Raw genomic sequence first — 144,179 nt, 5'->3', positions numbered from 1 at the left:
ATTCTGCCACACAAGCAAGGAGGAAATGCACACCTCGGATGCCTGAGTACAAACATATTTGGAAAGCTTTGTAACCTACCTGGCTAGCCACCTCCCCCATCCCATAGTGACTTATGACTCTATCTGGGGCAACATTTGTTTTATTTTTATGGGTATACAAAGTCAAATCTGTATATAATTTTGTTGTGTATTGTCACAGAAAAGGATTTCGATTCATCTGTCAGTTTTTAAAAAAACAACTAATATTTTTATGTATAATTTGTCTTTCTCATTTCTTCCTACCCCACCCCAAAGACGGGGTTGCTGAGGTTTTATAGAACTGTACAAATGTTTATACATTTATTGTTCATTGTAGTACTCTTATGGATACTGCTACTAAGCTTCAGTTGATATGTCTTGTTGCTTATAATAAACTGACAAATTCATTACACATTTTCAGTTTTCAGAGTGCTCTTAATTATATGTAGACTGTATGCATTAGTAAGTATGGTGTTGCTTATGGGGTATCACTCTGGGACAGGTCAGTATGAGGCTCCGAGGGAAATATCAGAGTATATCCACTACAAAAAAATTGACTACACCACTGGCTAAGTGCACCGTAAAACCAATCGTACGAATCATCTTAGACTTACGTACCTGTTGAATCATAAGGCGTAAAGAATTGACGTCGAAACCAGCTTCATCAATCAAGGTCTTTACTAACAACGGCGCACACCGACTGCCTCTTGCATCAGTAACCACGAACCAACATACCCAACAGTGGGCGGGGTTACTCCTGATATGTTAGAAATTAGAACACAGATTTAAAGTGACATCACATATACTGATGTACTACAGTACCGTTTTCCAAAAGCTTCGTAACATAAGTAGCTCTTGAAAATCGTCGTAGATCTACAGTAATCAGAGTAATCTCTCTATCTGGAGTAATTGTAAATCCCTAAGTGCATTGTAAGAAGACCGATTTACGAGGTCACCTGCAGGATAACCAGAGAATTGCTCCTAAACTTAGTTTTTTTCAATTGCTTAAAGGAACAATACGGCATTTTTAGGAGGATCTATTGACAGAAATGCAATATAATATACAAAACTATTTCTTCAGAGGTGTATAAAGACCTTACGTAATGAACCATTAAGTTTGTAATACCTTAGAATAAGCTATTTATATCTACATACAGAGCGGGCCTACATACATTGAATTCTCTGCCATGTTTTGTACAGCAGCCCTAAATGGACAAACATTTACTCTACAACTCGCGTTTTCTCTTCCTCTCCACTGTGGTATCGTGGTGAAATGGATCGCGCTCTACGGTTTGGAACGCATGTGACCCGCGGATTAACTGAAAGTTTATTCATCATTGAGTAAAAGAGTAAAACGCGCTCTCGCTCGCTCTCCAGTTTCAGCTCCAGCGCACTCTCACTCTCTCTCTCCAGTATCTGGACGAGTACAATATTAAAGCAGTTCCAGATAAACAATGACGCTCAAAACTTCTCCGTCACACAGCTAACATTACACAACAACATATATTGGTATGTTAGTATGTTACTCACATACTGATCCGAATCAAAGCAACCTCCTCGGGGGTGATTTTTAGACGATCTTTCTCTCCAACGTCTCTCTGCTGGAAAGTATCTCCATAGATATCTGTGAGTATCTCTGCTAAAAGCCTTAGTACCGCGTGTCTTAACACGTCTCTGCTGTAAAGTCTTTATAATATTAACACAGGTCCTAGCTCCTGCCTGACTTTTATCCTTCTTTTTAAACTTAAAATCCGCAAACCTTTTATTTTATGTAATACATAAGTCATAGCTCTTTCTACAGTCTTTCTAATGCCCGCAAAATCTCTTCCCTGCGTCAACATGAGAACGACATCTTTTTGTACTGTGGTGGCCACCGTCGTGTTTAGACTGAGCGATTCGTGGCAAATCTATAATACAACGTTAGTGGCCGCTGTTAATTAAGAACTGCGCCTTTAAGCACAATTTTGAAAACAGGGCCCGGTTTTTCAAACCCCTTCACACAATTAGCACAACACTACACCAAAGTATCACAACACCTCAGATAATTTGCAAAATGGAACACTTTTGTCAAAACTATACAATGTCTTATAAAAACCTTATTTTGTTGTCATAACATAAAAACAACCATCATATGGTCTGATTCTGTTTGAATCAGTTAAACACTCCTGTGCTCAACCCAAAACACTGCATTTACACAGAGAAAGTGTAAAAATAAATTAACCAAAACCACATGACACCAATTGTGCAGACTAATGAAAATATTTATTTCTTTTCATGTACTCAAGTCAGTCAATACTGAATATTTCAACAAAACATTCATAACAAAACATTTTCCAGTTTTCATACAGTATTACTGAATGTACCATTGTACTGTAAGCGTACAGTAATACTGAAACATGAATTACATACCCAGTTCAGTACCGAATAAAAAAAAAAACATCTCTCCGCCTAGCTGGATCTGGCCACAGGGCCTCGTCAACATCACAGGCTATATTTTCATTTGCAAGGCAACGTAGAATCTTTTGGAGTGACGAATCCACCCTTATATGGATGCTGCTTCAATTTGATCACATGCTTCCTCCATAGCTTGAATGAGGGCCATCTGGACATAGGGCCGGAGATCATAAACCTTACACCACCATGCTGAGAAGAACTCCTCGATGGGGTTTAGGAAGGGGGAGTATGGTGGAAGGTATTGAACTGTAAATTGTGGGTGTTGATGAAACCAGTTTTGGACCAGAGCAGAACGATAGAAAGCTACATTGTCCCAGACGTCAGTGTATTGCAGTCTGATTGCATTATTGGCCAAAACGAGGTTTATGATCTCTCTCTCTTACTCCTGTGTGAACATGGCGCCCCTCCCTCCTTAGTGTTCTCGACGTTCAATCCTATGTTGGCCAAGCAAAATTCATGTAGCTTACTGTAAAATGATAAACGAATAGATACCAAAACTGTTGATATAGTACATGCAGTAAGCTATGGATTTTCAGTTGACAGAAGATAAGTTTCTCATCTGTGCTCTTGACGAAATGTCCGAACTATTGATGCCACCGTGTACATGCTTAGGATAGGCTGTACTCTCAGTCCAGCCTCCCTCAGTGTTAGTCCGTGGTTTATTACATGGTCCACAATTGTAGCACGAATTTCGTTACACAGATTTGGTTGTCTTCTTTGTGCATGTCCTACCCCTCCTCCAGGTCTCCCTCTCCACCTTGGCCTCTTCCTCCACCTTGTTCTCGCCGGATTCCCCCTCTCATCCGCACTCTCGCTCTTGCTCTGGCGCCGTCCATTTTTGTTGAAGACAGGTGAACTTACCTGTTGCCTTCTTATAGTGCTTAAACATGATTGGTGTGTCTACAATTAAGCACCAGTGTGTGTGCACACCTGGAGGCTGTGTTTAACCAATTGGTTTATGGGTGTGTTCATTTGAAAGCATTTGCTTTGAAATTGCAAGGAAATGACATCATGATAAATTTCTGTGTCAAATGCATACAGTACAAGTGTGTATGTGCTTACAGTTGTGCAAATCTAGGCCGGTGTTTTGCTCCTTGAGTGTAAGTTCTTGCTAATTGTGGGAAAGTTTTCATTTTAGTGTGTAAGCGATCGAGCAAAACTGTAAACACTCCTATGTGTGACTGTTTTTATTTATTTATTTTGTTTGTTAAAATTACAAAACAAAATTAATAAAAAATATAGTACAATAAAAATTAAATGACTGAACACACATTTATAAAGAATAAAAATATATAGTATGGGCAAGTTATTGGTTCTAACAAAGGATGCATGTTTGTTGCTGCAGGGATTGCTGTATTAAAGTTACTCCACATTTTATGTAAAGTAAAAATGTTGTGTTTAAAAGACAAATGGTCAAAATGCTTACTTGGTGGTTGTCAGTGTCTTTGTCTTTCTCCTGCTGCTGTTTAGTGCAGCCATGATTTCTTCTTTGAGACTATTGTGAACTATCCTCTAATTATTTAGAGGAACTGTGTGATTAAAGGTTTTCAGGCTGTTACAACGTATCATATGTTCCAACTGCGGAAGGCAATACTTAAAGAAACTGAATGCCTGATTTGCTGAGAAATTGGATTGATTAGCTCTTCCCTTTATCATTGTCTAACTGAAAGGTTCATATTCATAATGACCAAACTTTGTGCTTATTATTAATAAAGTGCTGGTAATGTATGTGTACAATAAACATTTTGTTTGGACCTAGAAATGTGTAAGCTAGATAATACATAGGCCGTAATAAAAACTTTACTTGAAATTGCCACCTCCACACCACCCAAAATATAACAAAATGTGGTTCAACAAACACATAGACACATAGCACATTACTTTTGATTTTAACTTTTGATTTTCCCTAGAATGCGCAAAATACATTGCACAGTATTTAAGTCCTATCTACACATAGAAGCCCTGGGCGTTGCTAACTAAGTGGGGGGTTGCAGGAGGGTCCCCGATATCCCTACCCACACGTCATAACTCGTGACAGGAAGATAACTCATTTCGAGGGGGAGGTTTATATTTTTTATTGAAGATGAGCATAGGAATAAAAAAAATTAATGAAGTGCACAGATAAATCGTTCATAAAAACACTACAGTTTTTCATAAACAAATAATAATAATAAATGTATGTTTTGATTTCATGGTGACTAAGAGAAGTCGGTGTGACTTAGACTGACCAAATAGTCTGAATGTACAGTATATTTGCTTTAAAATAATCCAAAATACAGTGCATATGACTGAAATATTTTCCAATACTATTCAGTCACCATCGGTAGTGTGACATTAAGTTGTACATTCTGAAAACACACAAAAAAAACACATACAAATGAATAATAAATAAAGGTTTAGCAGTGCTGCACAGCACAGCCTTGTTGCAGTAGATGAGACTCATGAAAGAGGTCGGGCATGCATGCAGTGAGTTGTGTAATACAAATTGTCACTGTTACTTACAGCATTTCTGAACAGAAACAAACATGACAGCAAATAATTGCAAGGCTCTTAAGTGCAGTGTACCTCCAAAAGGCACTACACCTTGAACCTAGAGGTCCGAAAGAAGGAGATATAGAAAGATAAATTAAAAAACAGAGTGAGAGAGAGAGAGAGATGAGGGGGAGGAATCAGCAGCATATTGTATTTAAGAGCCAATTTCCCTGAGTGATTCCATTAAAACTCTTCAATGTGGCAATTATAGCATGAAGTGAAAAACGTCCTACCTCATTAGGTGCCGATGTAGGGGTGTGAGTCTGGTCAGTGTGTGTGTGTGTGTGTGTGTGTGTGTGTGTGCGTGCGTGCATGTGTGGCCTTGTTTTTAAATCCTGTTGGAGACCTAAACCTGAATGCACACTAACACATGGGGACTCGTGCCACCGTGGGGACCAAAATTGAGGTCCCCATGGGCAGAAAAGCTTATAAATCGTACGGAACAACATTTTTTGAAAAGCTAAAAATGAAAAAAGTTTTCTATGATCTTTAGGTTTAGGGGTAGGGTATAAAATATACAGTTTGTACAGTATAAAAATCATTAAGCCTCTGGACTGTCCTCACGGAGATAATAAACCAGACATGGTGTGTGTGTGTGTGTGTGTTCATGTTTTTATATCCCGGTGGGGACCTAAACCTGAATGCACACCAACTCATGGGGACTTGTGTCACCGTGGGGACCAAAATTGAGGTCCCCATGGGCAAAAAAGCTTATAAATTGTACAGAACAATATTTTTTAAAAATCTAAAAATGCAAAAAGTTTTCGATGATCTTTAGGTTTAGGGGTAGGGGATAAAATATACAGTTTGTACAGTATAAAAACATTACGCCTATGGACTGTCCCCACGGAGATAATAAACCAGACATGTGTGTGTGCGTGCGTGCGTGTGTGTGTGAGAGAAATCTGAATAAGGAAAGCACAATGAAGGCAGAAGTAGAACAGATTCAGGGTGACACAGTATCTACTGATGACACCATCAGAAAAACATGACCTACCCTGACCTCACAGGAAATGACGAAACATATGTGTAATGTTCTGGAAATGACATATTTATAGGGTGACTGTTTATATTGCAGCTTATTAATTACCTGTGAACTGCATTAATGCGTCAAGAGATAATGTTTGACATTAATAAATGAAACTGTACCTGCATCTATAAGTCGTGAGCAACATACTTCGCCCTGGTTTCTTCAAAAGACTCATATTAAAGGACTTAAATGCATCAAACGTGTTACAACTTAATGCTAATTATTATAAAGACCAGAGCCCGTATTCATGAAAAATCTTAGCGCAAAGAGTTGCTCCTATAGTGACAAAATTCTAAGAAACTTCTTAGAAATGTGGGTGTTTCCCCTTAGAATTACAGAAAAGATCCTAGTAAAGAAGAAAGTAATTCATAAAGCATCTTAACCCTTAAAAGAGCTCTTAAGGTCATACATTTTAGGAGCGAGGAGGACTTTTAAGAGACTCAAGAGTTTCTTTAGCAGCAAAGAAAATGGACGAAACACGAAAAGTGAGAAGAAATGTGTTGCAATGCATGACAATTTCCATATTACTTTCAAGGTTTATCTGATTTTTTATTTTTATTATTTTGTGTGTGTGTTCAACTTTTGATTATCTTGGTTTTGGTTTTCTTGTATAGCTGCTTTGATGCAGAGCAAATTGTAAAAGCGCTATAAAATAAAATGACATTGAATTGAATGACAGTGAATTAATAAGACACAACACATTAGATGTTGTGACCGATCCTATTAGAGACACGCTAACATCTCCAAGACAGCGCAGAAATGCCATAGCGCCAGAAATAGAAGAAATCACTACATTAACATATTTAGCAACTGGAGAAATGCAGCTATGCAGCAGAGACGATATGGTTTTGTCACAACCAGTGATCACACAAACAATTACAGCACTTACAGAGACTTATTCACTGTTCATTTTCTATCAAATACTTTGACATTAACAGCATGGTAAATAAAAAATAAAGAAATTATATATATATATATATATATATATATATATACAGGGGCGCAAAAATGGGGTATGCAGTATATGCGGTGCATAGGGGCGCTACACAAGTGGGGCGGAAGAGGTGGCAGAGTTGACATCGATGCAGGAAATGGGAGTTATTGAACTGTCAGCCAGCGAATGGAATAATCCCATTGTCCTGGTTCTGAAAAAGGATGGAACACTTAGATTTTGTTTGGATTTTAGAAAACTTAATGCAGTAAGCAAATTTGACCCTTATCCAATGCCTCGGGTGGACGAGTTGATAGAGAAGCTTGGGAAGGCAAAGTTTCTCACAACATTGGATTTATGTAAGGGGTATTGGCAAATACCGTTGAGCCCAGACAGGAAGGACTTGACAGATTTTAAAACACCATTTGGGCACTACCAATTCCGAGTTTTACCTTTTGGACTGCATGGAGCACCCGCAACATTCCAGAGGATGATCGATCACATTCTCAGCGGTACTGAGCAATTTGCAGCAGCATACCTAGATGACATTGTCATTTTCAGTAACACTTAGGAAGAGCATCTACAACATCTGTCAGAGATACTAGCAATGATAAAAACAGCAGGACTTACCATTCGCCCTGACAAGTGTGCAGTGGCTAAGATGGAAACTCGGCTATGGGGTCATACATCCTCAGGTTGGAAAAATTGAAGCAATTCTGCATGCAGAGCAACCTAGCACCAAAAAACAGGTATGATCCTTTCTAGGAGTGATTGGTTGGTACAGGTGCTTTATCCCCCACTTGTCTGCGAGAGCAATAGCTCTTACCAACCTTGCAAAAAAAGACAACCCTAATAAGGTAATATGGATGTTATGGATATATGTTTTTATATGTGAGTGATGTGGTGATTGCTATGTGTATTATGTGTTGAAGTAACAGCGCGTAGCGGTAGCACTTAACGCTATACATACTTAAAACCTTTTAGCGGCTAACCAGCTAACCACTAACATTTATTTATCAGACTGATCACAGTACAATTAATATGATTTAAAGTATTTTATTTGGAAATCACATTGTACAAGAAACTTACCTGTAGAATGGTATATTCCAGGGGCGTGGCCTCGATTAGGAAATTACTGATAAGCCAACACAGGTGTGTAAAATGTTTTTTTGGAGAATGGATAGAGAGTTATGTGAGTAGTCGAGTGTGGTAGCTAAGTTCAAGCGAGGACAGTCCTGCCTCAAAACCAACTGGAAGTTATAGAAACGACTTTTCTGAATGCCTTGGGAATCTATGGACTTGTAAATCTTTTGTTTTGTTTTGTTTTATTTATTTTTTGCATACCGAGTTTTTACCCTTTTTGCGCTGTTTTCTGGGAATATTCGCTGTTTGGACATTAAACTCACCCCAAATGGACTAACTTTTTGCAATTGCCATTTTTATGCCTCCAACCACACGTGCCATCTCTTACACTATGAAAGACAAAAATGTGACTAAGACTAATGAGCATTACTAATGAGAATGGTATCATCTGAAGATTAAGACTAAATAAAAATGACCTCTGTTCTATAAGCGAAATGCAGGGGTTCTAAGAATTTTTTAGTTTGAGCCACCAACACTTCTTTTACTAATTTATCAAAGCATTTAATTTCACGAGTTCACCTGTGCAGATAATAGTAATGATGCAGGTTAAAGGGTATGCATATGTGGTGTGCTGTCTGGGGAGAGGGCTCCGAGCCCAGGATGTTTCTTCCGAACTCTGAGCACTCCCCCCTTGTCCAGGGAAAGGGCTCCGAGTGAGGTATTAGCCCAAACCCAGAGTGCTCTCCCCGTTGTCCTGCGGGAGGAAACTTGCTCGTGGTGAGGAGCCAGGGTGGTGGAGGGATGCTTGAAGATTGTAGAGAGAATGCAGGTAAGACAGCTTTTCCTATTTGTAGAAGTTCTCTCTTGAGCTTTTAGGGTAAAAGCTGTGATAGCAAACCAGCCGGGTTGATTATCCACTCCTGCTCCTCCTGAACTTTGTTGATTAAACTACTATAGAAGAGGCCCAGGGGTTTTGTTATCTTACAACCTTTAAAACCCTTAAATACTGCTGATTTACCAAAGAAGCTATTATAATCACCAACACAATTTGTGACCCTGGATCACAAAACCAGTCTTAAGTAGCACAGGAACATTTTTAGTAAAAGACAAAAATACATTGTGTGGGTCAAAATTATCGATTTTTCTTTTATGCCAAAAATCATTAGGCTATTAAGTAAAGATCATGTTCCATGAAGATATTTTGTAAATTGCCTACCTTACATATATAAAAACTTTATTTTTGTGAGTGGATGGTCTGCCACAGTGCCCCTGATTAACAACTTCAAAGGTGATTTTCTCAATATTTTGATTTTTTTGCGCTCTCAGATTCCTGAGTTTTAAACGGTTGTATCTCAGCCAGATATTGTCCTATCCTAACAACTCATATATCTATAGAAAGTTTATTTATTCAGCTTTCAGAGAATGTAAAAATCTCAATTTCGAAAAATTGACCCATAAGACTGGTTTTGTTGTCCAGGGTCACATTTATATTAGATTTCATTGACTCCATTTCAGAAAAAAAGAACAGGTGCATAAAAACATAGATAAATGCTATTTAATTCCTCAGCCAATAAACTACTAGTCATACTCGAGTAGCTGAATTTCTTAGTCTCACACTCTTTAAAGCCAGATGTAACTGTCATCCCTTTCCAAACTGACNTGTCCCTTTGCCTTCAATAGCCGGCTTTTGACTGTCAGGCCAGGGCTTTCGTCAAGCCACTAGCCTCTGGCTTCTAGCTGTGAGGCCAAAATCAAGTTGCGTCTCCACTTTCAGGCCAGTAGCATGGCAGCGCTGCTCTAAAACCCCGCCCTAACCCCGCCTCTTCGGACCACACGTCACGCAAACTCGCATACTCAAGCTGGAAGAAGGAAGTTTAGTCAGACAGGAGAGAAGCTGGATCACAATCGCGTCATTACAAAACAAACATGATGGAGAATGACAGAGGCGGCTGTTTGTTTATTTCTTTTAATGTCCGCTTAGTGAAAGACGAGGCAGCAAAATAAGACGATGGAGGTTCAGCTGTGTTTATGCAAAATAGGGCTGGGCGATATACGATTCACACCAATTATATGCATTGGTACATTATATATAATATCTAAATCGATTCTGAAACCAGTTCTGTGTTTTATGCACAGCTCTTCTGTGAACTACGGGTCTTTGATCAGTAGGAAGTAGGGCTGCAACAGCTAGTCGATAAAATCGATAATAATCGATAATGAAAACAGTTGTCAACGAATTTCATTATCGATTAGTTTGTCTGTGACGTCACTTGCGTGTTGCGCAGTTATAAATCAAGCGCGTCTTTCCCTTTTAAAATGACCGTTTTAGACGTGTCTCTGTGTAGCGCGAGGAGCGCTGTTTTAAAGTCAGACGTGTCTCTCCGTGCAAGCGTTTCTCCGTGCGTCACAAGATGCACAGTTTTAAAGTCAGACGTGTCTCTCCGTGCAGCGCGAGGTGCACTGTTTTAAAGTCAGACGTGTCTCTCCGTGCAGCGCAAGGTGCGCAGTTTTAAAGTCAGACATGTCTCCGTGCAGTGCAAGGTGCGCTGTTTTAAATTTAGACGTGTCTCTCCGTGCAGCTCAAGGTGCGCAGTTTTAAAGTCAGACATGTCTCTCCATGCAGCGCAAGGTGCGCAGTTTTAAAGTCAGACGTGTCTCTCCGTGCAGCACGAGGTGCGCAGTTTTAAATTTAGACGTGTCTCTCCGTGCAGTGCAAGGTGCGCTGTTTTAAAGTCATGCGTGTCTCTCCGTGCAGCGCAGTTTTTAAGGCAGACATGTTTTGCATGCATATATACTTAGTTATATATTTTTTCTGGATACTTTTTACTGTACTTCACTACATTTGAATGACAAATATCTCAATTTTCATGCCACAAAAAAAAAGTTTTCCTTGGCCAACTGCCCCCTCCCTCCCACGTTTGGGAGAGACTATTGTCAGCCGCTTCTAATATGACACACCTGAATCAACTCAGCCTGGGTGTGTTAATTAGGGTTAATGAGTTCAGTTGTGTATACTTTTCCCATTTCTGATTTAGTTATAAGCAAAAGATCTAACTAAACTTTTTATCCGATTAATTGGAAAAAAGAATCGTCCAACTAATCGATTATCAAAATAATCGTTAGTTGCAGCCGTAGTAGGAAGTACTACTCGATGTAAAATCACTACGAGATTGAGTCGTTTATAATGTGCATTTGAAAAAGCAACACTCGTCAAACATCATCATTATAAATATACTTTATTATCATGAAAATACCTGAAAAGGTTTGAAGAACAGCATTCGAATATCGGCTCTCACTAAATCCTTGGTGTTTCGAGTCAGATCCGTGGGCGTGGCTTGTTGGTTTTGACTAAATCTTTGGTGTTTCAAGTCTTACGAAACCTTTACCCTAACCCTAACCTTACTCTAACCATCTAAACTACCTATGATTGTTAAAATTGACGAAAAAACACGTTTGGGTGATGACGTCACGCTCGAAACACCAAGGATTTAGTGAGAGCCTAGAATATCACCATTGGGATTTCCTAAATTGTTCTTCTTCTGTCCCATATTCTGAGTTTCTGCGCGAGAGTGCCCTCTGGCTTTCGGATGTTCCTGCACTTAACCGTAATTCATTGAGGAAACTGAGCATAAGAATTGCACGATATATCATCCCAGCCCTGCAAAAAGCTTATATAAGAGCGCGTTCATACAGCAACAACACTTGTAAGATATATCTACAAATAAATAATTTGGTTTTGAAATAAGAAAATAAGATTTCGTTGTACCTTTGCTTTGTGACCTACACTCAGTTGTTTAATCCAATTGCTGTTACATTAGACACAATATTTTATGACAATATTTGAAGAGTTTGATTCCAAAATGTTTTTTATGTTATCATGTTTTATTGTGTTAGTTAGCTGTATTTTGAGTTATTATGGCTTAAATCAAAACAAACTAACTGTTCAGTTTGATTGATATTAATTGGAATGCACAATAAAAAACATGATTTTTTAAAAAATAAAAAAAATGGCGTTATCTCATTTTGGAACCAAACTCTTCATTTATACGTATATCATTAAAATAAATTATATATTTTTTCTAGCTAATGCACGATAAACCAAACTGTCAGCATTAGAATATCAGTCAGTTTCTGGCGGATAATGTTTGACTATTGATGATTGCAACGTGTGTTTTATGTCAGAATTAAAGACTGTAGCGGTCGGAAAGTGGTGTGTTTATACGGCGGGATATTATATATGTGAGGATTATATAAATCTGAGCAAGCTGACAAAATATATGCTTTACATCGCGGACACAAGCACACGTTCATCCTTCAGAGAGAGAAGCCAGCCTTTGCTGTCATATTTTGGAGAAAAGACATTCGGGTATGAAAACGAAAGCATCAGCAGCAGGTCATCTATCATTGTAGTGACTGGGAACACTGCAGCACGCTAACTTAAAGTGGACGCAAATATAGTTCAAGTTATCATTATAGTTAGTTATAATGTGAACGGCCCTTATCAGACAATCATTACAGAATATGTGACCATTAAGAATGAGGTTTATTATTAAATCTTTAAATAACCCACCCTTTGTAATAATTTTCAACTCTCAACTCAACTTAATTTTATAGCGCTTCTTACACACGCGCCACACACACACACACACACACACACACACACACACACACACACACACACACACACACACACACACACACACACACACACACAGACCAAGCCGACGCACACACACAGTGAGAGCAAACATTTAAGATAAAGGAAAGAGAAACACAGGTCAAATATTAAACGACTATAAATTCCTATATGCAATATTAATTAAGTAAAACTTTAAAATTCTAATTCAAAGCAGCCCCCAGCCAGGCAAATTTTGCCCTCTGGCAAAAGCTGCTGCCTCTGCACAAGCTCGACAGTGCTTGCACAACAAGGCTAAATAAAATAAATAAACTTACTAATAAGGTAATTTAGTTTTAAGATTTTCATTAATAATCAATAGCATTTGAAATTTTGAGTGAAGACGTGTCAAGTTGCCGCGTCCTTCTTTATCCAGCTCATTCATCTGAGCTCCTGTCAAGGCTCCGCTACCATCAGGTCAGGCCATGAACTGCATCCTGCTTGCTGTGGTAACCTTGGACAATGAGACAAGACTGGCTGAGAGAGAGTACTGTCTGTACTCTTTGATGCAACAAGTACATCAGTTGTGTTTTTGGTTCCGGTTGATCTAACTAATGCGCCTAAACCCTCAGAGTAGTGTATGCAAGATTAAAAAGATGCGTCTTTAGTCTAGATTTAAACTGACAGAGTGTGTCTGCCTCCCGGACAGTGCAGGGAAGACTATTCCAAAGTTTAGGCGCTAGATAGGAAAAGGATCTACCACCTGCACTTGATTTTGAAATTCTAGGTATTACCAACTGACAGGACGCCTGAGAGCGTAATGCACGTGAAGGACTGTAATACAAGAGGAGTTCACTCAAGTACTGAGGAGCTAAACCATGTAGGGCTTTATAGGTAATAAGCTGCTGGAAACAATCCTCACAGATTCTGGTCAATATTGACATGTCTGCATCACACGCTTGCTTTCACACATTCATGATTCATATCATATGTCACTAAGCTCATCTCAAACTGTACACAAATGGCCTCCACAGTCACTAGCCCTTACAGAAAAGACACATGAATTTCACATATTTTTTACATGTTTTTCGCATGTGATCACATGTATACAACATGTGTTTAACGTGCAAAAAAACACATGTGAAATGTGTTTTTGTAACATTTTGGTGTGAATTCCATGTGAATTCCCATGTGAAACACATAGGATAACATGTAAAAACCCATGGGATGACGTGCAACATGTGGTGACATGTGAAGAACATGTGATCACGTCGCACGTTATCCCATGGGTTTTTACATGTTATCCTGTGTTTCACATGGGAATTCACATGGAATTCAGACCAAAATGTTACAAAAACACACATTTCACATGTGAATTTCGTGTGTCTTTTCTGTAAGGGAGGGGCCTGATGTATAAATGTTAAATAGGTACACGCCTCACGGACACACTTGAATGCGCACACACACGCTCTAAGGATGAAAGGGTTATGAGGTTTCAGATCTCAATCCAATCGCACATGCTGTAATGATCACAAAAATGCTTTCTCGCATACGAAAATCAGATTTAGGATCTTTATAATAGTGAAGAAAAACAGTCACAGAATTTGCATGTTTAGCAGAAGATCTTTACAAGACATCTCTTAATGTGTACTTCATCTTCTTTCAGGTTTGGCATTGTTTGATTGTGCTCGGTGCGTCCTTTCTGGACGTCTGCAGCTGCTTTCAGCCCCCACCAGCCATTCTCGTTGAAGAACAAGAGTTTGAAACGTGATTTCAGTGATATTTCTTAAATTATGCTTTCTTTGAATGTGAGGAACCACCTTGATACAAACGCAATACAGTCAAACTTGTTTAGTTTGTTCTTTTCTCTGTTTTCTGGGTATTGTCATATTGCAACCCAATATCACAACATTAACATTAACAACACCATGTTTATTGATTTATTTTAATCAGACGTCATATTTTGTGTATGTTCATTATTTCGTACGCAAAATTTCAACATGTTTGAGCACGTAACCAAACCCCACCCCTAAATAGTTTGTATATTATACAATATAAAACACAACACGTAACAGGAAGATGTGCTGTTTTTTCAAAAAGTGCAATTATTCCAAGCGTTCCTAGGCTGAAGATCAGACCCTTTTCCGTCCGCCACACAAAAAGATTAGATTACAGTGTAGTGTGTACAATCAAAATGTGAAATCACAGAGAAACTTAATAATTAAACCATATGAAAGATTTAGATCAAATTGATTAATCTGATTAGTTATGTCGGCTCCAGTGTTCAAGTCCCTGCTTGTGGTCCTTCCCAGTCTCCTGTTCCCCTCTCTCTCATCCTGCAATTTCTTCTCTCTCTCTCTCTCTACTGTACTGTCAAGACAAAAACTTACAGTATGAAGACCAAAAAAATTATAATAAACTGATGAAGCATTAGTTCAGATAATGTTGTTTAATACACTTGTGTTTTTATTAACTGTAGGTTGTTATATTGTTGACTTGAACTTTTTTAATCCAAAATAACTGAATACTTTTTTCATTTGTAAACCAAAATACTTGAATCAAAGAAAAATTGTGAGCATTTATTTTATTAAAGTGCTTTCCACATTGGAACCCTATTTGTATGTTCTTTTTCGGACTCCTTCTAGTTGATTGGCCCAACTCCGCTCTAAAACCATTCTGGTGACAAAATACATTGACTTACGGTTCTGTTTACCTCTATACAAGAAGATATTGTGTTATGATGACGCTGTGATGTTTTAGAGTAAGCCAATGAAATGTTTGGGTGCCAACCACTTTGACTGGTTTAAAGTATATCTACTGAACGGGATGTAACTGTCATGTTTTCCGTGAGGAAGAACCCAAGCGCAGGCAGCAGTGGTGATGAAGGGGTTAACAAAAGACTTTAATAATCAAACAAAACAAAAACCCACAATGGGGTGCAACACAGACTGGACTAATTGTAAAACAATGCAAAACAAAGACTTCCGCAAGGGGGAAAAAACAACAAAGACAGGATAACTAAACTTACACGACGTACACAGGACTGAGGAACAAGACATCAAGGTACAATCCAAAACAAGACAAGGTTTTCTTTGCTAGGCAAAAGAACGCACACGAAACATGAAACATATTTCATGAATCAATGAAACATATTTCATGAATCAATGAAACATATTTCATGAAACATGAGTACTTTTTAAAGGGAACAGAAACGAGGGATAATAACACAGGGCAGGTGAGGTTAAAGAAACACGGCCGGGGAAGTAATACGGGAAATGAGAGGGGCGGGGCCAATGACGAGACACAGGAAAACACATGGAGTGTCAAAAGATAAACACCACATGGCTTTCTCACACTAAACATAAGGGATCTGTCACGATCCTACCACAAGACTAGAAAATCCTGAACAAGAAGGCAGGACCATGACAGTAACGACATATAGAGAATGCACATACAATTATGTCTCATTACAAATATAGGAAGTGTTCAAACTAAAAATGTCATAACTTGTCTTTGTAGGGGTGAACAGGGTACAAACTTGCGCAGGGTTAATTGTAACACAGACCTTTACATAGGTACAGGGGCGCAAAAATGGGGTATGCAGTATATGCGGTGCATAGGGGCGCTACACAAGTGGGGGCGCCATTGTGCCAAAATAGTATTTAACGTTTTTTTAATAAAACGTTATAAAAAATATAACGAAAAAGTCATTATCTAAAACGTTTTAGTTTCACTTTTGTCTAGCATTTTAAACGAGTTCAATAAATATATAATTTATTTAATCAAGTTATTATGTCAACCAATCATTCTTTCACAGTCAAATGACCAAATGGATCGAGCAAAGAAACTTCCCAAAGCACAGCGCAGAACAGAACATGAAAATGAAAAGTAAATTGACAAGTAAAAAACAAGTTATTTAACGTTGCCTGTGAGGTAGTTCATATTATAATACAATATCAGGTCACCTCTAGGCCTACATCTTTGGAGCTTATAAAATAAATCTATGTTTGTGAAGGAGCTTTATAATTACATTCGGGAGAGTCTGAGACGGTTGTTAAAGCTGTTAAGTCTCCCACTATCACGCATTATCGGGTTCTTCATTAATCGTCGGACGCGTTTTCCCCATATGACAACGCGAGCTGTGCAGTTTGAACGTCAGGTCCATGTCCTTCACATAACATGAGCAGTTGCATCTTCTGCAAACAGTGCGTAGCACAGAGCACCGTGAAAAAAAGTTAACAAGTTAATGTGCCTGTCGACGCTATTTTGTTTGCCTTTTAACAGTTTAGTTATAACATTAAATTTTGCTATTTCTGTCAGGTCACCGTTTATAACGTTATCCAGATTGTTTCAGTATGTTCATATTTTAGCTACAACGTGTGTATTTGGTTGGCAAACGTTTTTCTTTTGGTTCTTATCCGCACATGTCCATGAACGTTAAGTTACACGTATTTGTTGCTAACGAAAAGTTATCTCTGATGTATTAAGGTAATACGTTACTAAAAATTCTACTTAAAGTTATATACAAGTGATTTTTCTCTCTATCTATAACGTTAGTGGTAACTTAAACTGTTTAGAAGGCGAGGTCAATAGCAGATGTTAATTGATGTAAACAGTAGCATTGTATCGACTCATTTTCTATGACTTTCTAAAAGTTCTTATGCTCTGTTTTCACAGGTTTTTGCAAAGATGCAGTGGAAATATAAGTTTTGTTAATATATATGTGACAAACGGGGTTACCTATTAAAACATTATAGGTTAAAACATGGAAGCTACAGCAGAACTGTTCCATTTCCTTGGCTACATCAAGATTGTTTGTGCACATTTAACTCCATTAATGCACTTAAGGTCCACTTGTCTAAGATTGTCATGACAGAAACACAAACAACGGCCCAGATGCGGAAAAAACAGAATTTATTTAACACAATCAAAAGCACGGTGATCGTTAATCACTGTCCAGTAGCGACCCGTCCGCGAGCGTACCAGCTCGCGGTGGTGAGAAGTGAAGAAAGCGTCAATCTCCGCCCAGTAGCGACCAGGCCGCGAGCGTATCAGCTCGCGGTGGTGAGAAGTGGAAAGCGTCAAACTCTGTCCAGTAGCGATCCGGCCGTGAGCATACCAGCTCGCGGCGGTGAGGGAAGAACCTGAGGTAATGGCACACCACAACGGGAATGAAGGCTTGGAATCCAGCGAGAAGATAGAGTCTTACGTGCCGGGATTACTCACACCGTCCTGGTGCTGTGCGGGGATTCCGGAAGAAGACTCCGGCGAAAATGAAGCTATCCGATCCTCCGGAGAAGAGCTAGCCACAGACAGAGGATGACGGGAGGAGCGACCCAGGGAACTGCCGGAGATGAGAGAAGAGCAGGAGAACAGACGACTATAGAACAAACAACAAGACAGGACTTAACAGGAACTATGACAAGGCACAAAACTAGGAAAGGCTTCTTCAGACGAGCCGCAGCAACGTCTGAGTCAGTCTGCACTGGCTAAACAAGAGCAACGGACAGACAACGAACAAGAGACACTAGGGAAAGATAAAGGGAAGAATAATGAGAGGAAATAGTGTCAGGTGCGGGGCAATTACGGGAACAAGGGCGCTAATCATGGTAAGTAAATGCAGGAGTGCGTGTGTGTAGTGGAAAATCACCAGTGCATGAAAGTCTACCGACACAGGGAGGAAGAAACAATGACGTGGACACCGAGCACGCGATCCTCTAAAAGAGCGGAACCACGTGCTCGACACAGACAAAACCAAACTCCGTGCCAGAAAACACACCGAGCTAAACCAGACCGTGACAAAGATTCATACGAAAGCCCACGATGCTCAACTATGTGAATCTCAACAAGTAACTGTTCATTGTTGTCAACAATAAAAAAACTGTTATTGTGAAACATTGTCATTGTTTTATTTTACATTTTAGTATACAAAACGTATAGTAAAATCAATAAGTAAAATAAATAATAAAAAACTAGTAAAATTAAATAATGTGAATTAATGATTTTTAGTGAAGAGAGCTGATGCAAAATTGATTTGTCTACTGCACCCACCAAAGGTTTTATGTTAATTCAACTTATTATGTTTAGTTTCATACTGCGCAAAAACTAAAAAAGTTTAGTGCAAAGGGTTTCCACGCAAATTTCTAGTAAAGTCAACTAATTCGGTTTAAGAGTGTAAGTGAGTTTGTCTTTGTTTTACTTTAATGATGTTTTCATAAAATGTGAACCACAAACTAAAAATGCTTAAAGCAAGGGGAAAATCCAAAGATTTTTTATTTATTTGCCTTATAATATCTGTTATCCATGTTATTTCGTTTTTTCAATAATATTGTAATTATAAATGCACAGTAAAGGTATGTTTAACATAGGCTAATTTTATTGTTGTGTTTTTATTAAATATTAATGAACCACAAACTAAGCATTTGTTTTAAAGTAGGCCTAAGTGGGAAAAGAACAAAGAAATACAACAAGAGTATGTCATGTGATACGTCTTATTCATCTTATTCTGATAATAATAAATAATGTTAATAACACTTTTTGTTGAAGGAAAGGGAATAATCTAAATGTATAACTTTAAAGATCAAAATAAGTTTATTTCCTCATCAGCACATAATGGGCTACAACTCGATTGTTACTTATACAGTATTTGGGATATTTAAAGAAGTTTTATAGTTTAAAACTTGACAAGTTTTTTTGTTAAACGTTTTAAATGTCAAAATTCTAGACTACATAAGTGAAACTCACTTTTCAAAGAATACAATAAATAGCCTTATTTGAAGTCTTATTTAGTTATAATAAGCAAAAGATCAATTTAAAAACTGTTTAGCCTGTTATCCGATTAATCAAAAAATCGTCCAATTATACGGTTATTAAAATAATCATTACTTTCTGCCCTAATTTATTGTGTATGTCTGAACATAAACTTTATGTACTTTTACTACTTTTTGCTCCTTTGTTTCATTATTTTTCAGATTGTTATGTATCTTTTCAGAATTGTGTATCTGTTACACTGTGAAGCAGTTGGAAAAGTGTTTCTGTAAAAGGAAACCTTTATGCTTCTGTTATAGATGCAAATCTGACTGTCACCTTCACATGATGTAAAAAAGAATGACTCCAAAGGTAATATACAACTTGTCTGCAGATTTTTTATTTGTTGTGTGTTTTCTATATTGGGGTGGCCGATGGGGGGCGCCAATACTGATCTCGCATACCCCTCAGAAAATGTGCAGTTGCGCCCCTGTATATATATATAGTGCGTGTGCGTGAGTATGGTAAAACAGGAAAAAAGACATGTGCAATTTTGAACTAATGACCCTATACTTAAAAGCGCTCTATTTTCCTTCTTGGTCAACCAACCAATCACAGTCTTTAAAAGACTGTGTCATAGCAATGGAGTCAGCCCCGCCTCCTCACTAAGATAAACGTTTTTGTCTTTTCCTTGTTCAGAGTTTCTCTCAGATTGGTCCTGAATCGTTTTTAAGCTAAGACTCCTACGTAGTTTTTAAGCTAAATTAAGAGCTTTCTTAGAGGATTCTTCTAGAACACGGGCCTAGACCTCCAGCATACACTTGCTCTAGGTTTTGTTTTCTTCATCTACTGTCGGCTGCTGTTGCTCTGAGGAACCCAGAAGCCAATCCTGTGACTTGGCTTGGAGATTTTAAACTCACCACGGGTCGAACAGATTCAACGGGCTGCATTCTGAATCGAATTACATTCATGAATGAAGCTGTAAACTGTAATGAAATATAATGAAATCCCCTTCATTCATTTGATACTTGATTATCGCTCACAGGTATATCACTGTGACTTCCTTGTTCATCCAGCAGGGGGCAGCAGAGGTCTATTCTTGTTTTAGTGAGGCGCAACTGACCATTTTTCATGTAAAGATTGTAGACAGACAGACAGATGAACTTCGACAGCAAATTATTTCCATAGCCTATCAATCATTCCATATTCTCTCACTGCTGTGTTAAAACAGTATAGACACTGTAATGATCGTGAAAGGGAAGTCCTTGACAGTTTTCATCCACTGCAACATACTGTTGCCTAGATGCTGGCCATGAATGAGCAAATACCTTCAATCTACACCGAACAATTAAAAGGAACCTTGTTAGTATGTTTTCATTATTTAGATTCACGGTACATAGATTTAGAGGTCACCTAGTTTAGTTCAATTGTTTAGACCATGGTTTGTAATGGGGCATATTATTCTCTATAGGCAAATGGAGTATGGAATATGTATGTTGTGCTCTTGACCAGAGACGACATTTACAAGCATTGTGACATTTGCTAATTGAATCTATTGTAGTCCATTGTGCTGTTATGTTGTGATCACGTAGTGTAAAGAGCCAGTGTTCCCTCTAAAGCTCTGTACTGCCTGACCGCACTCTTCTCACGATGTTTGAGTGCAGACAGAATACAGTTGTCTCAAAAACATGTGGAAGACAGCAAGATTTTTTTTATTTGAATAACCCTAACCAACCTGAACCATCATTCAAATCCATGTAAGATGCCTGGTCATTTTATCAGGCGGTGAGGTTTTCTGTATGGAAGTAAACCTATAAGGAATGTTACGCCTTCTGAACCTGGGGCTAACAGGGTGACCCCAACCAGTCAAACGTTAAGCCTACAAGGCACGGGTGGAGAGGCAAACGTTTTTACCTGACTCATTAAAAAAAACACAAATGAGATCTCTTCAATATCTCAATCTCGTAGACATCAATGAGATTAAATGATATGATTAATATGAACACAAACACTCAAGCGCTGCAGCATGAATGGTCATTTTCAATATTATTAAACTGTTAAATGTTACATTGTTGCTTGTTTGTTATTTGAAAACCATCCCGTAATATGCTTTGTTTATTTTGTTATGTTCACAGTCCATCTTGCTATTTGTGAACCTGTGATGTCTGCTATCAGTAATTGTGTGAGGTTTTTGTGATACCCTTTCCCACAGCACTCTCTCTGTCTCTCTGAATCCAGCTGTACTTTCACCTGACCGGCAATGTCATACACCCACATGGTCTGGCAAAGTACACACTTTTCCACACATAATCCCTTAATCCAGCCAGGACTGGACCAAAGAGAGAGAGAGAGAGAGAGAGAGAGAGAGCAGAAGGGATGATTGTACAAAATGTAAATCCAGGTGCGTTGAGTGTCAGGGAGAAGAAGAGAGATGAGATGACAGATTAAACAGCTCATAACAGATAAGCATTAATCTGTGTGAACAATTTGTTAGCTAAAGTCAAATACACTATAGAGTAGGAAATGTAAGACTGTCCTCCACTGCTGTCCTGTTTAAAGCTTGATGCTGTATGCATTTATTACATGTATGTATAATGGTTGATCCATTACACAGTACATACACATTCATGTGTACACCTGCATATTTAATGTGTATGTTCAACGTCTAATGTGTATATCTTGTGTATATTGTACTGTCCATATGTGTATAATGTATTATTGTCTTTTTTGTAAAGTCTGTCTATTTATACTTTGCACTGTTCTTCTGCACTACATACTGTCACTTAAGTCTGTAAAGTCATACAGTTGTTTTTCATACAGTTGTCTGTCCAACTGCATTCTACCTTGTATGGAGTACGCACCCAAGACTTTCACTCACCACACGTGGTGATGTGACAATAAAAGTGAGTTGTGTTATTAAACTGACGTAGATTTGTGGGGGTGTGGTTACACGAGGTGTTTCAGGCAGGTCTGGGTGAGCATTCGCCTTTAGATGGAATGCATCTTTTGTTCCGACACTTGAATTTTTGCAATTTTACATGTCTCATACATGCATGGGAAACTTATAACACACCAAGGACACAGAAAAACACGTGTTCGCACCATATGACCCCTTTAAAGCAAAGTGTTTTAGGTCATGTAACTGGCCACCATTTCACCACTTCTACCTCTTCCATCAACTTTTTAAGTTCCTGCAGTGTGACATTTTTTAAGGTACAGATATATCATATAGTCTCTCGAATTAATATAAGGCCATGAAATCTGCACACAGTTGTAATATAATTGGATGGAGTTCGGCATTTTGCAGATATGCCCTAAAGTATGTGCTGATTTTATTTTAGAAGTGTACATTTGACTGCATCACAAAAGAGTGTGCAAGTACTGGGACATACAGTATTAATACATACACAGAGCTGTCAATTCTTTTGACCGTTTTGCATTGTTGTAAACCAGATTTACATTAAATACTATACATATTAATACAGATAGCAGTAACCAAAGTAAATAGTTAAAAAAGGAAATTATGAAATATTTGCTGTAGATGACATGGTAATATTGCTATTTCTCAGTAAGATGTACATTGATGATACTAATCCCCCAAAAAACTCAAAATGTTATGCTTTCTAGGGCTGAAACTGAATTACTGCAGAACACATCACACCACAGGAGGTAAGAGTCTTCTTCGATTGAAAATGTCTCATTTATCTCCTGTTGGGGTCCAGATTAGCAATCACCCTCAAGACATTAACATTAAAATCGATTTTTAAATGCACACCTCAGGACAAAATAAATCTTGCAAATTAATAATAATAATTCTAATAATGCCAATATATTTATATATAGGCCTACTGTAATATATCCACAATCTGCATGGCGTACTTACTGTATCTGTAAATAAGCTAAATAATAACTTTATTTTTTATAAATTCTGGTCAACTGCCTTTTAACCATTAGTATGCCACTTGCCTAGAGGGATATGTTACATTTAATACATTAGAAAACAAACACTCGGACACAGAATGAATAATGGATGAAATGTTTTTCTACAAAGCGTATATTTGCAGAGGATTCAGAGGAGTCGCTGTGTAACCTCAGAGCATCGACGGCATCTGTTTTATTTGTTTATATTAAAGGAATGTTTATACAATGTGTACTAACTTGCGAGAGTTTCAAAAGTTGTCTGATAAGCTGTGGGCACAGGCAATGACGTGATTGTGAGAAAACCGCTTTGTGTATGACAGGGATGAAGATGGGGGATAAAGAGAGCGAGAGACAGAGAGAGATCAAAGCACATGAGAGATAGTCTAGCGATGTACTACGGCCTTCATTCCCGGCTCAAAAAATGTTGGGTTGCTATGGAAACGCCTGTTGAACGAGGCTGATATGAATCTTTTAGTAACTCCTCGTTTCAGTCTATAGCAAAAACATAAAAAAGTTGGCATTACTTATTCTGAGAATACACTCGACTCTGTTCTGCATCCAAAACCTTATACCAATATTATTGTCTCTCTCAAGCACTTATGTCATTAACAGAGCAGAACATCTTGACAGTATAAACATCAGATTCATACTTTAAGTAAAGCAGCACTTAACTTAATGATGTTCAACCTGATGACATTAACTCAAGACTATTAAGTGCAAAGAAATACACTTATAGATTCTTAACACGTACACAGCATCTCTGGAAGAATTATGCATGGGTAATGCACTATTCAAAATATTTAAAAATAACAACATAAATGCGACCTTTATTATTAAAAACACTATTTACTGATATTTTATCATAAACTAATTTTTTGAGGCATCGCTCATATCTGTATAGCACATTATTCAAACGATTCAACTTTAACTAGTTATAAACACCAGAGCCGTTGAAAAACAGAGTTGCAACACACATTCATCTCGCCGTCACGTGGTTCAAGGAGCTCTCAATAGTTTCACAACTGTCAGTCTGTTGGGGTTTAAGCAGGAGAGACAGTGGAAGCAGCTGTATTTGCAACAAATTTCACTAAATACCAACACAACATATGCACTGATTACCATGTTGATTGAATGTATAATAACATTTTGTTTGATGAGACAGTATTAATCAGTTTTGTGTGTTTAATTTGACTAGGAAGAATGCATAATGTGCAATGCATGAACATTCTTCTGTTTTGTATGCTTCTATGATCATGAATACATACCAATGTTAAATTATGTTAAGACATTCACATAAAAATGCACAAGTAATTTATCAATTAATAATCAATGATTGCAAGTAAATGCACCACAAAGAACGCTGAAAATGAACAACACAAACAATTTCAGTCATTAAGAGATTTTATTGTATAATTTATACAGGGAGAGGGTAGATAACATTTTATTTAATGAGCAGTCTTTGTAGAAAATCATTCAACCATACATACAGACACAGAAAAGCCATTTTTATTTAGGAAACGATATTTTGTTTCAAAAACATCCTCATAAAAAGTTTTTTCAGTTTTACAGAAATGTATTTTATCAACGAATGTGTTTGGGAAAAGTGAAATGAATGGGTTGAAATGCAATGTTTTTAAATAGAAAGCCGTCCATGACACGAGTTCCTTCCGCATTCCATTCTTCCAACGGAAGTCTATGCGAGTGTCGCAACTCTGTTTTTCAACGGCTCTGATAAACATTGTTTTAACGTTTTAAAAATTATTTTAAATTTCCACGATTGTTTTTAAATGTTGAAATGTTAAAAGTTGTGATCATTTTTATGTCCGTATTGACGCATTTCCGAGTGAAATGGAATTTTGAATGAGAAAAACAGTGGGCGTGGCTTTCGTATTTCTCTGCGATTTGATTGGATGTATAAAAACAGCCATCGCATTTTGAAATGGAACGCCGCCCAAGCCGTCTAACATACGTCATCTAAGATGGATAGTCATTTACATTTAGTCATTTAGCAGACGCTTTTCTCCAAAGCAACTTACAGATGAGGTAAACAATGGAAGCAATTGGAACAACATAAGGACAACAAAAAGCATAAGTGCAATAAAAAAACTGGTCTCATATACCCTACCACAGTATACAGAGCTAAGTATTTTTTTTTTGAAAGAGTAGAAAAGAGATAGAAGTTAGAACTGATCGGTCAGGTGTTGACGGAAGAGATGTGTTTTCAGACGATTCTTAAAGATGGCTACAGAATCTGCTGATCTTGTATCAGCGGGCAGATCATTCCACAGATGTGGAACTGATCCAGAGAAGGTAGGTGAGAGAGATTTTTTACCTTTTTGGGATGCCACCACAAGACGTTGTTCGTTTGCAGAGCGCAGGGATCTGGCGGGTACATAAGTCTGCATTAGCGAGTGAAGATAAGGGGGTGCCGAACCAGTGGTGGTTTTGTGGGCCAGGAGCAGAGTCTTGAATTTGATGCGAGCGACTATAGGGAGCCAGTGTAACTTAATGAAGAGAGGAGTGACGTGTGCTCTCTTCGGTTCATTGAAGACCACTCTTGCTGCTGCATTCTGGATCATCTGTAGAGGTTTGGTTGTGCAAGCAGGAAGTCCAGCCAGTAACCCATTGCAGTAGTCCAGTCTGGACAAAACAAGAGCCTGGACTAGGACTTGCGTGGCATGCTCGGATAGGAAAGGTTTGATTTTCCTAATATTGGAGAGGATGAATCTACAGGACCAGGTGGTGCTGGCAACCTGATCTGTGGAGGTAAGCTGATCATCGATCACCACTCCCAGGTTTCTGGCCGTTCTGGAAGATGTGATGGTTGATGAGCCTAGTTGAATGGAGAAGTTGTGATGAATCTTTGTGTCGAACGGGATTACAAGCAGTTCTGTTTAGCAAGGTTCAGCTGCAGGTGATGGTCCTTCATCCAGTGCGAAATGTCGGCTAGGCATGCTGAAATGCGTGCAGAAACAGTCGGATCATCAGGCTGAAATGACAGGTGGAGTTGTGTATCATCTGCATAGCAGTGATAGGAAAAGCTATGTTTCCAAATGACAGAGCCTAGGGAGGTCATGTATACAGAAAAGAGCAACGGTTCAAGCACTGAGCCCTGAGGCACCCCTGTGTCGAGATGTTGGGACTCAGAGACCTCACCTCTCCAGGATACTCTAAATGACCTACCTGTGAGGTAAGACCTGAACCATTGTAGCACCACTCCAGAGACACCCATAGCCTTGAGGGTCGACAGAAGTATGTGGTGGTTAATTGTGTCAAAGGCGGCAGATAGATCCAGTAGGATAAGAACAGATGAGTTAGAGGCGGCTCTTGCCAGTCTCAGGGCTTCAATGACAGAGAGCAGCGCAGTCTCAGTGGAATGACCGCTCTTGAAACCAGACTGGTTGCTGTCCAGGAGGTTGTTCTGGGTGAGAAAGGATGAGAGCTGGTTACATACAACACGTTCAAGAGTTTTAGCAATGAAGGGGAGGAGAGATACCGGTCTGTAGTTCTCTAACATACAAGGGCGGAAGTGCATTTTCGGAATTTAACGTCTTGGTTACGGATGTAACCTCGGTTCCCTGATGGAGGGAACGAGACGTTGTGTCGAATAGACAGAATGGGGTTTGTCTTGAGAACCTATCATCTTCTGAGTATTTAGAAAAGGCCAATGAAAATTGGCGAATGAAATTTGCATGCCGGGCTCCTCCCCGGATGTCCGGGTATAAGAGGGAAGCCGGCGTGCTCATTCATTCACCTTTGGTCTGAGGAGCCTAAAGCATCCTCCCCCGACCGCTGGGGTGGGCGGCCAGTGTTGTGGCATGAGGGACACAACGTCTCGTTCCCTCCATCAGGGAACCGAGGTTACATCCGTAACCAAGACGTTCCCTTTCTGTCGGTCTCTCGACGTTGTGTCGAACCGACAGAATGGGGTTCCTATGGAAAACGCCACAGCACTGAGCCGCGTCACAATCTCTGCGGAGCGACGTTGACTGGCCTGGGCGAGTCAGACGAACACGCTAGCGCGAAATTATGACCTTCCAGTGGAGAGGAAGGGGGACCCAGAGCTTTCCACAAAAAGTTGGGAAGCCCCCTAACGCCGGCCGTCACGGGCGGAGGCCTAATTCTCTAAATGGCGAGAAGCCGCCCGGCACCGTACGGGCCACTGGGTAAGCATTATTCCCCCCCCGGGGGGAAAAACGCTGCAGAGGCCACTACCTACCGTAGGGAGGAATTAGTGGAGACACCACATGGTCTCACCATCAGGGGAGAACTCATGGGAGGAATGTGCGGACTGCAGGAGTTAACCGCAAGGTGGGAGTCCACCTGGGGAGGTCATGGGTTGCCAAGGTGGGAACCATTCATGAGGATACATCAGACGGAACAGCCCACGGAGGGGGGGTTACCACGTCTGGAGCACTAGGTCCGGTTAGAGCTATGTGGGAGATAACTCAACTGTTCCCCGGCCTAAGGGGGCAGGGCTGCTCTGCCCAGCCTGTCCCCTGGAAGGGTGCTTAGTGATGGATGGAATGCCTGTTCTTTACCCGAGGGGAAAGAAGTGAGGCGGGATCGCCACTGCTCCCCCCGGAGGGGGAAGGACTTCCGCAGGCGTATGCCCTACCGGCTGCCGGTCCCACACCTTGCCAGGATGCGGGCTGACACCGGTTCCGCGCGTAGGTATTAGAACCTCACGGAGTTGTTAGGCATAGCCCAACCCGCAGCTCCGCAGATGTCTGCCAGAGAGGCGCCCTGAGCCAGCCACGAGGGGTGTGCCTCACCCCCAACGGGCAGGAAAAAAGATTGGTATGTCCTAACGAGGGCATCCATGATCCAGTGCGCCAGCCTCTGTTTGGAGACAGCCCTCCTGCTGACCTCCGAAACAGACAAAGAGCTGCTCAGAGCTTCTGGGCTCTGCGTGCGGTCCAAGTAGAGGCGCCGTGCGTGTACTGGACATAGCACGGATAGGTTGGGTCTTCCTCCCCGGTGGGGAGCGCCTGCAGGTTCACCACCTGGTCTCTCGGGAGAGTGGTGGGAACCTTGGGCACGTAGCCGGGGCGGGGTCTCAGATAACGTGAGAATCCCGGCCCCGAGTTCTAGGCAATCTGCGGACACGGAGAGTGCTTGTAGATCCCCTACCCTCTTGGAGGTGAGCGCAATGCGGAACACTGTCTTTATCAAGACTGAGAAAGAGCGGTAACCCCGAGAGGCTCGAAGGTAGCGGGGGCCTCTTGAGGCCCGCCACCTAGGTCGCAAGAGGGTACGGAGCGCGGGTAAGGTGGTCACCCTCTCGCGCCCCTTAGGAACCTAATGACCAGGTCGTGCTGTCCCAGAGGCTACCCAGCACTCGGGTCATGATGAGCGGCCGTAGCGGCTACATACATTCCCAGTGTGGAGGGGGAGAGGTTACTCCCCCGTCTCTTTTGAGGACGGGACAGCCCGTACCCGACCGAGCAACTCCACGGGTCTTCTCACCGAGAAGAGCACCAGGATGAGAAGAGGCGCCACCTATGGGCGTATAGCCGCCCAGTGGCCGAAGCCCTAGCCTGAGTGACGTCCCAACCGGACCGGGGGATCTCCTCGTCCCGTCCAGACATGGAGACCAGGTTTTGCCTGGGATGCCGTAACGTGCCCCTTCCTGGGGAAGCTGTCCGCCAGGGGGAGCGGCCAGGGGGGAGTTGTTGTCAGAGCCTCAGCTCCGAGAACCAAGTCCTGGTTAGGCCGAAGGGGAGTAACTAGTACCACTTGATGCTCCTCTTCCCTGGCCTTGCACAGGCCCTGTGCAATGAGGCTCACTGGGGGGAAGCGTACTTCCGCTTGTCCCGCGGCCAGCTGTGCGCAAGGGCATCCGTGCCGGGGGTACCTTGGACAGGGAGTACCCAAGCGGACAATGGGAGGAGTTCGGGGAGGCAACAGCACCACCTGTGCCTGGCCAAACTGCCCCCAAATGAGCCGGCTGCGCGGGGAGGGAGTCGCCACTCTCCGCAAGGCGTCAACTGACGAGAGAGCACATCGGCTGTCTGGTTCAGGACGCCTGGGATGTGTGTGGCTCGCAGGGAGCTGATCACCTGCTGACTCCAGAGGAGGAGGCGTCGGGCGAGTCATGTTAGCTGCTGTGAGTGAAGAATACGCCACAGCAGCTGTGCTGTCCGACCGGACCAGCACGTGCTTCCCTGCATGAGAGGAAGTTCCTCAATGCAAGTAGCACAACCCACAACTCTAGGCAGTTGAATGCCAACGCAGGCGGGGGCCCGTCCACTGCCCCGACACTGCTCGCCCGTTGCACACGGCACCACTTAGGGTGTGTCGGCAGAAAAGCGTGTGACCAACGCCTGCTGCCGGTGTGCCACGCTCTCCAAGGAACTTGACTCTGCCGCCAGTGTTGGAGCGGTCGTATATGCATCGACCCGAGGGGGGGCCACCCCCGCCGAGGATGCCATGAATCCCAGGAGCCTCCTGTTACAGGGGGACCGCTGACTGTCTGATCTCAGGCAGTTCAACACTGACCGGGCGCGCTAGTCCTTGCGCCCCCCCCCCCTGGGGGTGAGCGGGGCCGCTCGTGAGGACAGAGTCGAGTTCCATACCGAGAAAGAGGATGCTCTGCCCGGGGAGAGCTTGCTCTTATCTCAGTTGACCTGTGGCCCCACCGATCTAGGTGCCAGAGCACCAGGTCCCTGTGTGTACACCACAGATCTAGAGAGTGTGCCCAAACTTGAGCCAGTCGTCGAGATAGTTAGTACCCGTACACCTCCTTCCCAACGGGGAAAGAGGGCGGCTTCCACGAACTTCGTAAAGACTCGTGGAGACAGGGACAGACCGAAGGGGAGGACCCTGTACTGATATGCCCGTCCCTCGAGCGCGAACCGTCGGAACGGCCGATGTCGAGGGAGGATCGAGACATGAAGTACGCATCCTAGGTCGATTGCCACGAACCAGGCCTGACGGACGCCAGGATGCGCTTCTGCGTGACCATCCTGAAAGGCAGCTAGTGTAGGTGCCTGTTCAGAACACGCAGATCTAAGATAGGGCGCAACCCTCCGCCTTTCTTAGGGACAATGAAGTACGGGCTGTAAACCCGCTGAACACCTCGGCCAATGGGACGGGCTCGATCGCTCCCTTCACTAGAAGGGAGGCGACCTCCGCCCGAAGTACGGGGGCATCCCTGCCTCTGCCTGAGGTAAAAGGACGTCCCGGAACTTGGGCGGACGAGTAGCGAACTGAATCGCGTAGCCGAGACGGATCGTCTTCCTCAGCCAGCCTGACAGTCTGGGGGCTCCCAGAACTGTGACAGGGGGACTAGAGGTTGATCTGCTTCATCGCCCACGCAGAGGGTGGTTCGATGGCTAGCAGTATGGATTCCTTGCCGGGGGAGGCCCCCCGGGGAGGAGATCGGCTCTGCCATATTTCCTGCCTGGCGACTGCGCAGCTCAACGCACTGTCTGACTGAGAATGCTGAGGGCTGGTGTTTATACTCGACATTGCGCTTTGCCATGACGCAACGTCGAGTTTGCCGTTCACCGTCGTGCAGAGGGTGAGAGCGGCTGAGGTAACCCAGAGAGAGAGGAAACTCTCCTTTTTGAGAGTAAGTGGGCGCCAGCCCCCCAGATGGGGCCAGCAGATGGAGGGACGGGGCAGGAACCATCCCTATCCGACCTACCAGCGCTGTGGCTGGGGTCGGGCCCAATGGTAGCCTCGATCCCCCTGAGGTGATCCCATGACAGCCGCTGCCCGCGGCTGCTGATAGGGCGATGGTCTCCTCTTCGCTGTCTCCTCCAGGTCACCGGAGGGCGTTGAAGAGGACCAGGGCTGCTGGGAAGCAGACAGTGCACGGGACTCGAAGGCCGAGGCGGCCGAGTTGCGGCACGGAGGACTGCTTTTTACTGTCGAGAACCCTCCACAGTAACACCAACCAGCCCCCCCTTGCGAGACGGGTAAGTCGAGAAAGCGGACCTTCTCAGCGTTACTCATCTGCACAAGTATCGGCCAGAGGAGTTCCTCATGGACCACAAGTGTGGACATTGTCCGACCAAGGGCCCCCGCGGTCACCTTGGTCGCCCGTAGAGCGAGGTCGGTGACGGCGCGGAGTTCCTGCATAAGCGCTGGGTCGGTCTTACCCTCGTGGAGCTCTCTCAACGCCCTGGCCTGGCAGGAGCCATAGCGTGGAGAGAGGAGGCAGCTTGGTCCACCGCAATGTAAGCTCTCGACACCAGAGATGCCGAGACCCCACATACTTTGGACGGGAGTCTAGGTCGAGCCCCCCCAGGTGGCCGTCACCTACAAGCACGAGTGCACTGTGGCGGCAAACCCGCGTTCCAGGTCTTACAAAGTTCCTCATGCACTTCCGGTAAACACGGCACTGGAGGCGGGCGCGGCTTGGAGCCGCGCTCAAACCCGAGGCGCCATGTAGCCAGCCGCGAAAGCCGGGAGAGGCAGTGCGGGCACTGCAACCCAACACTCACGGCGGCCCGGGAAAGCATGGCCGACATCTCGACATCCGCTTTTTCCTGGGCTCGACCCCCCGAGGGAGGGAGCCCGAAGAATCGTCGGAGTCGGATGGCAGTACGTCACCCCCCGATGCTGCAAGAGACCTCTCATCATCACGCATCGTGTCCGAATACGTGATTGAGGAATAAGACGGCGGACCGTCTTTTTTGGGGAACGGTCAGACGAGCGAAACGAGGTGTGAACGGTCCGTGAGCCGTGGCTGGCGGATTATCGCTCACAGTAATCCTCTTCTCACCCTCGCTGCTTGCCATAGCGGACGGCAGGGCCGTAGTCCTGCCGCCACGGAACGGGGAGCAAACGAGGTGGTGGCTGAGTCCCGTGGGAACACAGCCACCTGTGACGCAACGTCTGAATCGTCACCGCCCGCAGTGCGGGCAGGACGTATCCACAACGTCTGCCCCAGCGTACTGGAAGCAGGCATTGTGTCCGTCCCCCTCCTCGATGAGTGTGTTGCACCCATGAGAACAGCGGGACAAGCCACGCTGGAGAAATTTGCTCTTTTAGAAAAGGAAATTTGCTCGAACACCTCCGGAACTGCCGAGACGCCCAGGGGAGAGTCACTGCAGGAAGGGACCGTCCGCTGTCCACGTCGTAGATTCCAGCAGAAAGAATGATCACCCAGATCGTAGAGAAGCTCACCAGATGCGTAGGCTCTGAAGAACAAAAGGTGAATGAATGAGCACGCCGGCTTCCCTCTTATACCCGGACATCCGGGGAGGAGCCCGGCATGCAAATTTCATTCGCCAATTTTCATTGGCCTTTTCTAAATACTCAGAAGATGATAGGTTCTCAAGACAAACCCCATTCTGTCGGTTCGACACAACGTCGAGAGACCGACAGAAAGGGAACTAAAGATTATGAGGGCACACAATTTTTAAAAAGAGAATGACCAACATTGATAAACTGTTTACAATAAATGCTGCAATGTTTCATGAAAAAATAGGCATTGTAATTTTTTATTTCACTGGGACTTTAAAATTGTTCTAAATTTACTGTTAGACAACAGCGGAGTCCACACTTTTTTATCCAATTGTGTCTTCCAGCTGAGGGGTTAGTTCAGAGCAGGAGCTCTATAGGGAACGAGCCCCTCCAAACTTCCTATACTCTTTCAGGACTGAACGCACAGTTAATACGATGTTGATAGCTACTGCCTGATGAAAGTGCACGTGAAAAATAATTAGGATCCCTCTCTAGCAATTATTTAGTTTTAACGATTTATTTTGCGGCGTTTCTCCTCTGGCTTGATCTCATGTCTTCTGTTAGTGCTAGAAGGCATAAGAAACATTATGATTCATATGAACGGCTCTGGAAAGCTCCAGCTGCTTTGGGTGAGGCCACGGAGCGATCTATATTTCAGCACTGCGTGGAACGTGCTGTGCCTCATTCATCGCTGCTAAACAAACAGTGGGGTTGGCTCATTAAAGCGATGGCAGCATCCACGATACCTTTAGAATGAATGATTCATCCGAGTTGACTTTTTGAAGCATCCCCTTAGACCACCCCTGCGCCGGCTTATCGGCCCAACCTAACATGCTTCACTGACACGGGAGGCTTACAGATGAAATGCTCAGACTGCTGAAGACCCCAGTCAAGTGCCCTAAATTAACACTGATGTCCACATCATGAAATGTTTATTCTCATACAGTAACACTGTTCATGACGTAAACATAATGACCTTCCTCATGTCAGAAACATGTTTTTGGACTGGATTGACAAGACAAGGCTCTAGTGAGGTTTATCTTCACCTATCCAAGATCTAAATTGGAAAAACATGGAAATACAGCTCTTGTGTGATATTGCCCCACATTTCATCTGTCTGGAGTGAAAACCTCAGTTCCAAAAAAATTATAATATTCCGGCAGCAGTGCGGTTTTTTAATGCATTTCAAAAATGGAAAAAGGCTGTTTGATAAAACAGTAAAATTCTGTACAATGTCTGAGGTGTTTGACTATTTCTCACATCCAACCCATCATTCCTAAACACCTTCAGCATTTCTGCAAGATCACTCTATGTTAAAGGGATACTTCACCCAAAAATGAAAAGTCTGTCATCATTTGCTTACCTTCGAGTTGTTCCAAATCTGTATAAATGTCTTTGTTCTGATGAACACAGAGAAAGATATTTGGAAGAATGCTTATAACCAGACAGATTTTTTCCCCCCATTGACTCCCAATTTTCCCTCCTAATTGTCTCCATACAGTATGTCCATCATTACCCCAATAAAGAGATAGTTCAGCCAAAAAATAAATATTCAGTCATTATTTATTCATCCTCATGTTGTTCAAAACCTGTATGTGGCTCTTTCTTCTGTGGAACACAAAAGAAGATATTTTAAGAAATGTCTCTGGTTTTGTGTTCATACAATGCAAGTCAATGGGCTCCAGTGTTGTTTGGTTACCAACATTCTTCTAAATCAAAGTCATACAGATTTTGAATGACACGAGGGTGAATAAATGACGAACTAACCTTTGATTTCTTATGTATAGATACCATCATCTTTCCTCTGTTCTTTGTCAAGCCTCATCATTTTCAAGCTGTTCTGCAGGTAGCCCGCAGTTTCTTGTTTCATTGCCATGTTTGTGTTTGCTCTTGGTTTCTTCGGTTTATATTTAATAAACCGCATTTGGACCAACACACTCGTTCTCAGAGATTGCCTGCATTACGTTCTGTTTCTTTAAACCAAAGCATTAGCCCAGTAGACGCATAAGCTACTGAAGTGTACAGAATATTACACATCCATGTTACACAATCCTCACACAAGAAAAACTCTTTGTAATTCACACTGACTTAAAGTTGAACCCCCCACATGGGTAAATGTGCAATATCTTTATGTTCAGTTATTACACAGAAGAGAACGTGGGGGGTGTATCCCTGGAGAAAGGAGCTTTCTGGAAGGCCAGCTCATCTTTCCCATTAACAAGAGAACAGAGAAACATTTCCGGGGGCGGTTATGTGGTGTATAATAAGCATTTATGAGGATGTGTACTGTACTGTATAAACCAAAGCAAAAGAGTTTGTTTCCTGTATGACTGGTTTATATTTCCTTACCTAAACATGAAAACTCTTATGCACCCTCATGTCGTTCCGAAGCTGTATGTCAAAATATATTTGAAAGAATATTCAATAGTCAAAACCACTGAGACGTTTCTCAAAATATCTTCTTTTGTGTTGTTTTACATTGTCAACAGTGCATTTCAACAGAGCGAAAAAGAGAGATGCGATCGTCTAAGTCTGTCATGGCATGCCTACTGAGGAATCGAAAACTACTAGGATCATTTCAACAGTTAGTGTGGTGGGGTGACAAAAAAACTGTAAAACATTCCAGTGTTGCTCTGACAAAAAACAGCTCTCATCCAGTCTGATTCAAGGACTGAAACTAACTGTTTTATAATCATGTTTATGACCTTGTGCACTTCCATTGTAAATGTGTTCCAGCAAATTTTGCTGTCTTATAAAACTGAGGGACACATTTGAGGGACACAAATTATTTTTTGATATTCAACATTATGTCAGAGTGTAAATACATCCCTTTATACGGACAAAATCGCATTTGTTCTTTTTAGATTATCATCCATTCATCACATCAACATCCCACCCCTGAGATAAAGTGCATATCTGTCCTGACTAAAAGCGTCGTAGGGGAAATTGAAAAGTTTTGAGCTTCCTTGACCTCCTTTCTGGAGAGAACTAAGGTTTAAAGTCTAGTGCTAGTTCTATCATAATGCCCTGTAGCACCTTTGGGTACCGCAACTCAAAGAAGAGGAGTGTTTATATTTGATACAATCTTTTTTATGCATATGTTAATGCATCTCTTCCTTCTGACTAATTTTATTGCTTTGTTGTTTTCAAAGAGGAAGTTGTTCTGCCCTCAGAAGCTGCTGCCTGTGGATCTCATTTATTTTTGATGATGTGACTCTTCCACAGGTGGGGTTTAGCTGGCTGACTTTACTGTGGGTGATCCACATTGGTTCTGTAGTTGTGGCTTTACTTCACTGCGGTGGGCAAAGGTCTCATGACCAGAGCCGTTGCCTTTGCTTTTATAGATATCTTACATAACATCTGACGTCTATTTGCTTTTCTTGGAAAACCACAAGCATGCTTTATAATAGTAAAATGTTGTGCCAAAACCATGGCCAAACCATGCTTAATACAAAGAGAACTTGCATACTTATCATTCTAAGACTTCATTCTCTAACATCTATTTCAGACCATGAATGTGAATTTTACAAATGTTCAGTTAATTTGGTAACGCTTTAGATTACGACCCGCAAAGAACTGTGTAAGTAAACTGAATTTACGGTGGTAACTGTAGTGCACCTACGTGCAGGTATAAGGGGGCAAAATATTAGTTTGGGTAATAAAGGGATAGCAACCATATACAATCCGCAAAGAACTGCATAAGTAAACTTAAATGTACAGTGTTAGTTTAGGTAATTATAGTGTACCTATACGTGTAGGTATAAGGGAACAATATTTTAAGTTCGGGTAATAAAGGGGTAGCAACCAGATATAGATTGTTCCACGAAGTTACAGGGTAAGAACAATAAATATACACTGATATACAATCTGATATCCTTGAAACCTTTATTTAAAAACAATTTATTTCAAAACAGATTAACAGCAATTGCCATAGGAGATGTATAGGCTACGTGTTTTTTCTTTCTTTCCCCCCCACATATCCACAAGCTAGGATTTTAGTAAAAATACCCCAGAGTGCTACACGTTTATGGTTCCTAAAAGTTGAAGGATCAAACAGCACACAGCCATAACGTCAGTAATCCATACAAACCCCGATGTATTAATTAATGTCTGAAGCGAAATGTAAAAAAAACACCAGTACTTTAAACTTTTTAAAGCATTTCGTCTCCGACCAACTGTCACCAGTGCATGCATAAGAGGCAACGTGTAAAGTGCGATGAGAATATCACGCGAGAAATGCTGTCCTTTATTCCTCTCACAACAACAAAAAAAAAAGCGCAAATAAGTGGCAAAACCCTGGATAATTACAAATCATTCATAATGACTTTTGCAAATCTACTGTAGGCGCACATATTCTAATATTACTTGGTATACTTGACCTGCTATGCTAAACAATCTTACGTTTTTGGGGAAAATGCCTACCTTTTTGTAATTATAAATAGGAATTATAGGCCAAGGGTTTTTTAACCATGGGGAACATATTATGTTATTACAGAATACATGATGGAAATTACTGAACAACTGAACGTTCAACAAAAAGAAATTATTTTATTTAGAATTTCCCATGTAGGCTACTTTACTTACTTTATTAAAGTGTATTAGACCAAACCCCCATCACACACACACCCATTGCGCAACTTCACCTCTTTTCAGCTGTTCTCAGGATATGTAAATAATAAATAAATAATGAGACACTTGTATGTCAGTGCAAATATACTGTGTAATTAAAACATTTTTTTTAAATAGTAGTACTTTTCTCTGTAATTAATGGGCAAATAGTCTTGTTTTGGGTTGTTACAGGGTAAGTGGTGCTTCTTACCCCTTGTTCTGTGTAGTTACAGGGTAAGTGTAAATCCTGGGGGCTGTAAATTGTAGTGGTGCTTGTTACCCCCTTGTTCTGTGTAGTTACAGGGTAAGTGGTGATTGTTACCCCTTGTTCTATGTAATTACAGGTTAAGTATAACTTCTGCGGGCTGTAAAATGAAGTGAAACTTTTTTACCCCCTTGTTCTATGTAGTTACAGGTTAAGTATAACATCTGCGGGCCGTAAAATGAAGTCCGGTTTTTACCCCCCTTTTTCTATGTAGTTACAGGGTACAATGTACAATAAATCTACACAAATCAATATCCTTTACTCTGCAGCATTTATTGTGAAACAACTTATTTACATTATACCTTATAAGATATTTACTACAATTTATTTAAATTAAGTGTTCACTAGTGTTAAGCAAGAAGATACAGAGGTTGTGCTGTAGCTATTGTGAATAAGTCATGGCTTAAGGGTGCTAAAAAATAACTGCTTGCAACCCATTAAGTCATGTCTAATTCACGATACAGCACTAGCCTCAAGCAGCTTATTGATTTTATAAAATATCACACAATACAAATATTAAAGACAAAACTATGGATCAATTGATGAAGTAAATTTCATGAAATTCATGAAGTACATTACTAAGCCTGCCCTTCGCTGGCCGACTGTGAACAGAAACAGAATGATCCTACGGTGCAGCAGTCATAGTTGTGTTTTCTAATGAAACATGGACTGGAACTAATCATTATATAATTTTAAATAACATTTATGACAACAAAGTAGCACGTTTGTATTTTTCTTGTCTTTATTGCTTGGCTTCTTCCTTTTGCTGTTCTTTTCTGCTTGGGTTTTGATGCTGAGGAGTTGATAAAATCTCATAGCTCTTGCTGGTTCCGCTGTTTCACATTGGGTCAGTTTTTTGCAGGTTTAACATATTACATAAATATATAAAACTGTCATGTACTCTACTTCCAGACAGAAAGAACCATAACTACTGTTTAGGGTTTATGCCTTTTTATTTTGCTGACCAAGAGAAGAGAGCACGTGCGTGCCGAACAGGTTACACGCTACACCACCCACGCTGCCTGGTGGGGATAACTTCTTCGGTATAGCAGAAGCTTAACACCATGAAACATACAACACCACCTAGCGGTGTCACTTAGTAATCTATTTTTAATAAAACATCTCACTCGAACATAGAACACTTTACATCCATATATAATAATTTGCAATATTTGAATATAATCATAAATACACAACAAAAAACGTTTTAAGATATCTGGAAAATAGTTTATTTTTAAAAATAGCTATCTGGAGCAGAAATAAATAATTTTATTTTACTTCAAATGTTGCATGCGTTTTCTTCATGCCAGTAGCAGACACAGAAATGACAAGCAAGGTGTTGGAGTATTTTTATATAAATGGCAACATTATATTTTCCCAAATTTACTTTAATTTGTTAAATTCAATTAAATTTAAGTTTATTTAAATTAAATGTAATATTTTAATTTCATTTTAGTATTTAAAATGTGTAAAAAACCCAAATCAATAAACTTGTATAATTTAACAACAATTTAATAAAAGTTTACACGTAACCCAATGTTCAGCTTTTTCTTTTAATCGTGATGATAAGCATTTTTACCTCACGCAGAACGGAAAACTCTCTAAATAAAGCGGACAGCCCATAACAACTTAAAGGACATAAAAACACTTTTTGCGCATTTCTTTAATTTCATATGCCAAATAATGAAACCATGGCAAAGAACTGACTGAGTTTTAATGTGTTTTAAAGATAATTGAACCCAATCCACGACCTTCCAGGCCATACAGCTGGGGTTCTTAAACTTTCCAAAGTCCACAGTGAACGCAGCCATCTACTAGGATATTTTAGAGCACGCTTCCTTCTGCTGACAAGCTTTATGGGGATGCTGATTTCATTTTCCAGCAGGACTTGGCACCTGCCCACACTGCCAAAGGTACCAAAAGCTGGTTCAATGACCATGGTGGTACTCTGCTTGATTAGTCGGCAAACCCGCCTGACACCAGACACCAGACCCAACAATGCAGATGACCTGAAGGCCACTATCAAAGCAACCTGGGCATCCATCACACCTGAGCAGTGCCACAGGCTGATTGCCTCCATGCCACGCCGCATTGATGCAGTAATTCATGCCAAAGGAGGCCCAACCAAATATTGAGTGCATAGAAATGAATACTTTTCAGAAGCCTGACATTTCTGTTTAAAATATCCTTTTTTATTGATCTTATGTAATATTCAAATTTTCTGAGACACTGAATTTTGGGTTTTCATTATCTGTAAGCCATAATCATCAACATTTTAAGAAATAAAGGCTTGAAATATTTCACTCTATGTGTAATGAATCTATATAATATATGGGTTTCACTTTCTGAAATGAGTGACAAAAGATATTGACCCTTTTCACGGTTTTATAATTTTTTGAGATGTACCTGTACTGTACATATAGACAGCAGAAACAGAAGTATTGGGATATATTTAAAAAATATAGAACACATGGTATATTGTAATTTTTCTCAATACAATGTGCATTGATGAAAACTCGGGATCCACCGAATGTTCAACAGAGTTTGGGCAACCGAAATTATTCGAAACTATTCGAATAAGTGAATTATGGCCAATTTTTTTTACCGAACATGACATCTGATGCGATCAAGCAGCAACCAGCACAGAGAGAGAGAGACGCACACACTTTATTAATGCAGCAAACATGTCGGCAGTGTGTGGAAGCATTTTAAAGTGTCAGAAAAAGACACGACACGGGACTTGAGGACTTGAGTACATTTCCAAGCAAACGCGTCTTTACTGATAGGGAAAAATTTGGTGTAAAGCCTGCTACAAACTGTACGATTTTGGGCTGTCCCAGACGAAAGATGACAACTGTGCTGATTTTTGTTGTCGGGGCTCCTAAACGCTGGTCCTACTTTGTACAGTGAGAGAGACTGAAAGAGGCCGTTTTCAGGGTCTTGCGATCAAAGACGGCCTGCAATCATTTTCTGGCAGTGTCAGAAATTCTACTTGATCGTACGACCTACGCCTACTGAGTAGCCAATAAAAATGCAACATGAAATGATGTATTGATCAACACTACATGGCAATAAAAGTTAAACGAAAAAATAAAAAAAGTTAATAATATTGCTCTCTTCCGCTGCCAGGGAATTTTTTCCAGCACACATGAAAAGCACAACTGCTAAAGTGTGATTCATGTTGCTGTGTTTCTTTGCAATTTGCGCACACTGATGACGTTTTCTAACTTGCGCCGTAGCCTAAGATTCAGAAGGTGTCATCATCGTACAGTGTAAATGCATGTCTTTCCCAAGTTTATTAGATCCAGTATGACCAGTCATGATATTAGAAGTTAGCTGAAATCGCAGTCTGTAGCAGGCTTAAGTTACTTCAGACAGGATCAGGCGGACTGAAGGCCTGCCACTCCCAACATCCTTTGACATCATCGTACAGTGGTGATGTTACGGAATCAGCATGCTCTCACAGCGATCTCCGTCAACCGAATTCTGATCACTGTCACCTGCACCTCTTCATCGCCCTCATCAGCCCCAGCATAAATACACGGCCAAATCTTTAATTGTTATTCGGCTTTGGACAAGAATTTTCATTTCAGTGCATCCCTATTTGTAATCACATCAATCATAAGGATAATTGAAAAGGGATTAATTTGATGTGTTGTTCATCTTATTAGCGTTTATAGATCGACGAGCATCAGAAATACATGTCAATTTATTAGAAAGCTTGTACATCAGTACTCATACTTTATGAAAAGAAAATGATTTTAAAACGATGTAATGTGTTTATTTGAGATTATCAAATTTTATCCTAAACTGTATATTATATATAATTTGATATAAAAATTGAGCATTGTCAAAATGTTTGCGATTTTTGTCAGATTGTTTTTCAGATTACAATTGGTACAGATTAACATTACTCTTTTGGTCTATATAACTAACACCAAACAGAAAACTATAGTATTTTATATGATAGCTTTTCACGTATACTTGTTTATAATTTCATGAGTCATGACGCTCCACTTATGTCTGGTGTAGGTTGCCAAGCAACATCACTGTATTAATCTATAGACGCTTTAAGCGGTAACAACATAAACAAACGTAATGTGGCCTAAACTTAATTTCCGGTAGACCTCCACAAAGAATCAATAATTAATAGTTTTAATTTCGTTTCAATTGTTATTACTAGCCACTAGCCAGACCGATAACCAAACACAGACCGGAAGATAACGTTGGGATAGGCGCGTGCATCTGATAAAGCCGTCTATAATGTAAATACAATAATATACTGTAAACTTATTGACACCATACCGGCATTCTCATCGTTCATTAATATTAAAGCGGTCCTAACACACGCGGTTTCTGCCAATCTCATATTAATCTTGAGTACCTATAGATTAGTATTGCATACTTCGTATCTTCGAAGAGTATTTAGTTTGATCACATTTATAAAAGATAGATACAGCTGTACGATTATTTCTGAAAGCATACGGCGCGTGCGGGGGGAGGAGTAGGCTGAACTAAAGCACGTGCGCATCCATTGCCAACAAAGCACAGACATCGGTTCCACTCACCGCATGCGGTTCATGTCCGGCATCTTTTAGAGCTGGGACAGCTCCATATATCAGTTTAAAAAAATGATCTCCAAATCCAGCGTTATATCCACCGTTTATATAACATTATTCACCCAAATGCAGTGAACAAACAAACACCTGAACTTCGCGAACGTATGCTCTCTCTCTCTCTCTCTCTCTCTCCTGCACACAAGTGAAAGTGACGTCTGCGCATGCCCCTTCTCCTGCTCTCCTTGCTGCCGCATGCTTTTCCGGGAGAATTGTCCAATAAGGGACTAAGAAAAATTGTTATGAAACAGTTTTATATGTTCGAAAAAAACTTTCCGAAACCTGTACGATCGCTGGGGGAGTGTATCGAGCACAGAAATACTACGTAATACGCCCAACTCGTTTTTTGACAAGTTGACCATGTTAAGCATGAGAAGACAGCACGTTTAACATTGTAAAGAAGTTAGAATGCATCACACATCGTTGCAGCACCCCTTTAAGGAATAACTAAATTAGCTTTTGTGGCCCTTGAGTTTTCCAAAGTTCCTAGTAGCAGTTCTGCTGTATCTGTTAACTGCTCCGGTCCTCAGACACATATAACTTTAATCTTTATCATCATCTTAAATTAACGTTGTTCTTTCACTAAGACAGAATTTTCCAACATGGTTTCTTCATTTCAGCCTCAGTGGAGATCACACAAAATTGAGAGAGTCTGTGATTTATTTATTGTCCATCCTTACTGCATTTAAATAGCAGATGAAGGTTGAAAACATTGTTTGTTATGTCCATCATATTTCATTTTGGTGTTCATTAATTGAAAACAATTCATTAATTGAAGGTTGAAAACATTGTTTGTTATGTCCATCATATTTCATTTTGGTGTTCATTAATGCTTATCTAAAAAGAGACTAGAACGATTAAATGAGGCCAAATTATTATGAGCTCCAACAGGACAGGGTAGCCTACTAAATGCTCAAGTTTGTGTAAATGCTTTTTTCCTGCTGACAGACTTAAATTTGTTACGCTGCATGAGCCACAGGTATAGATGTGTGCGTTTCAGGGCATGAGAGAAGTCCGCAAAAAGAGAGCAACCGTCTTGCAAACATTTCACTGCTAAATTGCTAGAATCAACGCAGCCAGAAATGAAGAAAACTTTCAAGTCTCTGGAACTCCATGGAAATTAATAATGCAACAAAGAGTTGAGCGAGCGAGTGAGCCTGGCAGCCACAGCGCCGCTCCAACGCTTGTTATAATGGACTTATTCTACAAGGCTGCACTCACTGATGTAAAATGTACTCTTGCAATGAAAACCTTGGTCAATCTGTGGCTGTACCAATGATAACAGCAAAACCTTTTACCAGAATGATCAACATGTTCCCATAGAGACACTGAGAACTTCAGTGAGAACACATAGAGACTTCCTGTGGCTCAGTGGTTAGAGCATGGCGCTGGCAACGCCAAGGTCACGGGTTTGATCCCGGGGATTGCACATAGAAACAAAATGTAGAGTATAATGCAATGAAAGTCGCTTTGGATAAAAACATCTGCCAAATGTTAAATGGAGAATAGGGTTGTGTTTTGTGTAGGCGGCTATAATTTTGTGGTTCTGATGCTTCGCATTTTATTTCTGTATCAAAAGAAAGGTTTAACCTGCGTGCTTGTTTTCCAACACCAGAACTCTCCTTTGTTTCCATTTCACATGAGTGGGATCTTCAGATCATCAAACACAGATCTCTGCAGGGTTGAGAAAGGAACACTTCAAATGTGAGGCTTTTTGATAAAGCTCCCTGAGTAACAAATGGACAAAACACATAATGCAGACTTTATCAGAGAAGCATTCTTATGTATCTGCAAATGGACCGCGTGACCAACGCTAAAGTGGCCAACATGTGGACGGTAATTGGAGGGTTAGTGGACTGGCAAGTGCTAAAGTCAAAAGAATAAAAGAACCCTTGAAGCATGTATAGTCCATAGAACCGTAAGAACCGTAAGACTTTCAAAAAGATGTTTGGATTTTAAACGAACATTAACATTCACTCTGCATTCTAGATTCAGCTAATAACTACATTACCTATTAGCACTAATGACAGTGTAGTGCCGGAGACCGATCAGACACGCAATAACTAGTTATATTTCTTAAATATAACAACAACACCCCTCACCCGACCAGCAAGCTAGTCGGTCTACCCCCAATCTGCAACTACACTGTAAAAATTAAAGGTACTTCGAGGAACCATTTGGGGTTCTTCACATTGCCACGCCGGCGGAACCCTCAGGGGAAACTCAAGGCACCGCTTAATGAAGGGCGGTTCTCTGAGGAACCCTCAAGGCTTCTTGGGGATCCCTTTTATTAAAATGGTCTGGAACCATCTTGGGTGCTTCAAGGCACCATTTCACAGTTTATATTTGCTATTCACAATATTTTAATAAGCAGAAATACTAAATCAAATACAACAGTTTATTGATAAGCAACAACAATTTACATTGAATAAATATTTACAGAATGGTCAATATTGAACATTACCATTCTAAATTCATGAAATCACAGTATAATTAATATTGTGTTGGTGATATTGTTATAAATGAAAAGTCTTTATCTTAACAAAACTAACCAAATAATTTGCCTTAATTTTAAATATACTGTACATACAGAAATATTTCAGTACTTTGTACAATTGTAAAAAAGTCCAGCAAAAAAGTAGTCTCTCATAGCAAGGCCTACACCCATGGTAAAGTTGTAATTTGCCAAAAAGCAAATCCTTGCGAGCTAGAGAAAACAATGCTGTTCTCTCAAATGGGTTTCCTGCTATTACTCAGGTGGTGTGAGGATCCATGTAGTCAAAGTAAAAATATATTTCTATAGTACATTTCACAATTTTGCATTGCTAAAGTATATTATTATGGCAAAAAGAGAACAGGAGCTGCGCCTGTTGGCCTTAGGTGTCCCAGGCAGTGCAAGGATGAGCATCAGGGTGGGCTGGGTCTGTTGGCCTTGGTTGCCCTGCGAATAAGACATGGAGACCAAAAAGAGGGATTTAGATAATCGTCTCATAAAACATTAAATTTAATCATTTAGCACATCACAAATTGGTTTACAAATGTAACAATAAACAAAATATTACAATGCCTGGAAGTCACTGTTTTGGTCTATGGTTAAGGAGTACAATAGGCTATCTTATAGCAACAACTTAATAATCCACTTTATTCCGATTTTCCATTGTCAATGAGTATTTTTACATGTGCAAATATAACAAATAACATAATAATGAAAATATCACAATAAATATAATACTTACATTTTTTTGCTGCTCAACTGGAAAATACTGAAAATTTTTAGTTAAAATGATAAAAACAGAACTGAATGATAAAATATTTAATTACAGGACAATTTATGTAACATGGGTGGGAAAAACCATTCAACACAAACATCAATAAGTTAAAAAAGAGCTATACATTCACTAAAAGTGAACAAAATAGCTAAAAGTGTGCTAAAAGTCATTGTTTGTCATTAACACTAACGTTACCCATTTAACGTTAGCCAACAAGCTTCATACTTAACTTATATTCGTTAGCACTCGGCTAAAACATGCGCTGCTCTACACTCGTGTAAATAAATGGTTTAAAAGCAAAGCGGCCTACAATTGCGTGCAGAGTATACATTTATATAAATAGTATATAGTTATTATATTTAAGTTATTTATATATTTTGTACTTTACTTACATCCAATGGGACTGTCGAGAGGTTGTTGCGATCCGTTATTTTGAATTCCCGCCTGTCGCGCGAGCGGAACAACACCGGTGAACACTCGTGCCACTGATGTTTGATCGCAGACTGATCGGCGACATCAAAGCACAGTGAGAGTATTTGTGAACTGACTGCTCTGTATGCTTTAGAGATGTTATTCTAAGTCCGCATGCGTTTTTGTCATAAGAGTGATCGGTCTGCGCAGAGCTGGAAAAAGTTAAACACACATATAACGAAAGCGCCACATGGCACATGCCTTGACGCTGCGACATTGGGCCAACAGCGCCACAGTACTGTGGAGGGCGAGACTGCACAATAAACACAAGAGCAGCTGCGTTTGTTTGATGGAAAGCACAACAACGTTTACATTTTCAAAAGATTTCAGTGACTTAGGATCACTTATAGAATAAAAATGTTTATTTATAATATATTAATATAATTAATCATATAATACAAATAAGAAATATAAAATAATCAAAAAGCTTGTGAAATTTTTCAAATAACATTTGCCTTTTCTAATCATGTGCAGATTTTAAAATGTGTGTTCACTTAGCAGGGGCCAAAAACCAAACTTTGGACTATTCTTATTCTCATAAAACATCAAAATGATCAGACACTAAATTGATCAGATCAGAATTTTTGGGGTTCCTCTAGATACTGTCTTGTACAAGAGAGATTCTCCAGGAACCACTTACAAGTTTACAGATCTTACAAGACCATTTTTTAGAATTGGAGTTCCTTCAATAACCCGCAAAGCACTTTGAGGTCCCAGTGTAGTGAAAAGGTGACTCCAGAACTTCACAACTGAATTGGGGTTATTCAAGAATCTTCTAGGTTCCTGGAAGAACCACAAAGACTATAGATGGTTCCACCATAACCCTTTTATTGAGAAAAAGAGCTTTGGAGCACTTAAAATCGTAGAGGTCAGAAGATACACAACTATCCATTACTTGCCTTACGTGAAAGTACAATACGAGTGAAAGTACAGATACTACTGGTCAAATATTACTCCACTACAAGTAAAAGTTGTAAAGACAGATTCTTACTTAAGTAAAAGTACAGAAGTATGTGCTTTTAAAAGTACTCAAGTATTAAAAGTACATTTCCTTTATGTCAGTTGTGCATTGTTTTATTGTCGTATACCTTATGCCTCTGAAGCAACCTACTGAATACACCGAGTAGCTCACAGTATCAGTTTTATTAAAGGAGTAGTTCACTTCAAAATTTGCCCCCATTGACTTTCCATACTCATTTTTATTCCTACTATGGAAAGTCAATGGGGGCAAATTTTGCAGTGAGCAACTCCTTTAAGAGCTTTATATGTTTAGCACACATATGTTTAGTTTAGATATAATCCTGTATGATCATTTAGCCTAATTATCCTCATTAGCCCCCTAGGCCTATATGTATTTATGAGCAGTGTTCTTTTATTTTGTATATTCCCTTTACCAGTTTTAGCAGCTATTTACCAGTAAGTAGTAAGGTTCTGGTAAATAGTAAAGTGTAGAAGCCACGTGTTTGTTGGATTTATTACCATTTGTATTTCCATAATTTAACTACAAACATAAACTATAGCTAGTATAATAATAAATATAATGAAACTATGCTTTAGTTGCTGTGGTTTTACTAAAGATTATTAATTGGAGTATGGTTCCTATATTTAGAAAATAGTAAATTTGTGGATACTGTGGTTTTACTGCAAATACCATCCCTGCTGAAAAGAAACAATTAGAATGAGATTTTTAAATTAAATTCCTCTTTGTAGTGTGTTTTGGGTTTATTCCAATAGGATACCATCCCATCAATAGAATCCATCACATACAAGTAGACAACAAGAATCCATAGTACAATTCCCTATTATTACTATAAGTAGACAATTCCCATTATTACCATTAAATCCATTACATTTTATGTTGTATTTTGAGCAGGGTTCTATTGTTTTTATTTCAAGAGGAATACTTCAACTATAGTTACTTCAGTAAAAACATCATTCATTTTCCAAATCGCTTTAAATGATATAGCAGCAGATCAGAAGTTAACACGCACGTGTAGCTCAAGGTGTATGTGATGCTTATTTACCGTTTAGCTGTTATGCCGATCATTTTCATGACAATGTTTCTACGATCTTTGACTGATCGTAACCCACAGATGATTACACCACACTTTAACATGTGCCTTTTCGTCTTTTATTGTTCTATTTGCCTTTTTAGAGCGCTATCAATGGTGTAGCAGCGCCTATACGTTTACATTAGTTTAGCGGGGAAGATCCGAGAGTTGCCAGATTTGCGTTAAAAATATCTGCCAAATGGCCATTCAAAGCTTGCCGGAAAACCGCGAGCTTAGAAAAACTGAAATACTTGGCAACAGTAAAAGGTCCTGGAAGATCGCAAGCCAGATAAATTGCGCACACAGGAAACCCCGCTGCATAGAAACCATTTTCTACTTTGGACCTTTTTATAAATGTAGTGGAGTAAAAAGTATGATATTTGTCTTTCAAATGTAGTGAAGTTAAAGTACAAGTACTCAGAAAAAATAATACTCAAGTAAAGTACAGATACTCAAAAAGTGTACTTAAGTACAGTACTCAGGTCAATTTACTTCGTTACTGTCCACCTCTGCTTAAAATACAGTTTAAGGTTCTTTGAGTACACAACATGATATTTGAGGCACTTTTTCCTTTTACTGTGTAACACCTGGCGCAGGACCAGATCTCTGGTGACCATAGCAACCAACACCAAACCATCAAGATAAGAGTATTTTATGACCGAATGGAATGTAGGGAGATGAACTCTCTTTACTCACATTGGGGACAGACATACAATCCTAAATACATCTATATAGAAATGTATACATATATTCATTTATAACCTTTCCATGTATTGATGTTCTTGTTGTTGTGTCTGTTTTAAAGTCCCTAAACATGCAGATTCTTGCTACCTGCTCGTAATGCTAAGTGATTTCCCCAAATCATGAATTTGATCCAGATAAGTATAATTGATCATAATCACTGAAATTCAGCCCAATTTGGGCTGATATTTGTTTCCCTTGGAGAATATATTACTTATAATTGTGATCAAAGTTCATGATAATTCTTACAAATTTGGTGAAGAATAGTGTTTAAATAATACTGTTTCTCATTGAATCCCCTACAACAGGCACGTCAAACGCCAATGTTAGATTAAAGATCGAAGTTTGCGGTTTTTGAAAAGCTTCCACAATATTTGTATGCCACAATTATCAGGTGGTTGTGAGAACGGTGTGTGGGTGTGTTTTCTGGGGCTGAGACAAACCAAACTTCCACACCCAGTCCTTTTGTTTCTCCGCTAATAAGGATCGAAGCTTTTACATCTACTTTGGTTTAGCGAGCTTGTAGGGAACAGCACTGACTTGTTTGTATTTGGAGCCGAAACACTTTTCACAAGCAATGCAGATGCTCTCATGGGAAATCGGGCAAGTTTTTCTCACAAATCCTCACACGCTCAGACAAATATCAAAACATTTAAAGAGAAACGTAGGCGCAGACTATTTAAAGTGAAGTACTGCGCAAGTTTGCAAAGATTGTCACCCAATTACCCTCGCTGAAAAGATCAGCTGAGGTCAGCATGAATTTCTATATATTGTGTCTTGTTTTATGTTCCTCAATGAAAAATACTGGTTAACAAGCAATGTTTCTAATGATACTAGTCGACTAGTTGTTGATATGAACTCACTATAGTTTAAATCGCACTACATTTCTTCATCACACCTCCTCACCCAGAGACATGAGACCGAAATAGACATGAAAAGAATGAACAGAAAATAGATATGAGCCCATTAAAAAAGTATTACGTATGTCCGCATCTGCCGTGCGCATTCGTGTGTATGTTTGTGTGTTCAGGGACAGCAAGGCCTCACGATGCAGTCTTTTGTTGTGTCCTTTTGAGAGTGCTTGGAAAGACTGTCAGCTGTATATAGAGAGAGAGAGAGAGAGAGAGAGAGAGAGAGAGAGAGAGAGAGCACAAAAGGAATGAGATATTATGGCAGCTGGGCCTCAAGGCCTTTGAAGGCTGTTGCATCCACAGACTTGCCCTCTAAACACACACTTCAGTCTCTGCCAGCTCTGCCCCATTGTCATTCTCCGCATACGGTGAGAGACTGGAACACCAAAAGGCCGTCGTAAACCCATGCATTATAAATATGCCACGATTTCAGGCACAGCCCATAGCAGCTTTGAGACTGCATTCAATCTTAACTGTATTTCCATATGAATCTGATACAGAGTCCCTCCTCTAGGGGGAGCCTCCAAGGTTAGCGTAGCGAAACAAAGCGTAACGCAGTGCTACGCTGACACACAATCGGACATGTTTTTAGATGGATATAAATGGAGCAGATGCTTCAATGCGGTGAATTAACTGCTTTTGTCACTTTATGAATTAACAGCCTGTCTTCTTTGTTTGCTATTGAATATTTATTTTGGGGCGAGTCATATTTGGGGTTTATGGTTATAATTCAGTTTATAGCGATAATTATTCATTTCTTTATTGAAACAGTCACCCAGCTAACACAGTTACGTTGTGACGACGTACCTGGACCGGACCATATTCGTTGCCACGACGTACCATAATAACGTTCCAGCGACGTAACTTTGTGATTCCCATATTCGTCCTGACTACGTAACATTGGACGTTGTTGGGACATGGTGATTACCTCCTGAAGACATAGCTGGAACGTACCATATTCGTCGCAGCGAAGTACCAAATAACGTTTCTGGGATGTGATGAGCACGTCCTAACGACCAAACAGTCACGTTTGTTAAAATCTTTTTATTTAATTTAATTTAAACAATTATCATCCCTCAAATGGATTATTCAATTAATTTGTGATTTAATCTGTGCGTTAAAGATTAAATGTTATGCATAATTGGAGTAATTCTCTATTCAAATATGTATAAAGCACAGTATAACGATTATAAAACTCAACACATCACAATCAGATATTTTATTTATACTGTATTGTCATGGCTCTGCTTCCTTAGTCATGTTTTTCTTGGTCCTGTAGCAGAGTCATGGCAAAGCCTTAGGTTATATGTGAGAAAGCCATGAGATGTTTGTTTTTTGACATCTCATGTGTTTTCTCAGGTCTTGTCATTGGCCCCGCCCCTCTCATTTCCTGTATTGTCTCGCTCTTGTGTCTTATGTTCTACACCTGCCCTTGCTCGTTATCCCTCGTTTGTCTTCCCTATTTATACCTTCATGTTCCTTTGTCCTGTGCTCGTGTATTACGTTTGTTGTGCGTGTTCTGTGGTTGTGAGCGTTGGATGTATCCTGTTCCTGGTTCTATTCTCGTGTTGTTGCCCGTGTGCCTGTTCAATTGCCTTGTCCGTGTAATGTGAGTGTTGTGTTTTAGTCTTAGTCTCCCTGCCGTGTTTTTTTGTAGACGTTGTGTCGTGCCTTGTTTTGTTAGTTTGTTTTTGCCCCCCCCCCGTGGGAAGTGTTTTGTTTCAGTTTTTATTTTAGTTATAGTTCTGGTTGTCCCCATTGTGGGTTTTGTTTTCTCGTTTCGTGTATTAAAGTCTTGTGTTTAACCCCTTCACGTCTGCCTGCGCTTGGGTTCTTCTCTCCACGCAATTTCCTGACAGAATACACGAGCCAGTTCAGAACCCAGCGGGCAGCAAGATGAACGGCACGGCGTCGTCCTCACGGTCTGCTCAAGCCCGCTTGCTGCTAGGTTTCCGCCAGGGGAACTACGGGATCCGGGGCATCCAGTCCGGATATCCACTGTATAGCCTACATGACATAAATAATCAAAGACTTCAACACAATATAGAGGATTTAAAGCAGGTATTTATTTACAGAGATGAATAAATGGCTCGTGGTCGAGGTGGCGGTGTCGCAACAATCTTTAGAGACTTTCTTACTATAACTCAGAGAACAGAGCATAAATTTAAATCATTTGAAGTGCTTGCGTTGAACATAATTGTTCCAATTGACAGTAAAAAACCATTGCTTTCTTGTACGTTGGCTACAGTGTATAGACCCCCTGGTCCCTACAATGATTTTCTGAAAGAGTTTGCGGACTTCCTATCGGACCTATTGGTTAACGTTGATAAAGTACTAATTGTCGGAGACTTTAATATCCACGTAGATAGTGCTAACGATGCATTAGCAATGGCGTTTACAGAGCTATTACACTCTTTTGGAGTAACACAACACATCAATGGACCCACTCATCGATTTAATCATACACTAGACTTGATTATATCTCACGGAGCCGATCTAACCAATATAGATATTATACTTCAAAGCGACGATGTCACTGATCACTATCTTATAACATGTACACTGCGCACTGCAGAAATCAGCCGTTTAACTCGTTATCGACAGGGTAGAACAATTACCTCGACTACTAAAGATAGTTTCACAAAGAGCTTGCCAGATCTGACTCCTTTAATAACCATACCAATAAATATAGAATCGCTCGATGACATGACCAGCAAATTGGGCACTATTTTCTCTAATACATTAGAAGCTGTCGCACCTATGAAGTCAAAAAAGATTAATGAGAAAAACGCAGCACCATGGTACAATAGCACCACTCGCGCCCTTAAAAGAGAAACACGTAAACTGGAGCGCAAATGGAAACAAACCCAATTAGAGGTCTTTAAAATTGCGTGGAAAGAGAGTGCAAACTGTTATAAAAAGGCACTAAAAGCAGCAAAGGCTGAGCACCTCCGTAACCTCATAGAAACTAACAAAAACAATCCAAGGTTTTTATTTAGTACAGTTGCTAAACTAACAAATAAACAGACTTCACCTGACCTGGGTATTCCGCCGCACCTTGGTAGCAATGATTTCATGAATTTTTTTACAGAGAAAATCGAAAACATACGAGACAAAATAGTAAAAACTCAACCTCCAAGTCTGTCCTATAAATTAGTACCAACCATCGCCCCAAAAGAAAGGCTACAGTGTTTTTCACCTATAAAACAGGAAGATTTAATTAAACTTATTGCAACATCTAAACCTACAACTTGCTTATTAGACCCCATACCAACTAAATTATTAAAAGAGTTATTACCCGTTGCAATTGAGCCCATTTATAACATTATCAACTCGTCAATTAATCTAGGCCATGTCCCAGGACCCTTTAAACTGGCCGTCATTAAGCCTCTTATCAAGAAACCAAACTTAGACCCCAATGAACTAGGAAACTATAGACCGATTTCAAATCTCCCTTACCTGTCTAAAATACTAGAAAAAGTAGTGTCCACTCAGTTGTGCTCTTTCTTACAAAATAATGACATACACGAAAAATTCCAGTCAGGCTTTAGACCGCATCATAGTACTGAAACTGCGCTCGTTAAAATTACAAACGACCTGCTTATAGCATCAGATAAAGGTAACATCTCACTCCTAGTCCTGCTCGACCTTAGTGCTGCGTTCGATACTGTAGACCATAAAATACTTCTAGATCGCTTACACAATTATACCGGTATTCAGGGACAGGCACTACAATGGTTCAGATCTTACTTATCAGACAGACATCAATTTGTCCATTTAAATGGGGAATCATCAAATCTAACGCAAGTAAATTATGGATTACCTCAGGGATCGGTTTTAGGACCCTTGCTATTCTCCATATACATGCTGCCCCTTGGAAACATTATTAGAAAACATGGAATTAGCTTCCACTGTTATGCAGATGATACTCAGCTATATATCTCATCAAGACCAGATGATTCCTTCCAACTATCCAAATTGGCAGAGTGCATCGACGATATAAAGCATTGGATGACTTGTAATTTCCTTCTTTTAAATTCTAATAAAACAGAAATATTACTTATCGGACCAAAGACACGTGAGCAGAATATTTCGGATTATGACCTGCAAATTGAAGGCTGCACTGTTACTCCAACAAATACAGTTAAAGACCTTGGCGTTATATTAGACAGCAACCTGTCATTTAAAAATCACATCTCAAATGTCACAAAAACAGCCTTCTTCCACCTTAGAAATGTTGCCAAATTGCGAAATATTTTATGTGTGGCTGACGCAGAGAAGCTTATTCATGCATTTGTGACCTCAAGACTTGACTACTGTAATGCACTGCTTAGTGGTTGTCCTGCATCATCAATAAACAAACTACAGTTAGTTCAGAATGCAGCTGCCAGAGTTCTAACCAGGTCCAGAAAATACGATCACATAACCCCAATGTTATCAACCCTTCACTGGTTACCCATTAAGTATCGTATTGACTTTAAAGTTCTTTTAATTACTTATAAAGCCTTAAACGGTTTAGCCCCTACCTACATAACAGAGCTTCTACCACACTACAACCCATCACGCTCTCTAAGATCTCAAAACTCCAGACTTTTGATAACACCTAGAATAACTAAATCCACCAAAGGGGGTAGAGCTTTCTCATACGTAGCACCTAAACTCTGGAATAGCCTCCCCGATACTATTCGAGGGTCAGACACACTCTCCCAATTTAAATCTAGATTAAAGACACATCTTTTCAGCCAAGCATTCACTAATACATAGCTAATGAACAGCAGCTACGCTAATTATTCTCTTTCTGTTTCTGCCCTCGCCTCGGGATGCCCATCCCGAGGTAGGGAGAGATTCCGCCAGACCCAGATGAACGTCATATGCCCATCCACAACTAGAGATTACGCCAGCTACATCTGAAAATCCCGTGCCATCCTCCTGCGAGAGCCTGCGGACTGACTGACCATCCAGCTCCATCCAAGGCAATTCCATCACCACCCAAGAAAAAGGCGACCATCTGGCCGGCCCAGCTCAGACAATTCCATCCCCAGCCGAGAGCAAAGACGGACTACCTGTCACATAAATGCTAAATTTACAATACTTGGTATTTAATGCTAAACTTACATCACACGACAGCAGTTTGAAGTTATGGCTGCACTCAGTGACTTTGATTGGAGGTAGCTGGGTGGGTGTTGTGGGGAGTGGGGGGGCTTGTTGGTTGTGGTTCGGGGCGTTTCATTTGTTGGGACTGTGTGGATCTGGTCTGGTTGGTCTTGTTTTGTGGTCGATGTCGGACAACAGAGGAATAAAGTTAATTATGCCATTACTACTTTTCCCTGGTTGTTCCTCTGTTGTCTGTTGTTGATCGCGGAATGGGACCGGGTTGGACCTGCACGGTTTCGGCGGGTGGGGCTTCCTGGGTCGCGGCTCGTGGGCTCTCCCTGTTCTTCGTGGACGTTGCTCGGTGGCTTTGGTCGGGGTCACTGAGTGCAGCCATGACACGTCAGAGGAGATCTGGCCCTCCCGGCTGAGCCTGGTTTCTCCCGAGGTTTTTTTTTCTCCATTATTCAGCATTGGAGTTTGGGTTCCTCGCCACAGCAGAGCAGTGCAGTGTTGGCTTGCTCACCGGGAGACTGCATTTATTTATTTATTTATTCATTTATTTATTAGATATTATTTATTATAATGATCTTGCTTGGTCTATAAACACCATGCACTGTGCTGTGTTTTACCTTTCTGTGTTTTTCTTATTTGCTCCTGTAAAGCTGCTTTGGAACAATGCACATTGTGAAAAGCGCTATATAAATAAAATTGAATAATTGAATTGAATAAACATTATGTTTAGGCTTAAGATTATATTCTTGTTTTACCACATAAGTTTAGCAGGTTGCCCGTTTAGGGTTAGGGTTACTCACAAACATCTGGGTCCGTTCATTTAAACGCGCCAAATCGATCGAATATCACTACAATATGTGTTTAATCTCACATCTGTAAGCTATAAAGTAAAGAAAGAATATTAATAAACCGCTAAAGTAAAATCAGGCTGTGAGGTAAAAAGAAATGACCGTTAACGTTTAAATGATGAGAGCGCGCGGATCTTTGCAGAACAAAGAAGGCGTGCCGTAGACGAGCACGCACCAAATAAATAGTTGTAATTGTGGTATCGAATTAAACTCCAGTTTAATAGCTGTCAGAAGATTAATAGCATTCGTCTTGACATTATAACAGATTTTACTCTGATCAGAAATTTTCCATACAATAACATAAGAAACAGAAATGACCAGATTCATTTATCAAATGACCAGTGTCCAGGTCATCTGAAGATGAGTACATCACGTCGCTACAACGTTCTCAACGGGATCAATTCATGACGTTATTTGAGGACGTGGCTACGACGTTTCTGGTACGTTAGCAAAAATGACCAGATTCATTAATCAAATGACCAGTGTCCCTGTTATCTGAGGACCAGTACCATTCACCATTCAGCAGTCACCATTGCAGAGAGTCATTCATGTCAGGGTCATTTAATAATTGGCTCACAACGTGAGATCCAAATTAATCATTACGCTTTTCACAGCACATATGCTGAGATCGTCATATCCTTGTATAATACGAGAATTTCTTTCTGATTTGAGATTGAACATTGCATGCTGGGAAGGGCAGAGGGGATATCTATGCTTCTTCTCAACTTCATTGGCAATCAGTAATTGTACTGAATTAGGACTACAATAGACTCAAAAAGATGAATATTAATTCTGTTGGACAGTTTGAAATTTTTATTATGCTGCAATTTCACATTGTATACACACATATTTGAAGAGTTTATTTCCAAAATGAGATAAACTCCCTTTTTACAATTTTTCAAAAATCATGTTTTTTTATTGTGCATTCCAATTAATATCAATCAAACTTCAGTTGGTTTGTTTTGATTTAAGCCATAATAACTAAAATAGAGCTAACTAACACAATAAAACACAATAAAAACATGATAACAATAAAAGTCATGATTTTTGGAGAAAAAAAACGGAGTTATCTCTTTTTGGAAATAAACTCTTCATTTGTGTCAGTAGTCCTAATGTCCGGTACAGATTTATTTCACCCAAATATAAAAATTCTATAATAATTTACTCACCATCATGCCCTTCTTCAGTTAAACGCAACAATGCAATGTTGTTTTTAACTGAAATTAAAGTGTGAAACTGTATTAAAAATAAATAATATATTGATTTAATATTTAGCGATCGATACATTCATCATGTTACAAATAAAAAGCATTGAAATTTGAAGTTCATGTTGCCATATTTTCACGACTACACTCCAAAAATAAAGGTGCTTAAAAGGTTCTTCACAGCAAAAAACATTAGTCAAATGTTCTTTAAAGAACCATCTTTTACCTTTTAGAACCTGAAGAACCTTTTTCGCCAGAAAGAACAGAAAAGTTCTTCGGATGCTAACGGTTCTTAATGGAACCATTTAGACTAAAAAAACGTTCTCCTATGGCATCGTGAAGCACCTTTATTTTCAAGAGCGTACATCTTAACCATGATTTATCAGAATTTGACAGAATCTGTCGTTATTATCTGTTGTTATAACTGTTTGTAAAAGTAGACTATGGCTACACGATGACAGGTAATATCTTTAGCAGTAAATCATTTACATTATCCAAAGGACAGCCCACCAGGAGCAACCTAAAATCATAAGTTGTGTTCAAAGGAACAATGGTGACAGGACATGGCTTGCTCATAACGGGTCTCCAACAACATGATCCCATAAGAAAATAAATATTTTACACAGTGATGGTTTCGTGAGAATCGGTGTTGGTTCAAACCAGCAACCAGCAACTTTTATTGACAATTCACTGAGCTGTGATTAACATTTTGCTTTACATATTATTTCAAAATCAATGTACGCTTTTTAAACATCTTTACATTTTGAAAATATCAATAAAAAGTAGTCTAGGGTCATTCTAAGGTCAGTATTAAAAGTTTAGCCCAGCGCTTTGTAGATGTTGTTGTCATCCTTTTGTAAACCTCTCAGTATTACTGGTGCTAAAATCTAAAAGGTCACACTGACTCTATTCTTAGCCTCAGGAATGGGCATAGGTCAGTCGTCTTGTGTTTATTCATCATGTATCTTAAAGCACTTCAGCTATGAATTTTGTCCTGCTTGGTTTGTTGTTTTGTTTGTTCTTCATAGTCCAGTGAGCACTGCACACTGATGACAGTTTAATGTAAATGGCTCGTTTGATGTTTTTGTAATTAACACGAGTGACTTTAATACAAGGAAATTGTAAGATTTGCCTAAGGAAAACAGTTTTGCAAGAATACTGAATGTGCTGACGTCTTGCCAGCATTATTCCTCGAGCACATGTGTATATTCCACTGCTGTGAAATATTTAGTACTTGTAACATTTAGACGGAGGAAAATTTCCACCACAAAGTCAACAAACGGATTTAAGACAGAACATCCAGTGATTGCATCCCCAAATGATTGACAAAGTTTGTGTGTCACAAAAAGACAAGGTGACACAAACTAAAAACAAACCTCCAGCACCGCTCATGGATACAGCTCTGGGCGAACTTAAACTAAGCAGTGAGATTTAACATTGCCAATTCACAGAGAGACCCATTTAGGTTCAGGGAAACTCAAGACTCTTGGAACCAGAGAAGATCCATCCTCTCATTGATCCTGCAGTCAGACTCCCCCTGCGCTGAGGTGCGCTGAATCTGTATTCGGGCTGCCTGTGAGTGACACATCCTGCCAAAAAAAAGAGAGAGTCTGAAGCCGGTCTGCGAGGCAAAGCGCTGCAGGCGTACTGCGGCTCTGGGCCTGACTGATGAAAGGCAATGAGTAGATTCAACAAGCGCTGACAACAACACAGCAGGATCTGAAAACAGAAGCCAGACCGTGCAGCAAAACTCACTGAAGTTTCTTGGCAAACAGACTGGGCCAAAGAGCCACATTGAGCCACGTCAGGGACATGGTTGCCTTTGGCCATTTTAGTGCATTTTACATTGAACCAGAGCCAACGGAGTTCGACAGTTCTTTTGGTCTCTTATGTGAGGAAACTTGGGGGTGAATTTGCTTAATACTTGAGTCACACTGTACAGTTTTATGGCACAAACGCATTATTCCCAACCCAGTCATGGTCCAACTTAAATAAATATAAATGTTTTACTCCTTCTTATGATGTTTTCTAGGGATGCACGATAGGATTTGTTTTGGCCGATACCGATTTTAACAAACAACTATTGTCCGATTCCGATATTGGTCAATTGCATAGTACTTTACAATACTAGCTGGTTTTTCTGCATTCAATTAATTTTACTGAACATGAATTGGATCCATGTAACATTTTAAGAGAGGCACGAGTTAAGATAAAAATACAATAAGACAACATGACAATCTTCAAAGGTGATTTTTGCTATTCAATATTTACTTTATTAACAACATTACACTCATATTTGACTTAACATTGAACATTTCTTTAATAAACTTAAATGAAGTCTGTGCTGTTGCTATTTAATTCTTTTGCTCAGAGAAAAACGTTGGATTATTCAGACACGCAACTCATTGCCTCCATGCAGTTAATTAATAAACCACCAGTATCTGCCTTTTTCATGCATTTGCTGATATGCCGATGGTGCTAAATTAATCCAATATTGTCCGATTAATATCGGGGGCCGATACATCGGTGCATCCCTAATGTTTTCCATAGATTACAAAAGAATTTACACAAAGAAGCTCTCATCAATACAATCACTGCATTCGCAATCTGTCAAGTTTAGAAAAAAGATTATTTAAAGTAGTTATTATTACTTATTTGCACATCTCAATTTACATTTTCTGAAGTCTTACAATAACTGAGTGAAGAACAGACTGAGATTAGGTGAATGAAGACTGAGAAATGTTCTGTCTCATATTTCAGCCTGTTCCCAACACACAGCTATTGTACTGTTTTAAAGACTTTCATGATACTTCTTTAGAGTTTTCTTGTTCTTACAAAGCCTGTCCAGCATGGTCACTATATGAACTATATGCCCTTGTGTGTAAAAGAGCTCTGTAAAATGTTTTTGTTACATTTTCATTTTGTGTTCCACAGAAAAAAACTGAAAGCCGGTTTAAATGACCTAAAGCAAATAATAACCCATGACAGAATTTTCTTTTTTTTTGGATGAACTACTTCTTCAACCAGGAGCTATATTTAGTGCTATAGACCACTTTGCAAAATGTAAACTGGTCCATAAGCACTTTGTTTAATGTACGTTTTTTAAATCGTACATATAAAATTGAACCTTAAAGTTTTTTGTTTAACATTTTTATTCAGTTATAAATGTTCTTTTGTTTGTATTTTTGTTCAAACATTTGTGTAGTGTTAAAAAACTGAAACAGGAAGTTCTTCTGGACCAGCGTTGTTTACGTCTTCCGCGGTGGTCTATATTGCTGCACCATATTTAAATTCAGTTATTGTCATATATTACGTGAGTCAAATGACTTCAAACTTACATTTCTTGCTAAATCATCAACTTATAAATCATAATTTAAAGCTTACACTACTTAATGGGCGAATCCATTCTTAATGTCAGTAATCAGTGTTGGGTGTAACTAGTTACTAAGTAATTAGTTACTGTAATTTAATTACTTTTCCCTTAAAGTAAGTGATTACTATTATTTTTCCGTGATTTAATTACAGTTATTTCTGATGTAATTAAACTAAATACTGTGTGCAATAGTGGAATTGACATCAAAATTCAAAGTCCAACTTTAAAATCTGTGCTTTAATGTACGTATAATTCTCAAATTTGTAATACTTTGATCAGTTAATTATACTTTATGTACACAGCAAAATCGGAAGTGTTAAAAAAGGTCCAATTAACTCTCACAGTGTATATATAATCCACAATTTGAGAGTGTGGATTGTATATGCACTGTGAGTGTTAATTTGCAGTTTTATATTGTTTAGTTAAATGAATTAAAAGAGCCGTTTCACGTATATCCCTGAATCACTTAACTAATCAAGGTTGATATAAGACAGAAAGTAATTAGTAACAAGTAATTAAATACTTTTTGGAGAGAGTATTTGTACAGTAATCTAATTACACTGTTGAATATGTAATTAGTAACTAGTAATTAATTACTTTTCAGAGTAACTTGCCCAACACTGTCAGTGATGAACACCTTACATAGCAAATAAACATAGCCTTTAGTTTGCAGACAAATGCAGGAGCTCTGAATTACACACCAATAGAGAGGGTCCAGTATGGCGCTGATGGATTTGCCCACGGCAGATGTTGAATGGCACAGGTGTCCGTGCCATGTTTGTCTCTGTAAGCCGAAAGCAGGATTTGTCTCGCTTTGGCCACTGCAATTTTCTGTGACGGGGCACAGCACCAGCTCTGGTGTTTTTGTTAAACAAATGACCGGGTTACATAATCAGCCCGCCTTCTATCGCACAGCCTGGCAGGTGCTGTTTACACGTAGCTGCGAGCGCCACATCAAACCGAAGAGTGCTTTATAGTCATCATTACAGCAGCAATGTCGGGGGCGGGCAATCTGTCGTACTCAATCTGAAGAGTCACAGAGTGCTGAAGCCCAACGGCTTGTTATCTGCGCGCTGACTGCCGTCTACCCAGGTGGCTGCCATAATTCCCTTTAGAAGTGCTCGGCACATCGGATACTAGCACGTACATTTTGAATTTGCTTTAAAAAAAACACTCCGTCCCACTCTATTCAGTCTCAAGGAAATAGTTAGCAAAAGTTCTCGATTGAACAGAGATTTTATTAACATGAAATTGTCTGAGCTATACAGTTTGTTAACTTTTAACTTAAGATACACATCTTTATCAACGGTTTCCTTTTTGATTAGTCATAAAAGAGAAGAAACATTCAAGACAAGTTTAATACCTGAATCCTAACTGTTTTGCAAATGAAAGAGCAACCTCTCAGCAATAATATCTTTCTCAGGGCAGACTGCCAGGGATTTTAGCCGCATCCACTCGGATGCCGCCCTTCAGATTAGTCTAGTTTGACACAACATGTTTTTTGTGAGCTTTATGACACAGAACTGTGCTTAAAGTAGTTATATAACCGACGCATCCAACTGATTTCTCTAAAAGTGTCCAAATATCTTCCAAAGTTGCTGTCGAAGCGAAGTATCTCATGGACATTTGGCTGCTCTATTCATATTCATGTCTCTTTCTCATGACATGGTGCCTCCACTGCAACACAAGAGAACAGTATAAATAAGTCATTCTCTTTTTTTCTCTCTTGATCTGGCATCAGCTGTTAAGTAACTGATCAAACATGCAATATCTCCTGCTGGGCCTTTTTTAATATCATTGCAATTTGTACCAGACTCTTTTAATATCTTGCGGTAGTCCATTGTCTAAATAATTGAATGGTTGGTTGAGATGTTAGAAAATCTTAAATTAAGTTTGAACTTAACGTAGGTTTGAGAGGATCCTGATCTTCTGGTCTTGTCAATCATTATTCCAAGTGTATATAAACTGCCGCCCACCTTCATGTAGTGGCAATTCTTGAGACCAAGCTTCTACTTCTTCTACTTTTGAGTCAGGAAGTCAAATACGTATATTATTCTTTTTGTTAAGACTGTATATGGGCAAGTAACCTGTACTTGAATATTACAGAATTTTTCAATATGAAAGTGACCTATTTGTCAGATATGGTGACCCATACCCAAAATGTGAGCTCTGCATTTAACCCATCCAGAGAGTAGTGAACACACACAGAGCAAGTCGTGAACGCACGTACACCCGGAGCGGTGGGCAGCTATCACTGCAGCACCCGGGGAGCAAGGTGCCTGCTCAAGGGCACCTCAGTCGTTACCCGCCAGTCCTGGGAATCCAACCAGCAACCTTTTGGTCACGAGTCCAATTCTCTAACCATTAGGCCATGACTGCCCTATATGATTGAAGTTAAATTGATACCAATGGTTAAACTGCCTGTCCGATTCCTGTGTCAGACATGGGCCAGTCAAAACAATATGTATACGTATTTACATATTTCTTTGTATATTTGTTTATATTCTTATAAACACTATAAACACTGCATTGCAGCAGCGGCACTGCCAATATTTTCCCTGTTTCCCAGACAAATTGCTTGTTTTTGCATATGTATAAGTCACTTTACATAAAAGTGTCTTCTGAAAAATGTAAAGGAAACATGTCACCATAGATAAAGGTGAATAGATTTGTGACCATTGTCAGCATATCTGGCTTGATTGAATAAAAAGTTAACTTTGGCATCTCTCTCTCTCTCTCTCTCTCTCTCTCTCTCTCTCTCTCTCTCTCTCTCTCTCTCTCTAGCCGGGTTTCCATCACACTGATTTTATGTGCATTTTGAAGTTTCGCATTAGAAACGAGTGATGGAAACAGCAAACTTCGGAATAAAAAACGTTAATTTGCAAAAATGTTTTTACGCTCGCTTGAGGTGGTTTTTATTTTTTTGCCAAAAAGGGTTAATACGATGGAAACGCATTTGCCGAATAAAAAAGTAGCGTAACTGCACTATGAGATGGTGTAACCTGACTAACCAGAGTACTGATCTTGTTTCACAGCATCTGAAATGTTGTTATGGTCATTCTTAAATGCCTGAGCAAAGCATTTCTGTAATTTCCTCCCAGAACTGTCAGGACTGCGTTTCCCAAACAGCAGGCATTCACAAAAGCACTTTTTTGTTTGGTCTACTTGCGCAAGTCATTATTATATATGAAAATTTGCCTATTATATTCAGTGGCTTCTCTTACTTCTCTTATTGATATTACAGTAAGTGCCAGTTTATTGGGAAGTGAAGGTTGACCAGTTGAATAGAAACGGTGCTTATTCGCGATATTCCAATTTTGCACATAATCAAAATTTGCAACGTTGGATGAAAACCTGGCTTCTATCTCTTTTTCAGTGACATCTGCTTCTTTTGCTTTAGTTTACAGGACCACTCTATGTAGTTGCCAAAAAATGTATCACTGTGGTTACGTACTTGTTTAATAACACCTGAGTAAATCATGTTCACAGTTGTTGCAATTATGTCATAAGGAAAAAAACGGGTCAATGAAAACATAGCTGATGTAGTATGATTCATACTGCAACCAGACACATTATAGGTGCACTGTTTAAACACTCAGGAAGCACATATTTCATTTAAATTAAATGGCATCGATATGCCATTTATCAGACACGGGTACCGTAAGAGTTTGCATTTTAAAAGTAAGCCGCAGATACAAAGTCAGACAGAAAATGGGTTAATTTACCATGCATAGAGCTGATGAGTTTTCTCTGCTGGTAAAAGCAGAATGTAGTAGAACAATGAGTTTGGTGTGTGGGTGGGTTGGTGACAAATTGATACAATGTTTGGTTTTACTTGTGAAGGGTAAATGCATTACAAATGTTTACACTATACACATACATATATAATACAAATATGAACATCAAAACAAATATAAAATAGTGACTTGTGTGGTCATTTAAAAATGTCCAATTTTACTTTAAAGGGATAGTTCACGCAAAATACAAATTAAGTCATCATTTATTTCAGTTTCTTCTGTGGAACACAAGAGAATATATTTTGATTAATGTCTCAGTGGTTTTGTGTTCAGACAATGGAAGTCAGTGAGGACCAATGATGTTTGGTAACTGACGTTCAAAATATATATTTTTTGTTCTGCAGAACTAAGTTATATAAGTTTAGTTACACAAGTTTGCATGACAATCAGCCTTCATTTTATGAAGTGGCGAGTATACATTTTTGTGCGCAATAAAACAAAAACCACAATTTTGTTCAACGATTTCAGACCGATGCATAAGTGTGTGTGTACGATTTTGATATTAATCCATGTTCAGTTCTTAAATTCTTAAAAATCCTCAGACGTTCAGATTTCAGAGAATTAATTTTGTTTACTTATTTTTTTAATATGGTAAACTAACAGTACTGTGTAGCGTGTTGACAAAATGTTATATGCTCTCATACTTGCAAGTCGCTTTGGATAAAAGCGTCTGCCAAATGAATAAATGTAAATTTAAGCAGGTTTATGTATAAGTGCAAAAAACATGTTTCAATATTAATATTGGAAAACAGGTTTTCTGCAGCTACAGATCTGATGCCGGTAAGTTCACAGCACTCAACAGATGGTCTTTATAAGCCGATCACTGCACAATTTCACAACAGTGCAGTGAGACGGTGACTCAGATTATTTGTGTATTTTAGTGTCCACACACTGGCTGATGTAAAGAGACACTTAAAGTTTTATTGACCTCGATCAAACATGTTTTTGAGGTATGAGGGTTAACTTTTGTTTTAAATTCCTGTTCAACATTATTATTAAATAAATAACAATGTACATTAATGAGAGTTTATGAAATCTGTTTAAACCCTAGAATGAGTGGAGCATTTCATTGCAATTCACATTGAGCACTATGGCTTTGTTCAGACTGTCACCCCAAATCAGAGATTTTTTTGCATGGGGATGTAACAATATTATCAATATCTTGTTATCGCAATAGCAAAATTGTCTCAATATTATCGTGGTCACATGACTGTATGAAACGATAGGTCTTCCAGGCCGAACATAAAGAAATTTATAGCAAATAATAGATGTTTTACCTTTGTCAAGGTCCATCTGGTGCAAATATTTTATTTTATAAAAGGGATGTTTAGGTCATTGGACCCATCTCATACTATAACTCATACCTCTAAGCAACAGTTATGAATAGAGGATAAAGAAAAGAGGATGCTTATGGCACGTTTCCAAGTCATCATTTGTCATTTTAAACATTGCAATAAATATTGTACCGTGGACTTTATACAGAGGTATTAACATACATTGAGATTTTGACATTGTTACATCCCTAGAATTTAATTTAAAGGGATACTTTACTAACAAATTAAAATTTCCCCATGTTTTACTCACCCTCAAGGCATCCTAACTGAATATGGTTTTCTTCTAGAAGAATAATGCAGTCGGAGTTATAATACCACGTTTCATTTTACTTCCAAGCGGTTGAATGGGAGTGAATGGGTGTTGACTTTTCGAAGCTCCAAAAAGTGCATCCATCGATCAAAGGATGCCTTGAGGGTGAGTAAAACATGGGGAAATTTTGATTTGTTAGTAAAGTATCCCTTTAAATGACTGATTGTCCACACTGTGTATAGTAACTGTTCAGATCAGATTTGAGTGTCCCATTGTGCTCTCTCGTTCCTTGCGTTCTTCATGTGTATGACATCGCAGTACCGCGAGAGCGATTCCACAGCACACTCCTCTGTGTCGCTCTCGCAGTGTGGTGATGTCATACACTCCAGTCTCCTCCAGCAGACAGACAACAATACAGCAACCTCGTATCTGCAGAGACGTCTGACGTAAGCCAAAAGCTATTCATATCCGATCCGAGTGTTCAGACTGAAACAGATTTCCATAAATGGGATTTGAATAGGATTTCAAACCACATATGAATGTAGCTTGAAACAGATTTGTAAAAATCGGATTTTATCTGACTTTTTGCTGTTCACACTTGCTAAATGTGGTCGGATGTTAACTGACAGTCTGAACGTAGTATACTAGAGTGTGCACATGCACAACATGGATTATACAGCCGTATGTCCTTGATTGATATTTAATTACAATGTATATTTCTCAGTGTAAAATGAAGTTATTTTACTGACACAAGCAGCTGCAGGTATTAACAGCACTGCTGGATGGAGGCACTATCAAATTTGGTTAAAAGAATTAAAGGGATAGTTCACAGAAGATTACTCACCCTCATGTTACCCCATAACCGTAAGACCACAAATTATGATATTTTTTACACTAGAGGCGCACAAAGTTAGTACAATTTCAAGCACACCGGTTCCTGTGCCAGCACTACTGTCATGTGTTCGCAACACGTGTTGGAGACTGACACGTGAAAGGAAATTGCTGAATAAAGTAGTTATTTCTGTTTTATTGCACGCAAAAGTATTCTTGTTGTTTCATAAAAGGAAGGTTGGTCCATTGTAGTCACATAGACTATTTTAATGATGTCTACCAACTTTCTGCACTTTGTATTTTGTGTTGCAGTATATGGGAGAGTCAGATAGCTCTTGGACCTCTTCAAAATGATCTAAATTTGTGTTCATAAGATTAACGAAAGCGTAATTAATTAAACAATTAAAAATTTTTCGGCGAACTGACCCTCGCTCCTGCCTTTATTATTATGTATACAGTAATCAAATTAATTTCATTACTACATTTGCTCTTCTGTACTGTGTTGGTTATCGCATGCGTATACTTTATGTAAACTGAATTAAAAAATGATAAATATTATTAAATTAGTAATTATTGTTTTTGATTTACATGTAAACAAAATATGAGCATTTTCAAAAAAATTATATTTAGTATATTTAGTTAGTTAATCTCATATGTCTTTAGAGCATGTGAACTCAAATAATCACATAATTCTAAAAGATCAATTATACACAAAGCACTGAGAACATGTTTGTTTTCATAACATGACATCCTCATTACAAAACAAAGACCCTTACGCCTCCTTAAGCAGGACTTATTAAAAGTGTATATTGGAATCATGACTAATATACTAACATAAGTGTAATTATATAATCACATTCAAATAGACCCAACATACATTAAAACATTAAATGGACTTGCAGCAGAAACGCAGTGATTCAGCATCGTAAAAATGGTGATATCACGCAGGCACATGAATACGATCACATGAAACTTATCATACACTCACGCCTCCACTGCTTCAGGCTGTACCAACGCCAACACCTGACGCCCAGACATGTGTTGTGTGGGACGTCAGCGCCCATGTTACTCAATTCCGCCACCAACATTGTATAACAACAAGCTGTTAGGGCCATTGTCGGAGTCCGGCCAGGCCAGAAGACAGATGAGTGATGAACCAGCACAAGGTCACGTTTTTCGAAAACATGCATGAAACCCGTGGCCTGCAGCATGCAGAGCGATTATCATGCAGTAGACTGGAAATATCTATTGTAATAACAGAGTACTACGTTAGAATGATAAATCATAATGTGAGAACAATGAACAACATGAACAACTGTACTGACATTAACAAACATGAACAAAGATTAAAGGGATAGTTCACCCAGAAATGAAAATTCCAGTGTTTCCCCTACCATTACCTTAGGGGGGCGCCCCGCCCCTCCAACGGCACCTCCCGCCCCCCTTGAAGGTCAAGTTAATTTAATTTTTTTATGTTGCGTTAGATCACAAGAGAAGTAATTTAAGGTTACCTTTCCTATATAACATGTCTATACCTTGTTCTCGTATTAAACAAACTAAATAGCATTATGTTATTTATCTTACAGTATTTACATGGCGGCATGTCATTTCTGTTTCTACGTGGTCGCGCATTTACAATTCTCCTCTGCTCTCTGTATCGAGTTCCGACCCGATGCGTGCGCACATACACAGGTAAGCACACTTTCACCAGCGGACAGAGAGTGCGTGTGGGAAAATATGTCGTGTAAATGGCCTGATAAAACATTAGATTGATTGATTTAACATTATTTATTTAAAAAAGTATTGACCGGACCTCCGCCACCAAAAAAATATAGAGACCCCCCCAAAGCCGTAAACCTAGGGGAAACACTGAAATTGAATTCTGTCATCATTGACTCACCTTCGAGTTGTTCCAAATGTGTATAAAATGTCTTTGTTCCAATGAACACAGAGAAATATATTTGGAAGAATGCTTGTAACCAAACAGATCTCGCCCCCCATTGACTCCCATAGTAGGAAAAATTACTTTATCATTTGTTTTGTTCTGTTGAACACAAAAGAAGACATTTTGAAGAATGTAGGACAGCAAACTATTCTGGGGCACTTTTGACCATTGTATTTTTCCTACTATGGGAGTCAATGGGGAACAACTCGAAGGTGAGTATAAATGATGACAGAAATTTCATTTTTGGGTGAAGTAAGTATCCAATATTGTTCATCATTAGTTCATATTAGTTAATGCAATTGCAAATGTTAACTAATACAAGCTTATTATAAAGAGTTAATGAAATAGTTTTAGTGATGTTCTCTGTCTGGATGGTTGACCGGATACAGTTCATGACTTGAGTGTGCAGACATCAATATCTGATGTAAACCACAAATATCTGAGGCAAATCAATGTCGGAGCCCACGCGTCCCTCTGAGGAAGCTCTGTCACCTCTTCAGTTCTCCTGCGAGTAAAGAAGGAGAGCTTTTTCCTATTCCTTCTACTGAGAAAAATTGGATATATTGAGGCTTCTTTATTGACGGCACACTTCACATCAAAGCACGCTGGATTCCGCCAGCTTTTGAAATGTCAGTTTGATTTCGTTTGAGTATATTGCAGCCGCTCATGTTATTTTCTCTCATGAATGGAAACAACATTCACATGTGGACTAAGATATTGAATCCGTAACAGAAAATACGGAACAAAATATGTTCAAAACACAAACTCTTTTATCACATCTGAATTCGATTTGTTCAATAGAACTAATGATGTTTTAAAACCCAATCGTATGTAAGCTCAAGGTGAAATATTGCTAATAATGAAAATGCAAACTTATAAAGTCATACATTGCTACAATATGTTTGTGTCTTTCAAGTTATTTCTATTGTGTGAGTTGCTGCATACCACACACATTTTAATGGTAATGAAAAATGTTGAAATTAATCTTTCAAAGCTGAGGCAGTCTCTTATCAAATATTCATGTTGAGAAACTAAAATTGCTGGGTTGTTTTGTAGGGCACACATTGTAGCTTAATGTTTTAATCAAACGACATAGATTTTAATTAGAACACAGTGTGATTTTAAAAGGTAAGTTCACCCCAAAATGAAAGTTCAGAGGGCTACTGAGGTGTGCTTTCCAGTCTGTTCCCACATACAGCTAGTGTCTGGCGGCAGAAGACTTGGATATTTTGAAAGAAACTGATATTCCCTGGTCAGCTGCTTCTATTGTATTGGGAAAAAATCTGCCTGAATATTCTGACTAACATCGTCCTTTGAAGATCGCACGGGTTTGGAATGACATAAGGATGAGTAAACGATGAAAGAATTGTTATTTTGGGCTTTTTGGATCTTGTCATATGCTGAGCAAACCAACATGAGTGTGATGTGTACTGTGAATATCTCCCCTGTGTCAGAAAGTGATTAGAGTCAGAGAGACCATAATCCATTTCACAGCCCAGGCCAAATATCACAGAGCATGTAGAAGACGGGCACCGTGAGGCATCATTATGACTGTAAAAGAAAATCAGTTGACTTTCTTCTCTAAATGTCTCTCTCTCTCTCTTTCACACATGCATTTCTACAGTTGATTGTTAAAGCTCAACATTTAGAACTGGACAATGTTGCTAAATACTACATACATGATTTTTCAGCATTATTACATGATTATATGATATGCTACCAACTGTATATAAAGATGGTCAGGGATGCATAAATACAGCACCACAGTCACAGTGAGAACAGGGAGATCAACCTACAGATTGGTAATTTATAAGTATCGCTGCACATTAAATTAGGATAGAAGAAAGCATTGAAAGATAAAAAACTCACTCCTCACCTTTAAATCAAAAGCACGTTATATGACATAAGAATATGACTGTTTTCTTATAACATTGCCCAGCTCCACAGTTTATATGTTCCTGCTGCACCCTACTCTGCTTTATCATTTTCTTTCTTACACACATGTCCTCAAACACACCATCACACTCTTTCTCAATCAAGCTTGATACACTTTGCCCAAAAGCATTGCTTTTCATGTCTTTGTTGCGATTTCTGGGTCTTTAATCCAAATCTCAATCGAAGCATACAGCCGCTCGCCAAACTCAAGCACCCTCAGGAACTAAAGGGTTATTTGATCTTGTTCTCGCTCAAATAACCCAGAGCAAATGTATATGTATATCATAGGAACTGATCTTAAGAGCTTCTGTCAAAAGCCAAGACTCAATGTTTGAATATAAAATATCAGCTTTTCTTAAACGGAGATTGTCACTTGAGAATTTATCTGATAAAATTGACAGTGCTGGGGAAGATTGACAAAAAATTGCAAAAGACAGGAGCTTCCTGTCAATATTTGGACGATTGTTGCTCTAGCGGATATAAAGTTTTTCTCTGTAAATGAGTAATTCGGGGCATGCTGTGTGCCCACAGTGTACATTTGTGTGTGTTGCGAGCCCTGAATCACATACTGCTGACGCTCCGAGCTGATGATCAGAGGTCATGACAATAAACACGCAACAACTCAAGAGATGTAGATTAATGCTGCAGCTCTGAATTGAGATAAAAGACCTTGGGACAGCTTTATTATGGGATAGAGCACGCTATTTTTACATATACGTCATGAAACTGACAGGAACAGAACCCAAGTGCAGACAGCTCTTCAACAAAAGACATTTATTTAACATAGACAAAACAGAACTCAAAAAACCCTTGAGGGGAAAACAAGAACAAAATAGTATAACATAACAAAACTTGGCAAGACCAGGGGCATCAGGACAAGACAGGGATAAAGACAAACGACCCAGTACAGGACAGCAAACACAAGAGCATTAAATAGGAGAGGAACAAAAGAGGCATAACGACGGCAACAGGTGAAGGGCGTAAACTGATAACAGGATAATGAATAAGAAACAAGGGGACGGGGCTAAGACAAAAGACATGGAGTTGTCATGATCCTGTCAGCCTGAACTAGAAAAACAACTACAAAGGCCAGGATCATGACAGTACCCCTTCTCCGAGGGACACCACCTGGTGGCCCCAAGGGGGAACACGACATGAACAAAAATTTGAAATCAAAATACTGCAAAATGGTAACTAAAAAAAGTCCAAAACAGGAGAACACAGAGGAGGCTGGAACCAGAAACACAATCTTTTGGGCCACAAACAGGAACATACTGGCGGCCCAAAGACAGGAACACCCACCGGTGGGCCGCAGACAGGAACATAAGCCAGTAGGCCCGCACCCAGGAACATCTCCTGGGGGCCCCCACAGACAGGAACACACTTTAGGCCCAGTGACAGGAACACAGGTGGCCACAGACAGGAACATACTAGTGGCCCAAAGACAGGAACACCGACAGGTGGGCCGCAGACAGGAACATTAGCCGGTAGGACCGCACCCAGGAACAACTCCTGGGGAGCCCGCAGACAGGAACACAAGAGGGAGGGCCACGGACAGGGGCAGATCCTGGTGTGGATCCTGGCGGCATCAACCCAGGAGGGAATCTCGACGGCATCAACCCCTGAGGGGAACCCATCAGCGTCAACCTCTGAGGGAAACCCAGTGGCATCAACCTTAAAGGGGAACCCGGAAGCACCGACCTCAGGAAGGTACCTCGACCCTGGTGAGGGACCCCAACAGCCTCGACCCTCGAGAGGGACCCAGAGGAGATCAACCCGGGGAGATCCACACTGGAGGGTGCCCGGCGAGCTGTCTGCTGGGCTTTTCGTGGCTGGTTCGTTCTGTCATGAAACTGACAGGAACAGAACCCAAGTGCAGACAGCTCTTAAACAAAAGACATTTATTTAACATGGACAAAACAGAACTCAAAATCCCTCAAGGGGGAAAACAAGAACAAAATAGTATAACATAACAAAACAAAACAAAACTCAAGAATTAAAACATAACTTAACTTAGCAAGACCAGGTGTATCAGGACAAGACAGGGATAAAGACAAACGACCCAGCACAGGACTGCAAACACAAGGGCATTAAATAGGAGAGGAACAAAAGAGGCATAACGAGGGCAACAGGTGAAGGGCGTAAACTGATAACGGGATAATGAATAAGGAAACAAGAGGGCGGGCTAAGACAAAAGACATGGGGCTGTCATGATCCTTTGTTAATTAAAGTCCCAGTGAAAAATTACAAAGCCTATTTTTTCATGAAATATTGCAGCGTTTATTGTAAATAGTTTATCAATGTGGGTCACTGCGTCAAAAAACGGAAATAAAAACGATCGCAACTTCCCGTTCACGAGGACTTTCTTTAAAAAAATTTCACTCGAAAACAAAACGTATATCGTCAGATTTTGATTTTGATGACTAGTTTACACTGCACCAACAAAGACGGTCAAAAGTTGGCAGTGTTGAACAGCAGGTAAGTGGCATTTACATTTTACATTTAGTCATTTAGCAGACGCTGTTATCCAAAGCGACTTACAGAGAGTTCAGGGAGCAATAAGAGATATGTCATACAGGAGCAATAATACAATAGGTGCTGATACAAAGTTACTAGTTTCAACGTTTATATTTCAACATTTATACAGAACCCATAAGAATATGACCACTCAGAGTAGGGATTTGATTTTGAATCCCTCTACGTTTTAATGACATTGAGATACAACAGAACAGGTTTATATATTTTTCTGTTTGAAGGAGACGTGTAAGGAGCTTCAAATCTGCCTCTGTGCAGTGTCTTAATATCTTATGTGTACACGTATTCCACTGTGAATGTCATCCACACAAACTGAACTCAACACTAAAACATATTATTTTGTTATCGTTTCCTAAAAAAAAGGAACTGAGTGTTTTAATATGGTCAATATAAAAAAAGTGTATTAATCACATTTTACAGCCATATTTCCCCTGCTCCACCGAGGCAGCTGAGACTGCTGCACTTCTGTGGAGTTGGTAAGGACACAAACCGCAAAAGTGAGCTGATTACGTTTGTGTCAAACATTACATGACCCAAAAAACTGTGTTTGAACATTGGTAAAAACAAACTATAACCCTTTTTACCCAGTAATCCCAATAAATTACTATAAATGTACCAGAATGACTGTACACAAATGTGCTGTTCACACAGGCAATGGCATTCTGTCTTTTTGCCAGTAAGACAACATTTAAACGTGGGTCCAAAAATTCCAGTAATGTGATGTTATAAAGCTAAAATAAGCACATGGAGTGAGGGATTATGTAAAATGAACACAATGTTGATGATGTTTGGGTCATACACTTGCTTTTGACCAATTACACTGTATAAGACAACTCCAAAATGAACGACTAAATTGTAGGAGGAAAAATGCAGATGGGGCTAAAACGGTAATGTTTAAATGGATACATAGCTGTGCAAAAGACCAAGAGAGCAATTTAGCAAATACAAAGAAAGCATCTTGGAAAGGTGTTTATGAACACAGTGCGAAGTTGAGTAAGAACTTCATAATTGGCTCAAAGCAATCAACGTGTTGTGCGTCGTACATGCTCTTACCGGTAATCCTTATTATTTGATCACACTTCATCGCCTCATACTGGTAATTTAGTGGTAATATTCTTTTACTGGTAAAATGGCAGTACTGATTACCCGCAAATGTTTCACTCATACATCAGAATCAGAATCAGAATCAGAAGAGCTTTATTGCCAAGTGTGCTTGCACACACAAGGAATTTTCTTTGGTGTTGGAAGCTTCTAGTACAGACATTCAACACAATGACAATACAATATAATACGATTTACAGTCTAAAACATTCTAAATTGTGCATATATAAAATAAAGACTATTTTACAGAAAATGGGGGATAATAACATATAAGAGACATTGTACAGGGTAGTATATAGTAGAATAAACATATTAACAGATTGTATGTACACTTGTGCAAATGGATAATTTAGTAAGTGAGGTAGTGTTATATACATGTATACATAAAATGTAGATATAATAAGGCACTATAGTGCACACTATAGGAGTAGTGGAAGTGGAATATTGCTCTTAAGGAGCAGTTATCTGTTTAGGAGGGAGATTGCCTGGGGGAAGAAGCTGCTTCTGTGTCTGGAAGTCCTGGTGTTGGTGCTCTAAAGCGCCGGCCAGAGGGCAGCAGATCAAAGAGTTTGTGTGCTGGGTGTGTGGAGTCAATGATGATTTTTCTTGCCCTGTTTTTCACTCTGGAATCGTACAGGTCCTGAAGTGTGGGCAGAGGAGCACCAATAATTTTCTCAGCACTACGAACTGTCCGTTGTAGTCTTCGTAGGTCTGATTTGGTGGCCGAGCATACCAAACAGTTGTATAAAGTTGAGTGCTGTTAAGGTAGATGTAAGTCTGTACAGTTGGCAGTGTTAGTTTATGTGATGTTTATATTAATGAATGTGGTGAATGGTATGTATAAGTAATTGAGAAGCAATTAAATAATTAGAACATAAGTTAAACATAATTTATCAAATTAGCTTTAAATGATCTGTTAAAGGTAATTTGCTGGTAATATACCAGTAAAAACTGTAAAGGGGCTCATTACAAATAACAATAATACCACAAGAATTCAACAAAAACCAACAAATTCAGGTTTCATATACAGTATGTTCATATGAAAAGAAAAGAAGTAGAAGACTGTACTAATGATGTTTTCAGATGCTGACGGAAGAGATGTGTTTTTAGCCTATTCTTAAAGACAACTACAGAATCCGCTGATCTTGCGGCAAGAGGGAGATCATTCCAGAGTCGTGGAACACATCCGGAGAAAGTGCGTGAGAGTGATTTTTTCCCTTTGTGGAATGGCACCACAAGACGTTGTTCGATTGCAGAGCGCGGGGATCGGGCGGATACATAAATCTGAATTAGCGAGTGAAGATATGGGGGTGACGAACCAGTGGTGGTTTTGTAGGCCAAGAGCAGAGATTTGAATTGGATGCGAGCGACTATAGGGAGCCAATGAAACATAAAGAAGAGAGGAGTGACGTGCGCTCTCTTCGGCTCGTTGAAGACCACTCTTGCCGCTGCATTCTGGATCATCTGAAGAGGTCTGGTTGTACAAGCTGGAAGACCAACCAGTAGAGCATTGCAATAGTCCAGTCTGGACAGGACAAGAGCCTGGACAAGAACTTGCGTAGCATGCTCAGACAGTAATGGTCTAATTTTCCTAATATTGTAGAGGATGAATCTACAGGACTGGGTGGTGCTGGCAACATGATCTGTGAAATTCAGCTGATCATCATTTGAAGATTAGACAGCTACAGCAATTAACCGTTTCAGTGTCAGTCCCTCATGCAGCTGTATGATTTCATGGCATATGTAAAATGGGTGGTATATATATGTGATGGTGATTTTTATGTCAATTCTATAGCTTGGAAGACCTAGTTGCCGTTCACTGACATTATATGTAAAAAGAGCAGTGTAAACATGTTCTTCTCATGTTCCACAAAGCAGAAAATCATCCAGGTTTACAGCGATAGGAGAGTGCATAAATGATGACATTTTTTTATTCAGATGAACTGTTTGTTTTAAAAACAATAATTTATAGCTAATAGTAGTGGAAATTTAGCAGCTGGCAAACTCTATTGTGTAGCTATCCATTTACCAGTCTCTGTCTATAATGCAGTCATCAAAAGACCTTTTGGAGAATGATTTTTGTTAAGCCTGCAGCCACATTGCTCAAAAAAAAGGAAAGGAAAAGGGAAAAGGAGTGAAAAGGAGAGGACATGAGATGTGTTTTTCAGTAGGGGTGGAGGCACAAGAGAAGTGTCAGCTTCCTGCTGTGTGTGTCCAAACGAACAAGGAAACTGTCACCAAACCCGTGACCCAAGCCGCCCCACTCTGTATTACTGCCAGACAACAGACCATTAACTCTAACTCTGCCACCGATGCCAAGGTGAAGACTGTGGCCACACATCAACAAGCTGTGACCTAAAACCCTGCTTAAAGTTTACTGCAAGTCTGGCTTGGATGTAAAGTCTTGTGTTTCTCACTGCTTCATCTATTGAACTGCCAAAAATGCATACAGCACCAGACTTTTGAAAAGCATCCATATTAAAACCCCATATTGTCAAGCAGTCATGACTTTAAAAATATTTTATATACAGTGGCCCCAAAAGGGTGCCAAGTGTCTAAGTACTTTTTGGAGACACTGTATCAACTGAAGTCTCTCAATTATTACACATACTATAAATGCATTCCAAGGCAAAGCATATGACAAACCATTTAATGTTCAATTAAATTGTCTGAAATGCAGTTATTAGAGGTTTATCAAAAGAGCCTGTCTCAGCATCTGTTTATTCATCACGACATTTACCGACGTCCAAAACTAAAAAAAAGCCACACAATATGATTTACAATCGTGACCGGCATCATGCGCGAGTAAGTGACGCAAGCAGAGATCAACTAAATGTGCGCGCACGAGCGCTCCTCCAGCGCGCGCTCAGTCTCTATATCAATCCGTTTACCCGCCGCTGTCTGTTCAGCACCACTATATGACTGTGTGAAGATAGTTAAAGCGCTCACACTCGGTCCTCGAGGCCACAAAAATTTGGATTTTTAAAACAATTTCAGCAAATCTCTTTTTATTTGGACTGCAACTTGTATCGGAGTGCTGTTTTTGTGATAATGACACGGAGTTACGCGTTTGACACGCCTGTGAGAGGGGCTGCAACAGTTTTTGTCTTTAAATAACATACCGTGTCACACTCTGCATTTGACGCCAAGAACTCTTTGGATTTACAGGCGAATTAAAACCTCTTCATTTAGCTACTCGATTTTGACTGACTTTTACGTCGTTTGGCAAAAGGACCGTCTTTGTTTCTAATCAAAATACAACATATTCGCATGTGCTGTTAAATATTTCATCGTCTAGTTTCATTCATACTACTTTGAGCGACTTTTTAGTCCATACTCACAGAAGTAAGGAAGTTTTATGCGTGTTTGAAACAGAAACGGCCGTTATGCTCGCTCTTCTCGTGCCACTGCTGCTCATACACGCGTCTTGGAGTGGGAAAGTGGCTCGCGCGAGTGGCGCGAAAGGAAGCCGCTTCGTGTGCACGCCCGTGCCCGCCGGCACCGACATCAGCTGCCCGGTGGAAGCCTCTAACAGGGTCCAAAGCACCAGCCCGCAAGAGGAGGAGTTGCGGAGCACCATCATTCAGCTGCGAGAGACCATCCTCCAGCAAAAGAAGACTATCGTCAGTCAGCAGGGCACTATCAAAGAACTCAACTCTAAAATCGCGCGCTGCGAGGCGGACGCCAGGTCGCGTGGCAGCGCGCGCAGGAAGGAGTTTGGTAAAAACACGATGGGCGATCTGCCACGAGACCCAGCGGAGACCGTCGAGCAACTGGGCAAGACCATGCAGAGCCTGAAAGACCGACTGGAGAACCTCGAGGTGAGAGTTTGGAGATAAGACGATAGGCTACTTCATCATTTAATAGCATTCACCTGCTGTTAATGAAGTATAAATCGGTTATGAAGCTCAAATGATCTGTGAGATTTGCTCTTGGTTGGTTATTAGTGATGCTTGATTTACCTGTGTCATATGAGGGGTCTTTCTAACTTTTTTAATATAGCTACTATTTTACCTTTTATACGAAAACTACTTTTGTAACGAGTAGCCTATATTTGTCTACACTAACAACAGTTTTGCTTGTAAAACAATAGTAAATTTAACAGCCAACTTAACCAATTAAGTTAGTATTTGTTGCAGAACTATGGTAATATAAATGGTAAAATGCCAAAAACTTAAATAATAAAACCATGCTTAATACCGTTCATTTTGATGCGTGTAATGCTAATAATAGGCTATAATAAAGAGTATTAGTGGTCAAACAGTATAGGTTTTCAGTGACCCCTAAATGCTTCCTCATTTGTAATTCACTTTGAATTAAAGCAACTGATAAATGAATAAGGTAAATCCAGAATTAGTTGTCAACATACAGTTCAATGGTGAATATACCAATATTTACATTAAACTACACAGTAAAAGCACACTAGATGTGATCATAATTGCTGAAATTGACACATACTGATTTCCACAATATTTGCTCAAAATTAGCTGAAAAAAGCTGCTTTGGAAGAGCTACACAAGCGAAACACCTCTGTTTTTTAATTCATTTAAAATCGGCCTAGTTTATATATTAGTCTATCACTATACACATCAAGAAAAAACAGCATCAGCAAGGATCACGGGTAATCTTACCTTAAAAAAATCATGACAGTAATTATAGCTTAACTATGATATCTTTAGTAAAATCATACATTCTTTAAAATAAACTAGGGATGCACCGATACCATTTTTTAAAGACCGAGTACGAGTACCGATATTTTTTCTGGTACCCGCCGATACCGATACCTATAACCGATGCCTGTATAATGTACAATAATGTTAATAAACCAGTATCTTACTGGTACATTTTATTTTTTTCTTTTGTTGTTAGGTTCTATTTTTTATGATAAGTAGCACAACTTTACTAGCACATTTACTTCAGTTTACTAAAGTAAACAATATACTCTGTAGTCAAATTATTAAAAAATTAAGGGGGGTGGTGTGGTAAAACGCGAGTGTATTATAACTTGTTCAAGTCAACCGAACTTTTATTTTGACGGATCGCCGCAAATGGTGTTTGTTTGTGTGTTCGTGTCCTCGTGCAGTGAAACGCTTGTGCTGAAAGCTCCACAATCGCAATGCGTTCAGTACACGCAACCGCACCACTCATTCACACACGGTAACGCAAAACAAGCAGAATACATATTTAAACAGTGTCTGAATATTTCGTTAACTGTCCCGTTAGCTGTTCAGAGCTAATTTCTTGTTAGGAAATGCCTGGATTCCTCGATTCCGCATTGCGGAAATCATAGGGCTCGATGTATGTCACGTGAGGTATCGGTCTTTGGTATCGGTGTGCCATTACGAGCACGAGTACATGAGCTTGGTATCAGGCCAGTGCATCCCTAAAATAAACATGCTTCACAATGCCATAGAGAATCTTTTTAGTCTAAATGGTTCCATAATAACATCACAAAAGGATCTTTGCGGAGAAAAAAAGGTTCTTCAGATTATAAAAAGGAAAGAAAGAGATGGTTCTGTAAAGAACCTTTGACTGACTGGTTCGGTTCTTTGTGCAACCAAAAATAGTTCTTCAAAGACATCACTGTAAAAAACCTTTTAAGCATCTTTATTTTTAAGTGTGTAACCACAAAACATGATTGGGTTACTACTGTATAATGAAAGACAGAACTACACCTGTAAATTATATCCAATTATAATTAATGGAATTATTAACATTTCCAATAATCACTCATACTGTGCACAGATCCACTTAACTAGTCAGCTGCAACCAGCAAACCCTACTCCCCTGAAGCATTCTGCAATCTGCATTAATTTAATATTGACATTTCTGTCATAATCACTCGAACCCCATGCACTTCCATTGCGACGGGGATCCCTGCTCTGATGTATTAACTATAACAGCTTGAGTCATTACCAGGTTGAAGCAGATTAAAGTTTTAGCACCTCTTGTCGCGCAGCAGCAGCTGCGTACCAACACATCCGGAGGACCGCTTCCCAGCGATCTGAAAGACCTGCTGAGACATCGCCTGGGTGACCTGGAGAGCCAACTGTTAACCAGAGTGGCTGAACTGGAGGAAGAAAAGAGCCAGTTGTACAACGAGACAGCCGCTCACCGGCAACGTACGGAGAACACCCTCAATTCACTGCTGGAGAGGATCACCGAGCTGGAGAAAAGTATGGATGATTTATTCAATCAGTCCTTCAAGTCTTGTCCTCATGTTTCTTAGAGTCATGTCAAATAAGACAGAATTGATCACATTTTCTTACTGATGAATTATTGGACTAGTTCCTCAAGTCATGGCTTCTTCAAAGCCGTGTCAAACGTAACAGAATTGATCACTTTTGCTTACTGATGTAGGACCTCACCCGTTTGCAGCATTCAAAGTTGTTTTACCTGTTGGTCTCCAGTGTCAATACAGTTCAACAGTTAGCGTTCATTTTTATCTTAAAAATGTTGTAGGATTTAACAAGCACTGCAGGATTTGTTGGCTGTGGCGGCTTTAGCTGATGAGAAAATGGCTGCATGCAAATGAACTAGCTATTTACAGTCGTTTGTTTGCCTTCCATCCTCCCTTCGGCCTTTTTGGATGTGGGATTTAAACAGTCCCCATCTGTTAGCATTGGATGGACACGCTCATCCCGCTATATTCAGAATTTAGGGCAGCGCAAGCAGAAAATAAGCCACGTTCGCAAAGATCAGCGAACGATTAACGCCAATGTGTCACCAACAATATAATTTCACCTTACAGAGCCCCGGCACATCGTTTCATATTAGAACATTAACAGCTTGTGTGTGTCTCTCATTTCATTAATTGGACCTGAAAGCTTCGCCCAAATTCAATTAGATGAAATTAAATTAAATTAACATCAGCACTTTGTGTCTTGATGTCCTTCAAACTCAAGCTTCTCTCTCTCTCGCATCTTTTCAAAGGTAACAGAGCATTTAAATCCCCAGAGGACTTTAAGGTGTCTCTGCCCTTGCGCACCAACTACCTGTATGGCCGCATAAAGAAGAGTCTGCCAGAGATGTACGCCTTCACCGTGTGTATGTGGCTCAAGTCCAGCGCCAGTCCCGGAATCGGAACTCCCTTTTCTTACGGTGTCCCGGGACAGGCCAATGAGATCGTGCTGATAGAGTGGGGAAACAACCCCATCGAACTGCTTGTCAATGATAAGGTACGTCATTAATGAACTGTGGATCCAAAGCAACCTTGTTTACTGGGAAAGAGATCAAACTGATTCGTAAAATACAGCCTTACTGTTTCACAACAAAATGCTTAACTACTTGTTTGTGTAATCTGTTTGGTCATGCCATCTAGAAGGGCTGCACGCGATATGGGGTTTGTCAGCGAAGTACGGTTAAATGCTGCTGTATCTGAACGCCAGAGGGCGCTCTCGTGCACAAACTCCAATTATGCTCTGCAGAAGAAGTACCATAACACACCTATAACCATAGATATAAATAACTAGATGCTGCATTAGCATCTGTTTCTATGTGGTGCTATATGTTAGTCATAGTCCTGACATCATTTACATATAGTCATTTAGCAGACGCTTTTATCCAAAGCGACTTACAAGTTGGGTAAACAATGCAAGCAATTGGATCAGCATTAGGACAACAAAAAGCATAAGTGCAATAAAACATGTCTCACAAAGCCTACTACAGTGTACAGAGCCAAGTGTTTTTTAAATATGTATAGATAGTGTAGAAAAGATATAGAAGTCAGAACTGATCGGTCAGGTGCTGATGGAAGAGATGTGTTTTCAGTCGGTTCTTAAAGATGGCAACAGAATCTGCTGATCTTGTAGCAGCGGGCAGATCATTCCATAAATGTGGAACCGATCCAGAGAAGGTTCGTGAGAGTGATTTTTTTACCTTTTTGGGATGCCACCACAAGACGTTGTTCGTTTGCAGAGCGCAGGGATCTGGGTGGTACATAAGTCTGCATTAGTGAATGAAGCCAATGGGGTGCCAGACCAGTGGTGGTCTTGTAGGCCAGGAGCAGAGTCTTGAATTTGATGTGAGCGACTAAAGGGAGCCAATGTAACTTACTGAAGAGAGGGGTGACGTGTGCTCTCTTCGCTGCATTAAAGAACAAACTATTCCAGACAACTAGGAATTCTGGAATTCATTTTACACCTCCTACTTTTACACCTCCTACTAGAAACATCACATGTTTCTGATCATAAAACACAAGATGTCTGGTGTTTACCGACTTGGTCCATGCCACATCTCTATTAGTAGTTTTATTTGCTTTTATTTACATATCAAAACCATATGACAGTCACTTTTATTAAATTATGCCATGTTTAAGAATAAGTCTGAGGTAAGAATTCATGGGACTTAGTGGACTCTATTCAATCACACATCATGTCACATTAAAGAGTGCAAAGCCTTATTTTGGTTTGATTTTAGTAATAAAACTCACAGAAGAGGCTTTGTTGTTGAAATGATATATCGTTCCAGGCAATATTTCCAAGTAGGAGGTGTAAAAAGAATTCCAGAATTCCTAGTTGTCTGGAATAGTTTGTTGCACACAAAGCATGTGCATAAATGTGTACAATCAGTGTTGCGAACTTGCCGACTTTGTCGCTAGATTTAGCGACTTTTCAGACCCCTTTAGCGACTTATTTTTCAAAAAGCGTCTACTCTGTTCAGTGAGCGGCAGGGAGAAGCAGCACATCAGTTCAGACCGCACTGACGCGTGAATGAGATACACATGTACAAACAGTGTTTCCGAGAACTAATCACTTATTGACATTGTTTGAGCATTTATGATTTAAAATGCGATGACTATATGGACACATAAACATGAACAGCATGAATTTAGCTGTTCAACGAAATGTGGTGTGTAGTTTTAAGTGGGTGAGTTCATTCACTATTACATAGTTTTTGTTGTCTGCCAAGAGAAACAATAAAATAAGTAATTAAGAACTTATTTATTGTGCATTTGGGTGTATTGTTTTAATATAATACTGTATAAGACAGCTCAGAGAGTAGAGATATGAAGCAGACCCGAAGCGCTTAGCTTGTCAGATACTACGTGATGACATCACTGATATGCAAATTAGCAAGTGATGTCATCTGGCGACATTAAGCGACTTTTCGGTGTGGCTTTAGCTACTTTCCATTGAAAATAGTTGGCAACACTGTGTACAATGCCTCTTGTAGTCCTAATAAGCAACACAGCAAGATGTCATGAGGACATGAACAGAAGCAAAATATTCAGTTTCCAGTGTGTCTTTACACACTGACAGCTTCTCTCAGATGGTCTCTCAGTGCTGTTTGCCCACGCTTACATCATTAATGTGGCGACTGATGTTGATGTATACCCACTGAATGAGCGGTTAAGATTTCAACACTTGCAGTAATTGAAAACCAAGTGGAATATGTGTGTACGATGAACAAAGCCTTACAGACTTGATGGTGGGATCTTTCGACCTTGGCCAGTAATTACATCCTAGCAACCACCCAAAACATCTTAGCAACCATATAAAGCTTTGGGAACAGTGCTACCGTTACATTTTTTTCAAATACAGTTTTCAAGTTGTTATGCCTCGTGCATGTACAGTATGTATGAAATACGCTCGACCTGATTTTGCCAAGTGGTTGATGTCCTCAGGGCAACATATTTTGTTGACCTAAGGACAACATTTTTATAAATAAAACCTAAACCCACACCAAACCCCAACCCTAACCATAAATTGCCCCTAAAATCAGAGGGAAATGATAAGTGAAAAACAACGGTCTAGAACAGGGGTCTTCAACTACTTTTCTTTGAGGGCCAGACTCCAAAAGTATAAATAGGATGCGGGCCAGTTTTTTTACCATATTCTAATTTTTTCTGTTATTTTGTTTTTCTGTTATTTGTTGCGTTTTGTTCCTTTTATACTGTTTTTGTTGCTGTTACTTATAGGCCATGATTAAAACATGCACACAAATATTGCATCCAGTATTTGTGCCTTTTCATGATATTAAATTAAAAGGGATATTGTCTTTTTAATTGTATTTTATATTCCTTAATGCGTTACTTTACCCAAAAATTGGTACTAATTTACTCACCCACAGTCCTCCAGTACATCGAGATGTGGGTGGCATTGTTTTTTCAAGAAGATATTTATGAAGATATTTGGTTAAAGTTAAATCAATAAAAGTAAAAAACGCAAATACATTCAAGTAATCCCTGCCCCTTGTGATGTTAAATTTGCGTTTTATAAAGTGAGTCAATTGATCTGTGCAAGAAACTGAACGCTATTATCACATCTTCGGGTGAATTCCGATCGCATTCATGCACCCCACGCACTTATAGGGCAGAGCCTTTGTATAGTGCGAGTTCTGGGGGGAGATGAACAGCTGTTTTTCGTAAATATAGCCATTATTCATAATGAATACAGTAATAAAAACAACACCGTTTCCCCCTTATCTGAGACAACCGTTCAAGTGGTGTACCCTTCCTACAGTTAGCCTACTTTCAAGGGCACAAAACGCTTTTTAGAACACGACCTATCGCATGCGCAAACCGATTGCCTGTGGCTGTGCAATGCATTGCTGATTATAACGTTGTAAATAACATTAAGTTTCTTGGACTTGACCGATCAAATCGCTTTATAAGACGTAAATCATTATGAGCCGCGGGTATTACTTTCGTTTTGAATGTTTTGCGTTTTAGACTTTTAAAAGATGTGGCGTCTCAGGAGGACGGGCATTTAAAGCACACCGTTCTTAAAGTCTCTCCACTTATTTGAAATGTTTAGGCGGGCCAGGTAAAGATGATTGACGGTCCGCATTTGGCCCGCGGGCCGCCAGTTGACTAGCCCTGGTCTAGAAGCACCTAATCCTGGTTGGAAGATTAAATTTAAAATAAACTGTAAATTTATTTCTGAAATCTGATTGGTTGATTTAAATGTTGTCCCAGGGTCAACATGATGTTGTCCTAAGGATATCAACCACTTGGCAAAAACAGGAGAGCCATGAAATACAACATTAATATAAAAAATAAAAAGCATTTATAGACTGGCTTTATTCAACTTTTTTACCGACAGTCCTTAAATTGAACTATAGGAACACTCAAAATGATACTCTGATAAATACATTGCTAAGAATGGATACATTTTCAATAAAACTGAATATTGGGTAATTACTTTCCAGAGGCCGTTTTTTTCTGAGACCCTCAGTGATATCAAAGTTGATCATGAAAGCACACATTAATGAATTAAATAAGTCCTTCATCATTCTAAATATATGAATATGAAACTAAGCCACTTTTCTTTGGGGAAAATTTGTTTCCGATATCTCAGTAAATGAGGTTAGCATGTCTCAGTAAGCGATGCACGCTGTAGCTCTGGATCTTTGCAGAAGAGATCACGAGGTATACCATCTCTTGCTCTTGTCAAGGGTTACCTGAGGGAGAGAAGAAGAGCCAATGAAGGATAGGAGTGAATGAATGAACACCGCTGGCCTGATATTCCCCTGATACCTCACTCAGGATGTGTCAGTTTGGCATCTCGTTATTGAGAGAGGCATCTTGCCCTGCAGACCCGCACAGCATGCATTATACATGCACGGTGCGTGTGTGCGTCAGACAGGAAAGAACAAGTGAAAGAGATGCTGCCATGCTGAACCTGATTACCTGTCGAATGTGTCTTCAGTGCTTTTTTCACTACAAAATGAATTCAGCGCACCTGAGTGCATTTGTCTGAATGTTGTGTTTTTATACTTTCTGCATACTTCCCCAGTTAAGTGCATTAAAGGTCTAGTCTCGACGTGCAACAACTATCAAACTCAATGTGCACCCAACGCAAGACAAGTCTGGCTTTGGGCTTAAACATAAATTATTTGAAAGTACGTAGAACACGGAATACAACTTTAAACAGACAGGAGTTCATGTTTCCATGATTCATTGAGACCCTTACTGTACCTAACTTTGCTGACTGATACATGAAGATTACTGCTCAAACCTTGGGGTTTTTATATGTTTCATACTTGAGGGTATGAACAACACCCCAGCAAAATGTTACATTTCGCCCCATTAATATATGTTTGTGCTACAGACCACCATTCCAACGGAAAAATGTATTGCTCAGTTTTATTTCAGTATCAGCGTAGTCTCAGGTGTTTTTACTTAAATTGCTTTGGAAATATAAAAATAGAGACAAATCAGACAATTGACCATTCGCAAAACCCCGCCCCCCTTCGTTCCTGTTGCTATGTCCGACAAGCTTTCGGTATCAGCCATGTGCTCCCTGTGTGCACTCCCTGCATGGGGAAATAGTGAAGAATTTCTGGAAAAATGACACGCTGATTTCAGACAGAAAGGTCTGCAATATGCATTCGAGGGATACATTCAGGATTTGAGATAACTATAACTATAACAATAATTATACCTATATTTGTGTTCACACCAGCAGACGATAACATTACATTAATTCTAAACTCGTGCAATGCAGTAGGCTGCTACTACTGTCACACAAATGGATGTACAGTATAGCTAACCTAAATGTGGTGTATTAAGTGTTTATTTTTACTCTGAAATTTTAGAGAGAGAGTAACTTCGGGCAGAGTTTTGGTCGGCCGTGATCCTTCTTTGTGAAAACGAAAGTAAAGTTTTAAATATTAGGTCAGTATAGAAAAGAATAACAGTCCATCAGTGTCTTAATCTTTATTTGTGTTTAACACAACAAACACAGTACAGCTGTTGCTTTACGACTTCATTACTGAAAACATCTTTCCTTTAAAATGTCACTGCAAACGCTGCTCTCTGAAGGCTGAAGCGCTCATCACATCACAGGGACACAAAGCATATCTTGCCAACTTGCTCATACATGTAATATGTAAGTAATATATCAATAAGTATTATATTCCGCCTTAACCCCACTTACCGAAAGCTTCCGTCTGTAATTCGTACATTAATGATTCCAACAATATCGTGTCTCGTATATAAAGTTATTGGTATACTGTAGTTGTGATGTGAACTCCACTATTCTCCTTCACTTAGAATGATTTTTTAAAGTTATAACTTAGTTATCGTTTATCGTTATAGTGAACGTCCATTAAAACCAAAGCTCTACTACGGCAGGTTTGTCGGACTGGTTTGTTTGTCGGGAAAAAAATGTGCCCCGTCAGTCACGGGGCACGTAATATCGGCGTGTCAATCAAACTGCTTGCGAAGGGTCAATAGTAAAAGCAGATGAAGATTATGGAGGTGCAAAACGAATGTAGATTGTATAAGTAAAATAATATGGATTTCTATGTAAGTTTGATAATAAATGTTTGACTTCATATTGGGATTTTCAACAATATTGACTTTTGATTGAAGACTTGACAAAACTGAGCTCAGTTTGACACATTGTCGACATCTCTTCTGAAACTCTAATGGGGACATTTGTGAGATTTCTGACTCTTTTTCTCAGCAGAAATATCACAGGAGACTTAGTATTGGTTTCCATTTGCTCTCCATTTAATTTCATTGATAATTAAGATATTAAAGAGATGTCATCCGTGAGATCTTTGAAGAAACCACTTAGAACACCATAGAAGGGCTTGAGCAACCACACATCAACACACCAAAAACACTTTAAGCACCCACAAAAAAATGTCCACCCCCTACAACACCCCATCATCATGACGTCAACTTCAGCATTAGCACTTCAGTTCACCACACTTTACATTCTCTTCAGGAAATCTAGTTATAGGTCTGTTGTTTGATGGATTCCTCCAGTGAGTACATGAGACGCTTCAGGATCACGTCTGCAGGGAAATGATGGAGGAAACGGGCATGGTTCTGCACTGAATAACTTATGTGCAAGCTTACTCTTTTTCGAAATCCAAAACTTACAGCACACAAAACCTGTGTTTCCACACTAATAACGGTCAATGATTCTGACGTCTTTGTCACAGGTAGCTCAGCTGCCTCTCGCCGTGAGTGACGGCCGATGGCATCACATCTGCATCACCTGGACAACAAGAGATGGCTTCTGGGAGGCATATCAGGATGGAGAGCGACTAGGGACCGGAGAGAACTTGGCCCCGTGGCACCCAATTAAACCTGGAGGAGTCATTATACTGGGCCAAGAACAGGTGAGTGCACGAAAGAGTGAGAGCGTGAAGCAGCAGACCTCTCACGAGGAAGACGATAATAATAAGTCTTCACACGCGATGATAAGAAGACGTCACCTCTCAGCTTCTCATGCAGGCGCTGAGAGCTCAGGGACCTGATAATTCCTCGAGGATAATACATAAGATGCACATAGGTGTTCGTGATCAGCTTGTACTCTGATAATAGAGTATATTTAGAAAGACTAATAGTGCATGAAAATCTGTGACCCGAATGCATACGGAGCATCAATAGGTTCTGGTGAGAGACTATTTTATAGTCATTGCAGAGACATTAGGTGATGATATTATTATAACAAAAGATTAAATAAAATCTCACGGATAGGACTTTTTTTGCAGCTGTTTGATACTGGCTTTAACCTGAACATTAAAAAAAGACTCGCGAGGCAGTTTACTAGTGTTTGGTTACTTATCAATCCCAGTTGTGGAGAAGTTGAGAGCCAAACGTGGTGTTTAGTGATGTGTTGTTGTTTCTCATCAGGACATCGTAGGTGGGAGATTCGATGCCACACAGGCTTTCGTAGGAGAGTTAAGCCACTTTAACATGTGGGACAGAGTCCTCCGTCCTATAGACATCTCTGCTATGGCCAACTGCTCCGCCTACATGCCTGGCAACGTGGTGCCATGGGTCGATGCCAACGTGGAGGTATTTGGCGGTGCCACAAAAGCAGCGCTGGAGATTTGTGAAGATCGTCTGTTTGACTCCTAAAGACACGTCTATAGATCCGAAAGCAAGCGTATTCGTTTAAGAGGTAACCCAGCTACCAATATCACTCTGGGAACCTACAGAAAGACAAAAGCAATGAAAAGAACCACTGTGGACACCATGGATTATTTCATCCTTTATTCCGCTTCCTTTTTATTTTGAGATGTTGCTATCAGCCGGCACAGTAAATAAAATGATTGTGATTTATTAAAAATGTCAGTCAGCAGAAACAAGGTCAGAATCAAGTATTTGCAACTCTGCCGCTGGTGTGAAACTCTCTGGTTGTTAGTAGATATGCTATTTTCTGTGTCGCGTCATTCAAAAACTTCTCTCTACAAACACGTGGCTATTTTTACGCTCTAGAGATGGATTTTTTTACCGTCTTATTGCAGTCTAACATTGAGCTTTTGTCATGTCTTGTATGGGTCATGGGTCCTTGAAACCACTGATAATGACTTTTTTTCTCGCATTTTCAGCACTACTCTATATCCTGAGCTTTATGAAACACATGAATGTGCCAGTCTGTGACATACACAGGGACATTTGGACTCTGTGTGTGTGTGTCTGTGTTTGATCAAAAGATTAGTTCACGTTTTTAAAGTCTACTTTAATACTGCTATACATTAGCATCTACTGCCTCTAGCAGATTCGCCATCCAGAATGTTAAACGCAAAGTTATCAAGCACTGGCTAACAGCTCCCAGAAGCCCTCAGGAGCTGGAAAGAAGACAGGACAGAAAGATCTAGCTGAAGGGATTCACCTTATGAAGCTTGATGGAAACCATGTTTGATTTTATTCAGAGTATGATTTGTTAAAAACAAGCGTAGGTACACATTAACAGTGAGAAGTCAATGAGGAAAGTGTGTTGTACTTTTTTAAATAACGTTTTGTCAAGATAAATATATAAGTATGTGTGTCAGGGTTTTTGTAAACCTTTTAGACCCTTGCACAAAGCACTAGGAAAATTGACTATTTTTTTAAGGAGATGAGAAAGAAATATTGATAGGCACTAATGAGGTCGTTTTGTGCTCTCGTTTAGAGAATGATGACAGGAGGTTTGATTTATCTGATCTCTGAATCTGATGCTGCATGTGGGTGAATCTGACTGGAACACGGCCGGGTCATATTTTGTCCCACAATCAAATGGAAGAAATAGAAAACTGTAATTTGCATAACAAACACTGAAGCCTGTTTTTAGAACCATGAAATGTTTTGCATTCTGAAATTCTTTCCATGATAATTACTCCCCTTAGCCATTGTCATTAATACCACAATTCAAAATAAATCTCATTCTCTACTCTAATGTGACAAATGATCAACTATTTCAGTTGTAAAGTATTTACTGTACAAATCACAGCAGCAGTAATTGTTGTATTTTTTGTAGTCAATCTTCAATGATTTAAATGAGTAATCATTTTATTACAATAATGACAATCTAATGGGGGGGGGGGGGTGAAATGTGACCTGCAGATGTTAAGGTGAGATATCCCCATGTACTTTACTGATTTATTTTGTGCTTGATCTATTTATATGACTTGTTGACATTGTAGGTTTGTGTTTATTTAGAGCAGTGCAATGTATGGGACACTTTATGTAAATGTGGACATTTCTGCGTTTTCACGTCTAGATGCACCAGCAGGCCTGTCGCTCTCGCTGTGTCTTGCTGTGTTACATGTTTTTGTTTCAATGTTCAGCTTGCGCACAAAGGCCAGATGAAAGTCTGTGAAGTGCAGCATTCTCTTGCTGTATGCCAATAATGCATTAGTGTAATCCATGTTTTTACACGCGGGCTTCGAAATGAGCACTGCTTCACTGAAATGATATAAAACAGTCTTTATTCTGCTTTTTTGAATGTACTGCTGTTTTGTGTCATAATGTAAGTAGAGAAAAAATATTTTGTAAATCCAGTTTTAGTATGTTGCCTTCAAGTCACGTTGGACTGATCATATTTGAGCACATCAGAGGTTCTTTAAGCTCTGACTGGCAGAGGAGCCCATGTGTGAATTATAGAGTCATACATAAAATCAATTACATGCTTTGTGCAATCTTTTGCTTTTTAATTTGTTGTACTAGAACCTGAAAACATTTGTTCTGTGTCTGGAAATGAAACGACTGGACGAAATATGAAACACAATCATTTAATTATGACCAAAATTGAATGCACTTCACATCAAAGTTATGATTTTGAAGAATTTTCCAGGCAGACTGGAAGGCAACAGCAAGCAGCTTTCTTTATTATTAGTTTTGTTTCGGAATGTAACTGATGATATTTTGTCCTAAAGTGAATGGCCTTTAGCACCAATTGTGCTTTCTAGGTTTTAAAAAAATGTTGAAGACTATGACAACAAATGACAAAATGAGAAAAATAATAGGCACAAAAAATATGTTGATTGTTACTCTTCAGCCAGAGCAACCTGGATATGTTGTTCAGCATGGAGAAACTATTGAATGTCCATTTTCGCCCAATAAATGATTCTGAAAACCATGAATCAGAGTTTTGGCTGGAGGGGATATGTAAATCTTTTTCACTGTAAATACACTTGACACCGGTTCTTTTAAGCCAGTGAACATTCACTGTCTCTAATGATAAATCTAGAATTTTTATGAACCTGGTATGAGTCATTTTGGGCTCTGGTTATATTTACAATTTTGACTTAAAAACAGACTTTATTAAAATTAAGTACATAACCTTTAATATATATATATATATATATATTTATATATATACTGTATACTACCCTTTGCTTTGAAGGGTTTCTTTTTCAACCCGTACAGCACTGAATATGGATGTGAAGGTAAAGTGTATTTGTTGGTCAAATAAACAGCTATTGCTGCTTATGTGTCAACTAAGCCAACTAACTACAAATATACATATACTGTATGTAATCATATCTGTTCAATGCCAAAGCTACAGCCTGACAAATCTGCTAATACATAATATATCTATCAAGAAATACGTGATTTATTATAATAATAGTATTAATACATTAATAGGTTTATTAATAGATGCAAACAATACATCTAAAGAAAATGTCTGAGAAACCTGAATGTGAAATGACAAGTATGATGATATTGTTTTGGGAGCTGTACGGGTCTTTCCAGGCTCTTCACGTTGTCTGATGCATCACTTCTCAGGTCAAACAGAAGATTTGTGTTGTTTTGATGTCTAGCGCTTAACTGAAATGCTGTGTTGTTTTTGAGTCCATACAAGCTTTGAATCGACGTAAACGTTTTTTCTATTTTCTGTTATGCATCAAATTGCTTTCAAAAGCTGCAAAATCCTGGTCTTGGCAAGCTTCCATGAGGAAATGAAAAAATCTGCGGCTTATGAGCGCAGAAATGTAGGGCGGGCTTTTTCTGGGGCTCTCGGCTTTAATTTTCACTCTCGGGGTTGTCACTGGTGGTAATTCATGGGTTTCCTCCTCCAGAGGCGTCGCAATGTAATTACTTTATCACTTTAACCATTTTTAAGACAATTAAGAACTGCAGACATATGTGCACAATATAAAAACTGACAGCAAGAAGAGATCAAGCACCATGAGTCTATAACAATACTGTTGTCAGTTTCAGCTCCAATCATGAAAATGTCCCAAAGTGAAGAAAAATCATAAATAAGATCAAATGAGTCAGTAATGATTAAATAAAGAACAATGAGTTTCTTTCTTCTTCAAGGTTTCTGCTGGGGAACAGAGGCTTGCAATGTGATGTGTCTTCTCTGCAAAGATCTCTCAGCAAAGCCACACGCTGTTATCAAATCTCAAGATACCTGTGCGGTGCTTCAGATTTACTTTATTTATTTATTACTTTATGTCTGGTACACGTTTTTACTACAGGTTTGCAATTTATTATGTGTAACTGAAGACGATAGTGACAACGTTGTTGTAATAATAATAATAATAAAATAATAATAAACTGAAAATGTAACAGGACAGTTTATTTTTACGGACATTTCTGTTAACCCTAAAACATAATGCAATGCAGTGCAAAATTCAAAATACAATCGAAACCAATTCCTTCTTATTAATCTTTTTTTATTAATAAAAAAGAAAAACTTTTCCATTTTTTTACCACACTGTTGCCTAAATATACCTTTACATATTTTTTTAGTTATTTAGTTATTGTTTTTTCTGCTACTTTTCAGGAAATGGAAACACATTGACATTGTGTTGACACATTGGTTATAATATTTTTATTTGGGGAAATTTCCGGGTAACCAATTTTTTCCAATTTATGGAAAAAATAAAATCATGAAATATGAAGATTCCACAGCAACAATATATACAGTAGGATTTGCTACAATGGTGAGGTATTATTTCAAACTCTGTAAAAACCTTGATCACTTTAAAAGAAAATTACTCATATTTTTGAATTGATCTTCTTTTAAAGGGTTCCCGATTGTTTTGAAGATTCTCTTGCTGTTCCCTATAGAGAAGTTGGGTTTAAGTTGGAAAAGCCGAGAGTATTCATGTATGAAGTGGTAATTAAAGGCAGACAGTGTTTCTGTATCTGGTCTTTATGAAAAGGGCATGTTTCACAGTTGTGAGGGGTAAATTAAAATGCCAGTGTTTCAGCTGCGGCCTCAGACAAAGATCCGGCTAGCTAACACATGCTTCTGTGTAATTACAGTCAGAGAGAGGGTGAAGAACACAACAGTGACCTCTTCAAGCCATACGGAGTCTCCACTTAACAATCCTATTCCCCCATTCCACGAAAAACTACTCACAAACCCCCCTTCAGATGAACAACCCATTAAAATATAAAACCTGAATGTCACATTCTTTCATTTCACACCAATTCCTCTGAACCACACGCTAAGACGCTCTTTTCACTTCTTTGGTGAATACATCATCCAAAAACTTAATATCCTTGCTATTTTGTTACAAACAGTTACATAAGTGTGTGGTGTTTTCTTGTAACTATTCTGTTTGTCTCCATTTTTGGGGACTCATTCATTAATGCACCCAGGTAACTTATTTTTAAAAAATGAACCAACAAAAACAACAAATAATTTTGTACAATTGTAATTGCAAATAATTTTTACAGTAACACACCTGAATGAACATGGTTTAACATGTCCTAGTGAAGGTCTGGATAAAATCTATGATCTGATAATCAATACAACGTTTCAGTAATAGAAACAAGCAAAAAAAAGTTTTCATCTATCAGCTTTTCTGATTTTGTTTTTAGCTTTTTTGTGTGTGGCATGCATCAGTCAGAGCTCACAAGATTGTATTTCCACAAACACAAGCTAAAAAAGTAAAGTACCATAGTCGATTTTGTTATTCTGTCATTCGTTAATCCCAATTACCGTGTGTAATCTGGACGCTGTGTGATTTCCCAGATGAGAACTACTCAGAAGTGGATGGGGACAGATAAGGACATTACCTGGAATATGGATCCCTGCGATGAGTCAGTCATGCGGTTGACCTGTGCCCTCGTGCGTTCGTAAGCCCCTCTCATTCCTGACATTTAACTATCATCAGACGCAAAGCCATCTGGCTCCAAAAGCCTTTAAAAATGTTTGCTTTTGATGAATGAGTGTAATCTCAGTCAGATTTACATGGTCACACGGCCACAGGCTGATGATTGGACAGTTAAATACATGACACCGTGATAAGAGCATTCTGACATCAAAGACGCATCCAAATGAGGTGCGTAAACCATAAAATGTAAAATAAATCATTACTTCAATGAAAAATAACAAACCTTTCATTTACGTGAGGAGGCGTGGCTTTGGTGAGACCACTGAAGGGAGGGCGTGATCTCTTCCCCTTTTTATGCTTTCAAAGTAAACTCACTTCTTGTTTTTTATTCTTATTTTATTTGTACTAACTGTATTCTTATTATTGTTTTGTTTTGTTTTAGACAAGCAAGTGATGTGATGGAGTGTCACACACAACTATGAAAAGTGTGACCGTTTATCCGTCCGCCCAAACCTTAGTGAGTTACTTATTATATGTATAATTCGGCCTTGGCAGCCACAAAAATTGAGCAAGGTGCCACACTCAAACTGCCTCATTTGTTTTATAGAGGAGAATTACACTTTCATGATTCTCTTAATCAAAAAATGTTGAAAAGATCAAAAATACACTCTAAAATACAGTCATTATTGAATGCAAACTAACTCTCCTCATTACTGGTCAGTTCTGCCCTCGATTGTAAGAAAATTACAACCCAGCCATGCTTCCTGGCTAATGGGAGATAAATTAAAGTATTAGCCGAGTTAGTAAAGCTCAAACAAAGTAAACGTTTAACATGAATTCAGTAAGAGAGAAAAGTAGGTGATCTACACATGAAAAATTATATTTACTTGACATTTTAAATGGTCTGCTGTATTTTATTTAATGACCATGAAAGCAGCTGCTTTGCAAAGCGAGAAATCATTTCAACCCCTTTTCACTGTGAATAAATGCAGTGTCTCCTGCAGGATCTCACATCATAAAGATAAAATTCAGTGCTCAACACCTGCCCCATTGATGTCCCTGTTCCCAGCTGCAGGCCGCACTTTCCTGTAATGCTCATGATCAAAAGCCAAACCACACAACAGACGGTCAGCGCCCAGCGACTGGCCCATTGGCTTTTATGTTGTGGACCGTGAGTTAGCAATAAAACCATTTGCGAAAGTTTACGAATTTATAAATTCCCCCAAAAGTGGTTCAAAAATCTAAACTTTTATACTTTTAATTTTGCATATACAGTACTATTTTAATATCGTCATACTATTCGACCTGCAGTATGAAGGTTGTTTTGATTAAATTTATCGCATTTCTACTCAATTAAAATGATTTGGTGACCACGGAGAGGACACTTAAAAAATCAATTCAATCCAGGGATAGCTCACCCAAAAATAAACCACCAAATGGTGGTGCATGGCATCTAAACAATTCAAAGTTCAAACAATTCAATTCAAACTCTAATTTTTAACACACACTATAAACTATACTGTAGATTGTCAACCTAACATTTGTCACAATACTGAATTTCACAACTAACATACTACTATGTCATTGTTTGACCTCACCTGTGACCCTGCCTCTCCACACAACATGCCAGGCCTGCTGTCACCTGACCTGACAAAATAATGCATTAATGTATTCCATATGAACACATTTATGGCTTAGATATATATAGATTACTATAATCATTACAAATGCCATGAACTTAAAGCAATTAAGAAAATGTTTGAGTGGCTTATTTTGGTTTGTTTTATATTCATATAAGGTTCATGATATACATTTACTATAGCCTAAAACATATCCCTCACACAGCTGAACTAATCACTAACAGTTAGACATAAACATAATTGGGATCATAATTTGGAAAAAATGCTTATTACAAGCATTTTAGCTAATAAAGGCATATGAAACAGTCGATTGTCATGATAATCAACTAGTATATGTTTAGTTATCCTCATAGATGTAAATAAGTAACGTTACAGACACACACTAACGTTTAAGTTGGCAACTCATCCGGTCAATAGGGGATTGTCATGCAATGGGAAGAACACTGTTCCTGAATCAATATGTGGCACAACTTGTCCCGTATTTTTGTCTATAAACTCTTGGTAAGAATGTTTTCTTACTGGGTAACCTGCTTAATCATGCTCATAGGGCTGGGAATCGATTCCAAGGCGTTGAGAATCGAGAGTCGATTCCAAAGGTTGGAATCGATTCCATTAAAGGAATCGACTCCTCTTTAAGAGCCTTCATTAGCACAAGCCCCGCCCCTTAGCCACCAATTCCATAGTTTTGGAACACCATTCTGTTTATCACAAACATCATATATCTGTAACAGCCAAATGTATTTCAAATCACCCAAAAGGGAAAATAGCATTGAACCCAGAGCGCTGTGCTGTTACGAAACGCATTATGAGCAAACTGTGCTACATCTGCTTCAGACATCTGAGAAGGTCTGAGTTCATTCAGAGTGTTAATATACAAGCTAAAATCCTCATGATCACCCCAGGAACTGTAGCGTCGCCAAAAAGTTGACTGAAACTTGAAGCATGAGTGAGAAATGACTAACATTTAGCACAGTTTGGGAAAATGTAAGAAGCGTGAACCTCACAATCTGGCAATGGATATACTTTTGTTTCCCTCCACATACTCATTTTCCTTTAACACATTGTTGGCTAAAACTGCAGTCTGTTAGTAATTTGTATAAAGTTACAGTGACATAAGTTGTAGAGCATTGTGTTAGCAATGCAATGGTCATGGATTTGATAAGCATCATATATAACGTGGCTATAACGTGAGTTTCCTAAGATGAAATACTCGCTGATAGAGCAGAAGGTTAATTGCGAAATCCCATTCGCTGCACCTGATGCAAGCAGCTAGTGCGTTTTGTAAGGTCAGGAGGATTGATGGTGCCATGTGCTCTTCACAGGAGGACTCAAGGGGGGCGTCAGTGACTGCTGCTGTTATCTTGACACTCATTGATCTCTTCTCTTGGTGTCTGATGACTGATCAGTGTGACAGAGACCCGAGACATATCATGGAGCTTCTTCACAGAGTTTCAAGGTCACTCAAAGATTCTCAATGCAGCTGTTTCTTGATCGTGGTTGCTAAAGGGTTAGCTCAGCCAAATAGAAATCTCATCTCATATTGCTACAAACTTGTATGATTTTCTTTCAGAGACCACAAAAGATGCAGATGAAATATGTCCAGAGACCTCTTTTCTATTAGCTGACAAGCTTCAAAAACCTTTATTAAAAAAGTCGTAAGGTCTTACCGTACAATTGTCTGTTTGAGAATCAGACCCAAATGTAGGTCATTGTTTGTTGAAAAATCCTCCACCGTATCTCTCAAATGTTATATATTAGTCACACATCATAGGTTGCCAGTGCTAATGAAGAGCACATTGGTAAAAAAATGAAACATGAAGACTTTCAAAAAGCTGCCTTGCATTTTTAAGTCTTGAATTGAATTTTAATTATATTAAACTGACTTATAAAATGAAGTTGGTTAAACTAGATTTTTTATGCTATACAAAATGCATTTAGTCAGGTTAATGTAGTTTAAATCCAAATTACTTGTAAAACTTTTGAACTTAAGTTTGACATTTTTGACAGTGCACTCATTGTAAATAGGCATTCTGCCCAATATTTGATGTTTGGTTGTTTACTGTAAAAAAGTCAAATAGTTTGGACCGACATGACAGAATTTTTAATTTGGGTGAATTGTTCCTTTAGTAAGTTCACATTTCAATTCGAGTCACATTTACTTGAATTGCACTATACACACGATACACAAAACAGATATTCATAGCTTTACAGAAAATGCATGTTGATTTGGTGATTTCAAAAATGTACATTACCAAGAATATGCAAATTACTGTACATTTCTTTGCAGTTGGCTAATGTCATGTACTGTATGCATTTAAACAGAAATAGTGAACCTGTTAAACCAATGATCATAATGTTTACAACATACTTAAAATTTGGCAAGTTATGTTGATTCAAAGCTGACAGCATTGGAGATGTTGGGTCATCTAAAGTGATCAAACAACATTTTCAAAAGCTGCAGACTGGAGCTGGCGCTATCTTGGGATGGGAATATTTAAAGAGATGGTTTCACCCTCATGCCTTTCAAAACCGGTATATGACTCTTGTATTTTCAGAGAAATACAAATATATTTTGAGAAATGTGGTTTTGTGTTCATAAAATGGAAATCAATGGGGTCCAATGTTGTTTGGTTAGCAAGATTCTTCAAAATATCATCTTTTCTGTTCTGCAGAAGAAAGAAAGTTATTCATTTTTGTTATGACATGAGGGTGAATAAAAGATGAAGGAATTTTCATTCCATTGAACTATCCCTTTAATTACTGTTTAAACCCCGGACCATAAAATCAAACCAAAATCAACTTCCTCCTCAGATTCTGACTCACAGATTAATCATCTAGCACGTGAATGAGAGGTCAGTTAGTTTGAGTTTGAGTTAGCTGCTGTACCCCACGATTCTCTCCAGACGTGACACATCAATCCAAATCCTTCGCCTTTCTCACTTTTGCATTCTGTTGTACCCCTCTGCGCTCCCTCGCGGCACACTGCTTGTAGATTGAGAAACAGGCAAGAGCCAACTTTGAAATTGGGCATCGTCTCGGCAGCCAATCAGAGCTCAGTGCGGTGATCTCATTACAGGACAAACGCAAAAACAGTGAGGGTGAGCATGCCAAAGCAGTCTGTTAGTTCATTTAGTCTTACTTCCACTCGTGCTTTTGGACGGGTAGAAAGACCTGCAGTGTACTCCGTTGACTTCTGCACACCTTCACCTCGCTGAATGAATGACACGTTCTCTGCTACAAGCAGAATATTTCATAGCACATCAGAATGAAACATTAAAGGGGAGAATCCTCTTAAAATTCTGACATCCCCAGATCACGTCTATGACAAAAGCCAAGCCTATTTCATCTTCATCTCTCTCTTACGATGCAAAGAATGGTTTTGGGATAATAAAAAAGCATGAGGTTTTATAACTACTGGACTACAGGGGTACTGTTGACTTCTACTGGTTTAAAGCAAGCATCAATACAATTATATCTTAAACTTGTGGTTTAAGCATTTAAATAAAACCCTCAGTATTTAGTAACTTCTCCACAGATCAATTATTCATTATGCTTTTAAACTTTCAGATTATAAAAATATGACATTAATATTAATAATGTGATGTTTCAGGGTAAAAATCAAGAGTTTGGTTCCAAAATGAGATAACACCGTTTTTTTTTCTTCAAAAATCATGTGTTTTTTATTATGTCATCATGTTTTTATTGTGTTTTATGGTGTTAGTTAGCTGTATTTTTTTTTAGTTATTATGGCCTGATTGATATTAATTGGAATGCTCAATAAAAAAACATGATATTTGAAAAAGACACTGTTACTATTACCAACTAGTGTATATGCTGTATAATAATACTTTATTTATTTTTTTATATAGCGTCTTTAAAGTAGCTTCTCAAGGCACTTTAAATAAAAAAGCAAATGATAATACAACTGTGACGTGCGGGCCAATGGCAAATCAGCGTCGCCAAGGCAACGGCGCAATCAAGCCGGCACACCTGCCGATCGTTGGCACCTGCGTCCCATCAAGCTCAGCCTTTATAAACAGCAGAAGAAGAGGAGAGGGTGAGCTTGTTCTTGCATGGTTATTCTCATGACTAACAAATTGCTGTCTATTTGTTCTAGAGACCAGCGGCTGACAATCGGCAGGCACCACGCACCCCCACGGAAACTCTGTCCTCACCACCCCCCCCCGGGATTGATCACTACGAGATTCACGTTTGGAACGGACCCTGCTAATTCCCTCACAGCTCTCACCACTGGTTCCAAGAGCACTTACCTTGTAATAAATCACCCTCTGGGGCTAAACTCATGAAGTGCTATGTCTGTCTTGCTTTCTGCCCGCCACAGTTGGTGGAGAATGTGGGCACTTTGATGAGACACAGTTACTAATAATTCCTGCCTTCTCGTCCCTAGGAAATCTCTCTCTCTCTCTCTCTCTCTCTCTCTCTCTCACTCTCTCTCTCTCTCGCGCTCCTGGGGTTCCTTGATGACCGATGGAGATGGAAGAGATCATTCGCTGTCTCACGGACATTTCTACAAAACAGCACCAGTTGACTGAACAGCTCACGCGCCGGCAGGAGAGATTAGAAACCTGTTGGAATCAGTTTGAAACACTGCAAACCTCCGCAGCCCGAGTTCCCCTTCCGGAGGCCCGCGCCACAGCTCATCACCACTTGACAAAGCTGACCGAGCTTGACGATATCGACGCCTATCTCCATACATTTGAGGTAATCGCCACTCGAGAGGCCTGGGACAAGAGCGAGTGGGCGCGGCTTCTGGCCCCCTTTCTGACCGGCGAGGCACAGCAAGGCACAGCGAGCCTACTTCACCCTCCAACCGCCAAACCAGGATGATTACGAGAGGCTAAAGGCTGAAATCCTCGTGCGGTGGGGTTGTCTCCGGTTGCAGCAGCCCAGCAGTTCCATCAATGGTCGTACAGCGAGCAGCTCCCCGTTCGTGTCCAGGCAGCCCAGCTAACATGGCTGGCACATCTCTGGCTGCTGACAGAAGAATCTACTGCCGGGCAAGTTGCCGAAAAAGCCGTCATTGACCACCTGCTGCGTGCTCTGCCTCGCCAGTTTAGAAACCCCGTGAGCATGCAGAACCCCACGTCCCTCCGAGAGCTGGTGGAATCCGTAGAGCTGGCGGATGCGGCTTTCACCCAGGACGGAGGAGAGAGAGCGATGGCCCCACCCCGGAGGGTGAAACCCATCTGGCGACCACAGGACGGTACCTCTCGGCCAGTCAACAGACCCCCGGTGGCCTCCCCCCAGGATGAACAGATGCCCATGGAGCCTGCGTCTACGGCACCGCGTGTATGGCTGGCGGGCTGCATCGTCCACAGGAAACTCCCCTCCGGCGCCCCGGAGCGAGTGGTGCAGCTGGACAGCAAAATAGTGGTAGCCACCCTCGACTCCGGGAGCTTTATCATCCTGGTCCGGAACGGTGTGCTCTCCCCCCGACCAAAAGGGAAGACCGTCCTGCCTATAACCTGGGTCCACAGAGATACCCGTGAGGTCCTGAGCCGCCGAGTCGAGATCGCGGCTGAGCCCGGATCATGGCCATTGGAAGTAGGAGTGGTGAACAATCTTCCAGTGCCTCTTCTACTGGGACGGGACTGGCCCGGATTCGACCAGCTTTTAGCCACGACGACGCAGCCCTGCCCCCGGAGAGACTGCCAACCATGACGCAGCCACACGCCAAGACCGCAGGCCGTCCTGATGGCCACCGAGAGCGAGCCAGGGGGTGAGTGTCACGCTCTTTCCACTGACCTTTGCTTCGATCTTTTCCAGAGGGTAACAGAAGGATGATCTTTTGGGAGAGAGCAACGGGAGGACGAAAGATAACGGAACTGCTGGAGCCAGGTACGAGTTGTGGATAACGAGGTACGACACCCGGCTCCGCACCCCCTTCCCTACTTTATCGTGAAAAAGGGTCTGTTGTACTGTGTCGCCCAGAGGCGTGGGGAGGAGAAGACTCTGCTGGTGGTACTCAAGGGAAAGATGGGGACTATTCTGGAACTCGGCAATGTTTATCCGATGGCCGGACACCTCGGCGCCGCCAATACGGCCCAACGGATACGAGACCTGTTTCATTGGCCCGGGCTAGAGACAGAGGTAAAACGGTTCTGTCAAGGCTGCCCAACCTGCCAGCGGACTTCTCCCCAGCGGCCTCCCCCCAGCCCTTTGATTCCACTCCCCCATCATAGAGGTACCCTTCTCGCGCATTGGTCTGGACCTGGTAGGGCCCCTGCCGAAGTCTGCCCATGGCAATGAATATATCCCGGTAATCCTGGATTACGCCACCCGGTATCCGGAAGCCCTTCCTCTCCGAAAGGCCACGACCAAGGGGATCGCCAAGGAGATGTTCATGCTGTTTAGTCGGGTGGGGATCCCCTATGAAATCTTGACGGACCAGGGCACTCCGTTCATGTCCTGGCTGATGGCCAACCTCTGCCACCTCCTGAAAGTGAAACATCTCCGCACATCAGTGTACCATCCCCAGACGGACGGACTAGTTGAGAAGTTCCACCAAACCCTGAAGAGGATGTTGCGGCGTGTCGTGGCAGAGGATGGACATGACTGGGACCTGATGCTCCCCTACGTGCTCTTTGGAGTGAGAGAAGTACCCCAGGCGTCCACAGGATTCACCCCATTTGAGCTCCTGTTTGGCCGTCAACCTTGCGGGCTCTTGGACGTAGCCCGAGATGCCTGGGAACAGCAGCCGGCTCCCCATCGAAGTGTCATTGGACATGTACAACAAATGAGGGAACGCATCGACCGGGTGATGCCGCTCGTAAAAGAGCATCTTGTAGAGGCCCAGCGCGCCCAGAAAGGGTTGTATGACCGGCCTGCCCAACCATGGAAACTCCAGCCTGGCGACGAGTGCTGATCCTGACCCTGACGGTGACCTCGAAGTTCCTGGCCTCCTGGAGAGGGCCATGCACCATCCTGGAGAAGGTGGGGCCGGTCAAATACCGGGTCCGTCAGCCGGGACGACGGAAGGAAGAGCAGCTCTACCACGTGAATCTGCTGAAGAAGTAGGTGGCCCCGGCCCAGCAGATGGCCGCATTCACTGTGACGGAGCCACCGGCGGTACACCTGGGAGAGCAGCTATCCCCGCACCAAAAGAGCGACCTAACTGCCCGTCAGTTCTCTGACGTCTTCCAGGAATGGCCTCGGATCATTCAACATGAGATCCCGACGCCCCCTGGCGTGATCGTCTGGCAGCACCCCTACCGGGTCCCAGAGGCTCGTTGGCTGACTATTGAAGAGGAAATTACGCGGATGAAAGAACTGCAGGTGATTGAACCATCGTGTAGCCCGTGGTCCCGAAGCCAGATGGGACATTACGTTTCTGCATCGACTTCCGGCGCCTCAACGATGTTTCCAGTTTTGACAGCTATCCCATCCCCCGAGTGGATGAGCTCCTGGACCGGCTAGGGAAAGCGCGCTTCATTTCTACGCTGGACCTCACCAAGGGCTACTGGTAGGTGCCCCTCTCCCCCGAGTCCAAGGAGAAAATGGCCTTCAGCACCCCGTCGGGCCATTGACAGTACAGGGTGTTGCCGTTTGGCCTGCACGGGGCACCTACCATGTTCCAGCATATCATGGACATCCTGTTGCGGCCCCACCAGTAGTATGCGGCCGCGTACATCGACGACCTAGTCATCCACTCGAGGAGCTTGGAAGAACACCTGGTAAGGCTCCGAAAGATCCTGTTGGATCTCCTGAAGGCGGGGCTGGCCGCGAACCCGAGGAAATGCTGCCGGGGCCTAGCGGAAGCCCAGTACCTGGGGTTTCGAGTCGGACGCGGAATCGTCCAACCCCAGCCACAAAAGGTAGACGCCGTCCATGATGCTCCCCAACCTACCACTCAGACCCAGGTACATGCTTTCTTCGGGTTAGCTGGGTACTACCGAAGCTTCATACCTGCTTTCTCTTCTCTAGCCAGCCCCCTGACCGACCTGACCAAAAAGGGGCAGCCGGAAAAGATCAAGCAGGCTCTATCCTCGTCGCCCGTTCTTCACGCCCCAGACTTCGGCTGCCCCTTCACCCTCCAGACCTACGCTTCCAACGCCGGTCTGGGAGCTGTCCTGTCTCAGGCAAAAGATGGAGGGGAACACCCAATGATCTACATAAGTCGGAAGCTCACTCCCGCGGAAACACGGTACGCCACGGTGGAGAAGGAAGCCCTCGCCATAAAGTGGGCAGTCCTGGAGCTCCGGTATTACCTGCTGGGGAGGAGTTTCACCCTGGTAACGGACCACGTACCCTTGACCTGGATGGCAAAGGACACGAACGCCAGGGTGACCAGCTGGTTCCTCGCGCTCCAGGACTTCCACTTCACCGTCTTACATCGGGCAGGGGCTTCCCATGGCAACGCCGATAGACTATCCCGGATGTGGTCAGATTGGACATCACGGTCAGGGACACAAATGTCCCTCCCAATCTCCCCTAGTCCCCTACAGAGCGAGGCACCATACCAGGTTGACGCTTGGGGGGGGGTGTGACGAGCGGGCCAATGGCAAATCAGCGTCGCCAAGGCAATGGCGCGATCAAGCCACCACACGTGCCTATCGTTGACACCTGCGTCGCATCAAGCTCACTCTTTATAAACGGCAGAAGAAGAGGAGAGGGTGAGCTTGTTCTCGCATGGTTATTCTCATGACTAACATATTGCTGTCTATTTGTTCTAGAGACCAGCGGCTGACGATCGGCAGGCACCACGCACCCCCACGGAAACTCTGTCCTCACCCCCCCCCCTCGGGATCGATCGCTACGAGATTCATGTTTGGAACGGACCCTGCTAATTCCCTCACAGCTCTCACCACCGGTTCCACGTGCACTTACCTTGTAATAAATCACCCTCCGGGGCTAAACTCGTGAAGTACTGTGTCTGTCTTGCTTTCTGCCTGCCATACAACACACACACAAAACAGGTTATATTCATATAAACATAATCAAATAAATACATAAAAGTCAGGAAAAAGCCAACCTAAAAAAGTAAGTTTTTATATAAGATTTTAAAATATTAACACTTTTTTCTCTCCGTCTGCTCTGAAATGACTTTCCCCTGCTTATGACTCTGTCTACTGAGCCGGATGGTTTGCTATTACTGCTTTCAGTTCGCAAGTTACTTTGTTGCTGCCTCACGGCTTCTGTCTGTCTTGCCATATCAACAGCTTTTTGCAGTGTTAGATCTTTATCCAACTGTATCCGTTCCGACAGACGTAAATCATTCATTCCGACCACTAACCTGTCTCTGATGAGTTCGTCGTGTAATGGCCCATATTTGCAGTGCTCAGCCAGGGAATACTGTGCCGTCACGAAAGAGTCAACCGACTCGTGTTCGCCTTGTTTCCGCATGTTGAAACGTACCTGCTCGTAAATTACATTGTTCTTTTCTTAATCCCTCTTTCACTGTATCGTACCACTGCATGCTTTCCTCTGACAGGTTTAACCCCTTCAGGATGTCGTCCGCTTCATCGCCCATACAGTACATGAGTGTGTTTATCTGGTTGTCTTGCGAAGAAGTGTGGAGATTACTGGCCTGACGAAAATGCTCAAACCGTCGAATCCATCTTTCCCATTCTGGAGGTTTGGAGAAGTTAAACGGCTCAGGTGGCTGGATGCTAAATGTAGCACACGGGCCCGGCATGGGCGGGTCTCTCCCCCCGGCGGCTGCATCACCTCCAGCTCGTCGTTCAGTTGTCTCTCTTTCCATGTAGTTATTATTACTTTATTTTAATTTTTTACTTGACCTATCAACTGATATACTTCACCTACCCGAACAGACTTCTTCCGCAGGCTAAATTTTTATCTCACTTCTGACACCATGTCGTGTTAACTGCCTTTTAACACAGCATGAGTTACCAGTACACAAGCACCACACATGTCCGGGTCTGAACTCTGTTTTCTTTATGGAGCGTTCCCACAGTGCCCCCTAGCGCACAGGCACCGCTAGCTTCCTACACATTATATGGACAACACCACAGTGGCAACCAAACAGCAACATCCTGGCAACCATTCATAACACCCATGGGGTTTTCTGGGGCCAGAAGTAAAAATGTAGTGTACAAACAATATGGGCTGTGTGTGAAATGTGTGCATTTTTCACACAAATGAGATTTATTTAAAAAATCTTTACGTAAATATGTACGCACCCTACGGACACTCTTGACTGTGTATACACACACTTTAAAGAAATCCACGCAGGCTAGGCTACATGAGAACATGTTTACTATTTCTTCAGAAAATGTAAAAAAAACTATTATTATAAATTATTACAAAATTCTTATGTCTTTAACCAATACGCGTGATATGAGTTTTTAACAAACATTTTTTACTGAGCATGTTGTTCTGAAAATATAGCTAGAAATACACATTGTTGCTGTCTGACTGAAACCTGATATCTGTGTCGTCAAAGCTGACAAGCTTTGTCTTTTTTTTCTTTTTATTGGTTAAATATTAGCAAAACCCACAGACAAACGTAAAGGAAAACCAGTAGTAATGATTTATATACAAAAAAGTAAGGTACAGTTTAGATTTATACAGTGATCAATATCTACATTAACACTGTCAATGTGCATTTATGTGTGCATATTCTATATTTCTACAAAGTGGCTGTGGCTTTGTGTTTTTCTAGCTTAGCTCTGTTTATTTTACTTCATGTCCAATATGAACTCTTTTTTTCTGCTTGTTTTTATCATTTAATTTGGCTGAATTGTTTATTTTTCTCCCAGGGCTCTGCCGAGCACATTTAGTTTAGTGAACAGAGCCCAAACACTAACTGGCTGAGGGTACTTCTCTATGGGGTATGTTACTTTGGCACAGCTGGGTATAAAATGTAATGTTTCTTTTCTGCATGGTCCTTATTAGTAGATAGTCCTTTTACTCATACGACTGCTGAGTCTCTACTGGTTATTTGCTGTATTTGATGAATTTTCGGTTTGTGCGTGGACGTCCCAATTTTAAATGGCTCAGTCTGATTAAGTAGCAACTAAGCAAATGGAAGTCAATCAGTTTTCTCGGCACACATCTGTGCTCTTAGATGACTGCAATTCAAATAAGATGTGATGTGGTGAATTAAAGAGGTGCCGCACATGTTTTAGAGGCATCTGGGAGGATTTTCAGATACCTCAAGATTTGAAAGCAACATGTTGTTTATTGGTTTTCACAACATCATGTGCTGTTGCTAGTTTATGTTTCTTCTTTTCTTACGTCTGATCACAGATCGGAGATTAAAGGGCTGCAGTTTTGAACTACACTGTAAAAAACAACTAAAAAACTTAAGTTAAACAACTTCATAAAATGTTCAAGTTATATCAAATTAGCTTTATGAGTCTATTTAACTTAAATTATACTGAACTGACTTAAAAAATGTAGTTGTATTTTACAACTCAATTTTCTAAGTCAGTTCTGTATAATTAAGTTCAATTGACTCATAAAGCTAGTTTTATTTAACCTCAAAATTTAAGGCAGCTGAAATTTTATTTTACAATGTAGTTGCTTAGCATGTCTGGTTGGTATTTCACAACATGGTGAAAGCTTAGGTCATGAATATTAAATAGGAAATGCATATGTTGCTAGGTAACTAATCTGATCTGTCCAGTCACGTAACCTGATAAGCATTTGCCACTTGATTCAATTGCCTGACCTGGATCCAGGTACCAATGTTTACTTTAAAATGCAGCTAGCCCAACTGGAAAAATTGAGCCCAATTATTATTTATGAGCATTAGTAGTAGTCTTGCGTAGCCAGACGGCAAAGGGGCTGGGAAACATTTGATTGTAATCACATTTCTTTTACTGCCGCGTCAAGGGGCATGGGAAGTCTCCACACTAACAGATCGGTGTGCATCAACAACGGTCTCAAAAGTTTACAACAACATTTAATGCAGTGAATCTCGCTTTTTTTACTTTTTTTTTTACAAATAATGCAGGCGAATTATAGTAGGATTTGTTATTTATTTAAATGTGTCACATTCCCTTTTACCAGCTGGTGGCGATATTGCTATGAGTGAACACTGACATGGATATGTGTACAGGATAAGACTCTTATCAAGCATGTGAAGTGTGAGGCCGGTCAGACATTGTGTGCCTGAGTTACTACAGCTTTCTGTTTCATGGCGAAACATCAAACTTTGTCAGGCCGCCATGGACACACCCCTCAACAAAAAGTCAGGAACTTGCAATGTATCATCACAAAGGTCTGAAGATCATACTGGCCAAATATGTTGCTGACCTGTTTGAATCTGTATGAGTTAATCACAGTTTAAAACATGCCACTTCCTGTTTCCTGCAGGTGGCGCTATAACTGTATCTGAATATTACCATGTAGATGTCTTCAGGCCAGGACTTTTATCAACTGTGTGATGTCTGGGTGAAGTCTGGGGCCTGTTGGACATTGTATGCCTGAGTTACAACAACTTCCTGTTCATGGCGAAACGCCAAACTTTGGCAGGCCACCAGGGTCACGTTCCCCCACGAAAAGTCAGGATCTCCGCAATTTAGCTTCGCAAAGGCCTTAAGATGAGAATGACATGAAGATGATGTTGATCGGATTAAAACTCTAGGAGGAGTTCGTTAAAGTACGACGACTGGAAATTGAAACAAATTACAAAATTGCACAGGAAATCAAAAATAATGGACTTCCTGTTTGGTTTAGAGATATGCCCCAAGAGACGTTTCTTAATGATTCAATGACAATTTTGGTGCATGTACGTTTTGCGTAGCAGCCTGGGCAGTTCTAGGTGGCGCTAGCGAGCCATTTTGCCACGCCTAATTTTAAAACCCATATCAGACGTAAATTTTGCAAGGTCTGATGCGTGTGCAAATTATTGTGAGTTTTTGAGCATGTTTAGGCCTTCAAATTAGCGATCAAAGAGGGAGAAGAAGAAGAATTAAAGCTGCGAGCAGCGATGATCGGGCCCTTGCGGAAAGTGCCACCGCAACCCGATTGCATAAGGAAAACAGTGAATGGGAGGCGCTAAAATTAATGCAGGCAAATTATAGTAGGATTTGTTATTTATTTAAATGCGTCACATTCCCTTTTGCCAGCTGGTGGCGATATTGCTATAAGTGAACACTGACATGGATATATGTTCAGGCCAGGACTCTTATCAAACATGTGAAGTGTGAAGCCGGTCAGACATTGTGTGCCTGAGTTACTTTAGCTTCCTGTTTCATGGCGAAACATCAAACTGTGTCAGGCCGCCACGGACACGCCCCTCAACGAAAAGTTAGGAACTTGCAATGTATCGTCACAAAGGTCTGAAGATCATACTGGCCAAGTATGATGCTGACCTGTTTGAATCTCTATGAGGAGTTAATCACAGTTTAAAACATGCCACTTCCTGTTTCCTGCAGGGGGCGCTATAACAGTATCTGAATATTACCATGTAGATGTCTTCAGGCCAGGACTTTTATCAAATGTGTGAAGTGTGAGACTGGTCAGACATTGTGTGCCTGAGTTACATTAGGTTCCTGTTTCATGGCGAAACATCAAACTTTGTCAGGCCGCCACGGACACGCCCCTCAGAGAAAAGTTAGGATCTTTCAATGTATCATCACAAAGGTCTGAAGATCATACTGGCTGTACTCTTCAAATATACGAAGCTGACCTGTTTGAATCTCTATGATGAGTTAATCACAGTTTGAAACATGCCACTTCCTGTTTCCTGCAGGTGGCGCTATAACTGTATCTGAATATTACCATGTAGATGTCTTCAGGCCAGGACTTTTATCAAATGTGTGAAGTCTGGGTGAAGTCTGGGGCCTGTTGGACATTGTATGCCTGAGTTACAACAACTTCCTGTTCATGGCAAAACGCCAAACTTTGGCAGGCCGCCAAGGTCACGTTCCCCCACGACAAGTCAGGATCTCCGCAATTTAGTTTCGCAAAGGCCTTAAGATGAGAATGACATCAAGATGATGTTGATCGGATTAAAACTCTAGGAGGAGTTCGTTAAAGTACGACGACTGGAAATTGCAAAAATTTACCAAATTGCACAGGAAATTAAAAATAAAGGACTTTCTGTTGGGTTTAGAGATATGCTCCAAGAGACTTTTCTTAATGATTCGGGGTGTTCTATCAGCCCACCAAATTTGGTGGATGTATGTTTTGCGTAGCGGTCTGGGCAGTTCTAGGTGGCGCTAGCGAGCCATTTTGCCACGCCTAATTTTAAAACCCTTATCAGATGTAAATTTTCGCCACGTCTGATGCGTGTGCAAGTTATTGTGAGTTTTTGAGCATGTTTAGGCCTTCAAATTAGCGATCAAAGAGGGAGAAGAACACATAAACAATAGGGCTCTGCACTGCGGTGCAAGCCGGTGGCTTGCTCCTTCGTGCTCGGGCCCTAATAATAATAATAAACAACACAGAAACAAAAGGGCTCTGCACTTCGGTGCAAGCCGGTGGCTTGCTCCTCCGTGCTCGGGCCCTAAATATCGTTCACTTTCAGAACGCATTTTTTTCCAACTGATGAATGACATACGGTTAAACAGACTCTATAGTGCAGGAATCTCCAACCCTGTTTCAACACACTGGTTTGTGGTTAACAAGCAAACGTGAACATCTTGACTGCATGGTCTAGGTGTGTTTGAGCTGAACTCTTCAGGACGGTAGCTCACCAGGAGCAGGGTTGGAGATCTCTAATGTTTGGCTATTGATGAAGGGTTTTATGTCAGTATTAAAGACTGTAGCAGTTGAAAAAGGTGTGTTCACGGCGGGCAAAATATTTGCTTTACATGCCTTTGCTGTCACATTTTGAAGAAAATACTTATTAACACATACACGCCGACAAAGTAAAGCGCTTTTAGATTAAAACAGTGTATACGGATGTGCGCAAGCATGTGGGGTTAGTTTATAGAGCAACAGCACCATCCACTCGCCTGGCATGCATAATACATTGTTTTTATTCGTTTTCCCGGATCCATGTAAATGCAGATCGTTTTGATAACGCCGTCGTATACGTGAAACTTTTCAAAAACGCAAAGGAAACTTTTTACCAGATTAACCCTGTGAGTATAAGATAGTTTAAAGCACTGACTAATAATTTTTCAGATAACCAATCTACAACTCTACGGCAACAATGTGTCTGTATGTTAATAGAGATCTAAGGTACAGTAATCACTGTTTGTACGTTAGATTGAAGGCCCACTTGTGTGGTGAGGTGCTCTTATTGTGTATTTTCCAAATATTATTGTCTGCAGGACACTGACTAGCCCCTCTTAGACTGGGATCACATGTGACTGGGACTATTAAGTCATTACAACAAGATGCCAAGAGCATACCATCAAATAATTATTTCTGTTCCTACAGAATAATGCAAAGACAAAGACTGTGTACAAGCTCTACCTCCTCACTAAAAGGGATGCTTTGGAAGTCTGGATGTAGACATGCAATAAAAATGAGGAAAAATAATAAGACAGTGACACACACTCAAAAAAGTGATTGTTGGGGGTTGTTTGTTTAACTTAATCAATCTAACATATTTGTTTGTGTTTCTTGTTCAAACACAATTGAAATGTGTAATACTGACATAAATAGGCGACACTTTGACATAACTTATTCCGTTTGTGTTGGGACAACATGAATCATTTTCATTGACTAACTGAAACTACACAGTGGACTGAGTTCCCAGCATGCATTGCCCTTATGACTAGATTTAGATAGTACATTTTAAAATTAAATGTTATTGTAAGTGTGTTTTTGTGCAGGATGAAAGATAAAGAGACTTGTTAGTGTTTACTGTTCTGTAATGTTAAAATTTAGAAGATTTTCTGTTGTCTGTGATTTTTGAGGGGTTACCATAGAGTAACGGTTTTTACTGAGGTTGGGGACGAGCACATTTATGCCATTTTTCATGTATGCAGCCTTACTCAGTGAGTAAATACTCTGCAATGGTCATGCAGTAAACTATCTGGTGCTTCCTGTTAGCACATTACCTTACATCTTGCTTACATCACTGAAGCATTCAAATTTAATTGGCTCAAACACAAAGGAATTACATTCAGCTGAAATTAAATAAAACAAGTTGATGAACTTAAAATGGGTGAATTGTGCAGACAAGTAAATCTTAAATTCGAATAAATTAATTCAATTGTGTGGAAATAGGTGTCATAATAAAATTAAGTTAATCCAACAAGACATTTTTTTGAGTGCATGACCTGTTGTTTCAATACTATTTAATAGCATGCTTTCTCCCCCGGCAAGCAGCTTCAACCTCTAATAAAATAAATGTATTAAACTGAAAGAAAAGTGAAAAATGAAAGCTACAAAAAATTATAACTCTACCTGTTTAATTGAAATATCAGCTTATTACCCAATCAGTCCTTCTCCACAACCATCACTGGCAGCCTCTCTCTCTCTCTCCTCAGGCATACAATAACACACACAAGGCCTCCCGTTTTACCTTGACATTTTGGAAACTGTTGGTAATTAGGGCTGCAACAACTAGTCGATTAAATCGATAATAATCGATAATGAAAATAGTTATCAACGAATTTCATTATCGATTAGTTGGCCCGTGACCTCACTTGCGAGCTGCGCAGTTATAAATCAAGCGCGTCTTCTTTCAAAAATTACAATTTTAGACGTGTCTCTCCGTGCAGCATGAGCAATGCAGTTTTAAAGTCAGACGTCTCTCCGTGCAGCCCGAGCTGCGCTGTTTTTAAGTCAGATGTGTCTCCGTGCAGCCCGAGCTGCGCTGTTTTTAAGACAGATGTGTCTCTCCGTGCAGCGCGAGGTGCGCAGTTTTAAAATCAGACGCGTCTCCGTGAAGCGCGAGGTGCGCAGTTTTAAAGTCGAACGTGTCTCTCCGTGCGGTACAAGTCAGACGTGTTTTGCATGCATCTCTTCAAGCCGCGCAGTTTTAAAGTTTAAAGGGAGAGGTCTTTTAAATGACAAAATTGAAGATTATATTAGTAAAACCCAATTTGTTGCTAAATACTCTGAATTGTGGGATTATTTGGTTCAGAGGTGGGAAGTAACGAAGTACATTTATTTGCACTGTACTTAAGTACACTTTTTGAGTATCTGTACTATACTTACACTGTAAAAAATATTCCGTAAATTTTACGGTAAAAAACCGGCAGCTGTGGTTGCCAGAACTTTACCGTCAAAAGTACAGTTGCAACGTTATTGGTTTTACGGGATTGCACCCACTGTACCGTATATTTTACAGTTGATAATTTTTACGGTTCATAACTGTCTAATTTACTTGTTTATGCTGTTATAAAAACAGTTTATACCTGTCAAATTCCAGGGTTTACATTGCATTAATTACGGTTCATGACCATCTTTTTTACAGTTCAGCACTTTCTAATTTAAAGGTTTACATTGTATTAATTACGGTTCATAACCATCTTTTTTACAGTTCAGCACTGTCTAATTTAAAGGTTTACATTGTATTAATTACGGTTCATAACCATCTTTTTTACAGTTCAGCACTGTCTAATTTAAAGGTTTATGTTGTAATAATTACAGTTAAACTCTATAATTATTTGCTAAATATTCAGATTTAACCTTTAAGAAACTATTAAAATTACTGTTAAACTAATTGATAAATATCTTACATTTGCAAACCTAAATCAAATCATCAAAACCCATCAAAATCTATAAAAGACAAAGACATCAGTGAGGTCCCAAGTATTTTTAATAAATATTTTGTTCTAAGTAGGCCTACTTTTTACTGTACCTCACTACATTTGAATGACAAATATCTCACTTTTCTTGCCACAAAAAAATAATGATTTCTTTGGTCAACCGTCCCCTCCCTCCCACGTTTGGGAGAGACTATTGTCAGTTGCTTCTAATATGACATACCTGAATCAACTCATCAGCCTTCGTGTGTTTAGACAGTCATCCACAGCATTTTGGGAGAAAGTTAATGAGTTCAGTTGTGTATACTTTTCCCATTTCTGATTTAGGTGATCTATAATTAATTTAATTTGATTAAATTCTTTACATTGTTCAATAAAGTGATATAATATTGCATCATGACAGAGAATCAGTGGTAATATCATCACATTACTGTGGGTCAGGCTTAGCCTGACAGTTAGCCTGCCCCGGACCAGGCTAGTTTCCCAGCATAAGTTGCCATAGTTCGAACTATTTTAAGTTAGCTTTATGAAACCGAATCGACCGACAATAACTCTGACTTACCAAAATAAGCCTGTCTTATTTCGTAATCTTGTTTTATGGGACAGCCCTCAGGTCATCTAGTGAACAATGTATCACGAGGCCTTAGAAGCCCTTATAGTAGGATTTGTAAAATGCTGGAGATGTTAATTAACGTTATGTCTACTCAAATACTGTATGTCTAGATTTACTGTTTTGATAAAGTCATCATTTCAGTCACATTTTATAAAAAGACATTGCCCCAAAAAAAGCTTCTCTGAAGGTGATTTAAAGTAGATCTGAAGCAATCAAATGTTTCAGATGTTTCTGTTGCTGAACTGCATTGTGTTAGCAAAGTGAAAGTCCCCAGTGAAAACACATAACGATAAAACTTTGTCACTTCCTGACATTTGCGTGAATATAATCTAAAGTACATTTTCAGCATTTCTATAATGTGATGTGAAATTAATGAGGTCTCTGAGCAGATGGGTATATTCAGGCCAAAAACACACATTTACTTCGTATCTTTAACTATGAGCTGTATTTTAGTACAATACTAATTTCTGGTGAGGTAAAGATATTTTGTAGATTTCCATGTTGGAGAAAGCTGTTTATTTTATAGATATACTGTGTGCTCATGTAAGACTACATTAAACTCACTATGTATAATAAGAGGTCAGGGGTTAAAGATGAATCTCTATTATGTGAAGAACTCCTCCAGAATAGCAGCCACATAGGTTTCCTCTCACAATGTGATACAAAAACAAACAGGTCAAAGTTCTATGACAGAGATGCTAGAAAACCTAAAAAATAGAAGCAAACACAACCACAGACCACTCGACAAATGATATCCATATAACCGTTTCTAAACGCTGTTTCTAAGGGTGACAACTGTAAAAAAGAATTCAGCTATTGCTTTTTTTAATGAAACAATGTATTTGGACAGCAATTTATTTTAAAATACAACATGAACACAATGTATCTGCTGTAAATACAGCTGTCCCTCGGTTTGTAGGAGTAAATGATGACAGAATTTTCCTTTTTTATGGACCATCCCTTTGAATCTCTGTTCAAAAGACCAAACTGATCAACTGGTTATTAATGTGACAAATGTACACTGTTAGACTTTGCTGTAATTTTTACAGTTACTTACTACAAAATGCCCAGTAAAATACTATAATCTTTTTTTACTGTTAATTACTGTACTATGCATTGCATTATGGGTATTTTATGATGTAACATTGTAATTTACAGTGACATACTGTATTTTGGGATTTTACAGTACTCTACTCTTGACACAACAGCTACTGTATTTGAAGACTTTTATCAGTGAAAATATTAAAAATGTGTCACTTAAAATTTTGCATATAGAAACATTTTAAAAGTGTAATTGGAAACTGTTTAAGAAACAGGAAAAGTATAACTAAAACATGCGAGCGTGAAGCCAAATTTGAACTGACTACTGGTAAAGCGTATTTTAGTGTAAAAACTGCGGAGCTAGCAATCCTGGCCTGAGCACGACCATTGGTCTGACCGAGAGCGACACCTGTGGGGATGTAGAACTTTAGAGAACTAGGCCTCCGCCTGTGACGGCCGGTGGCAGGGGCTTCCCAACTTTGTGGTAAAGCTCTGGGTCCCTCTTCCTCTCCACTGGATGGTCATAATTTCGCGTTAGCGTCTTCGTCTGACTCGCCCAGGCCAGTCAACGTCGCTCCGCTAGAGATTGTGACGCGGCTCAGTGCTGTGGCGTCTTACATAGGAACCCCATTCTGTCGGTTCGACACAACGTCGAGAGACCGACAGAAAGGGAACGTCTTGGTTACGGATGTAACCTCGGTTCCCTGATGGAGGGAACGAGACGTTGTGTCCCTCATGCCACAACACTGGCCGCCCACCCCAGCGGTCGGGGGAGGATGCTTTAGGCCCCTCAGACCAATAGGTGAATGAATGAGCACGCCGGCTTCCCTCTTATACCCGGAAATCCGGGGAGGAGTCCGGCATGCAAATTTCATTCGCCAATTTTCATTGGCGTTTTCTAAATACTCAGAAGATGATAGGTTCTCAAGACAAACCCCATTCTGTCGGTTCGACACAACGTCTAGAGACCGACAGAAAGGGAACCGAGGTTACATCCGTAACCAAGACGTTTCGCTTTGTTAAAATTTCAATTAAATATTAATGTTGCTGCTGGGGAGAAATATTTCCCAAATTTAACATGCAACAGTGGAGCAGTAAACATGGCGAAAGTTTGATATTACTGTTATTTTGTCACAAAATGCAGTTTTAAGACATTTTAGGCGAGAATGTATGTTTTTAAAGTTCAAATCTGCAGTCAGTTAATAAAGATAGCGTCTCTTTAAAAAAATAATTGTTTGGACGAATTCGGAGATATGAGCTCCAGGCAGTCACCGGGAGCTCGAGCTCATGTACCCCGCCCAACGCAGCCTCACCACAGCAAGTGCTTCTTTATTCACCGCTGGCTCTGATGTCTCTGTAGCGGTTAACCATGAGATAAATTAATGAGATAATGAATCATGCTTATATGTTTATGACAACCACAAAATCATTCAGACATTGCTACATGTAATATCAAGGTTTGTGTGTCTATAAATTTCGCGATTTTAGACGCTCCAAATGAGTGCTTAGATTATGTTTTCATGATCGGTTTAAATCCACTTGCATAGCGGCTAAGCGGCTAGTGTTTATGCACTTTATTTCGGTAATCTGCTGCTACATATAATAAAATAACATTTGTTTGTGATTATTACAGGTCCATGTCACTTAACACAATGTGATGTCTCAGTATTATGCTGCTGTATTTATACATGTATATGACGTTACTTATTTATACTATAGCCTCCCTGATAGCAATAGACTTCGGGGCGGATCCGCCTTCAAATCGCCTGGTCCGCTGTACTCTCAGATTCAATTCGGCCACACGCACAGAATATGCCCCGCCTCCGCACAACGCACTGTCAACTCGCGGACTCGCAACTGACGCTGGGCGAATTCTCTGACCGAACGCGCCTTTTTTAAACCGTCACAGTCACTTAATCCATCTCCTCACACAGTGGAAACGCTGGAGCTGGCAGGTCGGTGAGAACGGAACACGGTAAGAATAGTTAAAATATGCTTTATTTGTACAGTTACGTAGCCATTAACATTACTGTTGATTGCTTTGCTTGATGTTTTTAATTCTGAAGTGATTTTTGCAAGCCAAGTTTCAGCACATTGTCATTAGCTTTTTGAGTAAAAGCTTTTTGGACGGAATGTCTTTATCTCTCTAGGAGGTGGGGTGATTCAATCGGATTTTAATCCAACCCTGAGCGCATGTTTTCTCCCCTTTCCAGTAAAATAGCAGGCGAGATAAACTGATGTTAGGCCTAACGTTAACGTTACCTGTTTTTTTTTACACTGAACTTCTGGTATAGTTTGAGTCTTTTGTTAATATTTTGACATATATTCTCCACCTCCCCATGTAATGTTGTTTCAGATAATTTTCATATCATATTAAATCTTAAAATACTGTGCGTGCGTGTGTGCGTGCGTGCGTGCGTGCGTGCGTGTGTGTGTGCGTGTGCTTGTGCGTGTGTGCGCGCGTGTGTGTTCTGTTGTGTGTGTGTTATTTTGCAGCATACAGCTCATTCAAGTGCCACTAGTCTTGCAGTATTTCATCTTTTCCAAACAACCGAGTAAAGTAAGATTTGATACTGTTTTAAACTTGATTTAGCCAGCTATTTTGTCAAAATACTAATAATGGTCCACACTACAGATTTTAACATGTAATAAATGTGCAGTTTCAAAAGATTCATACCAATAATTTAAAGTTTAACGTTTTTAGGTTTATAAACTACTTCGTAGTTTACAAACCCACTTGTATCAGTAAACTTTAGTTCTGGTAGACTAATTATTTCATGTCATATTAAGATTTTAAATCATATTAAGATACTGTGCGTGTGTGTGTTCTGTTGTGTGTGCGCGCGCGCGCGTGTTCTGTTGTGTGTGTGTGTGCGCGCGCGTGTGTGTTCTGTTGTGTGTGCGCGCGCGCGTGTGTTCTGTTGTGTGTGTGTGTGCGCGCGCGCGCGTGTGTTCTGTTGTGTGTGTGTGCGCGCGCGCGCGTGTTCTGTTGTGTGTGTGTGCGCGCGCGCGCGTGTGTGTTCTGTTGTGTGTGTGTGCGCGCGCGTGTGTGTTCTGTTGTGTGTGTGTTATTTTGCAGCTTACAGCTCATTCAAGTGCCACTGGTCTTGCAGTATTTCATCTTTTCCAAACAACCGAGTAAAGTAAGATTTGATACCGTTTTAAAATTGATTTAGCCAGCTATTTTGTCAAAATACTAATAATGGTCCACACTACAGCTTTTAACATGTAATAAATGTGCAATTTCAAAAGATTTATACCAATAATTTAAAGTTAAAAGTTTTTAGGTTTATAAACTACTTCGTAGTTTAAAAACCCACTTGTATCAGTAAACTTTAGTTCTGGTAGACTAATTATTTCATGTCATATTAAGATATTAAATCATATTAAGATACTGTGCGTGTGTGTTTTCTGTTGTGTGTGTGTGTGTGTGTGTGTGCGTGTGCGCGCGCGTGTGTGTGCGCGCGTGTGTGTGTGTTCTGTTGTGTGTGTGTTATTTTGCAGCTTACAGCTCATTCAAGTGCCACTGGTCTTGCAGTATTTCATCTTTTCCAAACAACCGAGTAAAGTAAGATTTGATACTGTTTTAAACTTGATTTAGCCAGCTATTTTGTCAAAATACTAATAATGGTCCACACTACAGCTTTTAACATGTAATAAATGTGCAATTTCAAAAGATTTATACCAATAATTTAAAGTTAAAAGTTTTTAGGTTTATAAACTACTTCGTAGTTTAAAAACCCACTTGTATCAGTAAACTTTAGTTCTGGTAGACTAATTATTTCATGTCATATTAAGATATTAAATCATATTAAGATACTGTGCGTGTGTGTTCTCTTGCAGTTTACAGCTCATTCAAGTGCCACTGGTCTGTTTTTGGAGAATTTCATCTTTAAGGTACGTATGTAAACTTTGCCTACAGACTTAAAAAGAACACGGAGGTTCACAACTCGCATGCAGTTCTGTTTATTAACGGCTAGAGCTCCAAAAGTTACATAGTGTACCTATAAATGTCAGATTGTACACTCTTGTTTTTAAAGACAGTGGTTATGTGTATCCTTAAAAAAAAAACTGGTATCTCCTATGTGATTTCATGAATTTGTTTAATGAAAATTTGCTTGTGTATCACAGGTGCTGTGAGAAAGAGCCATGTCTCCCGTGCCGCCACTGATGATGACATTACAAAACACGTAATACGGTGGTTCAACTTGGCAGCAGATAGGGGAAACTCAAGGAGCCGTCCCACTGTCAGCACCCAACAGTAGCGTTTCGGTGTTTCACAGTTAACTTCTGTGTTTTGAAGTGTTCGTTTAACAGTTAAGTAGTAACAGTTGAGATAAAGTTTACTACTTTAAATAGTTTTGTTTCTATTCATCTTCAAAAAACCCAGTTTCCACACAAAAAAATAAGCAGTGCAACATTAATAAGAATAAATGTTTCTTGAGCTACATTAAAAAAGTGTTCTTTTTCATTAAATAAAAAATGTTCTTTGGACAATTTATGGTTGCATTTCATTTTCTGTAATACCTATTAATTGTATACATAAATAATTGTTACTGGCTAAAATGGCTGAATTTTGATTTACAAGTTTTGAATGATTTCATCATGTTTTATTAATAAAGGCAGGCATATTAAATATTATAGAGCAATCCAGTCTATCCAATGTCGGTCCATTAGATTTGAAATATTTCTTTAGCTAGTTTTGGCCAGAATACTAGTTTTAAATGAGGGATCTGAAAGGTATCCAGACAGAATGACCAGATCGGATCCGTGGCGGATCAGCTGCTTTATAAACGGGTCCTGATCGGATCCGTGGCGGATCAGCTGCTTTATAAACGGGTCCTGATCGGATCCGTGGCGGATCAGCTGCTTTATAAACGGGTCCTGATCGGATCCGTGGCGGATCAGCTGCTTTATCAGCGGATACAGGGCGGGTCTGCCCCAGATCTGGTCCGGATCCGCAATCCATATTTGTTCCGGATCCGCTGCGCTGTGCAAGTGGGATCAGTTCCGGAGTCAGTTTGCTATCTGGGCTACTAGTGCTGTTCAAACTGTTCATTGTTGTATTGTTTCCAGAAACTACCTCAGATGCTCACAAGTGTATGTGGTCTTATGCTGCATAATAAAGGCAAAGAATCATCTGATGACTTCACTCCCTGACCGGAGTTCTGGAAGTCAGTAATATCCAAAACTTGCTTTCAGTGGGGCAATCCCCAACAATAATTCTAATATTAAAAACTCACATTATAACTATAACCAAGTGATTTTGTGCCCAATTTTTTAATTTCAAAAACAGAAGCCTTAAATGGAACAAAGACATTTAAGCCTGCTTTGTGACATGGACTGTGAAAGCAGAGGAATATACAACTACCAGGTTGCCATCATTGCCATTCTTCTGTTGATGAGGTAGTCTACTTCAAGAAGAGGTACACATCTTTATTTTGACAGCTGTAATAGCCCCTTTTAACTGTTTCTCTTAAATAGAAATGACTTGCAATATCTGATAGGCTTTACTTTTTGGGTTTGCAGCCAACATCCACCAAGATGCCTGAAGTGACAACACAGACCAAGAAACAAAGAAAATGTGCTATGTTTTGTCTGATTTAAAAAAAAACACAAGTTTGGTTTGTATTCCAACTAATTGTATAAACTGTATAAAGTTGGTGGTTTGAAGAAAATAAAATAATATTTTGATTGTTGTATTTTATGCTGTTGCATAAATTGTTAGCCTGTCTGTTCATCGACAGTTTAAATGAGACAAAATCCGTTACCATTTCTCAAACATTTATTTTTGTTTCTCTTTAGATCATCTGTTTAGCAATGAACCGGTGCCAGTTCAAAGCCAGAACAGAGACAAGCCTAGAATGGATCTTGAAAGCTTTGTGCCTGTAGGCTCATTAACATCATCCTGGTGTGTTTTGTTGTAATAGATTTTGAACCAAAATATTGGCTGCATTTACAGTGTTCAACCTATTGTTCGATCATTCTTAAAGATATGGTTACATTGTTATGATTTCATCAGTCACATTGTTCAAAAAGCCATTATTAATGGATGTAACAAATAATAATGTACTGAATAAAAATGTTGTTGTACATGGACGTATGCCACTTATTATGAATTTATAAAATTTAACAGTATTCATGTAAACTAATCATAGATATTTTGTACTGCTAGTGGCACATATTGTAAAATAATAAGAAATACAATTATTGTAAAATAATTATAAAGGAATGCATTTTTCAATACTATTTAGCAAGTTATAATTGCAGTAAAGTTACTGTAGAGTTATTATACTGTGAAGCCAAATTGTGGTAAGGGTTTTATACTGTACAATGACATTACAGTATGGATATTATACTGTAAAAAGAAGTTGCAGTACAGTCATATTACTGTAAGGTACATGTACAGTTAAGCTGCTGAAAGGGGGATCTTACAGTAAGTCACTGGCAATAGTGCTGCCAGTGACTTACCGCAAAAATACAATGAAAAGTCTAACAGTGTATAATTAAAAGTCTGAGGAATGCGTGTGCTTTCTTTTACAGAGAGAAGCATCTTCACTCATTTGCATAATTTGACATCAATCTGTCTCTCTCCACCAGAGTTCCTTCCACCAGCCCGGCAGTCTAGGGGGCAACACAAACATTACTATTCTGAGAGAGCACGCTGTTCAAAAGCACAAACAAACACAGTGTCTGTCAAATCTGCGTTACTAATAAGTGTCAGTGTTTGTGCCATATTTCCAAATTCTCATTAATTGCAAAAGTGTAAAAAAACAGCACTATGGCACTTAGCAGCGATCCAAAAAATAATTGTCAAAAGCTTTGTGCCAATTCTACTTTGTAAACTCTGAGGATTCAGATGGGAATTATTATAAACACTAGTTGTTTTGGCTGGAAGTTTTCTCAAGGGAAGTGGAAGAAATACACTATTTCCAATTTGGATGGCAATAAAATGACTGATTAACACTTGTAATTCTGAAATTACAGTCTTCATGAAAAGCAATTACCGTTTGAACAAAGCTTTTCTCTCCAACACACAAAAATCATGTACTGCCACTGTTTTATCCATCATCTACATTCATATTAAACTTGTGTTTATTTAATTCATTTTAAAGCCTCAGACTGATTCAATCTGTCTCTGATGAAAAGAAAACAACTATCAATAATAATTATTATTATTATTATATACTGTACAGTATATACTGTCCTAATGGTTAGAGAGTCGGACTCATGACCAGAAGGTTGCCGGTTCGATTCCCAGGGCCGGTGGGTAACAACTGAGGTGCCCTTGAGCAAGGCACCTTACCCCTACTTGCTCCCCGGGCGCTGCAGTGATAGCTGCCCACTGCTCTCTGGATGGGTTAAATGCAGAGGTCATATTTCATTGCCTTGTACTTGTACATGTGCAATGACGATAAATTGAATCTAAATCTAAAAAAAATCTACACCTGACATCACAAACATCAAGGACTGCTCACTTAAACAATGACATACATTGAAAGCAGCACGGAGTAAAAAAGCACATGCTTACAAAATTGCATAAGCTTTGACCTACAGTAGAGATTCACAACAGAAAATATTGGGAGACACCGATGATATTCCTTACTTACACTATATCAGATTACCTGATATAAACAGAGATTTGATTTAACTTTAAATACAGAATCTGATAGATAATGCTGCTGTTAAGGAAAAACATGCAATCATTTTGCTGTTGTTCCAGTCTGTACAATCCTGAATGATGTGATAAGTCTGGGTTTGTCTGTACCTGCTGAAGTGTAGTTCTCACCCTATAATGAGACATCAGGATGTGAAGAGCAGGAGATGAGAGAACATGAGTGTTTGTATGTAGAGCAGCAGGGGTGCACTCTCACCTTTTACAAGGATCTATGGTGGATATCATGGACAAAATTAGATGTCTTCTGAGAAAAAAAGTGTAAAAACTAGCGATTCAGAGAATCAAATCTATAGGTGTGAGCACTAGAAAAACTGCATTACAAAAGTTAAAGTCCCAATGAAATTAAAAATGACAATGCCTATTTTTTCATGAAATATTACAGCGTTTATTGTAAACAGTTTATCAATGTGTCATTATCTTTGTAAAAATCGTGTGCCCTCATAATCTTCAGTTAAAATCTGAAAATGCACTTCCGTCCTGTATGACAACACATCTTTGATGACGTATGTTAGACGGATTGGGCGGAGCATCCGTTAACTCCTCCTCTTCAACTGTCAGTCTGCTGCCAGTGTCATTTCAAAATGCAACGGCTGTTTTTATACATCCAAGCAAATCGCAGAGAAAGACAAAAGCCACGCCCACTATTTTTCTGATTCAAAATTCCATTTCACTCGGAAATGCATCAAAATACAGAAATAAAAACGATCGCAACTTCCAGTTCACGGGGACTTTAATAAGTAAGTTTTATTATATGTTCGATGTTTTATATTTAACAACATTATAAAAAATTGCATTTTTGGTTATAAAGTCAATTAAATATTCTACAAATGAAAGATACCTGACGGCATTTTCACTTTGTTTATTATTTTAAGATGCAGCGAAAAGGTCAACTAAGTTTATTTATAAAAATAAATAAGTCTTACATGGGTTTGCTCATCCTCTGGTTAGGTTAAATGTGAACAAAACCAAACAGTGTTTTTTTTTTTAGATTGTATGTGTTTTTAGTATGTCTTCATGTCTTTACCAAACTTTTGTTGAAGAAAAACTGCAACGTATTTGGGAGCATTGTAATGCATTCAACCTCTTTTATGTGTGCAAAGCACCTCTTCAGTTGGAATTGTTTTGTGTTTCAGCCCATCAGCTCTGTAATGTGATCGAGCTCTTTCATGTTGGAGCAACACTGCCTTATAGCAAATTATCCTGGAATATAAAAGTCATTCTGTGTGTGTTTGGTTGTAAAAATCAGATGGTTGAGAGGCTATGCATCTGGTGAAGCAGGACTCGGCAGATGTCCACCTACCCGTCTCTTTACCTCTCTTGAGTTAACTCTGGTTATCAGCACTTTTCTGAAGCTCACTTTACCAGCAAATCAAAGCTACAAGATGCGCATTAACAGGAAAAAGGCAAGCTTAACAATCACTTGCCAATGTCAGATAAAGCAGAGATTCATCCCCTTTAGCTGAACATCAAGAAATGTTTCAAGTCTTTGGTTTTGAAAAATCTCAGCACTGAAAACACTACAACTTCAGTTTCATGTTTCTATTTTAAAGTGGATAGCAGACTCCACATGGGTCCTAAAGAGTGCAATCTCAGAAAAAACATGTCATTTCAACATGTCAGGTATTATTATAATTTCCATAATACTCAATAGTTTTGGTTAACTATTTTTTTTTATTAAAATCAGGATAAATTAAAGAATTACACAAGGTTTTGTAAATACTTGGACTGGCCACCTGTGTTTCCCTGCCTTTGGCACCTCCTGCAATGGCACATATAAGGATAAACCATAAAGGAAACAGATGGATTTTTTTTCAAATTACAGTATAATGAGAATGAGATTTTTATATAATCATGTGCCTTGGGACTTGAGGAGGTGATGTCATAAAACAAATATCATAATGGATATTATGTGGACAGCTTTACAATTCACTCACAAGCGACTTACAAAGGGAAGAGGACGCTAGCTGGGGGCGATCTGTTTCGGTCCATTTTCACAAGTGATCAAACTGCACTATCCATACAATTCTGAGCTTATGGAGTCTAATGAGAGAAAAAAAGCAGAACACACACAAAACAACGAAATAAGCAGACCCCATGAGGCTCGGTCTGTTACATCATGGTGGATTCAAGCTTTGATTGGCTGCTTTATTTCAGCTCTGAATATGACCACAAAGAATAGACCAAATACATCAGATATAAAATGTGTCTCTTATACAGTCATTTTTCAGCTTGTTTAAAAAATGGTTTAAAGAATAACAAACAATGTTGTGGTGCAGTCAAAACCATGAACAGGATGCATGTTTTGCTTAAGTAACATCTATTGAAAGGATGGATGGATGATGATGCTACAGCATGACGTGGTAAATTTTTCCTGAAACAAGGTATGATTCTCCGAAATACTGTATAATGTTTACGAGAATCTATTTTCAACAATATGCATCCTTGATCTGCACAGAAATGATGTGAAAAGAAGTCAGTCTTTTTATATGATTCTAGAAACTAATTTCTCTGTATTCCTTCTAGCAGAGAACAGGCTTTGATACACACTGTGTTCTCACAACAGCAAAGCACATCCATTCCACGTAGGCTATGGTTATGAAATTTGTGAAAACACTATAGCATCTACAACGTTTTAAGCTATTTTATATATAGATGTATATTTGATCTGGTTGATCTGATAAAATCCATGTTGAGAGAGTGAGATTAAATGTATTTTATAATTTGTTCACTGGCAGCAATGTTCTTGATTTATTATAGCTTGGATTTGGGTGACCTCTTGTGGAAGACAATGGAACCCAGTCCAGCCCTGTCTATATCCCTTGTTTTTCTGTCTCATGCTCAAAGCACACAACATGTCTAGTTAAAACGACAGGAGAACAACTAAGCCACAGATACTCGCAAATAAAGTAGATAAAAATATAAGAAATACTGTAAGTTTGTTAACTGGACTTGAGGACAGTAAAAAACAGCTCACAGTAGACTGAGAATCTAAAATGACTTACTATAAAAAATATAATATAATAAATATACACAATTTGTATATTTACATTTGTGTATTTTTAGATGCTTTCATCTAAAGCGACAGTGCATTCAAGGTATATATTTTAATACAAACGTCTGTGCTGCTAACGCAGTGCTCTACCAACTGCGCTAAAGGGGACCTATGTATATTTTTCTACTGTGATTAAATAATATGTTGTCAAGTGAGTTTTATAATAATAACTTCAACTACCATGTCTGTCCAGTTGGGGGCAGAACTGTCTCATAAAATAGGCCTGATTTACTTGAAGTGAAATCAGGATTTACCAGCTTCCCCGTTGACCTGTCTCTGTAGGGGAGGACTTTTTTGTCTTATAAAATATAAACTATTTGAATTTATAGGGTTTACCTTTGGCATCTCCAATGGACGTTCAAAAACGTTATTACCAACTATATCTGTTGTTGAGTTCGGTTCCGTACACACTGCGTAAAGTTTCATTAAATGTGGTTGTCAACATTTGCATGTTTCCAGGGGTTAATGTGGTTGTAGAATGCGGTTGTCACTCCAGTAAATTAGTGAACTGTGTGTGTACAGAACATGATTAAGCACTAAAAGATGAAGTGACAACTGAGTTTATCTGCAGTGTGTGGTCAATCTCATAGCAAGAGACGGGCGACACAGCGGCGGTGTGAACACACAGCATCCCTCTTGCATGTCACTAAACATGGTGCCATCTGGTGCATTCCTATGAATGCAGGCACAGTTAATGGATAATTCACCATATGACAACAACCAAATTTTTAAACATAGGGAAAACAATTGCATTGAAGTACGTATGTTTTTCTCTTGTCTCGTGTCAGATGGTTAGGGTTTATTGTCTTATGCATGACTGTCTTCATCTAGTCTTGCATTGTTAAGTCTGCAGTTTATTGTCAAGTTTGCAGTACCAGATGCGGTGTTCTTTCCATTCTCTGAGCTCCCAGCAGTCCCTTACGTGTGTGGTACTTCTTCATCAGCCACCACTAGCTCTCTTCCAGGGTTCTCATTCAGCCTCAGCAGCTTCAGTCTCTTCCGGACAGTCGCTGCCTGCTGCCGTTCCCCGGCTTATACGCCGGTCCTCTCTCCCTCCTCCGAGCGGGTGGCCCATCATCTCCAGAGTGCTGATCTGCTTCCAGTATTGTCTATAACAGGATTGCTGATGGTCTCTCGCAGGGGTCAAATGTTCCGCTGTTTTGTGTGACAAGGTGTGAAAAATCAAACAGACAGTGTTTTAAAACCGAGTTAGAGTCAGACTTTATGTAGGATATTTGTTTTCTAAAAAATGTCCCAAAATGTACACCCATCTTTGATAAAACATGGCATAATGTAAATAAGTTGTCACTGAATAGGTACTGTATATGTGAATAATTCAATTTAGACAAAAATGTCATATACGTGAAACCTTATAATTCGAAAGTGACACACGGACATTGGTTTGACCTTTGATTTATGTCACAAGTGGGCCGTAACAACCTAAATGCAGATAAGTGTGAAGTCGTGTGACTTGTGCTGCCTGTTTGGTTACTTTTTACTTGTGTATAGTGTACCCACACTCAGATCTCTTCCTGCTCTCATGAAGGAACTATTATAAGAATCATCCAAGCTCGATGAAAACTTGGATTACAGGTATCGTTCATGTTTGTAATGTGTGTATGTAAATTGTAGACACTAAATATTGACTTTCATTATACATGATTGAATGAGGTTCAATAACATCAAACAGTTTCACTTGTATCCTTGTATTAGAGAACAAATCTGTTTGTAAAAGGTTTTGTTCAGAAAAAAATAACTACAGAATTAAGATTCACATCATGTTTCATATCAGTCTGTTCATTCGGATTTTAAGCTATTAGTGCTTTGCGGGTGTGTGTTATGGTGAAAGTAAAGTTTGATACGAAATATTTGAGCATCTGAACAAAACTGTAATCCAACTGTATTTAGCATAAAACATTTAATATAAAAGGCTCACCCCTTTTATGTCTCACTACTTAAAATGTTTGTCTTTTTATTTATAAATTCAGGATTGAGAAAACATAGGTTAGTATTAAAAATATGTAGTGCATGATTTAGTTATTAGCCTTATTTTCTTTATAGTGATTTAAATCCATATGTGTTTAATTTTATCTATGAATGATGAAAAAACTAAAATCTGTAGCACTGATTGGAATGAACATGAAAAGTAAGCTATGGAATTGATTGATTTTTGTTTTAAAAGTACATTTTGCAATATATGTTTCAATCTTTTTTCTGTTTTTGTCTTATTTGGCTTCTATAGTCTTTCTTTTGTTCATTTTGTGTTTTTCCTCCTTTTCAGAGTCTTTCACATTTTTTTTAGAACTACAGTAGACGAAAGTTCACTCACTCCATACAAAAAGAGAAACTTCTTCCTTAACATATTAGCATGCAGGTATTGCCATTTCTCGCATTTTTATTCAATGTGTTGTCTTGTTATAGACAACATAATGAAAATATACAATATTACAGATGTATGGTTTAACTGCCTTAAATTGTAGTGACTTTAATATTCATTTATTTTTTTATTTTAATTCAGAATAAATTCTTTTTGTTTCCATTTTAATTTAGTCAAAATTATTTTTTATTGGTCAGATGAAAAAACACATGGAGACATAAAACCTGTTCTGTTGGTTCAATGACAGAAAAAAGATAGGAAGGAAGATAGTTTTGCACGTTATTTGACTAAACCAGTTTCTTAAGCATAAAAATTCACCTTAGGGCAGCATGTAGCCACTCATCAAACAACATAACATGTACAGTATGTTACAATTTACAGTAAGTAGTCAGCCAGAATGTGTGTTAGGTCTACTGTCGCATGTACTGCTGCCACCCGCAAAGCAGTGCAGGTCCATTTCCAAGTGAAACTCGTTCGTAAAATCACCGCCAGGTAGCACGAAAGAACAGCTGCTGTTACATTAAGATTTTAATTTGTAATTTAAGATTAAGGAAAGTAATGTAATATTTAGAATACAGCATTAAAATATTTATCATACATAGGTGTAGGATTCGAGTTTCAATATTTAATCCCATGTAGAGTGAAGTGTTATAGTGATGGATATTACTGCATGACAGGAGGCAACACGACAGTAAAAACAAACAAAAGTTATTGACGTTTATAGTCGGTGGAGAATGAGTCAGCTGCAGGACTGTTATTTATTCAATCATTAAAGCAAACGTGTTGTTCGATCACAAGGCTTCATGATGATAATTTTCCACGACTCTAAACAAAGTGCATACGCCTGATAAAAGGACATTGTTATAATAATGAAAAATAATTCCTTTTCTTGCTCACAAAACTGAAACTGCTGAACTGATAAACTTTCTCTAAACGCTACATTTAAAGTCACCATGAAACCAACATTTCAGGACAATTCTTATTTTTATAGAATATTGCAGCGTTTATAATAAATGTTTTTTGACTTTTTAAAGTAATTTGCTCCCATAATCTTTCATTAGAAATATTAACTTCCTCTCCTTCCATCGCTTTCATGACATTAAGAGAAATGATTCAATTTCTTGGTCACTACAACAGACTGATTTATTTAAAGCTCATGCCTCCTTATGCAGAAGCAGCATCAGAAGTGTCATTGAAGCCATCATGAAACAGAAGTTGTGATGGTGTTTTTTCTGGTTTAAGAAAAATGTATGGCGGGGCTAGATTTGGATTTGGGAATTTACTGGATTGTTGGATTTTGGAAACTTGGCCATTGGACCGAGACCGTCATATTCTGTATACAACGGACAGTAAAGCATGCATTCAGGCCGAGACATGTCATGCTGAGGAGATTTGCATAGAGCAGGAGAAATGTCTGAAATATGACATTAAAAAAAGAACCGTTAGTAGATTTCATGATAACCTTAAAGAGTTGGACAGGATCAAAGAGATGCCTTCCGCCATACACTGGAAGGTTATGATATTGTGTCGTCTCAACACAACGTTGAGCAATGGCAGAAAGGGAAGTCTCAGTTAGGGCTGTAACCATTACACACCGATGGACGGAACGAGACGTTGTTTTTAGTAAACAAATCATTATTACTTGGTGGCAAATTACCTCAGTGCTATGAGAGCGGAAGTGGCTTAGCCATCTGAGATTTTAGTGGGAGTACGTCATAACCCTGCGTGCATGTAGTCTATTCCAACAATTCTTCTGTAAAAGCAGAGAGAAAATCCAAATTTGTATGTTGCACACTTGGGACTAGTTGTAAAAATGCTTGCACTGTTTTAAAAGATGATGGACTGTTTATGATGAGGGTTGTTCATGCAACCAAACTTTATGTTTACATTTTAAAGCATTCAAGTGAAACTATTGAGCATTATATTGATGTTTTTCAACCGTTAGGTGTACTGTTTTATCACTTAGCCCTAGAGTATAGCCCTCAACTCTTTCTCTGACAGTGTTTATGATATGAACACACACCAGTGTTGACCACACATGAGTCACAGACTGATGTAAATGACATCATAATGAAATGATAAAAGAGATCATCTTTTAACAGATATTCCAGCTGTGAAAAAAAAGAGAAATTAGAAGAAACTGACCCGTAGATACTCTGGAAGATCCAATGAAGCATGTCATAGAAAAAGGTGAGTATGAAAATATTTGTTGTTGTTTCTAATAAAGACAAATCGCAAATTTCACATCCTGGCCAATGTTCTCTTCCAACCTAAAAAACAAATATATAAATGCATCAATGTACAACATGTATCATGTGGTGTTTGAAATCTTTTTTTTAAACGCTAGGTAAAAAGAAGTCACGTCTGACTGTTGCCTTGCTTGGAAACTCCACATCAGTCCGGTTTGGTCATGCTAACATTCTGCTCGGAGAAAAACACCTTGCTCTTAAAAATGTAGAATTCTTCAATTTCTCCAGGATTGTTCCTGTTCAGATGAAAATATCAGAACATCATGTCTCAGTGGTTAACATGATTGATTTCATTGCACTTCACCTGGACTTTTTGAACTTTCTCATTGGTCACCTAATGCTTGAAAATGAAATCAATGCCTTCATTTTTGTGGTGCGACTGGACCAGTTAACAGATGCTGATACGATGGGTCTTGAATGGCTACAAAGAGTATTTGGTGACATAGTTCTTCAGTTTGTGATGATCCTCTTCACTTATGAGAGAGATTACTGTGACTTAATCATAGACGATCTGAAGAAAAATCCTGTTGTAGACCAGCTGCTAAAAAAATGTGGAGGAAGATATCACATCTGCAGCAATATCATGAACGACCAATCAGAGATGAGGGAACTGATGGATAAGATTCACTGTTTGTTTAATAAGAACAAAGAGCAGTGTTACACTGATGAGATGTACAACACACGGTTAAATAGACGAATTGACTGCCAAAAGAATACAAATGAAACTGGTAAGAAATGTTTTTTGTTTGTTTGTTTGTTTGTTTTACATTGAGTCAGGGTTGGGTTTTTTGTCTTAATCACAAATTCACAGCATAATTTCTATTTGCATTAATTAATATGCAAAGTTCTGATGCAAAACCCTCTAAATCCGTCCGATGACTTTTCGTTTAAACAAGCATTTTTATCAAACGCCTACATTTACATTCAGCAATTCCAGATATTTCAGACCAGTCCGAGTGTGGTATTTACAGTAGTGGGTTTTGAAGCAAAATTATTTGAGTAATGTATATGTAGCGAGGAAGGCGGGGCGAGAGCCGTGGGGCGGGTAAGGTGGGCCCGGCGGCGTAAGTGGCAACGAGTGTCAGCTGTGCGACCGCCGGTCCCCGCATGCCTCATGGGGGAGCTCGGGAGCATAAGAGGACGAGCGACCGGACCATCGAGAGAGAGGACCCGGGCCCGGAAACAGTTACGTTTGTTCATGTTCGTGTGGCCGGCAGTCGACCGTGAGGTGGCTGCTGGCCTTTTATTTGTTGGATTATTGTTTATTTATTTTGATTAAAGTTTTGTGAATGATGCCAGTTCCCGCCTCCTTCCTTCCCTTTTATTGAACTTTATTACAGTATACTATGTGGGGAGAGTGCTTTGACTTTTGTAATTTTTTTACCTCTTTGAAGGATATTGGTTTCCTTATGAGCACTTGAGCTTAACTGACACTTGGGTGTTTGTAATAGAAGTAGGCTATTTTGTCGACCTTGACTTTTTGCGATTGCTCTCCTCACGAATCACCTTTCCTTGTTTTTCACTGACATGTCTCTTAAAGGCGCAGTTTTTGATTTACAGCAGCCACTAGCATTGTATTATAGATTTGCATCGAATCTCTCAGTCCAAACACGACAGTGGCTACCATAGTACAAAAAGATGTCGTCGGCTGCGACAACGTGTTTTCTCATGTTGACGCAGGGAAGAGATCATGCGGGCATTAGAAAGACTGTAGAAAGAGCGATGTCTTATTTATTACATAAAATAAAAGGTCTGTGGATTTTAAGTATAAAAAGTAAGGCAGGAGCTAGGACCTGCGTTAATATTATAAAGACTTTCCGGCAGAGACGCGTTAGGACCCACGATACTAAGGCTTTTAGCAGAGATACTCACAGATATCTATGGAGATACTTTCCAGCAGAGAGACGTTGGAGAAAAAGATCGTCTCAAAATCACCCCCGAGGAGGTTGCTTTGATTCGGATCAGTATGTGAGTAACATTGGTTTTTCTGTTTGTTAGAACCAAGATATGTTGTTGTTGTAATATTAGCTGTGTGACGGAGCAGTTTTGAGCGTCATTGTTTATCTGGAACCGCTTTAATATTGTACTCGTCCAGATACTGGAGAGAGCGAGCGTTGTCATGATCCCGCCTTCCTATTAGTTATTTCTCTTGTTCTGGCCAATGGGATTATGTTTGGGATTATGTTTGTCTTTATCCCTGTCTTGTCCTGTTGCCCCTGGTCTCTTTAAATTAAGTTAAGTTTGAAGTCTTGAGTTTTGTTAAGTATTTTGTTCTTGTTTTCCCCCTAGAGGGATTTTAAGTTAAGTTTTGTCCTTTGTTAAATAAAATGTATTTTGTTGAGAGCTGTCTGCACTTGGGTTCTGTTTCCTGTCAGTTCCATGACACGTGTTGGTGCTAAAACTGGAGAGTTTTACTCAATGATGAATAAATTTACAGCTAATCCGCGGTGGGTCACATGCGTTCCGAACCATAGAGCACGATCCGTATGGATCATCCACGTTCCGTTTCACCACTATACCGCAGGGGAGAGGAAGATAAAGAGGAAACAATTTTAACCACATTGCAGTGAAACGTATAAGTGATGAATTCCTTATTACATGACAGTAGGAAACACAAAAAAATCGAAACAAGAGTTTTTATAATGTAACAGTCTCGCGTAGCCACATACTGAAGGTCTGGGAACTTGAACGGCTTTGAATGGCCAAGTACTTCCCATATGACTGACAGGTAAAGAAATCATGTATCATTTTGTGCCATGTCATGATTTATGAGTTTATGCTGTCAACATTAAATTCGGAAAGCTCTTCATATTTATCATGCACCATGCGCAAAAATTGCTTTGATAAAAATGAAGTGCATATTAATCTTGTTGACGTGAAATAAACCTGCTACTGAGGTTTAACTGACCTGTTGCTATCACAATATCTGGAATATTGGCGGGACAAGGCCGGCCGCACAAGGCTGGGGACCGTCTGGAAGGCCGGCTGGACAGGGCCTGACACCGGCTGGAAGGCCGGCTGGGACACCGGCTGCTGCACCGGCTGGGACGCCGACTGCTGCACCGGCTGGGACGCCGGCTGGATCACCGGACTGGACTCCGGCTGCACCGAACTGGACGCCGGCTGCATCGGACTGGACGCCGGCTGCTGCACCGGCTGGGACGCCGACTGCTGCACCGGCTGGGACCACCGGACTGGACGCCGGCTGGATCACCGGACAGGACGCCGGCTGGATCACCGGACCGGACGCCGGCTGGATCACCGGACCGGACGCAGGCTGGATCACCGGACCGGACGCCGGCTGGATCACCGGATTGGACTCTGGACTGGATGCCGGCTGGATCACCAGACTGGACGCCGGCTCGACCACCGGCTGGGACGCCATCTCGACCGCCGGCTGGGACGCCGGCAGGACCTCCGGTTGCACCAGCTGCATTGGACGGTACGTTCTCCCGTGACGCTCCTCCCTCCTTTTCCGCACCGCCGGGTCTGCAGCCATCTTTGGCGGACCCCTGGGGACCGGAGGTAGTTCTGCGTTGAGGGAACCCCCAGACATCATCCCCGAGTCCTTCCTCCCCCACTCACCACGGTCGCCGCCAGGAGAACCGGGAACCGTGGAGCTCCAGCCAGAGGGTACTGAGTCCCCCTGGGCAGCGGCAGCCAGGACGAGACCCCCCGGGACGCTCGACCGTGGAGCGGAAGTTCCAAATGGAACCCCACTCCCGGGATCATCCCGGTTGGCCACGTACCTGACCATATCCGCGAACCCGAGAGGAGCCAGCAGCATCTTCTCCGACGGTGTGAGGAGCCGGGTGAGGCAGCAATTGAAGATCGTCTTCAACTCCGCCTCACTGAACCCGGTCACCTCTGCCACCGCAGAGAATGCTCTGGCGAACTCCCGGTCCCCATAACTCCCCTGACGGAACCTCAGCAGCAAGTGGGCTAGGCCGGATCGGTGGGACGACGCCTGCTGGGTTCGGTCATTCTGTCAAGGATGTGGCAAGCAAAAACCCAAGCGCAGGCAGCGGGAGTGCGGGGATAACAAACAGACTTTTATTACGTAAACAAAACACAAAACAAAGACCCGAGATGGGGTAAAACTCATGAACAATAAAAAACAAAAAAACAAGTACGGACCGAAGACTAACTAAACACTAGACTAATCAACAATAGACATGAACTAACTCAACACTTACTACGATGACAAAACAGCACGACAGGAACAGGAACAGGCAATACTGGTAACACACTGGACGAGCAACAAGACGAACTGAATACAACACATAGCACACACAATGACCGAACACAGGACAATGAAACATGCGGGTATTATATAGGGAGACAGAAAAAGGATAATTAGCAAGGGGCAGGTGTGGGTAATAAAACACTCAAGGAAAGTTAAAGAGGAAACGAGATGGCGGGAACAGAGACTCGGACCGGAGAGAGAGAGTATGGAAGGCCGAAAGGTCAACAATCTCTCTCTCCACATAAAACCTAAGGCTTTGCCATGACTCTGCTACAAGACCAAGAATAGACATGACATGATGAAGCAGAGTCATGACAGAATCATACTGGAGATATGAGTGTCACTATTGTCAAGCTACTTTAAATGTAGTTAAGTTAATAGCATCACTACTTTAGTAGATCGTTGTTCACCATCAATGGTTTTTATATTGTATATTTACCTGTTTTTTTTTTATATTCAAAAATGTCTAATAACAAGGACTATACCAAAGTAAGATATGATTGAATTATATTGATGACCACTTCGAAGAACAAAATACTATGTTCTACCCTTTTCCACTTTTTTTGTTTCAAAAGACAAAACCACAATCAAGAACAAGATCATGGAGCACACCACGTCAAGACCAAGAAGAGAAACACACATGGTCTGTACTGGCAGAAGTGTAAATATAAAATGAATGTCTTTTGTGTAGGATAAAACATTTTTTGATTCTTCATCACATTTTGTCTGCATATTTTAAGAACAAAATAGGATGAAAACCAGGAGAATAACTAGTGGTGAATTTACTGTAAGTATTAATGTGGGCACTGAATCAATTAGGTCCACTTTTAGATACTGCAGATATTTGCAGATATTAGATATTAGCATATCACTTACGGCCATAGTGTGCATGTGATGAACAATGTAGTCAAAGATATTATCACAATTTTTCACATTTTTATTTATGTTTTTGACAAGCAAAATGTATCACAATATTCATTTAATACCATTAAAAAGAAAATGCATTCCACATGACCAAAAAAAAAAAAAAGAACTTGTATCATCTCCACTTTTGGTACACCAAATCCTGCTCAAAATGTTAAAACCTTACTCATCATACAGCTGATTGGGTGGTGTATTCCAAAATAAAGGGCAAACCCTTGATTTGTCCCTTGATTACACAGTTCTGTTCTTTCATAACATATGACAGGTTTAGAATATAGAAACCAAGATATTTGGCTTGTTTAACTTGGGGCTGCACACTGAAGCTGTTGGCCTTTCAGGAATATATATAAAACAAAAGAAAAACTAAATAGAAAAACTCTCATTCGTGCTGTTTCTTTCACAGGGAACAGTTGAAAACGATTTATTACATGACACACGACTGGAACAAGACAACAGAAAGGAAATTAATGAAAAAGTAGTGCATCCCTTTGACAGACTTCATCTTGAAGCCAAGAGCCACAATAAAATAAGAGCTGCAGATGTTCTTCAGATAACAGCACATTCATTACAATCTCATGAGTCATGTGCTGAGGAGGAGCCGGTTCAGACTTTCCTACAAAAACTCCTTATAATGAACTACAGAGCAAGAAACATTAAAACTAAAGAGACCAATGAGCAGCATTACACACAACAAAGAGACAATGACTCATCTGAAGATGAGGGGGATATTTTTAAGGATAGATGTTGGTCTGGTTTGTCTTTTACTTCCTTAGACACCATTCACCCAATGGATGTTCAGATGGCAGTATTTCATTGTGCTGATAGTTTCCTAAAGCAGCTGATAGTCACTAAACTCTCACAGTGTCAGTTTGCTCTTCCTCTCCTTGTTCCTCATCCTTTCACACAAGAGATTCAGTTTCCTCTCTGGACTTTCCGACAAATCAACAAGAGCTGGAAGATTAGAAATACTGACAATGACATGTACAGTAGAGACCAGCTAGGGTACAAAGCAGAAACTCCAATGGTGTCGTTCTTCAGGTTTGGCTCAGTGTCTTCATCCAAGTCTCAGCTGATGAACAGTCTGATCAATGAGAGACACAACACATTCTTCCACAGGAACTGTCCAGGCAGCAGCAGAACCAGACTACTCATGGATGGAGTGGTGGAGATCGCCTGGTACTGTCCCTCTGGAAAAAGCACAGATAAATTTACTGACTGTGTTGCATTCTGTAATCTTCATGGTGATGCAGGAGTCAGTGAGAAACAGCTGCAGATTCTGACTGAAATGTCTTCAGTCAATGTTGTTCTTCTACCACTGCTTGACGAGAATGACAAAAATGCAACAAAGATTCAAAATCTGTACAGAGACAAAAAGCCACTCATTTGTCTTCTAACTGAGGATGAATCTGCTGCAAAGCAAAATAAAAGAAAGTACAAAATTGGTCTGAAAGACAGAAATATTGCAGATGTTTCTGAAGAACTCAGAAGAGCTATAAATGAATGTCTCTCATCATCAGAACTGGCTTCAATGTTCAAAGTTGAAGATGTATGCAAATATTCAGATATCAGAGTAGACGAGGAAGATGAAGAAGACTGCAGAAAAGGAAGAGAAGCAGCACAGCAGATGATGAGTTTACTGAAGAAAAAACATTTGACAGAAATCAAAGAATCTTTTCTTCCCTGTCAGGGGAAACTGTGGCAACTGTGGTGTCAGAAGAACAAAGAACTTCATCGACCTCAAGGGGATGAGTTAGAACAAATAATAAGTAGTAAACAAACAGAAATGAAGACCATTCGTGAACGGCAACACAAATCCCACACAAGTGAGTTTATAAGGATCTTAATAACACAAATGAACTCAAATGGTTCTAATAGAATGTTTTTCCTCAAATGGCTCAGAATCCTCCTGGATGAATTTACCTCTGCTGATCTTTCTGCTTTACATCACAAGTATGATCAAAAGTGGTCAAAAGTCTTAAAACTGAGAGAGAAGAATGATAAATCTGAACAACTCAAAGATGCACAAACAGAACTTGAAGGAATATCTACAGAACTTCAAGCAGCAACCTTTGGCTTGGAGCACATCATGAGAGAGATTGGTCAGATCTATGAATCATGTTCATGTGTAAATGAGAACAAGCAAGGCCTGCATCTTAACTTCTCTTCTCTGCCGAGTCTTGCAGCAGAGATGATGATCTCTGGATTTCCACTAGAGCTGATGGATGGGGATGCTGCTCATGTTCCTCTGATTTGGGTTTCCGCTGTTCTAGATAAACTCATCCACAAACTGGGAGACCAGAGAATCTTTGTGCTGTCAGTTTTAGGGATTCAGAGCTCTGGGAAATCTACCATGCTAAATGCCATGTTTGGACTTGAGTTTGCAGTCAGTGCTGGTCGCTGCACCAGAGGAGCTTTCATGCAGCTGCTCAAAGTATCAGAGAAGATGAAACATCAACTGAAGTTTCATTATATTCTGGTTGTTGATACTGAGGGTCTCCGAGCTCTAGAATTGGCTGGAAGGTCCACAAGACATCATGACAATGAATTGGCCACATTTGTTGTTGGTCTTGGTAATCTGACATTGATCAACATCTTCGGAGAAAACCCATCTGAAATGCAGGAAATTCTCCAGATTGTTGTTCAGGCCTTTCTGAGGATGAAGAAGGTCAAATTGAATCCCAGTTGCATGTTTGTACATCAGAATGTCTCAGACATCACAGCTGGAGAGAAAAACATGGAAGGTAGGAGACGTCTGCAGGAGACACTGGATGAGATGACAAAACTTGCTGCTAAAGAAGAGGTCTGTGTTGAAGAACGTTTTAGTGATGTCATTGCATTCGATGTACGTGATGATGTGAAGTATTTTGCTCAGCTGTGGGAGGGCAGCCCACCCATGGCACCACCAAACCCAAATTACTGTGAGAATGTTCAAGATCTAAAGGAAACCATTATTTCACAAACCTCAAAATCAGGTAGAATGATGCTGACACACCTAAAAGATCATATTAAAGACCTTTGGGAGGCTTTACTGAATGAACGATTTGTGTTCAGCTTCAGAAATTCTCTGGAAATCTCAGCATACAGAAAACTAGAGACAGAATACAGCAATTGGACCTGGAGTCTTCGCAGTGCCCTGTTGGAAATTGAGAATAAACTACAAAACAAAATAGAAAGTGAAGCAATTATTGTGGTTGAGGAAAGAGATCTTCAGCGAGAACTGAAGGGGAAAAATGAAGAAGTGAAAAAAGCAATGGCAGAATTCTTTGAGAAAGACCCGGATAAAGATATCTTAATTCAGTGGAAAGAGTCTTTCGAAATAAAAATCAAACAGCTTCAGGAGAACATTATAACAAAAACAAAGAAGAAGCTGAATGAGATTCTTCAGCAGAAAGACCTGAAGAAAAAGATTGATGCTCTGAAGACACAACATGAAAACACACTCTTTGAAAAGAGCAAAACACTTGCTTTAAAACAAAAAGATAAAATGAGTGATGAAGAAACTCTGAAGAGAGAGTTTGATTTGTTTTGGGAAGAATGTGTGAAGACGTTTACCACAGATACTTGTCCAATCAAAGACATTGACATTCTAAGAGATGTGAAAGATCTTCTCAGTGACATCTATAAAAGTGTCCCTGTACACATCTGGAAAGACATCAGGGATATATTTACTGTGCAGAGTTATTCAGATTATGTACAGTTAAAGAAATCCAGTGGAATAATGAACAAAACCACAAATGTACTATTAGGCAATACTCTGTCTAAAGAGGATGAAGCTCAAATAAAAACATTAATTTCATATGTTGTTCACCAAACAGACAAGATGATTGAGATGTTCAACATTTCAAGACTGGGCTACAACATCAGCTGCATTCAACAAATCACAGACTACATCAAAGAAAGAATAATAGATCATCAGGAGAAACCAGTAAAATATTTGTTCAAGGGAGAATTTTATGTAGATCTAGTTTTTTCTATATTTAAGAGAGTGAACAAGACATTCACAGACCAACACAGAATGTTCATGGAAGCCAATGACACTGTTCTCTATTTGAAGAACAAGAGGGAAGAATATTAAAATATTTTCCAGAAATATTGTCAAGGAGCAACATCAGCTAACATTTTTGGTGAAATCATCTGTCAGAAACTGAAAGGACCAATTGAACAGAGTGTGTACAGAAACACAGCCAGAAATGTAGCAGATGAAATGAGATCAAACTGTCCATCACTGAATGGAAACAGATCAAATCTGGAGAAACACATCCTGAAGAAACTGGCAAACGATGAGAACTTTTATAAATACATGCACTATGTTCGTAATCCCAGAGAATATTTCAAGGATTTCATCAGAGATCAAGTCAGTCAGTACATTCGAGATCAGTTCAGTATCAGTGTTCAGCCCAAGATGAAACAGAACATTGAAGTTCTGCAGCAGAAGATCATAACAGCAGCACATGAATCTACTGAACATGCTCAAGTGAACAAAGGAGGTGTGGATTTGTGGTTGAAGTTTTTCACGCAGAAGCTTTCTGATGTTCTTAAATTCTCTGTGAAGTTCTTCAGTGGAGTGAAACATGATGGTGTTGATGATTTCAAACTCTTAGAAGAAGTGATAAGAAGAGAACTTTCTTCTATATTGTCTGACATGAGCAGAGAATTCAGCCCAGATGGAGTACATAAGATTCTGATTGATCATTTCTGTCATTGCTGTTGGGTTCAGTGTCCATTCTGTTCAGCCATCTGCACCAACACTAAAGAAAACCATACTGGAGATCACAGTGTTCTGTTTCATAGAGTGAATGTGTACAATGGACTGTATTATGGACAAGACCTCACAGCTTGTACAACTTTAGTAGCAAGTTACAAATATTTCTTGTCATCAGGTCAGTGGTTTCTATATAAAGAATACAGAAGAGCAGGAGGAGTTTTTGCAAGGTGGAGCATCACCCCTGATCTCTCTGAGCAGCTCTACTGGAAGTGGTTTGTGTGCAGATTTCAGAAAGATCTGGAAAGGTACTACAATGCAAAATTCCAGGGGAGAGGAATGATCCCATATGAATGGAGACGATACACAAAGTGGGATGCTTTTTATAGTTTAGATAAATATTAGTCTAATGAAGCAAGCAAGTCTCTTTTTATTTTATTTTCTGTTTCTCAATTAAATGACTTTAAACTGAACAAAGAAATAACTGATTTTATTTATATATTTGTTTTTTATAATTATGCTATTTTATTTTACTTTATCCCCTATCTTTATACTGTCCATCATTTTTATGTCACTATTTTTCATCTGAAATGTATTTTCTGTATAGCTGCTTGCAACAATGATCAATTGTGACAAGCACTGCAGAAATAAATTGAATTGAATTTTAGTGGTTTCCACTATAGACTGTTACGCACGGCTTGTGTATACCCCGGCCCAGAGATATTGCTTTTTTGTCTTCTCTAGCCCTATTGGTTGATCTGGGGAAGCCAGGTGATAACGTGATGGGAGGTGGAGCTGCTAGAGGCCACCAGCCACAGTTTTCCTCATGGCCATAACATCACACTTCTATTTTTGACCTTCGTTTGTAATTTCAGTTTGGAGCAGCGTGTTCTTGTTATTTTAGTTATGTTTTATCTTTTATTGCTGGGCTCCCTGTTGCTACCTTTTTCTATTATTGTTGTGAGATCTTATGTTAAAATAAATCACTTTGACGACATATCATTGCTGTCCTTTTATTATGTTGCGTCCCTTCTAGTCCTTTAGACAACGATATTAGGGACCGTAACAGACTGCATAAAAGATGGACAGTGTGACGCCGCTTCCTTCCATTGTAATGAATTGCGCGTAAAACGTCCGATAATGGGTGCTGACATGTTATGCAAAAATGTCAGTTTGGAGCCTGGCATGCGCAGAAGGAATCGTCAGTTTGTTTACATGGTGAGGGCTGGGTTTATGACCTGTACTGCAGTCAGCCACCAGGGGACGACCAAAGAGACTTCAGCTTCACTTTTCAGTATGTGTGAGGCACCCCTGGTTTCCACAATGAAGCTTTGTACCTGTTCTTAACAATAATTTACAAACCTTCTACATGAACATAGAGTAAAATGTTTGGCTACACTACAATTTCTTCTTAGTACAGACCGATTTTGTTCGTAGCGCGTGCGACATATATGTCGCCAGGAGTTAAATTGGGATTTGTTATGTGGCGGGGCTCTGTGGGGGATTTTGAGGGGTGCGTATACAAAGTTTATAATCTTATTGAATTAATAACATTAACATTAATTAAACAATAACATTATCTGATCAAATTCATTCTAGATGCCAGCAGTGTACAAAGCTACATGTGATAAGAATCTTTCTGTATAGGCCTGTGCCCTGTTTATTAGCATTTTATTATCATTTATAATGTCTGCAGAATTTTATGTATGACCTGAATGTTTCCCATACTTTTCTGTCAAAACTTCTTACAATATTCACAATGATTGAGTCATCCATTAATTTGTTTAGGCTATTGTTGCTGCTGCACACACCATGAACAGAACCACTTTTAATGCTTGAATTTTATTAAAATTACATAATTTGGAAATCGAGCCTTTCTTCATAAACAGCTCATTATGACTTGAAATGTTAAAACAACAGTGCGCACCGGAAGAGAAGCAGTGCGGCGCGTCATGTCTACACCTCGCAAATAGGTAGTGCACGGCTGGGTGCTGCAGAAAGGAAACACAGTCTGCGCAGACATGGATTTCTGCACGCACACGGTAAATGTGTGATTGCGAATTGGGTTACTATGCAGTATATAGATCTGTTTATCCGTGATTATCAATGTAAGTGTATATTGTTACTTAAACTTGAGATTTATACTGGGGCACAGCAGATTTATACTGAGGCATGACGTAGTGCGGCTCCATAACACCTGAAAAGCCGCACACTGGCGGGGAGCAGAGCGAGGCCATTAGCCTATGTGCTTGGTCACTGCCCCAATTTAACCCCTGTATGTTGCACTGTACAGCCCTGCATGGGACCTAAGAATGTTCTTCCAATCATTGCATTCAGTGTGAAAGCTTTTTGATGCTCGATTAGCTCATTTAAAACCCATCACTCTGTATCATCGATTTATGAAATAGCGACTGTGTCTGTTCCCCGAACGAACAAATACAAAAAAAAAAATTGAAATCATCACAAACAAAAATCTTATCAATATTAAATGACATAATGACATATCTACAATGAAGGAGATCTAAAAGCTAAAATTTGGGTTCTTTAACATCAGTTCCTTTTCTGTCGGTCTCTCGACGTTGTGTCGAGCCTTGTCTTGAGAACCTATCATCTTCTGTGTATTTAGAAAAGGCCAATGAAAATTGGCGAATGAAATTTGCATGACGGACTACTCCCCGGATGTCCGGGTATAAGAGGGAAGCCGGCGTGCTCATTCATTCACCTTTTGTTCTTCAGAGCCTACGCATCTGATGAGCTTCTCTACGATCTGGTGATCATTCTTTCTGCTGGAATCTACGACGTGGACAGCGGACGGTCCCTTCCTGCAGTGACTCTCCCCTGGGCGTCTCGGCAGTTCCGGAGGTGTTCGAGCAAATTTCCTTTTCTAAAAGAGCAAATTTCTCCAGCGTGGCTTGTCCCGCTGTTCTCATGGGTGCAACACACTCATCGAGGAGGGGGACGGACACAATGCCTGCTTCCAGTACGCTGGGGCAGACGTTGTGGATACGTCCTGCCCGCACTGCGGGCGGTGACGATTCAGACGTTGCGTCACAGGTGGCTGTGTTCCCACGGGACTCAGCCACCACCTCGTTTGCTCCCCGTTCCGTGGCGGCAGGACTACGGCCCTGCCGTCCGCTATGGCAAGCAGCGAGGGTGAGATGAGGATTACTGTGAGCGATAATCCGCCAGCCACGGCTCACGGACCGTTCACACCTCGTTTCGCTCGTCTGACCGTTCCCCAAAAAAGACGGTCCGCCGTCTTATTCCTCAATCACGTATTCGGACACGATGCGTGATGATGAGATGTCTCTTGCAGCATCGGGGGGTGACGTACTGCCATCCGACTCCGACGATTCCTCGGGCTCCCTCCCTCGGGGGGTCGAGCCCAGGAAAAAGCGGATGTCGAGATGTCGGCCATGCTTTCCCGGGCCGCCGTGAGTGTTGGGTTGCAGTGCCCGCACTGCCTCTCCCGGCGCTCGCGGCTGGCTACATGGCGCCTCGGGTTTGAGCGCGGCTCCAAGCCACGCCCGCCCCCAGTGCCGTGTTTACCGGAAGTGCATGAGGAACTTGGTAAGACCTGGAACCCCCCTTTCCGGCACGTTTCACGTCAAACAAAGTTCTGTCACCCTCTCTTCCCTCGAGGTTGAGACAGCTGGAGGATACGTCGGTGTCCCCCAGGTGGAGTATGCCGCCGCGGTGCACTCGTGCCCGTAGGCGGCGGCCACCTGGGGGGGCTCGACCTAGACTCCCGTCCAAAGCATGTGGTGTCTCGGCATCTCTGGTGTCGAGAGCTTACATTGCGGCGGACCAAGCTGCCTCCTCTCTCCACGCTATGGCTCCTGCCAGGCCAGGGCGTTGAGAGAGCTCCACGAGGGTAAGACCGACCCAGCGCTTATGCAGGAACTCCGCGCCGCCACCGACCTCGCTCTACGGGCGACCAAGGTGACCACGCGGGCCCTGGGTCGGACGATGTCCACACTTGTGGTCCATGAGAAACTCCTCTGGCCGATCCTTGCGCAGATGAGTAACGCCGAGAAGGTCCGCTTTCTCGACGCACCCGTCTCGCAAGGGGGGGGCTGGTTGGTGTTACTG

General features: G+C 40.1%; 1 protein-coding gene, 1 long non-coding RNA gene and 1 pseudogene across 8 annotated transcripts; all 3 read left to right on the top strand.

The window, feature by feature from the left end:
• The first annotated feature begins 76,592 nt into the window (after positions 1-76,592).
• On the top strand, positions 76,593-91,024 carry nptx2a (neuronal pentraxin 2a). Of its 2 annotated transcripts, none has more exons than XM_057345879.1 (5): positions 76,593-77,542; positions 79,681-79,897; positions 80,655-80,899; positions 87,621-87,800; positions 88,318-91,024. In XM_057345879.1, the coding sequence occupies exons 1-5, from the start codon at positions 77,108-77,110 to the stop codon at positions 88,543-88,545; spliced, it is 1,305 nt and encodes a 434-aa protein (XP_057201862.1). In that variant the 5' UTR covers positions 76,593-77,107; the 3' UTR covers positions 88,546-91,024. The 2 variants fall into 2 exon arrangements, with proteins under 2 accessions (XP_057201862.1, XP_057201863.1); XM_057345880.1 differs by having other exon boundaries at positions 76,594-77,542; positions 79,684-79,897.
• A 25,614-nt stretch (positions 91,025-116,638) lies between these two features.
• LOC130561493 (uncharacterized) lies at positions 116,639-119,824 on the top strand. Of its 6 annotated transcripts, none has more exons than XR_008963840.1 (5): positions 116,639-116,834; positions 117,939-117,997; positions 118,364-118,427; positions 118,703-118,756; positions 118,991-119,824. It is a non-coding gene; the product is annotated as an uncharacterized LOC130561493 (long non-coding RNA). The 6 variants fall into 6 exon arrangements; XR_008963837.1 differs by having other exon boundaries at positions 117,939-118,002; XR_008963836.1 differs by lacking the exon at positions 116,639-116,834 and adding an exon at positions 117,383-117,414 and having other exon boundaries at positions 117,939-118,002.
• Positions 119,825-127,108: 7,284 nt separating this feature from the next.
• Positions 127,109-141,536, top strand: LOC130561490 (interferon-induced very large GTPase 1-like; annotated as a pseudogene).
• The last annotated feature ends 2,643 nt before the right edge of the window (positions 141,537-144,179 follow it).

This window comes from Triplophysa rosa, linkage group LG11 (genome assembly GCF_024868665.1).
Source record: "Triplophysa rosa linkage group LG11, Trosa_1v2, whole genome shotgun sequence".
NCBI classification, from domain to species: domain Eukaryota; kingdom Metazoa; phylum Chordata; class Actinopteri; order Cypriniformes; family Nemacheilidae; genus Triplophysa; species Triplophysa rosa.
Note: the sequence above shows the minus strand (reverse complement) of the source record. Positions and strands in the feature narration are given on the sequence as shown.

Bases quoted from the DNA above. Each gene is read 5' to 3' on its own strand.
- nptx2a (XM_057345879.1), top strand. From the start codon at position 77,108: ATGCTCGCTCTTCTCGTGCCACTGCTGCTCATACACGCGTCTTGGAGT. The intron at 80,900-87,620 runs GTACGTCATTAA...TCTTTGTCACAG, and splicing joins AACTGCTTGTCAATGATAAG to GTAGCTCAGCTGCCTCTCGC. The intron at 87,801-88,317 runs GTGAGTGCACGA...GTTTCTCATCAG, and splicing joins TTATACTGGGCCAAGAACAG to GACATCGTAGGTGGGAGATT.